General features: G+C 43.0%; 2 protein-coding genes and 1 long non-coding RNA gene across 4 annotated transcripts; 1 reads left to right on the top strand and 2 right to left on the bottom strand.

Moving 5' to 3' along the window:
- Positions 1-16,940: 16,940 nt before the first annotated feature.
- Positions 16,941-20,765, top strand: LOC129814242 (LIM/homeobox protein Lhx8-like). 2 transcript variants are annotated; one of them, XM_055867231.1, is made up of 8 exons: positions 16,941-17,146; positions 18,008-18,160; positions 18,491-18,612; positions 19,008-19,228; positions 19,413-19,516; positions 19,823-19,918; positions 20,008-20,236; positions 20,412-20,765. In XM_055867231.1, exons 1-8 carry the CDS (start codon positions 17,063-17,065, stop codon positions 20,486-20,488), a joined length of 1,086 nt encoding a protein of 361 aa, XP_055723206.1. In that variant the 5' UTR covers positions 16,941-17,062; the 3' UTR covers positions 20,489-20,765. The 2 variants fall into 2 exon arrangements, with proteins under 2 accessions (XP_055723206.1, XP_055723207.1); XM_055867232.1 differs by having other exon boundaries at positions 20,008-20,206; positions 20,412-20,764.
- Positions 20,766-23,364: 2,599 nt separating this feature from the next.
- LOC129814241 (choline transporter-like protein 5-A) lies at positions 23,365-133,022 on the bottom strand. Its single transcript, XM_055867230.1, has 22 exons — positions 132,764-133,022; positions 71,634-71,682; positions 57,519-57,592; positions 37,257-37,341; positions 34,484-34,568; positions 33,781-33,909; positions 31,354-31,414; positions 31,152-31,275; positions 30,940-31,023; positions 30,689-30,801; positions 27,649-27,780; positions 27,000-27,099; positions 26,783-26,875; positions 26,451-26,538; positions 26,071-26,333; positions 25,805-25,899; positions 25,603-25,706; positions 25,368-25,441; positions 25,197-25,267; positions 24,582-24,670; positions 24,405-24,489; positions 23,365-24,090 (listed from the first exon to the last, which is right to left on the bottom strand). The coding sequence occupies exons 1-22, from the start codon at positions 132,846-132,848 to the stop codon at positions 23,996-23,998; spliced, it is 2,178 nt and encodes a 725-aa protein (XP_055723205.1). The 5' UTR covers positions 132,849-133,022; the 3' UTR covers positions 23,365-23,995.
- On the bottom strand, positions 88,325-89,628 carry LOC129814243 (uncharacterized). The gene is made up of 3 exons (XR_008753240.1): positions 89,538-89,628; positions 88,652-88,726; positions 88,325-88,560 (listed from the first exon to the last, which is right to left on the bottom strand). It is a non-coding gene; the product is annotated as an uncharacterized LOC129814243 (long non-coding RNA).
- Positions 133,023-144,179: the final 11,157 nt, after the last annotated feature.

Raw genomic sequence — 144,179 nt, 5'->3', positions numbered from 1 at the left:
GTTTGCCCACATTGCCAATGAAGTATTCATTAAAATAATTGGCAACATCAAATGGTTTTGGTGATGAATAAGCCATCGGATTTGATGAAAGATGGAGTTGAAAATGTCTTTCTGCCAAAAATGTCATTTAAAGTACTCCAAAGTTTTTTCTATATAATTGATATTGGCTTCATAATACAGTTTCTTCTTCTTTTTGTTGAGTTCAGTCACATAATTTCTCAATTTGCATTAAATCAGTCAGTCGGATCTGCAGCCAGACTTATTAGCCACTCCTTTTGCCCCAAATTTTTCAACCATACAGTTTTTCAATTCCTCATCAATCCATGGAGCCTCAACAGTTCTAAGAGTCAGTTTCTTAACAGGTGCATGTTTATCAATAATTGGAAGAAGCAATTTCATAAATTCATCAAGTGCAGCGTCTAGATGCTCCTCATTAATCACATCAGACCAACACATATCTTTAACATCAACCACATAAGAGTCACAGCAAAATATTTTGTATGATCTCTTATACACTGGATACTGTATAGCCACTATATTGTGATCACTGCATCCAATGGGTACGGATAAAGCTTTAGAATAAAGTTCTTCAGTATTAGTAAAAATGTGATCAATACATGTGGATGATCTTGTTCCTGTAGTGTTTGTAAACACCCTGTTAGGTTGATTAACAACCTGAACCAGATTACAGGCCCTGGTTACAGTGAGAAGCTTCCTCTTGAGCGGACAGCTTGATTAAAGCCCGTCAATATTCAAGTCCCCAAGAAAGTAGACCTCTCTGTTTACATCACATACGCTATAAATATCACAAATATTATTTAGATACTGACTGTTAGCACTTGGTGGCCTATAGCAACACCCCAAAAGAAAAGGCTTTAGATGACCCAGGTGAACCTGCAACCACAACACTTCAATAACACTTCTCGAAGCATTGCAGGGATATGGCTCTGAATATATACAGCAACTCCACCCCCATAAGCATTCCTGTCTTTTCTATAGATGTTATATCCTTATATGGCTACTGCTGTATCATCAAATTCATTATCTAAGTGAGTCTCAGAAATGGCTAATATATGAATGTTATCTGATGTTAGCAAGTTATTGATTTCATGAACCTTATTTTCAGCCATTTATTGGATAGCTTATCAGAGATAGACATAATATGCAAAGAAGCAAGCAAAGCAAGAGAAAAAAATGATTCAGCAGTCCATTAATCAGTTGGTGTGTGTGTGTGCTGAGGGGTTGATGCTACGAACCCATAGGCTTGGCTCTCTCATCCCTTCCAGGCTTTTGGGAGGGTGGACAATGAGCCTGTCATAGCGGATGTAAGCAATGACAGCTTTCATAGTTGGGATCTGATTTCTCCATCATTGTTATCATGGATTCACATACAGAACTGATGTCCTCTCCTAATGACTTACAGATTGCTGTCATGCTGCCGTTCTCCTGTTTAAACTCATCGAGCTGACCCTGGGAGAACTGCAAACTGTTCTTCAGGTCCTGGACTTCAAAGGTCAGGTCGTCTATTCTTTTACTAGTTTTACTGGACAAAACACTTGAAAATTATTTATTGTAACAACTGCTTGTAGAACTCTTTGTGGCCTTCACCTGTGTTACAGCGACACCACTGTCCTTAACGGTACTCCCGCCGGCTTTGGTCTTTGTCATGGTAACAACATAGGTTAAGGTGTTACTCCTCGCAAATCCAGACAAGGTGGATCGCAGGGAAGATTGAAAAAAGCAACAACAAACAGCAGGGATCTAGACACTACAAGCTTGGGACAATCCGCGGTCCCAGCCACAATGGCTAACTGCGTCGTGGGCTGCGTTCAATCCCTCAAGAAAAACCCACTATCTTGATAGGCAGTTAGCTAGCAGCTAGGCTAGCTGCTACGCCAAACAGCTCCTCAGATCCGGCCTTGGTCGGCAGGATCACTGGACAGATAGTAGCAGTCCCAGCAAGTGATACCAAACTATTTGCGGGATCCAAACTTAAAAGGTAGCTAGCTAGTAACCAAACTTTTCAATAGACTTTCAAAACTTTCCAAAACAAAATACTTTCCAAAATAACAAACCGAGCTCTCCCTCGTTCCGCGTTCAACAGAAAGTGATGACAGGAAGTGACGAGTGGGCCTTCCTCTGACACCGCCTGATATAGAGGTCCTGGATGGCAGGGAGCTTAGCCCCAGTAATGTACTGGGCTGTCCGCATCACCCTCTGTAGCTCTTTGCGGTCACGGGTGGTGCATTTGCCATACCAAGTGGTGATGCAGCCGGTCAAGATGCTCTCGATGGTGCAGCTGTATAATTTTTAGACGATCCGAGGACTCATGCCAAATCTTTTCAGCCTCCCGAGGGGGAAGAAGTGCTGCCATGCCCTCTTCACGGCTGTACGGGTGTGTATGAATCATGTTAAGTCCTTCGTGATGTGGATGTCAGGGACCTTGAAGCTCTCGACCCACTCCACAATAGCCCGGTCGATGTGGATAGTGGTGTGCTCTTCCCTCTTTCTCCTATAGTCCATGATTAGCTTACTGACGTTGAGGGAGAGGTTGTTGTCCTGGCACCACACTACTAAGTCTCTGACCTCCTCCCTGTAGGCTGTCTCATCGCCGGTGATCAGGCCTACTACCATTGTGTCATCAGCAAACTTGATGATGGCGTTGGAGTCGTGCGTGGCCACGGAGTCGTGGGTGAATGGGGAGTGCAGGAGGGGACTAAGCACACACCCCTGTCCCCTGTGTTGAGGGTTAGCATGGCGGAGGTGTTGTTGCCAACCTGGGGTTGGTTCGTCAGGAAGTCCAGGATCCAGTTGCAGAGGAAGGGGTTCAGTCCCAGGGTCCCTAGCTTGGTGATGAGCTTAGAGAGGACTATGGTGTTGAACGCTGAGCAATAGTCTATAAACATCATTCTCATATAATTATTTCCCCTCCTGTCCAGGTGAGAGAGTGTGAAGTGCAACTGAGATTGCGTCATCTGTGGATCTGTTGGGGCGTTATGCAAATCGGAGTGGATCTAGGGTGACTGGGATGATGTCGTTGAGGTTTATCATGACCAGCCTCTGAAAGCACTTCATAATTACAGATGTGAGTGCTACAGGTGCGATTTTCATTTAGGCCTGTTCCCTTGGAGCTCTTGGGAACAGAGACAATGGTGGTCAGCTTGAAACATGTTGGGATTACAGACTAGTGCTGAGGAGTATTTCTGTCTGTAATAAACCCCTTTTGTGAGGAAAAACTAATTCTGATTCTTTGCACCCCTGCCCAGTCATTTGAAATCCATAGATAAATGCCTCATTTATTTATTTCAATTGACTGATTTCCTTATATGAACTGTACCTCAGAAAAATCGTTGAAATTATTGCATGTTGCGCTTATATTTTTGTTCAGTATATAATTAATTCCTTCTCACATCTATCTACGGGTTCTCCTCCTCTCATCTTTTCCCTTCGCTTGTGGACTGCAGTGCACAACACATTAGTTGACTGTGACCAGGTGTGAAAATCTTTCCAAGCCAAACCTTCATGTCATGACCGCTAACCACTACACACAGCCTATATCGTTGTCACGTCACAGTCAACATAGCTACTAGAACTAACACGTTAGTAAACCCGCTACAATCATGAAGTACAGTGTACAGTCAGCAGCCAGTAGTTTAGTAGTTACACCGGTGGGCCCTGCTGGCAATAAATATATAAAACCAAAAGTTTACCTTGACTTGGAAGAGTTCCAGTGTTGGATAGCCATAGTCAGCTAGCTAACATAGCATCCCTCTCTGTTTGAGCCAGGTGTTTGAGTAGGCTAAACAAGTTAGCTGCATGCGAAAGTGAAAGTGAACAAAAATATACAACGGAATATAGCTCTCCATCTCTCTCTCTCTCTCTCTCTCTCTCTCTCTCTCTCTCTCTCTCTCTCTCTCTCTCTCTCTCTCTCTCCTCTTCTCTCTCTCTCTCTCTCTCTCTCTCTCTCTCTCTCTCTCTCTCTCTCTCTCTCTCTCTCTCTCTCTCTCTCTCTCTCTCTCTCTCTCTCTCTCTCTCTCTCTCTCTCTCTCTCTCTCTCTCTCTCTCTCTCTCTCTCTCTCTCTCTCTCTCTCTCTCTCTGTGCCTCTTTGCTTGACATTATAGGAACATCAAAAAAAATCAGCCAAGACCTCAGAAAAAAAATTGTAAACCTCCACAAGTCTGGTTCATCCTTGGGAGCAATTTCCAAACGCCTGAAGGTACCACGTTCATCTGTCCAAACAATAGTACGCAAGTATAAACACCATGGGACCACGCAGCTGTCATACCGCTCAGGAAGGAGATGCGTTCTGTCTCCTAGAGATGAATGTACTTTGGTGCGAAAAGTGCAAATCAATCCCAGAACAACAGCAAAGGACGTTGTAAAGATGTTCGTGGAAACAGGTACAAAAGTATCTATATCCACAGTAAAACAAGTCCTATATCGACCGCTCAGCAAGGAAGAAGCCACTGCTCCAAAACCGCCATAAAAAAGCCAGACTACGGTTTGCAACTGCACATGGGGACAAGATCGTACTTTTTGGAGAAATGTCCTCTGGTCTGATGAAACAAAAATAGAACTGTTTGGCCATATTGACCATCGTTATGTTTGGAGGAAAAAGGGGGAGGCTTGCAAGCCGTGAAGCACGGGGGTGGCAGCATCATGTTGTGGGGGTGCTTTGCTGCAGGAGGGACTGGTGCACTTAATAGAAAATAGATGGCATCATGAGGCAGGAAAATTATGTGGATATATTGAAGCAACATCTCAAGACATCAGTCAGGAAGTTAAAGCTTGGTCGCAAATGGGTCTTGCAAATTAACAATGACCCCAAGCATACTTCCAAAGTTGTGGCAAAATGGCTTAAGGACAACAAAGTCAAGGTATTGGAGTGGCCATCACAAAACCCTGACCTCAATCCCATAGACAATTTGTGGGCAGAACTGAAAAAGCGTGTGCGAGCAAGGAGGCCTACATACCTGACTCAGTTACACCAGCTCTGTCAGGAGGAATGGGCCAAAATTCACCCAACTTATTGTGGGAAGCTTGTGGAAGGCTACCCAAAACATTTGACCCAAGTTAAACAATTTAAAGACAATGCTACCAAATACTAATTGAGTGTATGTGAACTTCTGACCCACTGGGAATGTGATGAAAGAAATAAAAACGGAATTAAATAATTCTCTCTTATTCTGACATTTCACATTCTTAAAATAAAGTTGTGATCCTAACTGACCTTTAACAGGGACTTTTTTACTTTTACTTTTATTTGGCTAAGGTGTATGTAAACTTCCGACTTCAACTGTAGCTGTCCTTCGGCTATACCACGGTCTTAATCAATTATTTGGTGACATATGAATATAGTTGGTATAGTTTTATCTAAAAAGGATAACTTTTTTAATGTGTTACTATTTTTATTTGACTTAATCTGCAAACATAAATGGTGTTTGTGTTTGTCTGCACTGCTGTTGACTCTGGGGTGTATGAATGAACAGGACCGCAGGCTTCAAGGTCAGAAGTTACACTGTGTTGACTTGAGGGGTTACAAAAGACCGTTTTAACAATTCCACTGCACAGAGAGGCTTTTCAGAGAGAAGAAACCCTGGTCCTGGTTTGAGTCTTTTCAATATGATATGCATGTAATTTGTTATATCATGACAACAGTAAATAAAAAAAATGGTGCATATCAAACCAGTCAATATAACAATCTGTCACCTTATTGTCAATTTGTGGTCTATCAGTTATTTTCTCTACTTTCGATTCAGTGAACCAGCCAACTGCAGAAAGCTGTATGAAGTAATGAACAATAGATTGGTTGACATTGATATATTTTCCTCAATAATAAATAAATGTGACATTTATGGATATACCGGTAGATCAGTGTTTCACTTCACTTACAGTAAGTGTTTACAGGAGCACCACTGGGTGTATCTTCCAATGGAGTGATATATTACATCTTAGTGCCTTTAATCTGGCAATGCTAAATGTTTTAAAAAATAAACAAGTTGGGACAGCCTGAAAATCTGTTTCTGCCGTTGTCTCTCTCTGCAACTGTCACCACTCTCAGATGATAATCATCTTACAGGCACAGACAGAATAGATGCCCTCCACGCAGCAAGGCTATAACTGTAAATAAGGGTGCCGTTTCTGTCTTTTCAATGTGTGTGTGTGTGTGTGTGCGCACATCCGTGTGTGTGTCCTTTATCTTCCCATCTTCCTATGCTCCAGAGTGCTTTGCTACATTGTTGTGGCGGCTTGAAAGATCAAGTGGGGATAGAGGGAGAAATTAGAGAATGCACCTGGGCACAGCTAAACTGGGACCACTGGCAGCTGCCTAGCTGTAACCACATTTAATTTGCCATCAGTAAGATAGGCATAAGATATGGCGAACAATGTTCTGGCTCAATTCGCCTCCTGATTTCATTCGGAGGACACTCCTCAGGAAAATAGTAAGCATGGGACGAGTTAAAATGCGTACTCTGAAGAACTACTGTACATCTAAAGACGTTTCTTGCGACTTTTGAAAAATAAATGAATACATTTTAACACCACCTCCCTGAATCTGAGGAGAGACCTGGAGAGAAACCATCCCTTTCTGACACGCCAACCAACAGTCTCCTTGGAGCCGGCTCCTGTGCTCATGTCCAGACATGCCACTCTTCACCAAAACTGTTTTGATAGATGGTAGCTCATGATAAATGAGATGAGAGTTTTTTCATACTGAAATAAATATTTCTCACAGTGCGGATTAAGCAACAGAATCACATGTGCGTGTGCATTGAACTGTGAATTTTGGCCATTTCAAAGTCACTGCAATATGAAGTCCTACAGTACATTGACCATTAAATAATGGTCAAAGAGACTAATATTCAAAATGGGAAATGGGATGTTCTGCACAAAAGCCTCTCTTGTCATTCCCCCTCTCTCAACCCTGGGATGCCAACATAATTTTCTCAATGGAAATACCCGTGATAGGCATGTGTGGAAAATCCCAGTTCAGACTGATCCCGATCAAGAGCCAGTACCCTAAATATGCTACCCAGCATTTAGTGCCCCAAAACCCCCACCCCAGACCAGTCCAGGGGCATGATCCCCACTAAAACCCACATTGGGGGTTTAGAATGGGAAGTAGATGGGGCCTCCCCTGTCTGGAGAAGTGCAAGATGACTCCCTGGCAAGCATTTCACCTCACAATAATTTTTTGCACAACGGCAGCCAAGAGAAATGCAAACTTTTTTTTGCACCTGGTTCGACACACGCAACCAGACCCCCCCAAATCCCTCCCATATCCCACTTCAGGAGCGAATAATGGAGGTTTTGTGGGGGGAGGAAGGTAGAGGAGGGGGTATGGACTCAGACTGCTCAGAGGGAAAGTGTGTGTGTGCGTACATACATGTGGTGTGTGTCCGTGGGGAGTATGAAGTGTGTCGCTCCAGAGAAGGTCCATGGGGACGAGGAGGACACGGAGCCTAGGTTATGAGGTTCTGAAGGTTGCCGAGGGCAGGAAGAGAGGAGAGGCGGGGGGCATGCAAATGTCAGATGTCACCCTCCTCTGATGGGGAGAGGGTAATAGGGGGGAGTCAGCCTCCCCTGGTGTTTATGTAGCCTTGGCAGGATTTCCTGCTACATGATGAAATAATTAGAGGCCCAGTGTGGAGGGGCAACGCCATGCCAGGAGTCTGACCAGGAGGAGGCGGTGAATCTATTACTGGTTCTGTAGAAGATGTGTCTCCTTTCTCCCTGGCCTCTTCAATGCCCTTTGTCTTGGTGAAGCAAAACAACGCTTCGTCCACTAAATGATCTTCAGATCTGTATATCGTTTGAGCTAAGAGGACACAAATGATTTGTCAATAAAATGCTGGAAAAGTTCATACATTTTTAGGATGATTCTATTCTTCAACATGTATTTACAGCTCATGAGCAAGCGAAGGCCATTCGCTTCTGCAACATCACTGCTCGTTTACTTGTGGATGTTCAGAAACCCCGTCAGTCATTTCATGGTGTATGATTACCCTTTCTCCCCAGATCAGGAGCACTGAGGTACGGTGCAGGGTCAGAAGGTCAGGCAGATTTGGTGCAAGGACACGTGCAACAGATCAGACTTGTCAGTAGAGGCCCAACTCACTGGAGCAGGATAGGGATGACTGCCAGTCAGCCATGTTTGGTTACAAAGCAGCTCAAGTGTTTTCTGTAGACTCAGTCTAACACATATCAATATAAAACTATTGAGTATGTCAGTTTTAGTTGTACTTATATGAATGTCAATTTCCATGCACTAATAAATTGTAACTACACACTTCGGCTAAGGGCTTTCTGACTGTTTGGCAAGGTAACTCACCCACATAACAACACCCAACTGTTTTCAGACTGGATGATGTCATGTTTTTGGTGTGTATGTGTGTCCGCCCTTCTTCACGTTGTCCATTTGTTTCTCCCCATACAGCCGCGCTGAGGTGTTACCCCAACGCCCTCCTCCACTCCTGGTTTCTCCGCTGTGGCAGCTGCGACAGGTGTCAATGGGGCCTGAGTTCCCTCTGACCTCGCATTTATTGTCATAGCTGGAATAATTGTGCAGGTTACCGTCATCGACCTGCTTCATGCCTGCCTTCCTCTCAAAGCTCACCTTTACACCCTTTTCACTTGTGTTATGTTCACACCTTAAAATAGGAGGGGTTGTAGAGAGGGGACGTGTGTGGGTGTGTGTGTGCTGCATGCATACTCTTACCTGTGTGTGTGTGTAAGCAGGGCAGATTCTGAAGCCTCCAACAGGCAAGCCATTTATCCCCTGGTCATGGTTGTTACCTCTTACATCCCCCTAGAAACACCCAGAATACAAGAGGCATATAAACAAGACTTGACATTTGTGTGCTTGTATTGTGTGGGCTGATGGTTCTGGTTAGTTGGTGTTTACCTTCACCTACGGTAACACAAATGTAAAACTTGTGGTTTCTGTCAACATGCCAGCTACAACATGTGGTATGTACTGTATAGTGGGAAAGACATACATATTTTTGCTCAGGGAGAGCTCTGTGTGTATGTGTGTGTGTGTGTGTGTGTGTGTGTGTGTGTGTGTGTGTGTGTGTGTGTGTGTGTGTGCCTGCACATGCACTTTGTGAATGTGTTTGAGTGTGTTGGGGGTGGGGGGGTATGCCTGTGTGCATTATAGGCTGTTTAAATAAGACCAAACATTGTACAATAGAAAATCTGATCAGATATTATTCAATGGAGAGAGTATTGCATCTTCTGTTCAACGCACTCAATGTACTATACATGTGCGGCCATCTATTGTACAGTCAATGATCAAGGAGTTCAGCAAAGTCCAAACTGGGGTAGCAAGTTATGGGAACTTGCTTGAAATACTGAGCTCAACACAATTACCCAAACACTAAATGAGGCACAGTTACAGTAACAACCCTCGAAACATACCTTGTTTAAAACACGGAACTTAATACTGTCTGCAGGCAGACTATATGCCCAACCTCAGGCCCTGTTCCTCACTTGACACATGCAGTAATCAGAGCGATCATCTAGACTCTCTCTCTCTCAAATGTTTTTTTCAATTCAATTCGCTTTATTGGCATGACGTAACAATGTACATATTGCCAAAGCTTATTTAGGATATTTACAATATAAAAATAAATAAAAATGAGAATCAAAATTGTCAACGGGACAACAGTAACAACAATAGCCAAGGGTCAAAATAACCATACATTCAACAATAACAATAAGCATACAGTAGAGTACATGTGCAGGTTGATTGGTCTGTCAGACACTGTCCCTCAACTTATGGCAGGCAGCAATGTAGTGCGCTGCCAACCAACATCTCTCTGCGTCTTCCCCCAACAGGACGGGTAGCCTATCCTCATCAGAGAGGTTTTTGAAACCTTGAATAAGGGTTTCAAATTTGGGACAATGACACTCTCTAATTGTTTTAGATTTTTTACATTTGGCTCTCTCTCTCTCTCTCTCTCTCTCTCTCTCTCTCTCTCTCTCTCTCTCTCTCTCTGACATGACTTAAGGCTCTCTAATTGTTTTATATTTTTGACATTTTGTCTCTCTCTCTCTCTCTCCAGGGGTGAAAGCTATGATCCCTTATTGATGTCACCTGTTACATCCACTTCAATCAGTGTAAATGAAGGGGAAGAGACAGGTTAAAGAAGGATTTTTAAGCCTTGAAACAATTGAGACATGGATTGTGTATGTGTGCCATTCAGACGACAAAACAATCCAGTGCCTTTCAACGGGGTATGGTAGTAGGTGCCAGACGCATCGGTTTGTGTTAAGAACTTCACGCTCAACAGTTTCCTGTGTATCAAGAATAGTCCACCACCCAAATGACATCTAGCCAACTTGACACAACTGTGGGAAGCATTGGAGTCAACATGTGCCAGCATCCCTATGGAATGCTTTCGACACATTGTATAGTCCATGCTGTCACGCCCTGGCCTTAGAGAGCTTTTTATGTCTCTATTTTGGTTTGGTCAGGGTGTGATTTGGGTGGGCATTCTATGTTCATTTTTCTATGTGTTGTATTTCTTTGCTTTGGCCGGGTATGGTTCTCAATCAGGGACAGCTGTCTATCGTTGTCTCTGATTGGGAACCATACTTAGGTAGCATTTCCCCACCTGTGTTTTGTGGGTAGTTATTTTCTGTTTAGTGTTTTCTGCACCTGACAGAACTGTTCGTTGTCATTTCTCATTTTGTTATTTTTGTTCTAGTGTTCAGTGTTAATAAAAAATCATGAACACTTACCACGCTGCGCTGTGGTCCGATTCTTCCTCATGCAACGATGACCGTTACAGAACTACCCACCACAAGCGAACCAAGCAGCGTGGTATGGAGGAGCAGAGGGTTCAGGACTCCTGTACATGGGAGGATATACTGAACGGAAAGGGACCCTGGAGACAGGCTGGGGAATATCGCCGCCCGAAAAAGGAACTGGAGGCAGCTAAAGCCGAGAGGCGGTGATATGAGGCAAGTGAGCGAAGCAGGCACGAGAGGCAGCCCCAAATTGTTTGGGGGGGGCACACGGGGAGATTGGCGGAGTCAGGCTATAGACCTGAGCCAACTCCCCGTGCTTACCGGAAGCAGCGTGGTACTGGTCAGGCACCGTGTTATACAGTAAAGCGCAGTTATACGGTAAAGTGCACGGTGTCTCCAGGGCGCGCTCATAGCCTGGTGCGCTATATGCCAGCCCTCCGCAAGTGCCATGCGAGAGTGGGCATCCAGCCGGGGCGGATTGTGGCAGCTCAGCGCGCTTGGTCTCCGGTGCGCCGTTTCGGCCCAGCTGTCTATCGTTGTCTCTGAATGGGAACCATACTTAGGTAGCTTTTTCCCACCTATGTTTTGTGGGTAGTTGTTTTCTGTTTAGTGTTTTCTGCACCTGACAGGACTGTTTCGGTTTCGTTTTTGCACTTTGTTATTTTGCTCAGTGTTCAGTTCAATAAAAGTCATGAACACTTACCCCGCTGCGGTCCGATTCTTCCTCATCAGACGACGACACCCGTTACACATGCCCTGAAGAATTGAGGCTGTTCTGAGTGCAAAAGGGGGGATGCAACTCAATATTAAGATGGAGGTCTTAATGATTTGTACACTCATTGTACAGTAGGTATAAACTTGAATATAGTGAGAGATGCAGACTCCATAGCCCAGCTTGTGTCATCATGAGCAAAGTTGAGAAAGTTGATGCATTTGTCAGATCATTAATATAAACTAGAATTAAAATAATAAAGATCCAAGAATCGATCCCTGTTGAACATCACACTTGAAAAGTGAGGTAGCAAAATGAAGGCATCAGAAAAGTTCAGCTCATTTTAAATTATGAGGTAAACGACTCTGTCATGGCAAGCGTCAACAACTTCACTCCATGAAATCCATCAATCAAAATAGAGGAAATATCATCGGTCATACTTACTCTGAAACACCGTGCCAGTAAATACGGTCTGTTTGAGTACATACAAGCAGTTTTATTTCCATCCATTTCCTCTGAGTATGCGAATATGCAAGGCTTTAGAGCTCCTCTCTCATTGCTCAATCAAACTAGATCCTGTTCCAGCGCAAGTGTAATTGAGCAGTGCGTGCAACTACTCCAGAGGGGCTTCCCCTGGCTTACGTTCCCTAGCCTCGGTGACTCAGCCCTGGCCAGATGAAAGGAAGCTGGGCCCTGAGCACTCCGCTTACATCCAGGCCTTTTTCCTCCAGTCGCTCTGTAGCCCAGCCAAACCAACCGTCCCTCTGTGGGTATGAAGTGGGGGGCTTCAGCGGATGTGGGGGTCCAAGGGTGGTTGTCAAGGGGTGTGTAAAGGGGTGTAAGGAGGTATAGATTGGAACCGGAGTGGTGTGACCGAAGCTGAAGCGATGTCAGCTCACCTGGGATGCAGGGAGAAAGGACAGAGTTCAAAGCTGAACGTCTAGACAACATCTTCCTGTCTGGAGGGATCCTGTGTGGCACCAAGATGGCCGACAGGAGTGCAGAGTGGGAGGGGGTTTGGCAGCAACTGGCTGGGCTGACAGAGCTCAATTTACAATCCACATTGAATATGAATTGCATGGTTAAGAAGCCAATGAGAGTGTGCTCTAAAGTTCACAGGTTTCTTGATCTCCTTGTTCATTCTTGATCCCCAAACTTCCATCTGAAAGTGACTCTCGTTGTGTTAGGGTTAGTGACTATGAAGGGAAAGAGTATGTGAAGAGTTTTGAGTTAATGTCAAAGAAGTATGGGGTGGGTTCTACAGCACAAAGTGCAATGTTTCAAGGAGTCATAATGGCATTAAACATACAACCTTGCTGTTAGCAGCACTACGCACCAAACAACTGAGCCATTTGACAGCCAAGAATGACAACATAGTTCAGGAGGTCAGTAAGGGTTTTGCAGGACACTCCTCTTAAGCAACAAAACAAACACCAGCTCAGAGACGGAAGGTCTGGGCCAGAGTAGGCAGACCCAGAGGGGCAGGCATTAAGGGCAGTGTGTTTTGGGTCGGACTTCCACGTGGGAGTGATGTTGTATTCTCTGTTTCCTAAGGCCAGAGTGATAGTGGCTGCACAGAGTCCTGTCGCTAGCCAAGGAGCTGTCATCAGCTCCATTTCCTACCACCACAACAACATCCATGGACTGAAGTCCTGACATGCAACACACTAGAAGAAGTGCATTGTTCCTGCCAGCCTGACCAGCCAAGCCATCAACATGTCATGTGCAGTAATGCCATAAGAAGCACCATATTTCCATCGCAGTCAGTCTTTCTATCCTCAATATAAACCTTTGCCGTCCCAAAGAACAACACACCAGCCTGTTTTATAAGTTGTCAACATGACTTTAAATCACATACATCTAAAAACACCTACATCTTCACGTGGAAAGAGCTGGGCTCAGCATTGAGATCTGATGTCACTGAATGAGACCTGATGCATATGCCTTGACACCAGTGGACATTTATCTTCCTTCCAGAAAACATGACCTCTGCAGCCCTCCTCTGTCCCCCAGGTTAGCCTGTCACAGCTTATTTGGATGACAGGCGCTCTGAGGGCTCTAGCCCCCCAGGCCTGCTGGGTAATAGTACTCCTGCCCACCTCCACCTTAATTTTCTATATTTCGTCTTTTGGTCAAAAACATTATATGCCAATGGCAAATAGCCTCCCGTTGAATCGTTATCATTTGGATTAACCTCTCTGAAAGTGTCTAGACTGAAAACATATTTCACAATGTCAAAACTCATGAACATAGCTTGAAATTGTATAACAAACCCCCTAACTTAATGATTAAATAAAAAACAATAGCCATAGGTAAATGTGCTGTGCCTTTCCATCAACACCAAAATAGCAAAACAAGACCATTTCCATTAGGTTTGTTATTCTTCTATGGCCGATGACAAGATGCAATGCCTTGAGGGGTATTATCTTACACACACAGGCATATGTGTGGACCAAGCATATCTCCACTGTCACAATAGAGAAAGCCCTACCGAGACGTTGCTGTAAGAACAATTGCAATGCAAGAGGAAAACGGGATGTGAAATGTTTTCAGACTGTTTTGAGGGAGGAAAAACAGCAACAGAAGTCTCGAATAAAGAATCCATTTCCTTTTTTAGACTTTGATCACTTATCAGTTTGCTTTGTAATGTCTATCCTTCACCAGTTGTTGTACTAGTTGCCATTTCTACTGTGCGTAAATGCTTGTCCCTCCTCTTCCTTCTGCTTCCTCCACATGTGTGTAACAGGATGGGGGTTTCACTATGATGGGAAATAGAAAGAACGTTAGAACCAAGTCACTCTTGGATTGGGCCCATTTCCCGACAAAGTTTGACAACATAAAGCAGCATCAGAATCCAGAGGACCCCTCTCCTCTCTAGGGCCAATCGAATGGAGCGGACACTGCAATTTATGTCATCGTTTCATATTTGATATGCAACCCATAAATCTCTAGACTGAGGATCTTTGTCCGTTCTATCAAATCTATTTCTATGGTTGTACCCATCCAGAGCTCAATAAGGTATGAGCTTGGTGTCACACACAGTACAGTGGAAAAAGGGAGGCAGAGAGAAGCCAAGGAACAAAAATTATTCAATCTTCAGCTGTGCTGCAGAACATTTCACATTTAGGTCTACATGTGGTCACTGCAGTTCTATTTGAGACAACCCCAAACAAATCACCATGCAGGTGGGAAAAACAAAGCCTTTGAGTTTGGAGTTTGGAGCAAACAAACACACACTGATGTCAAGTCAACCAACAGTATTCCCCCAATACATTTTTTATATGATGTCACCTGATATGATATCATGACCTAACCAAAAGATTAGACTCAATGCACCTTTATCTGAGCCTTGTACACAATGGTCTGAGTAACAGGGAGCACTAACTTAGAAAGATGACAAAATCCAGATGACTGTTTTGGCAATTATGTCAGGCATACTTTGATTCCTCTCTCACACAACTGTATCACACAAGTGTTACCTCAAATGGACCTACACCAAAAAATAAGATATCATCTTGTAACCCAAGACAATAGCTTCCTAGTTCCAACAAGACCCTCTAACAAACTCCAGATTAACCGTTTCTACTGTCTGTCTGTCTCAATGATTCAATGAGGTGAGTTATCCAATATAATGATAACTGGGCTTCTATGGAAAGAGCTAAAATGTGAGCCATTATTATGAGGGACTCTATTTACATATGTTTGTCATCATACCTGTGATGGACATGAATTGTTGGACGTTTGTGTCCATATTGCCTAACCTCCATGCTTTCCCATTTACAGCTTAGGAGAAACATTTGGAAATAACGTTGTGAAGTGGGTCAATTAGGCTTTTTAAATGGTGAAATTCACTGGCGAAGAATTTAAGTCGGAGTGGTTTACTTGTCTTTGTAATTATGTAAAAAAACGGTTTTCCCAAGCGTCTGAAAGTTGATATTTTGAACGGTTGTGGGTTTTTATTAAATTCCCGCATAGGGAGAAACACAAAGATGAAGAGGCTGATATTGTCAATCACACACTCAAAAACGAAATATAAAAATGGGCATATTATAATAAGCATACCGTTCATTTGATCAGATTCAGTGGGTTTCAGTGGTATCCCAGAGAAAGGTTTAAATGGTTCTGTCTGCTCGTGAAATGTGATAATTACATATTCTAGGAACGGTGAATCTAATAATAATTATGTATCGTCATATTTTTCCATTACAAGAAATCGATTTCTTGCACTTTGGAAAAAATGGCGTTTAAGTCGAATTTATCAAATGATAATTAAAATAATGTGTAGCTATAATAATAATAAAAAGCATTTGTATGAATGTAATTGGCACGTTTAAATTAGGCATTGCTGATAACAAACAAATACATATATTTTAAAGAAAGGATAAAATTTACAAAATACTTCAATAAAATATTTTCAACGGTGATGATAAAAAACATCCATTGTGTGTATGTGTCAGAGCTGATGTGACGCGCACAAAGTCAGTGGTCAGCTGCTCTCTTATAAAAACAAAACAAGAAACGAACTTTGTAAAAACAAATACACGTTTATACAGGCATAAATGTTAGCACAAGGCTATCACAATTAGCATAACTCAAAGTCAATACAAGTAATTATTAAATACTATGCTGGCTATTATAGCGAATGAGCACAATTTCACCACTATATTAGAATGTGCATGCATTTGTATTATGAAAACGAAAAAATGAAAGAGACCTGCTGAAAAATTCCTTTCGAGCAAAATTATACCATTTCAGTAAAACAGGGAGGGTAAAGAAATGCTGCAGTGGGCCATACATCGCATAACTTATAACAGTTGCATGATGATCATTGTTATAATGCTTTTCCAATTGAAAAGGGTCCCCACGCCTAGCAGGTTTAACTAATGCTTTGTGCGTACAATGGCAAAACAAATAATGGGCAAACAATACATTATTTAAAAATATTAGAGGTTTCACAAACCTGCTTGTATTTAGCAATTATAGGGCCCATTGTTCATTGAACTACTACCACCATCATAATCAGCTGCAGGTAGCAATAACGATACTGAACTCAGCTGGGATACAATAAGACAAAATTGGGTGCTGTCCGTTGCTTTCTGCCCAGATGCCACCGGTTAGTCCTAATGGGGTGCATTAAAAAAGAAATGATTGCGGCTGTACGAGTTCTTTCTTTTCTGAAACTAAGGTTGCAAACATTCGGCTACAGTAGTAGCTGTAAGATATACACCAGGCCTAAATGGGCTGTTAAATTTTGTTCCAATTTCTTTTCACGTTTGGCATTGAAGCAGCGCGTAGCCTACTGTGAAATGAGAATTAATCATGAGCGTCTTATCCAGGAAGATTGTTGAATATGTCCCCCCTCGAAGATCAAAGGTTACATCGAAATACTTTCCCTATGGATAACATGTCATATCCACTGCAAGGCGGGCATGTGTAAAGGAGGTGCGGCCAAGACCGTCATAATGGAGAGGGAAAAAGCTACACCCTCAGTAATGTAAAGACCGCTTTCAGTGGAGCATGGTTGGTGCAGCAGCCTCTGACACTGGACTATACCGGATTATTCTCCTGGTTGATTTATTTTAGGACTACAAGTAATGTATTGGAAAAGTGAACTAATGTTGGCTTGCTCCAAGGTGGACGATATTGAAAATGGGTTCAACTCAATTTCCAACAGCACGGTAAGCCTATGTTCAATATTGGCAAAAAAGTATCGGAGCATTCATCGTGTTTTGAGAATATTTTCCTTCATTTCTTGCTATTACCATTAGTTTAAATGGCCTATAATTGGACCGAATTGTCTACTCCAAACCGATAGGCTATGATTTGGTTCCAAGTTAGCGACATAATTTTCTAGTAGATTTCTGATGTGCCCACCATTAGTTTTCTGGGCACAAATCAGTTAATTCATTACCTGAGGGAGTGTGCGTTTATTAATCAAAATAAATGCATGCAGCTGTGACAGCCGCGGGTTGATCGCACGTTGGTTTGAAGAGGGCTGCAGTGGCGCTAATTGCCAAAAGTCAGCAAACATTTTTATTTTATTTGGCCAATAAGGCTAATTGTTTTTTAATATAGCCTATTCTGTTCAACCATTTGTTTTAAATTTCACTTTGAGAATTGCCCTCCTGCAGACAACTAATTTGACATCAGAAACGGATGAGTGGGTTATGTGAACCATCCTGTTGCGAAAAGTGCTTGAAGTAGGCTATAACATTTTCTCAAGAATCGTGCAATTTGGTTTGTAAATTCTTATTCTTCGAGATGGTATCTTATTTTACTCCAATTTCTTTTGACCCCTCACTATGCCTAAGGAGGGATGTGGAGGTGCATCTTCCGACCCTCAGAGCATAGGCTATCTGTGATTCCTACTTTTACTTGAACGCCTATTTCAGTAAGCGTAAAACCTTTTGTGGAAATTATGACAACTTCCAAACTCAGTTAGGACACATTATGTCAAAAATACATTTTTGTCCGTAGTTTACGTATGTAAAATATTTTGTCAATTTTATTTGACTTTAATTTACTAATTTTATATCCAGGGCACCTCGGAAGACATTTTTGAAGACGAGTCATATTCACCGTCTTCGTCTTTGTCGTCATCCTCGACACTGCAGACGATGGCATCAGCCTCTCTGGGGAAAAGCCTTTGTGCAAGTTGTGGTTTGGAGATAGTTGACAAATACCTGCTCAAGGTAAGTTGCCGAGCCCATGACGGGCTTAATTTATTAGGCCTATTCAACCAAGGCCTAAAAGTCTTATGTTAAATGGTTGTCCCACGTCCATAAACTAATAGGCCTACAGTATTCACATTTTCAAATGAGAAGAAAGTTTGACATTGACCTATTTGTTAAGTTAGCCTAAATAAAATCACATTTCAGTTCAGATATTTAAAAAAATATTAAACATTTATTACTGACATCGAAAGATATTCATACTTGCCTTTCGTGTACTAAAATGGTAGATTAAGCTACTATTTCGGTTGAATAAATGTTTGCGGTCTGACTGCTACGGCTACATTTCAGGTGAACAACTTGTGCTGGCACGTGAAGTGCCTCTCGTGCAGCGTGTGCCAAACTCCTCTTGGAAGGCATGTCAGTTGTTACATCAAAGAGAAAGAGGTTTTCTGCAAACTCGACTACTTCAGGTAATTATATGGCCTCAGATTGTGTATCTTAATAAGCCTGTTTAAATAAAAAATATTGATTCTTAGAATTGAGTGTTGACATTACCTTGGGCCCTATGAGGCCATGCACCACCTCAGCCTACAATTTACATTTCTTATGTTTGAAAACAAAGGTTTAAATCTTCAATTTGATCATGCATTTTTACATCAAACTAACTTTTCATTGCAATTTTTATAAACTTGTATATGTTATCAAGAATATTTGCATTCCCCACAGTTCTACATTATTAGTAGGCTAGAATGTATTTTAGCCTATCATGCAAAATTGTATAATACAAATGTGTTGCATTATGTAGTTAACTGTAAATGACAAACATATCAGTGTCATGTTAAAATACAATCCAACTTTCTCACAGGAAGTATGGAACTCGCTGTGCCCGCTGTGGCAGGAACATCCACTCCAACGACTGGGTAAGAAGGGCGAAGGGCAACACCTACCACCTGGCCTGCTTTGCCTGCTTCTCCTGCAAGCGCCAGCTCTCCACGGGGGAAGAGTTTGCCCTGGTGGAGGAGAGGGTGCTGTGCCGCATCCACTACGACTGCATGCTGGACAACCTGAAACGGGCCATGGAAAGTGGTAAGCAACATTAAGGGTGTATAGAAAGAACAGGAAGGCCTGTATTTTGAGAAGGTGTTTATTGTACAATATTCAGACTGTACACAGGCCTTTTTTCTACACATTTATGATGTAGCAATTTAATTGAATGATCTTTTGAAACATTCGTTGATAACTGATTGTTTGTGGTCACATGTCCTTACAGGAAAAGGTGTGAATGTAGAGGGAGCCCTACCGTCAGAGCAGGAAGAGTCCCAGGCCAAACCAACTAAGAGGGCTCGCACTAGCTTCACTGCAGACCAGCTACAGGTGAACATCATGGCTGATTTTAAAAAACTTTTCTGTTCCCCCAGAAACCACTGACATGCATTTTTGGAATTGCACTTGACACCACCCCAAGCGCTCACTCTACTGATAGATACTGTACTTTGAGGAAAAATTTACCTTCTATGCCTGTGGTATGTGGTTGTCCCACCTAGCGATCTTAAGATGAATGCACTAACAAAGTTGTTCTGGATAAGAGTCTGCTAAATGCCTAAAATGTAAAAGTGCCAAAACCATACCAAGATCAATATTCATGTGTGCATCTTGCTTTCTCTGTATCTTGTCTGTCAGGTGATGCAGGCTCAGTTTGCTCAGGACAACAACCCTGATGCTCAGACCCTCCAGAAACTGGCAGAGAGGACTGGTCTCAGTCGCAGGGTCATCCAGGTGAGCGCGCTAACTTTTTAGCCTAGTCAAATAATTAGGTGTCCCTGAAATGACAAAGAAAGCTTAACCCATCCCTGTTCCATCTCCAGGTTTGGTTCCAGAACTGCCGAGCTCGTCATAAGAAGCACGTGAGCCCCAACCACCACATGTCGTCCGCAGCAATGTCATCACTGCAGCAGTCCAGGCTTTCTCCGCCTCTCCTGGATGATCTCCAGTACACGGCTTACATACCAACAGACACACCCATGCACACGCCCATGCTTACCGCACTACACACATACATGGATGGTGAGCAAAGTCGGCACTTGGAGATCACAGGTTCATATTTTTACATGTCTTGTGTATCATGAGTGACATCTTATTAGTTTTGTGTTAGAAATCAGTGCAAAGATCTGAAGTCACAATATTTGAAATCACAATATGACTAGTGTATCAATATTACTATAACCAATCATGGGTTTTGGACTAACAATAGCATGTTTGTGTTCTTCAGTGCACTCTCCATCCTCACTGGTGTTCCAGCCTATTATGTCCCATTCCATGACACAGCTGCCAATCAGCCATGCCTGATCGTTATATTCCACCCCCTGCAGAACCGGGTCAGAATGCTGCGGAGCGATACTCACCGTCCATCAAAGGGCGTGGGGCACCTACATTAAATTATTTGTTGAGGGTTTATCGAAGGAGTTACAATGGTCAGAATTTAATGTCTAAACTTTTTGTTAATATATATAGTATCTATATTGGTTATGAAATTTCATATTTAATTTATTTGATGCATGTGACAGCACTTTGTTTAAAGTAATGAAATTATTTGATATCTTAGTTTCTGTTTTGTCGCTGATTATATAGCTCATCTCTGTTTTTGATGGCTGTGAAGAAATACTGAATAAAAGCCATATGATCACTGCTGACAATGAGGGACTGGACTTTACTAGATGTTGTCTTGTTCTGAAGTTCATGAGGATCATAATGCCATTTGACACTTCACATTTTAACTGATTGAATAGTCTCTGTTGTAGGGGGCATATGCCTAAAAGTCACATTTCTGTTTCTGGTAGACTTTCGCTTGGGCACTGGCACATGCCCATGGGCAAGAATGCCGTTAGAACATTGAGACTCATCCTCTTGCCTTTAGTCCCTCGTCGTTTCACTCCACTGAATCTTTTTCTCTCTTCCTACTCTTCTGTCTTTTCGTCCGGCGCCTGCGGAGCATCCTCCTCAGAGTGCGGGTCATGTGGTAGGGTCGAGTTGCTGAACCATCGTTGTACTCTTGATCCAGCACTGGAATAAGAGTTGAAAAGACTAACTGAAACTGAGGGAGAATAGACTGGCATTTGGGATTTATGGTTCTGTGTAAAAAATATTTAAAGTCTTAGCTGTAGCTTTATCATGTTTTTACACTTTTTTTGGTGTTATTGCATTGTGGCACAGCAAATGCTGTAAAGCACATGGAACTATTCAAATGCTTTTTATTTATAGAAGTCACTTCATGTTCTCATTGACTACATTTTACAAAAAAAAATCCCAAATGAAAAATACATTAAATACTGATCCCAAAATGTAGAAAAGAGTATGTACAAGTAATTGACAATATTAAAAACGTAGCACTTTTTTCATCTGTACCACTGACGTACAAATTCGACAAATGGCTTTGACATCCTTCCATTGTCAGGAGTCTGAAATATGTTTAGCCTAAAGTAAAAACCTAAATTTCCCAATAGCTAGACACGCTAACTAGAACCTGCAGTTGTCATACATAATACCTTATGCTCAACTAACAGAACTGCATTTTTTTTTAATGGGTCTTCATTGCAGTGACACTGACACATGTGCACATCCTCTGTATTTGCCAGAGCCACGGTGATCAAGGTAAAAGAAAATCACTTCGGACAACTGTAATCCACCAAACATCCCAACATTCATTATTTTGCTTGCAGGCTTTCCTATCAGACAACATACAATATTTGTATGGCTTATGGAAAGCAGTCCATTGGCCAGGAAGTAACACCAGTTGTAAGGACATCCCATCAAGACCAAGAGATGACATGCCTTCAAATCCTGAGCTCTGGTTGAGTTAAAGTGAAACCATCAGGTTTGACGAAGTCGATTCACTATTCATACAGCAGGGGAGGAGCATATTAGTTATACAGGAGCCCTTATTTGAAACTGCTAGTCCCCTCATACATACAGTACCTGTCAAAAGTTGTCACACCTACTCATTTTAAGTTTTAAAATAAATTATTTCCCAAATTGTAGAATAGTGAAGACATCGAAAATATGAAATTACACACGGAATCATGTAACCAAAAAAGTGTTAAACCAATCAAAATAAGTTGGGTGATTGTGGAGGCCAGGTCATCTGATGCAGCACTCCATCACTCTCCTTCTTGGTCAAATAGCCCTTACACAGCCTGGAGGTGTGTTTTGGGTCATTGTCCTGTTGAAAAATCTCTGAACAGTTGAAATTGAGATGTGTCTGTTACTTGAACTCTGTGATGTACAATCTAAGGTGCAGTTAATTGCCGATTTCTGAGGCTGGTAACGCTAATTAACTTATCCTCTGCAGCAGAGGTAACTCTGGGTCTTCCTTTCTGGGGGTGGTCCTCATGAGAGCCAGTTTCATCACAGCACTTGATGGTTTTTGCACCTGCACTTGAAGAAACTTTCAAAGTTCTTGAAATGTGTCTTTGCTTATTTAAGCTGTTCTTGCCATAATATGGACTGTGTCTTTTACCAAATAGGGCTATCTTCTGTATACCCCCCCTTGTCACAACACAACTGATTGTCTCAAACGCATTAAGGAAAGAAATTTCACAAATTCACTTTTAAAAAGGCACACCTGTTAATTGAAATGCATTCCAGGTGAGCTGCTTGAGAGAATTCCAAGCTGCTTGAGAGAATGCCAAGAGTGTGCAAAGGGTAGCTACTTAAATAAAAAATATATTTTGATTTGTTTTACACTTTTTTGGTTACTACATGATTCCATATGTGTTATTTCATAGTTTTGATGTCTTCACTATTCTTCAATGTAGAAAATAGTAACAAAAAAATTAAGAAAAACCCTGGAATGAGTAGGTGTGTCTAAACTTTTGACTGGTACTGTACATGTAGGGTATCACACACATAATGTAGGCTACCCGTGCTATACATTACATGAGCCCATGTGTGGGTGTAAAGGTCATCACAGTTGCAGGTTTTGAATGCAAACTGCACTGTTTTCTGCAGTAGTGGGATATAGGGCAGAATTTGATCATGATTGTCCTTGACACGGTTGTTGCTTAACATTTAGTGGCTGAATATTTGGAACACCATTAGTACCCAATATTGACTGAGTAGCATAAATCAACCGGTTTGAACATTAGCTAAAAGTCTGCAGAACAAGTATTAGTCGGACTACAATTTAGAGTTCTGTCAGTCTGCTGCACCTAAAAGGTTTATTTTGTTCTAAATATGGAAGTTCATAGCGTGATTGTTTTTGCAGTAAGGGCCATCGTCCATGTAAACTGCAGTTACAGTACAGCTGCTGAGGACTAATAATGATGCTAGGGATGATACAGTAGTGTACTGCATGTTGGATATGCATAGCCTCTGATCTGTTTGGAGCAAACCAGAAGTGTTTCTCTCTCTCTCTGGACCAGAGAGTTACAAGTTTGTTTCAGTATCAGCACAAGTCACAGTGAAGTCTGACCACCTGAACTTGTTCCAAAATAGTTCCAGCCTGTCAGTCCCTAGTCTTGAGGTAAGGCAGTAGCAAAGTCTAATGGCCACACTATTAGTCTCATTGTTCGATTCTCTAAGTCTAACAGTTATTCTAATGATCACACGTCATAGTCAATGTAAGTGTTCGTATGAGTCTCTCAAAATCAGTCAATGTTAGTTCTGAAGACTATAGAAGTTTCTGAGTTTCAAAAGTCACAGTCAGTGGTCTCATTCTCCATTAGAGACTGATATCTCCTTGTTAGCTGATAGACAGCATAGTGTAGGTAGCCAGAGTTGAGCTCTGTTCAGTTTAAAGCATGCTAAATAACTTGGAAGAAGTAAAGCTATTAGTTTTGTAGGAGAGTGTTGCGTTCCTCAGTGGTGCTCAGTTTTTCTCAGAATACTGTGCAGCTCAGCAGACATGAGGAAGGGTTTCTCAGGGCTCCCGTCATTCCTCTCCAAGTCCTCACCTGGAGGGGTGTATGGGAGGAGTGGAGAAAGGGATACAGGAGGAAGGGAGAGGTGGAAAGGAGATGAGCGAGAGGGATTAGAGGTGCTCAGATAGACCGTGAAGCAAAGCAAGAGAACAGCCACGGTGGTTTTTACAGTTGTCAAAAAAGAAGAAGGTCAAAGCGTTGATATTGGGATCGAGTGAATAGCCAAGGATGAGAGCAGGTGTATCCTTCAGATGTTATTTTCGAATTAAGATGGAAATGAATCAAAAACCAACACCACAGTGTTTAGGAAGCATGTCTATGAAGAAGAATACGTAGGCTTTACTTACAGAAACACAGAAACAGCGTGTCCACACACATTGCATAGACGCTGAAGAATCCATGAGCGATCAAATAGGACCCGAATATCACCGTCTGCCAATGAGAAGACACGATAATACACCATCAATACCCAGCTGAATGTAGGATGTACCCATTTCTATACCCTTTCTATTGTTGTATCTTACCAGTAGAGGTACCCAGTAGTAATGCAAGGTCGGCACATCTTCCTGAACAATTGGTATTTTGTGTGTGAAGAAAAAGAAGGCTATGACGCCTGCAACACACAAAAAACACAACATTGTAAATACCCCAGCCAGGTCACCCGTGATACAATTCAGTATTTGACGTCCATCCATGTCCGAGGACGTCAGGAGTTTATGTGGAAACTGGCCACAAGGTGGCACCAGTGAGCGCTGTTACCTTAAAGTAGGTTTCGGTAAGCTTCTGCCTTTGATTCCAAAGGTTGTAAGTTTGAATCCAGCGATAACTATTAACTTAATCATTCAGAGTTAATGACTAACCTTAAGAATTTGGAGTTAATGCCTAAACTTAACCTTTAACACTTGAAATTCAACGTTTGGAACAACTTTGAAATTCGACGTTTGAGAAACATGGATGAACATCCAATTCTGACATGAAACTGTGAGAACTTGTTGAAAAGCCCACAGATATACTTCATCTTTTATTTAGACTTTAAATCGCGACTTTTGACTGATTGCAGTCAAATAAAATATCAACTTATCTAAAAGGGTTATTAAGTAGTCACAAGAAAAAATATATGTTTTTTTGCAATGACTCACCTACACTCCCTGCTATTAGCACTTTCCCCAGGAACAGTAGGAAGTCTGTCACTCTGTCCAGCACCGCCACCCTGCAGGAAAGAGGGGTGAACCCAGTAAGGTTACCCCAGTGAAGTGCCAGCCAACACTGGGTAGCCTAATAATCCAACCCCTGGCTTCAGAGGGCCTTACCTTACTACGTTTCTCATCAATAGGCAGAAGGCATCTCGAGCTGACGTGCAGAAGCACTTCCCATATATCGCAATCTAGAGGGAACACACAGACCATGGGACCATATTGAGTTATAGCATAGCTATAACACAGTAGCTAATCTACCCTTGATTCAGTTGCTACATAAGCAGCGATTAACACAGATCAAAGCCATGTAATAATATCAATACATATAGACACACATCACACTACTCACCATAATGTAAGCATTTCTGTTCATGAATTTGATGAAGCGCTCTAGACACCAGAAACAGCATTTGAGGCAGCAGAGCAGGAAGCGTGCTGCCACGTTCCTGGCACCTGAACACAGACCACCGACCATTAGTGATGAGTTACTCCACAGAGTCACATCCACGACTAGATGATGTACGACTGTGCTTTACTAAAGCCGAACTCACCTTTGAGTTTTGAATCTAGATACTCCAGGATAATTCGAGCCATCTGAACCAGGGCCAGAATCAGAGCACCAAATGCCAGCGAGCCAGTGTGATACCTGTAACCCAGCCACACACACATCTTTAGTTAGTCTATCATGAAAAAAAATCAGAACCTCCCAAACACCTAAAAACCTGTCTCAAACAATCCCTGAGCCATAGTGAAACGAACACTTCCAGTTAGATTGCTAATCTTCCGTACTGGCAGAATGGTACGTAAGGCTCCTTACCGTATGGCCCTGCTAAATGAAGAAAACAGGGGGCAGGTGGGGATGTCCTGGGGCTTCCTCCGGGCCCAGTAGTAGGAGGCGAAGGCCCCAGCCAGGGTACACTGGCCCAGGGCGATGATAAAGTTGACCAGCCACAGGAAGATGAGCAGGTTGGACAGCTGGAGGATGAAGAGGTAGCGGTGGTAGGGCGTCTCCCCGCCGTAGAACGCAAATGTACACTGGGCGCCCGGACACGTCTTGGACACGTTGGTCTTGTTGAAAGTCTGGGATGGAAATTGTGATAATAAATTACTATTTATACAAATCGGGAGTACTCCACACCAGAGTTTCTGTGTATGTCTGCAGGATACTTAGAATGAGTTTAGAAAAAGGGGACTTACCTCAGGATCGCATGTCTTGTTTGCGTACATGCAGTTGGGCTCAGCAGCCATTACTTTATAGATGGCATCTCCAGAGGAGGCCAGGAATCTGTGTGTAACGCTGATTAAGCACCAAACATGTTGCTGTTGTACAACAATACACAACAAAACAGTACTTTCTTAGATCAATCTCTGTTTGGTGCTGTTTCTGTATTCTGTATTCCATAAGTCATTCAATACAATATACCTTATAGAATCTGGGACTTAGGTCGGAATCATGAACAGCACGATGAACAAAGAAATAAACCAACAGCGCCCTCTAGTGGAGAAACACCACACCAGTAAGAGGATACACAGAGGTGACGGAAAAGTAGGAGATGCAGATGGCCAGCAGCAGGAAGGTGATGATTGGGTAGAAAAGTGTTGACATGATGTAGCTAACAGCCCTAGAGACAGAGGCACAAGAAGAACATTGAAAATAAACTCTTCTCAAACAACAGTCATGAAGAAAGACGGCGAGAGAACACAAACAGTTACTGCGAGAGAAACTGTTACTATTAGTCGACTTACTTGCTTCCCTCCCTCAGTAGAGCGATAGCGATCCGTACTCTCTTCCTCAGAAAGATCAGAATGATCAAGATGGAGGCCTCTATGGTACACAGAGCTATCACTAACAGAGAGAGAGGGGGGAAAACACAGCAGAAGGTTAGAGAGAGTCTGAGCCAAACCATAGCAACATCAACCCATAGTAACATCAACCCATAGTAACATCAATCCATAGTAACATCAAATCATAGTAACATCAATCCATAGTAACATCACACCATAGTAACGTCAAACCATAGTAACATCAATCCATAGTAACATCAATCCATAGTAACATCAAATCATAGTAACATCAAACCATAGTAACATCAATCCATAGTAACATCAAATCATAGTAACATCAATCCATAGTAACATCAATCCATAGTAACATCACACCATAGTAACATCAAACCATAGTAACATCAATCCATAGTAACATCAAGCCGAACCCAAATTATCCTCTCCAAATGTAATGTATTAACTAAATGACAGACTGTGTATTTACAGAACATCTATTTACTAATTTTCAACTTTTACAGGAACTGGTATTCAGGCTAAATGGTTTGAAAGAGGCTTATCCCTAAGACAAAGCTGAGAGAGAGAGATTGTCATGAGTGAGGTGATGACATACAGAAGATGAGCCATGTTTGACTGAGATGCAGGTAAACCGTGACGTCTGTCTGGAAGCCGATGTCTACGATGGTCACATCTGCCCCGGGCTGCTGCCTCAAAAGGGAGAACTCCAGGTAACAGTGCCATATCCCTACAGAGGCACAGGAAGCAGAGGTTAGAGAGGTGAAAACAGAAACACACTGACACACACTGGTACACGGCCATGCACGCACACACATATGTACAGTTACACACACACTTTATTATAGTAAACTAAAACTAAAATGAAAACTAATCATGAAAAAACATTTTGTAAATAAAATAAATAATGAACACACCCGTTGCCACAGCAGCACCGCAGATATTGGCCACGTTTGAGTGGTAAGGCTAAAGCAAACAACTGTAGACAAAATTGGAGTGAAGTCGGGGGAGGTGCATCTGCGACAGCTGAAAGTCTAATATTGATGTGTTTTTTCAACAGAAAGGCTCAGATCAACATGGCAGTGTTGCCATTGTTTCTAAAAGATTTTCTGTGTAATGTCGAAATAAACATGACTCCAACCGCCATATCACACACTCACAAACTGAAATCATAATATAATATTATGTGTGTACATTGTACAGTTGTGACCAAACGTTTTGAGAATGACACAAATATACATTTCCACAAAGTTTGCTGCTTCAGTGTCTTTAGATATTTTTGTCAGATGTTACTATGGAATACTGAAGTATAATTACAAGCATTTCATAAGTGTCAAAGGCTTTTATTGACAATTACATGAAGTTGATGCAGAGTCAATATTTGCAGTGTTGACCCTTCTTTTTCAAGACCTCTGCAATCCGACCTGGCATGCTGTCAATTAACTTCTGGGCCACATTCTGACTGATGGCAGCCCATTCTTGCATAATCAATGCTTGGAGTTTGTCAGAATTTGTGGGTTTTTGTTTGTCCACCCGCCTCTTGAGGATTGACCACAAGTCTCAATGGGATTAAGGTCTGGGGAGTTTCCTGGCCACGGACCCAAAATATCAATGTTTTGTTCCCCGAGCCACTTAGTTATCACTTTTGCCTCATGGCAAGGTGCTCCATCATGCTGGAAAAGGCATTGTTCGTCACCAAACTGTTCCTGGATGGTTGGGAGATGTTGCTCTTCGGAGGATGTGTTGGTACCATTCTTTATTCATGGCTGTGTTCTTAGGCAAAATTGTGAGTGAGCCCACTCCCTTGGCTGAGAAGCAACCCCACACATGAATGGTCTCAGGATGCTTTACTGTTGGCATGACACAGGACTGATGGTAGCGCTCACCTTGTCTTCTCCGGACAAGCTTTTTTCCGGATGCCCCAAACAATCGGAAAGGGGATTCATCAGAGAAAATGACTTTACTCCAGTCCTCAGCAGTCCAATCCCTGTACTTTTTGCAGAATATCAGTCTGTCCCTGATGTTTTTCCTGGAGAGAAGTGGCTTCTTTGCGTTCCCTTCTTGACACCAGGCCATCCTCCAAAAGTCTTTGCCTCACTGTGCGTGCAGATGCACTCACACCTGCCTGCTGCCATTCTTGAGCAAGGTGGTGCCCCGATCCCGCAGCTGAATCAACTTTAGGAGACGGTCCTGGCGCTTGCTGGACTTTCTTGGGCGCCCTGAAGCCTTCTTCACAACAATTGAACCACTCTCCTTGAAGTTCTTGATGATCCGATAAATGGTTGATTTAGGTGCAATCTTACTGGCAGCAATATCCTTGCCTGTGAAGCCCTTTTTGTGCAAAGCAATGATGACGGCATGTGTTTCCTTGCAGGTAACCATGTTTGACAGAGGAAGAACAATGATTCCATGCACCACCCTCCTTTTGAAGCTTCCAGTCTGTTATTCGAACTCAATCAGCATGACAGAGTGATCTCCAGCCTTGTCCTCGTCAACACTCACACCTGTGTTAACAAGAGAATCACTGACATGATGTCAGCTGGTTCTTTTGTGGCAGGGCTGAAATGCAGTGGACATATTTTTGTTGGGATTCAGTTCATTTGCATGGCAAAGAGGGACTTTGCAATTAATTGCAATTCATTTGATCACTCTTCATAACATTCTGGAGTATATGCAAATTGCCATCATACAAACTGAGGCAGCAGACTTTGTGAAAATTCATATTTGTGTCATTCTCAAAACTTTTGGCCACGACTGTACAATCACTTAGTGAGACAGAGCCTCAAATATCAAATTCATTTGTATATATCCACTGTGAACATAAATTGTGGAAATTTGGTTTGTTTTTCAGTCACGCCTTTGGTCACGTTCGCGTGGGTGAAATAAAACCCCCCTGATGATTGGTTGACAATAGAGCCTTCAATTGCAGAAACTTGCGGTTGACTCCGGTCAAAACTTCATGACTTTTGATCACATGATTTTTGTAAAGTTCATGCACCTGACATGTGGGTGCAAGTCGGACCATTTTTATCCCCAGAATGTAACACACATTGAAAGGTGGTGAACAACGACGGTAACCGACTTGATAAAATTGATCAGTTCGAACGTGGCCATTGAGATGAGCATGATGCAAAACCTTGCTCTCACACAGACAGTCATACAGAGTATCTGCGCATGTGCACGGGTACGCTTCACGCTGCTACAACGTGGTAGCTATGGGGCCAAAACAGCGGAGAAGTTTAACCTCGGGCTTCACCGCTCCTGGTTGTTGTGGAAATTGACCCACTACTACGGTTTACTTTGTGCATCTATGTCATCTCGCTGAGTCTACCTTTAAACCTAACCTAATCTATGACCTGACTCATCACCTTCATCACTTTACGCATTACTGTCCCACACTGGCAAGAACTGACAACCCCAAAACACACTAAAACTTCAACTAAATAATATAAAAACTAAATATATATGTTTTTAAAAAACATCAACTAAATAAAAACTAGTAAAGTGGATCAGAAAACAAACTGAAACTAAACTGAATTTCAAATAAAAGTCTTAAAATTAATAGAAATAAAAACAAATATTAAAAACACAAAACTCTAGTAACTTTGACACACACACACACACACACACAGACCGACCGTAAGCGATCACCAGTATGACGGCGATGATGGTGAACCAGAGGAGGAGTCCGGCAGTGAAACGTAGCAGCAGGATGAAGATCAGACTGACCACCAGTGCTATCACCAGACCTCTGGAAATAACACACAGTACACACTCTAAATATAGTATTTTACAGTACCGTAAAAGTACAATAAAGTACCGTACAGTACAATTCATTGTCCGTTATAAGAACTCAACCCAGTGTATTTCTGCCAGTAAGAGTTCTTACATTAAGATCCAGTTCCATGAGGCGGCGTAGTCCTCCACAATCTTCATCCCAACCTCCTTAGCATCCACTAGACCTGTGATGCCACTGCAGGAGACAATACCCATTATAAAACTGCCATAATTACAGAAATGTTTGTGTGTGTGTGTACTGTATGTGGCCGCATGCATGTATACGCACATCCACATGCATGTGTGGGTGTCTTTGTAACTCACTTGGCGGCGTCTCTTAGTTCAGTCACACTGCGGGCTTTGTCCAGGGCATCTTTGAAGTGGGTTCTTTTGGCCACCGTCAGGGTTCCGTTCAGAGTGATGAAGTCAGGAAAACAACGCTGTAGGACTAGTAGACGAGATCATTCAGTATCATCACTTCTTCCTTATTGCCCGCCAGTCGCTGTCATTTTTTTGCTGTACTTACACGGTCTGCTAGGCACAATCATTGATGGACAGTCCTCGTCTCGTAACACTTGTGCAACAGGCTTAAAGCAAGAAGAGGAGGAATGTCAGTCATGTCATACTAATTGTCGTTACGCTCTGTGAACAGAAAATTACAAAAGTGTTAAAACTCTGTCTTTAATTCATAATCTTTAACACAACGCAGCACAGTTCAGTAGCCTGGGTGTGAGGTATTTGTATTTATTATGGATCCCCATTAGTTCCTGCCAAAGCAGTAGCTACTCTTCCTGGGGTCCAGCAAAATTAAGGCAGTTTATACAATTTTAAAACATTACAATAAATTCACAGATTTCACAACACACTGTGTGCCCTCAGGCCTCTACTACACCACTACCACATATCTACAGTACTAAATCCATGGGTATGTATAGTGCGTATGTTATCGTATATGTGTGTGTGTGTGTGTGTGTGTGTGTGTGTGTGTGTGTGTGTGTGTGTGTGTGTGTGCGTGCGTGCGTGCGTGCTTGTGTATGCATGTGTCTGTGCCAATGTTTGTGTTTTTTTATCTGTTTTTTAAATACAATTTTACTGCTTGCATCAGTTACTTGATGTGGAATAGAGTTCCATGTAGTCATGGCTCTATGTAGTACTGTGTGCCTCCCATAGTCTGTTCTGGACTTGGGGACTGTGAAGAAACCTCTTGTGGCATGTCTTGTGGGGTATGCATGGGTGTCCGAGCTGTGTGCCAGTAGTTTAGACAGACAGCTCGGTGCATTCAACATGTGGACCTCTCATAAATAAAAGTAGTGATGAAGTCAATCTCTCCTCCACTTTCAGCCAGGAGAGATTGACATGCATATTATTAATATCAACTCTCTGTGTACATCCAAGGGCCAGCCGTGCTGCCCTGTTCTGAGCCAATTGCAATTTTCCAAAGTCCTTTTTTATGGCACCTGACCACACGACTGAACAATAGTTAAGGTGTGACAAAACTAGGGCCTGTAGGACCTGCCTTGTTGATAATGTTGTTAAGAAGGCAGAGCATCGCTTTATTATAGACAAACTTCTCCCCATCTTAGCTACTACTGCATCAATATGTTTTGAAAATGACAGTTTACAATCTGGGGTTACTCCAACCAGTTTAGTCTTCTCAATTTGCCTAATTTCCACATGATTTATTACAAGATTTAGTTGAGGGTCAGGGTTTTGTTCCAAACACAATGCTTTAGGTTTTATAAATATTTAGGGCTAACTTATTCCTTGCCACCCACTCTGAAACTAACTGCAGCTCTTTGTTGAGTGTTGATGTAATTTCAGTCGCTGACGTGTATAGTGTTGAGTCATCCGCATACATAGAAACTCTGGCTTTACTCAAAGTCAGTGGCATGTCGTTAGTAAAAATTGAAAAAAGCAAGGGGCCTTAACAGCTACCCTGGGGAATTCCTGATTCTAACTGGATTATATTTGATAGGCTTCCATTAAAGAACACCCTCTGTGTTCTGTTAGACAAGTAAATCTTTATCCACATTATAGCAGGGGGTGTAAAGCCATAACACAAACGTTTTTCCAGCAGCAGACTACGATCAATAATGTCAAAAGCTGCACTGAAGTCTAACAAGACAGCCCCCACAATAATTTTATCATCAATTTCTCTCAGCCAATCATCAGTCATTTGAGTAAGTGCTGTGCTTGTTGAGTGTCCTTCCCTATAAGCATGCTGATATTCTGTTGTCAATTTGTTTACTGTAAAATAGCATTGTATCTGGTCAAACACAAATCTTTCTAGACGTTTACTAAGGGTGGGTAACAGGCTGATTGGTCGGCTATTTGAGCCAGCTTTAATATTCTTGGGTAGCGGAATGACTTTAGCTTCCCTCCAGGCCTGAGGGCACACGCTCTCTAGTAGGCTTAAATTGAAGATGTGGCAATATCATCTGCTATTATCCTCAGTAATTTTCCATCTAGATTGTCAGGCCCTGGTGGCTTGTCATTGTTGATAGACAACAATAATTTTCTCACCTCTTCCACACTGACTTTATAGAATTCAAAAGTACAATTCTTGTCTTTCATAATTTCGTTCGATAATACTTGGATGTGTAGTGTCAGGGTTTGTTGCTGGCATGTCATCCCTAAGTTTGCTTATCTTGCCAATGAAAAAGTCATTAAAGTAGTTTGCAATATCAGTGGGCTTTGTGATGAATGAGCCATCTGATTTAATAAATGATGGAGTCGAGTTGGCTTATTTTCCCAAAATTTCATTTAAGGTGCCACAAAGCTTTTTACTATCATTCTTTATATAATTTATCTTTGTTTCATAGTGTAGTTTCTTTTTCTTTTAATTTTGTTTATTTAGGTTGCTCCTGCTTTAGACAACTAGTCGTTGTTACACACGATGAAAGCAATTCACATCAGTATACACTTCCAAACAGTACTACGCCTACATGCATACCTTTGTTGGGTTGTTGAATCCTGGTTTGCAGAACAGCCTGTAATATTCCCAGGGGGCTGCAGTGATTTGGTATTGCAACTGCATATCTGTGTAGGTTGCAAATCTGTCCGGGCACTTGGAAACACACATCTGAGGAAGTATTGAACACACTAATGAATACTCAGTAAGATGATATGACACCCTTTTTTAAAGGCCCAATGCAACTGTTTTTATATCAATATCGAATAAATTTGGAGCAACAATTAAGTACCTTACTGTAACAGATTTCATAAAAAATTGACAAAAATTGCTTTTTTAGCAAAAAACTATTTCTCAAGCTAGAATTTTCCCCGGACTGTCTGGGAGTGGTCTGAGTGGGGAAGGGAAAACTGAAAACTAGCTGTTATTGGCAGAGAGGTTTGGAACTCTCTCTGTTATTGGTCTATTAACCAATTCACTTCATGGTGAGGTCAACATGGAAAGCCGGAACTCCCACCCATGCAAACCTGCTGATTAGAAGGTCCTGTGTAGATTGTATTTTCAACCAGCAACTATCAGGAAATAACACTGATGTTTTGTTTTTGTTTTTTACAGTGTTAGTTTCATCAGCTGTTGTACAATATGATATAAAACAAATATTTTGACTGCACTGCGCCTTTAACAATAACTGTACCTATGTACTCTATGAGTCAGTCAATATTGTTATTGACCAATATGTGAATACCTGAGTGGTGGGACACTGGAGGTTGATGAGGACAGCAGGGTTGGCACATTTCAGGATATTGAAGTAGAACAGTATGGATTTTTTTCTATAGAGAAAAAAGAAACATGGACACAGTGCTGATAGAGTATTAGCACTAGGTGGCTGCAGAGTACAGAGCACACATTCAAAGAAAAGCCCTCACATACAATGATGTTAAAATGGACAACTATCTCTTCCCTTCTGTTCTTAATATCTCAATGCATTTCTGGTGAATTTCAGGATGATATTCTCCAGTATTTCAGTATAATGGTTGAGAGAATGGTGTAGTCTCTCCCTGACACGTGTTCCAGACTAAACTCCATCGTAATCCTTTAAGCCTGGGAGAACAACACAGTGCTAATTATGAGCGGATGAGATCTGAGGGCCCTAGCTAGCTGGGAGTAAACACACTACTCCCTATCTCACAGCCCGGCTCCACAAACAGCCTTATCACCGCTCCGCAGCCGCCACTAAAGAACTACTTTAATCATTGCCAAGGTTACCGCCTGTCAATCACACTTGAGGTTTATGAGGGGAATTCAACACCGAGCTGTTTAGTGTGGGGATCCAGTACCAAGACTTTTGATTCAATGGGTTGGATTCTGTTGACAATGGGAACTGTGTGTGTGGGGGTGAGCTGCCTTTCAATTGTAATGGTCAATATAACAACACTGAAGCATGCAGGGCTAAGATAAAGAACCAGCCAATGGCCCAGGTGGCCTCGCTAGGGCTAGATTGAAGTTAACATTAACAACAGATCTAGGATCAGACTATCCTACATTGAATTCAAGGGGCTGAAAACCTATTTAACCCTGTATCAGTGGTAGGGGGGAAATTCTACTTCTGGAAGGTGTGTTAATTGGCAGGTATGCACCCATTAATAGCAGCAAACTGGGCACAAGGGAATTATCATGTCCTCAAATTGCTCATAGGTATGTCCCTATGGCTGCATTTACATAGCCAGCCTAATTCTGATCTTTTCCCACTAATTATTCTTTTAACCAATCAGATCAGATCTTTTGCCAATAATTGGGCAAAAGATCAGAATCGGGCTGGCTGTGTAAACACAGCCTAATTACTCAGAGATATCGAGATATACAGTTGAAGTCGGAAGTTTACATACACTTAGGTTGGAGTCATTAAAACTCATTTTTCAACCACTCCACAAATTTCTTGTTAACAAACTATAGTTTTGGCAAGTCGTTTAGGACATCTACTTTGTGCATGACACAAGTAATTTTTCCAACAATTGTTTACAGACAGATTATTTCACTTATAACTCACCTTATCACAATTCCAGTGGGTCAGAAGTGTACATACACTAAGTTGACTGTGCCATTAAACAGCCTGGAAAATTCCAGAAAATTATGTCATGGCTTTAGAAGCTTCTGATTGGCTAATTGACATAATTTGAGTCAATTGGAGGTGTACCTGTAGATGTATTTCAAGGTCAACCTTCAAACTCTGTGCCTCTTTGCTTGACATCATGGGAACATCAAAAGAAATCATCCAAGACCTCAGAAAAAACATTGTAGACCTCCACAAGTCAGGTTCATCCTTGGGAGCAATTTCCAAATGCCTGAAGGTACCACTTTCATCTGTACAAAGAATAGTACACAAGTATAAACACCATGGGACCACGCAGCCATCATACCGCTCAGGAAAGAGACGCGTTCTGTCTCCTAGAGATGAACATACTTTGGTGCGAAAAGTGCAAATCAATCCCAGAACAACAGCAAAGGACCTTGTGAAGTGGCTGGAGGAAACATGTACAAAAGTATCTATATCCACAGTAAAACGAGTCCTATATCGACATAACCTGAAAGGCCGCTCAGCAAGGAAGCTCCTAAACCGCCATAAAAAAGCCACACTACGGTTTGCAACTGCACATGGGGACAAAGATCATACTTTTTGGAGAAATGTCCTCTAGTCTGATGAAACAAAAATATAACTGTTTGGCCATAATGACCATCGTTATGTCTGGAGGAAAAAGGGGGAGGCTTGCAAGCCGAAGAACACCATCCCAACCGTGAAGCACAGGGGTGGCAGCATCATGTTGTGGGGGTGCTTTGCTGCAGGAGGGACTGGTGCACTTCACAAAATAGATGACATGAGGCAGGAAAATTATGTGGATATATTGAAGCAACATCTCAAGACATCAGTCAGGAAGTTAAAGCTTGGTCGCAAATGGGTCTTCCAAATGGACAATGACCCCAAGCATACTTCCAAAGTTGTGGCAAAATGGCTTAAGGACAACAAAGTCAAGATATTGGAGTGGCCATCACAAAACCCTGACCTCAATCCCATAGACAATTTGTGGGCAGAACTGAAAAAGCGTGTGCGAGCAAGGAGGCCTATAACCCCGACTCAGTTACACCAGCTCTGTCAGGAGGAATGGGCCAAAATTCACCCACATTATTATGGGAAGCTTGTGGAAGGCTACCTGAAACATTTGACCCAAGTTAAACAATTTAAAGGCAATGCTACCAAATACTAATTGAGTGTATGTAAACTTCTGACCCACTGGGAATGTGATGAAAGAAATAAAAGCTGAAATAAATCATTCTCTCTACTATTATTCTGACATGTCACATTCTTAAAGTGGTGATCGTAACTGACCTAAGACAGGGAATTTTTACTAGGATTAAATGTCAGGAATTGTGAAAAACTGAGTTCAAATATATTTGGCTAAGGTGTATGTAAACTTCAGACTTCAACTGTACCTGGTTAATCAGTCACTACAGTAATTACTCACGCGTTTGGGGTGCCCTTCTGCCCACAGAACTGTCCGTAGCTGTCTGTAGGGTAGATCACCTTCCTGGGGTCACCGTGTAGCCACGCTAGAGAGAGAGGAGGTAGGAGGGAGAGAGAAAAAGAGAGAGAAAGAGAGAAACCAGTGAATGAATGAATCACCCTCTTGTATCTCTGTTTTCCATTACCAAAATAAAAGACAAACAGATGGAAAGTCTCTTTGCACGATAGACTGAAATCGTATTCCCATTCCCTGGATCTAACTGCTCTGATTCTTGTGTGTAGGACAATCCTGATGTGTTCTTCAGCTCCTGTGGCAGGGTTTTAAAGACAAGGTCAGTGTGTGTATTCTAGTGCCTCTCTACTGCTCTAGCTGAGTGTTGACAAGAGTCGATAGTGTCCGCCAAAAGCACAATCCCTCTTCTAAGGCTTATTTTCCGCATCGTTTACAGCACTGTTCAGAAAGCGTAGAGGATAGGAGATAGCTGGATTTCCCTTTCTAAGACACCATATGTGTGTATGTGTGTGTGTGTGTGCTTGCGTACGGGCATGTTTATCTGTGTCCTTTCGTTTGGATCAATAGCAGTACCTTTTTTCCATGAATGAAAGCCACTACCTCTCTCTAAGAGTCTGACTGACTAATGGAATCATTGATTCCTGGCTAGCATTAAATGAATGGCAGGTAATGTACTTCACTGCACAGTCTATATTGTCGCCACATCATAACTGATGCTTACAACTCACTCCGAGCAGTAAGTACAGTATTCATGTTTTCACCCGTGTCTTGGCTCTTTCCTTGCCCATTAAGGTAGTATTCCACAGTCACCCATCCATAATGGGGTATCAGAATCCAACTGTAATGCGTCTGTACAGTATCGGAACTACTTAGAGAATGCTGATGACAGACAGATAGAGAGATAGAGAGTGGTCTGGCAATGTAGGGACCTGGACCTGTAGATACACTCACCGGACAGTTTATTAGGTACACCACCCCATTCACGAAAATGGTTCACGCCTACAGACAGTGAGTCACGTGGCCGTGGCATGCTATATAAAGCAGACAGGCATTGAGGCATTCAGTTACTGTTCAATTGAATGTGACCTAAGTGACTTTGAACGCGGTATGATCGTCGGTGCCAGGCGTGCCGGATCCAGTATCTCAGAAACGTCCGCGCTCCTGGGTTTTTCACCAATGACGGTGTCTAGGGTTTACCGAGAATGGTACGACAAACAAAAAATAACTGCATCTTGGAACACACAACTCGTCAATCCTTGTCACGGATGGGCTATTGCAGCAGATGACCACACCAGGTTCCACTCCTATCAGCTAAAAACAAGAAGAACAGAAATATTATAAAAATCTTTAAAAAACAATGCACTTAAGAATTCAGGCTGTTCTGGAGGCAAATGGGGGTCCGACCCAGTACTAGATGGGTGTACCTAATAAATTGGCCGGTGAGTGTATATAGTATAGTTGCCACTACTCTACAAATTAAAGAGAATCAGTAATTATGCTGAATTAATTATACACTGTATGGTGTCAGACTAATCTTTTTATTATGGTCCAAGAGTACTTTAAATCAGCACAGCCAGAGGCTTCCCCCAAACCACACATGATGCGAAAGAGAGAAAGTGTGAGAAAGTGAGAGAGAAAGTATGTATGTATGTATGTATGTATGTATGTATGTATGTATGTATGTATGTATGTATGTATGTATGTGTGTGTGTGTGTGTGTGTGTGTGTGTGTGTGTGTGTGTGTGTGTGTGTGTGTGTGTGTGTGTGTGTGTGTGTGTGTGTGTGTGTGTGTGTGTGTGTGTGTGTGTGTGTGTGTGTTTGTGTGTGTGTGTGTGTAAGAGAGAAAGAGAGAGAGAAAGAAGTGGGGTGAGTGACCATGTCTGAGAGGATGAAGTCATTGTGGATTTTGTTTTTGTGTTGTAGAGAGGGTTGGATTGGAGTAAATTGTAGTAAGGTGTGTGTATGTGTGTGTGTGTGTGCACATGCTCATGCTTGTGCGCATGCATCCATCTTTTTTTTGTACATGTGTGTACGGTGTTTGCAATGACTGTCTGAGTGAGTGAGTTTGCAATGACTGAGTGAGTTTGCAATGACTGTCTAAATGTGTGTTTGCAATGCCTGTCTTGTGTGTGTGCGTGCGTGTAGTATGTGTGTGTGTGAGGGTGGGCTCTCCTCTCCTGATAGCATGAGGTCATTTGTATCTGGCAGGCGGGATGAAGAGTAAAGAGTGACTTCATCATCGCTCCAATATCAAGCTCTCTACGCTCTATTGGTTATGACTGCCTGCATCCCTTCTGCTCTTCAAAGGATGAGATCACACTAAAATATGAGACAAGAGCTACAACACGCCATTACCGAGGACAACTCATACTAAAATATGAGATGGAATGGCTGTGGCACATTGAAAAAGGATGAACTTGAGTCTAGAGAACTGGGCTGCAGCAGAGTGGACAACTAACATTATAATGGGTCTGGATGGCACGGTTCAATAATGACATTGGAAGGAATAAGGCCCGGTCGGCGGTTAAAGGTCATAAGTCTCTGGTGGCCAGTTCTGAGTAAGCTGCCTTCAGGAATATGTCTATCATCTGTCTCAAAGAAGGGTTGGGATTGGGAAGCTCCTCAGCTCAATGTTTCAGAAGCAAATATAGATGTTCAAAACACTGATGCCTGCATTCACTCGTCTTATTCGGAAAACTGGAGGACGGTATTTGTGTGCTAAGTTGCCAAGGCCATTCTGTGGTTTCATTTGACTACAGGACAAAAGGTTTGTTTCCATTGTGTGCTACTAAGGACTGCCATGTAGGTTTGAATTGACTGAAGCCTTATGTTCTCAAAGGCAATGTCACAGTATATATATACAGTGGGGAGAACAAGTATTTGATACACTGCCGATTTTGCAGGTTTTCCTACTTACAAAGCATGTAGAGGTCTGTAATGTTTATCATAGGTACACTTCAACTATGAGAGACGGAATCTAAAACAAAAATCCAGAAAATCACATTGTATGATTTTTAAGTAATTAATTTGCATTTTATTGCATGACATAAGTATTTGATACATCAGAAAAGCAGACCTTAATATTTGGTACAGAAACCTTTGTTTGCAATTACAGAGATCATACGTTTCCTGTAGTTCTTGACTAGGTTTGCACACACTGCAGCAGGGATTTTGGCCCACTCCTCCCTACAGATCTTCTCCAGATCCTTCAGGTTTCGGGGCTGTCGCTGGGCAATACGGAGTTTCAGCTCCCTCCAAAGATTTTCTATTGGGTTCAGGTCTGGAGACTGGCTAGGCCACTCCAGGACCTTGAGATGCTTCTTACGGAGCCACTCCTTAGTTGCCATGGCTGTGTGCTTTGTGTCGTTGTCATGCTGGAAGACCCAGCCATGACCCATCTTCAATGCTCTTACTGAGGGAAGGAGGTTGTTGGCCAAGATCTCGCGATACATGGCCCCATCCATCCTCCCCTCAATACGGTGCAGTCGTCCTGTCCCCTTTGCAGAAAAGCATCCCCAAAGAATGATGTTTCCACCTCCATGCTTCACGGTTGGGATGGTGTTCTTGGGGTTGTACTCATACTTCTTCTTCCTCCAAACACGGCGAGTGGAGTTAGACCAAAAAGCTCTATTTTTGTCTCATCAGACCACATGACCTTCTCCCATTCCTCCTCTGGATCATCCAGATGGTCATTGGCAAACTTCAGACAGGCCTGGACATGCACTAGCTTAAGCAGGGGGACCTTGCGTGCGCTGCAGGATTTTAATCCATGACGGCGTAGTGTGTTACTAATGGTTTTCTTTGAGACTGTGGTCCCAGCTCTCTTCAGGTCATTGACCAGGTCCTGCCGTGTAGTTCTGGGCTGATCCCTCACCTTCCTCATGATCATTGATGCCCCACGAGGTGAAATCTTGCATGGAGCCCCAGACCGAGGGTGATTGACCGTCATCTTGAACTTCTTCCATTTTCTAATAATTGCGCCAACAGTTGTTTCCTTCTCACCAAGCTGCTTGCCTATTGTCCTGTAGCCCATCCCAGCCTTGTGCAGGTCTACAATTTTATCCCTGATGTCCTTACACAGCTCTCTGGTCTTGGCCATTGTGGAGAGGTTGGAATCTGTTTGATTGAGTGTGTGGACAGGTGTCTTTTATACAGGTAACGAGTTCAAACAGGTGCAGTTAATACAGGTAATGAGTGGAGAACAGGAGGGCTTCTTAAAGAAAAACTAACAGGTCTGTGAGAGCCGGAATTCTTACTGGTTGGTAGGTGATCAAATACTTATGTCATGCAATAAAATGCAAATTAATTATTAAAAAATCATACAATGTGATTTTCTGGATTTTTGTTTTAGATTCCGTCTCTCACAGTTGAAGTGTACCTATGATAAAAATTACAGACCTCTACATGCTTTGTAAGTAGGAAAACCTGCAAAATCGGCAGTGTATCAAATACTTGTTCTCCCCACTGTATATATGTCCCTTTTTCAACAAAAAGACCCCTTGCTGAGACTGTCTGAATCAGAGATTTTTGAACAAAGGGCCTCTCACCCTTTTTCACTCTCTCCCTGGCTGTCCTTTGCAGCATATCACTTCTCTATTTCAACACTGACCAGATATCAGTCATAACCCAGCTCTCTAGAACCGGAATCAATACACAGGACTGCTGTATTTTACATTTCTGCGTTTTATCTTTCTCTCTCTTTTCTCAACGATGCAGCTCCCTCTTACTGAGCTACTGTTGGGCATAGGGAGTAGGGCTGCCTAAAACGTTTGTACCTAGTGGTGATGGTAATAGAAGGGGAAGAGTTGATTTCATCAATAAGTATTCAGAATGGAAAACACATTTCCGCTAACAAGGGAAATTGTAGAGCACAGCATGCATAGTAATTAGCTGCTTGTACTCGATGTTTGAAGCAACTTTTACCTTCAGTGCAGAGTCACTTCTAAAACTACACTTTCAATTTGCTGGCTGCTTACCATTTCTGAGATCATTACTATGAGAAAAGGTACAGAACTTTTGAAGCCGAAGCAATCATTGACTGACGGATTGATCTTTAACAGAACAGGGGAGGAGGAGAAGAGGAGAGAGGAGATAAGAAGCACTTCATAGAGCTGTGGGGCATGAAACATTCATTTCTAGGTGCTGTGAACGTCTTCGCACTCTGTCTCTGTGAATAGAACAGATGCTACACACTTATCTTTTTATTTCTCTCTCTCGCGCGCTCTTTTTCTTTGTATCTCTCTACTGCACACTCTATGACGGCAATGTTGACTATATCTCTCACACTTGCTACTTCTTTCTCTATTTCTCTCTCTCTCACACGCGCGCACACACACACACACACCCTTTCTTGTTTTTACCCTTTTATCTTCCTACTCCACCATCTAAACCCCAGTAGCTAGTTAGAAATGAATGGTATTCTGTTTTATCTTTTCTAACACAGCGCTGAGTATTGAGTGGTGGGTTTTCAGAGCCCTCTGTGATCAAAGGTTAATCTGCTGACTCGCACTCAGGGGGACAGTGTGTTTGGATTTAGGCCAGTGTGGCATCACTGCTTTCAAAGAAGATTTCTAAACACAAGGCTTCTCATGGAGCATCTCCCTTTACATCGCTTGTTAGCACGGTTTTGTTTTGAAAGTAACAGAAATTTGACTCAACTAGGACGATGAAAAACGGGATGCATAGAATTTTACAGAATGGGGACCTGGAGGAAAATGTAGGGTCATGCTTTTTCAATTTCAGTCAGGGGGAGGGTTTAGTACTGTTTTAAATCTAGTTCAGGGGAGGGTTTAGTATTGTTTTATATCTAGTCCAGGGGAGGGTTTAGTATTGTTTTAAATCTAGTCCAGGGGAGGGGTTAGTATTGTTTTAAATCTAGTCCAGGGGAGGGGTTAGTATTGTTTTAAATCTAGCCAAGGGGAGGGTTTAGTATTGTTTTAGATCTAGTCCAGGGGAGGGTTTAGTTTTGTTTAACATCTAGTACAGGGGAGGGTTTAGTATTGTTTTAGATCTAGTCCAGGGGAGGGTTTAGTATTGTTTTAAATCTAGTACAGGGGAGGGTTTAGTTTTGTTTAACATCTAGTACAGGGGAGGGTTTAGTATTCTTTAACATCTAGTCCGGGGGAGGGTTTAGTACTGTTTTAAATCTAGTCCAGGGGAGGGTTTAGTATTGTGTTAAATCTAGTTCAGGGGAGGGTTTAGTATTGTTTTAAATCTAGTCCAGGGGAGGGGTTAGTATTGTTTTAAATCTAGCCAAGGGGAGGGTTTAGTACTGTTTTAGATCTAGTTCAGGGGAGGGTTTAGTATTGTTTTAAATCTAGTTCAGGGGAGGGTTTAGTATTGTTTTAAATCTAGTCCAGGGGAGGGGTTAGTATTGTTTTAAATCTAGTCCAGGGGAGGGGTTAGTATTGTTTTAAATCTAGCCAAGGGGAGGGTTTAGTATTGTTTTAGATCTAGTCCAGGGGAGGGTTTAGTTTTGTTTAACATCTAGTACAGGGGAGGGTTTAGTATTGTTTTAGATCTAGTCCAGGGGAGGGTTTAGTATTGTTTTAAATCTAGTACAGGGGAGGGTTTAGTTTTGTTTAACATCTAGTACAGGGGAGGGTTTAGTATTCTTTAACATCTAGTCCGGGGGAGGGTTTAGTACTGTTTTAAATCTAGTCCGGGGGAGGGTTTAGTATTGTTTTAAATCTAGTTCAGGGGAGGGTTTAGTATTGTTTTAAATCTAGTCCAGGGGAGGGGTTAGTATTGTTTTAAATCTAGCCAAGGGGAGGGTTTAGTACTGTTTTAGATCTAGTTCAGGGGAGGGTTTAGTATTGTTTTAAATCTAGTTCAGGGGAGGGTTTAGTATTGTTTAAAATCTAGTCCAGGGGAGGGTTTAGTACTGTTTTAAATCTAGTCCAGGGGAGGGTTTCGTATTGTTTTAGATCTAGTTCAGGGGAGGGTTTAGTATTGTTTTAAATCTAGTTCAGGGGAGGGTTTAGTATTGTTTAAAATCTAGTCCAGGGGAGGGTTTAGTACTGTTTTAAATCTAGTCCAGGGGAGGGTTTAGTTTTGTTTAAAATCTAGTCCAGGGGAGGGTTTAGTACTGTTTTACATCTAGTACAGGGGAGGGTTAAGTACTGTTTTAAATCTAGTCCAGGGGAGGGTTTAGTATTGTTTTACATCTAGTCCAGGGGAGGGTTTAGTACTGTTTTAAATCTAGTCCAGGGGAGGGTTTAGTATTGTTTTACATCTAGTACAGGGGAGGGTTTAGTACTGTTTTAAATCTAGTCCAGGGGAGGGTTTAGTATTGTTTAACATCTAGTTCAGGGGAGGGGTTAGTATTGTTTTAAATCTAGCCAAGGGGAGGGTTTAGTATTGTTTTAGATCTAGTCCAGGGGAGGGTTTAGTTTTGTTTAACATCTAGTACAGGGGAGGGTTTAGTATTGTTTTAGATCTAGTCCAGGGGAGGGTTTAGTATTGTTTTAAATCTAGTACAGGGGAGGGTTTAGTTTTGTTTAACATCTAGTACAGGGGAGGGTTTAGTATTCTTTAACATCTAGTCCGGGGGAGGGTTTAGTACTGTTTTAAATCTAGTCCAGGGGAGGGTTTAGTATTGTTTTAAATCTAGTTCAGGGGAGGGTTTAGTATTGTTTTAAATCTAGTCCAGGGAAGGGGTTAGTATTGTTTTAAATCTAGCCAAGGGGAGGGTTTAGTACTGTTTTAGATCTAGTTCAGGGGAGGGTTTAGTATTGTTTTAAATCTAGTTCAGGGGAGGGTTTAGTATTGTTTAAAATCTAGTCCAGGGGAGGGTTTAGTACTGTTTTAAATCTAGTCCAGGGGAGGGTTTCGTATTGTTTTAGATCTAGTTCAGGGGAGGGTTTAGTATTGTTTTAAATCTAGTTCAGGGGAGGGTTTAGTATTGTTTAAAATCTAGTCCAGGGGAGGGTTTAGTACTGTTTTAAATCTAGTCCAGGGGAGGGTTTAGTTTTGTTTAAAATTTAGTCCAGGGGAGGGTTTAGTACTGTTTTACATCTAGTACAGGGGAGGGTTAAGTACTGTTTTAAATCTAGTCCAGGGGAGGGTTTAGTATTGTTTTACATCTAGTCCAGGGGAGGGTTTAGTACTGTTTTAAATCTAGTCCAGGGGAGGGTTTAGTATTGTTTTACATCTAGTACAGGGGAGGGTTTAGTACTGTTTTAAATCTAGTCCAGGGGAGGGTTTAGTATTGTTTAACATCTAGTTCAGGGGAGGGGTTAGTATTGTTTTAAATCTAGTCCAGGGGAGGGGTTAGTATTGTTTTAAATCTAGTCCAGGGGAGGGTTTAGTATTGTTTTACATCTAGTCCAGGGGAGGGTTTAGTACTGTTTTAAATCTAGTACAGGGGAGGGTTTAGTATGGTTTTAAATCTAGTCAAGGGGAGGGTCATCCAATTTGTAATGGATTAAATTTCAATATTTCTCAGTGTTTTAGAATTAGTCGCTATATATCGATGTGTGCCCAATACCGCCCCTCATCTCTGATTCTTCGCTGGGCGCGCAATACCAAGTGAGCCTATAGGCTATTTAGTGAGGTCTCAATAAATGATCCATAGCCTATAGGCTATGGGCTATGAAGTGCATACTAGGAGAAGCACAGAGCAAAGTTATATTTCTAAGATAGCTGCTGGCATGGTGTAAATAAAACTACGCTGCATTACATACTGCAATGGATATTCCAACCCTGAGCCCCAGGCCTGCTCTGCTTTTGCTGATCAAAAATGTATTTGTGTTCTGCCTAACCAATGGCTGTGCTGTGTAGGCCTACGGTGGCAGTTCAGTCATTTGTGATTAGGTCTAGTCCAAAAAATCTTGCGCGAGGACTAGCCTATAGCCTATGTTCTGTTCAGTTTGAGAAGGAGAGCGCGAAGATGGAAAGGAGGACCGGTGGCTACTACTATAATAGATGTTATTAAAAACAATATGTCTCTTGCCCATGATGTATTTATCAGAGTTATTGGCCTCTCAATAAGACAGATTAGAGAAACGTACACTGTGGTGCAGCAGCCGCAGCACAATCAATCGGAAACGGACAGCTCATGGTGCTGAAAGTAGGCAAATTAGAGTAGGTATAATTCATTAAAACTGTCTTCATTTGGGGATCACGTGACCCCTGAACGAGATGGCCGCATGAACTAGGAGCTCCGCACAAGTAGTTTCCAATTCCTAATCTTACCTCCACTTCAAGTTTAAACTCATTTAGCTTTAGTCAAAAAGTCATGGCGGCTACAAAAGGCGACACTACAGGTGACATTTTTACCCGGACTCGAGCACTAGCGACGGAAAAAGCCTCCAAGAAGCAGCTAGCTTCAGAAAAAGCTAGCGCCATTAGCCAGGAGCAAGAGGACCCGTTCCCCCCCGAGGCCCAACGAAGGCCAACCTCGCACTCTGTCGAAGACATCTTTTCTGAGCTGAGATCCCAACGTACAGAACTCAACACTAAACTAGATGCCATTAACGCTCAGCTCAGTGCGATAGGGGGCAAGGTGACAATCCTGGAAAATGCTTTGCCTGACATAAACAACAAGATAACCATAAACGCGGGGCGCCTGGACGAGGCAGAGAGGCGAATCCTATCCACGGAAAACTTATTGACAGACGCCATGGAAACAATAGCATATGCTAAAAGAAAAATAGAGCAGCTGGAAGAGAAAACAGAGGACCTGGAAAACAGGGGGCGAAGGAATAATTGTGTTCTATTAAATCTGGGCGAAAAAGAAGAGGGAAACATGCCACTGATCCGCTACCTGCAAGACAAACTTCCCGAGTGGCTCCACCTGTCCACCGACAGACCCATAGAACTCGAGAGAGAGCTCACCGAGCACTGAGGCCCCCACCAGCAGCCAGACAACCACCGCGCCCAATCACCATACGTTTCTTGAGATTCACCGACAAGGAACGAGTCCTACAGGCGGCGAAAACCAACACCATTACAGTGGGAAACGCCAAACTCATCTTGCTCCAGGACCTGTCAGCTGGAATACGCCGAAAGCGCCGAGAGTTTGACGAGGTGAAGAAATGCTCCATTGACCGAGGCATCTTTAGGGGATTCAAATACCCAAACGAGCTCAGGATTCTTTACCAAGGAGCCCTGCGACACTTCAAAACTCCCGAAGAGGCAAAACGTTTTTTGAAAGACAACCCCGGTCAATGAGAAATGGACCAATGACTAAATGCGATTACTATTATTACTAAAGGAGGTAAGACAACATATAGCCGATATCCAAAGACCCACCCGCCCTGCTAAATGTCATTATAGCCGTCTAATCTATATTTATGTTCCTTTAGCTGAGAGGGATAGGCTCCATATTATAACCTAGGCCTACTATATGTAGGCTGGGCTATTGATTTTATTTTCTTCCATTTTTAATGTGGTCTGGACGGGGGCTACGTTGTCATTTACCCAATGCGGGGCGGAGAGGATGAGGCATTTCTTTGGTGGGGAGGGGGAGACGTTGTGCGTTGCTAACTGTTCCCGGTTTTTTTGTTGTTGTTGTGGGAACACAGAATTGTGACTGAGCGGGGAGGTAATAGATCCAACGGGATATGTCGAGTTGTTTGGGAACTCGGCTGGGGTGTTCAGAGACTGTTATTTTATGTAAACCATTTATTTTCCTTTTATGTGAACGCAGCTGTAACTACTATCCACCTTTACCCAGAGATGACTTGCACTAAAGTTCGATTACTGTTCGATGACGATGACTAGTACCTTAAATCTATTGACATGGAACTGCCATGGTCTAGGTCATGCAATAAAACGGAAAAAGATACTATGTGCTCTAAAAAAGGAAAAAGCAGACATCGCGCTATTGCAAGAGACACACCTCTGTGATGCTGAACATGCCAAACTCCGCAGAGCTTGGGTGGGACAGGTGTATTTCTCATCTTTCAAATCCAACAGTAGAGGCACAGCCATACTTATCCATAAGAATGTTCCATTCATAATTGACAAAAACATATCTGATCCGGAGGGGAGATTTATTTTGATAACTGGGTCACTGTATGGCAACCAATTACTCTCTTAAACATATACGCCCCTAACACAGATACTCCTGCTTTTATGTCGAAAATTATAACCCTGTTCAATGAGCATTGTGTTTCCTTTGGAGTGTTGGCCGGAGATTTTAATTGTACCCTGAACCCAACCCTAGACAAATCATCTCAAGTCCCCACCACAAATCCTAGATCTGCAAAGATGTTGAACTCTCTTACTAAAGAGATGGGACTGATAGATATCTGGAGAGAGACTAATAGCTCATCTATGGACTATACATACTACTCTAATGTCCATAACACCTACTCCCGTATAGATTACATTTTTATCCCAAAGAGTTTCATAAATTCAGCCACGTGTAGAATCGGACCCATAGCGCTTTCGGATCACGCCTTTGTCCACCTCCGCTTTGACCTCTGCAAAAACATCCCGAGGTCAAAGAGCTGGAAATTCAACACCTCCATGCTATCAAACGAAGCATTCCATACATTGGTAACTACATGGATAGACAACTACACACAAGACAACAAAGATTCTCCTGTTTCTCCGGCCACAATGTGGGACGCTGCTAAAGCCACACTAAGAGGTCATCTAATTGCATATGCTTCCTCTAAGAAAAAAGCAATGGAAGCACACAGGCTAGATCTGGAGAGGGAGCTGGAACGCTGTGAAAAAGTACATAAACAATCCACAGACAGCACCTCCTGGAGTCAACTTAAAGCAGCCAAAGCCAAACTGAATTTGGACTATACTCGGGAGATTAAAAAAAAAGTTTTCTTTACTAAACAGAAATACCATGAGTATAGCAATAGGCCTAGTAGATTGCTTGCTTATCAATTAAAAAAAGAGCAGTCAGAGCGTACAATTATGGCTATCCGAACAGCAGAGGACGAGGTCACATATGACCCAAAAAAGATCAATTTAACTTTTCATGATTTTTACTGCAAACTATATACCTCTGAGAGAAAACACACGGAAGCAGAACTCCACTCCTTCCTAGAGGGAATCTCGCTACCTAAACTATCAGAGACTGACCAAGAAGATCTCAACTCCCCCTTCACTCCTGAGGAGATCCTGGAGGCAATTACCTCCATGCCACCTAACAAGTCCCCAGGCCCAGATGGATTCCCCAGAGAGTTCTACAAAGCTTTTTGGCCCCAGCTTAGCCCTATTTTCATGCCAATGCTGGAGGATTTTTGCAAAAACGGAGTTCTCCCAGACTCAATGCGCACAGCTCGCATTACAGTGTTGCTCAAAAAAGACAAGGACCCCCTATCCTGCTCCTCCTTCCGGCCCATAAGCTTGTTGGATTTCGACTACAAAATAATTACCAAATTGCTGGCCAAAAGACTAAACACTCTTCTTCCCAAAATAATAAAAGCGGACCAAACTGGATTTATTAGAGACAGATACTCTTCTGATAACATTCGCCGTCTTTTTGATATTATTGATCAAGTAAACGCACAGAAGACCCCTGTCCTGCTGGCTTCACTGGATGCTGAGAAGGCGTTCGACAGGATGGAGTGGAGCTTTTTGTTCTCAGTCTTAGAAAAGTTCAATATGGGCCCAAACTTTATTAAATGGATCAAATCACTATACTCTCATCCAAATGCCATGGTGACTACTAACGGACTGAACTCTGACAGATTCTCTTTGGGACGGGGCACAAGACAAGGGTGCTCGCTATCCCCCCTGCTCTACTTGTTGGGGGCGGAGCCTCTGGCAGAGTTGATAAGGAGCAATTCAAGTATTACAGGTGTTCCTGCAGGCGGCCTGCAGCACAAGATTTCGCTTTACGCGGATGATGTCTTGCTCTACATATCCAACCCTGAGAAATCCCTTCCTCCCATTTTAGACACAATTGCTCAGTATGGCACGTTTTCAGGTTATAAGATAAATTTTAACAAATCCACTGTCTGCCCTCTCAATATTACACTCACCAGTTCTATGAAGACACTATGCCCATTCCAATGGAAGACACAGGGGTTTCAATACCTTGGGATATTCATAACACCAGATCTGAATAGGCTTTTCAAGGAGAATTATCTTCCACTCCTGGATCGAATCAAAAACAACCTCCAAACCTGGATCTCCCTCCCAATTAGCTTAGTAGGAAGAATTAATGTAATCCGTATGAACATCCTCCCTAGACTGAACTATTTATTTCAGATGCTCCCATGCTATCTCCCAGCTTCCTTTTTCAAAACAATTAACCAAAGCATCACCAAATTTATATGGGGCAATAAAAAACCTAGGATCAAGCTCTCCACTCTATCGAAACCTGAATCTAAGGGCGGTCTTGCCCTTCCCTCCCTTCAATTGTACTACTGGTCCGCCCAAATCCGCAACATGCTAACATGGATCACAAACAGACAAGAGTCAACGTGGATCCAGATAGAAGCCCAATCCTGTGGTTCATTGCCACTAAGCTCAACTATATTCATTAATAACTTTAGTGAAGTGGGCAACATAGCCAAAACATTTGTGATTTACAGCACCCTACTAGCGTGGAGGGACTGTAAGAAATACCTGGGCATCTCCTCCCAAATATGCTCTCACTCGCCTATAGTAGGCAACCCAGACTTGCCAAAAGCCCTGAGGGATGCCAACTTTAATCTTTGGCATACTCTAGGAATCAGGACCTTTTCAGACCTATTTCATCAGAAGACCACTACACTGAAATCCTTTCAAGAGCTCTGCAGTGAATTCAATGTGCCAAGATCCCATTTTTTTTTTAAATATCTTCAAATTAGACATGTCATCTCCTCATTTACTTCCAAGAGGAGGTTTAGAACTCAGTTGAACGAAGTTGAAACCCTTCTTGTCACAGCACAATCCATTAAAGGCAAAATATCCTATATCTATAGACTCCTTTCTGAGAAAGGAGGCTCCTCCTTTACTCCTTTGAAAATAATCTGGGAAAAGGACCTTGGTCTGACTATCAGTGATGAGTTATGGGCGGAGGTTTGCGACAGGGTATACTGCTCCTCTACTAATGTAAAAATGAAAGAATCGAATGACAAATTTTTGTACAAATTTTATTACACTCCCTTGAGACTCCATAAAATGAAAACAGACATTTCTCCTAACTGTAAAAGATGTACCTCTGAAAGTGGAACCTATATGCATGTATTTTGGAGCTGTAGAGAGATTGCCAGATTTTGGCAATCTATACATACTGCTGCACAGAAAATACTAGATGTACAGTTTGATATGACCCCGTGTCTCTATCTTTTTAATGCCCAGCAGGACTTTGTTCTTGATCCTGACAGAGAAAATTTGCTCATGACCATTACATACTTTGCTAAGAAATGTATCCTTCTATTGTGGGCCTCTAGTACCTCTCCTACATTTAAAATGTGGATTGACCAGATTGTTGACTTTCTCCCTCTTGAAAAGCTCACTTATGACCTCCACAAGAGACAGCCCAAGTTTGATAGACTCTGGTCTCCACTACTCCACTATATCTCAAATTGGACAGAGTGAATGGGGGGATCGGGGAGGTGAGCAGATGCGTGTTGTGTAAGGTGCTGTAAAATCTAAAAACTAATCATTGGCTCGTCATCTCAGCTAAGGCTGGAAATAGCAAATAAGAACCTTGATAGTGCTGCTGCAAGTTCTACATTTTAAATTTTGTTATAATTATTATTTGTGTGTATGTGTGTATGTATGTATATGTAGGTATGTATATATGTATATATATATATATAACATTTTTTTTTTTTTTTATTATTATTATTATTAGTTTTTTTTTTAAGTCTGTCACATCTGTGAATGTGGAATGTGTTTGGTTGGTTGTTTGAAAACTTAATAAAACTTTAAATTGAAAAAAAACAAAAAACAAAAAAAACAAAACTGTCTTCATTTGATTTAGACTTTACTAACAACAAGAAGGCATTGTTTTGGAGCCTATTTCTTCCTATTTAAGAAATAATTAGGTAAGCCTACCTGTTTGACAGATGAAATCTAGCTATAGGCTGCTATATCCATATCCATCCATTTGTCGGTCAATTTCTCCACCCACCATGCACTCTTTAAATAGCCTACCTTTGTGTCAGTGAAGGGCTGTTAAGTTAAAACCAAGACTAGAATTGAGGGGGTATGCCATAGATCTTTCGTTAATTAAAGAAAATGGTAATAAGCACAGGCCTATCACGTGCTTAAGATTTTAAAGAAAAGAAAACGGATCCGATTATATAAAGAGATCAATAACAGCGATTTGGTCCGCGATACTTTATGCTACAAACAAGCTGTAAAATACCAAGGTAGGACGTGACTCTGATGCATATTGCGATATCATTGTTTAGTTTCTTTGTCATTCAAAGGCTGAGCTACAACCTTCTAATCCCAAGGAGACAAAACATTTACTTTGCTTGGGAAGTAATGTAATTCGGTCACTATCCATTGATTAAGCTATTCACTTTCTGTACAATAGAAGATGTTTAAACCCAGACAGCTTTTAGGAAAACACTTGTGACCTTCTCTCATTGGGTTAAGCAACGGAAGAAGAGTAGCCAGTAGTTAAAGCTTACGTTTTTCTGCCTCAGTAGGTCTACTCTGTCTGGGGTGGAAAGGTAGATCTACTCTGTCTGGGGTGGAAAGGTAGGTCTACTCTGTCTGGGGTGGAAAGGTAGGCCTACTCTGTCTGGGGTGGAAAGGTAGGCCTACTCTGTCTGGGGTGGAAAGGTAGGACTACTCTGTCTGGGGTGGAAAGGTAGGTCTACTCTGTCTGGGGTGGAAAGGTAGGCCTACTCTGTCTGGGGTGGAAAGGTAGGACTACTCTGTCTGGGGTGGAAAGGTAGACCTACTCTGTCTGGGGTGGAAAGGTAGGCCTACTCTGTCTGGGGTGGAAAGGTAGGTCTACTCTGTCTTGGGTGGAAAGGTAGGACTACTCTGTCTGGGGTGGAAAGGTAGGACTACTCTGTCTGGGGTGGAAAAGTAGGACACTCTGCCTGGGGCGGAAAGGTAGGCCTACTATGTTTTTTTTTATTTTATTGTTTTTTTTGTCATTTTAGCAGACGCTCTTATCCAGAGCGCATACATTTTATTATATTTTTACATACTGAGACAAGGATATCCCTACCGGCCAAACCCTCCCTACCGGCCAAACCCTCCCTAACCCGGACGACGCTATGCCAATTGTGCGTCGCCCCACGGATCTCCCGGTTGCGGCCGGCTGCGACAGAGCCTGGGCGCGAACCCAGCCCAGCCTGGGCGCGAACCCAGAGACTCTGGTGACGCAGCTAGCACTGCGATGCAGTGCCCTAGACCACTGCGCCACCCGGGAGACATGTCTGGGGTGGAAAGGTAGGCTTGCTCTGTCTGGGGTGGAAAGGTAGGCCTACTCTGTCTGGGGTGGAAAGGGCGGCCTACTCTGTCTGGGGTGGAAAGGGCGGCCTCCTCTGTCTGGGGTGGAAAGGTAGACCTCCTCTGTCTGGGGTGGAAAGGTAGGCCTACTCTGTCTGGGGTCGAAAGGTAGGCCTACTCTGTCTGGGGTGGAAAGGTAGGTCTACTCTGTCTGGGGTGGAAAGGGCGGCCTACTCTGTCTGGGGTGGAAAGGGCGGCCTCCTCTGTCTGGGGTGGAAAGGTAGGCCTCCTCTGTCTGGGGTGGAAAGGTAGGCCTACTCTGTCTGGGGTCGAAAGGTAGGCTTACTCCGTCTGGGGTGGAAAGGTAGGCTTGCTCTGTCTGGGGTGGAAAGGTAGGCCTAACTTTTGAAAGTACCATGCTCAGATTCCTAATGACATCTCTGTCAGGTGGTGGGTGTAGCTGGTGCATGAAGTCAGGCGCAGGAGAGCAGAGATGAGTGAACAACGCACTTTACTTGAGAAAACAGCACAAAGTATCAAAACCAATGTGCAAACAATAATGGTAGCCACACAACACGGGTGAACACAGCACCCGGAAAAAAACAGCCGGGAACGTACCGACCTTATTAATAAACAAACACACACAAAGACATGGGGGAAACAGAGGGTTAAATACATGACCAGTAATTGGGAAATGAAAACCAGGTGTGTGGGAAACATAGACAAAACCAATGGAAAATGAAAAGTGGATCAGCTGTCACGTTCGTCATAATGTGGAAGAGAAGAGGACCAAGGCACAGCGTGAAGTGAATGCATTCTTCTCTATTTATTTAACGAAAACGAAGAACACTCAAACAGACTTACAAAACAACAAACGAACGTGACGCTATATAATAAACAGTGCAGACACAGGCAACTAACACATAGACAATAACCCACCACCCACAATACAAAACAGGCTACCTAAATATGGTTCCCAATCAGAGACAACGCAAAACACCTGTCTCTGATTGAGAACCATATCAGGCCAAACACATAGAAATAGACAAACCAGACATACAACATAGAATGCCCACTCAGATCACACCGACCAAACAAAACATAAAACATACAAAGCAAACTATGGTCAGGGCGTGACAGTACCCCCCCTCAAGGTGCGGACTCCGGCCGCAAACCTAAACCTATAGGGGAGGGTCTGGGTGGGCATCTGTCCGCGGTGGCGGCTCCGGCGCGGGACGTGGACCCCACTCCACCATAGTCATAACCCGCTTTGGTGGCGCCTCTGGAGCGGGGACCCTTGCAGCGGGTCCCGGACTGAAGACCATCCTAGAGGGCGCCACTGGACGGAGGGGCAGCTCCGGACTGAGGGGCAGCTCCGGACTGAGGGGCAGCACCGGACGGAGTGGCAGCTCCGGATTGAGGGGTAGCTCAGGACTGAGGGGCAGCTCCGGACTGACGGGCAGCTCCGGACTGACGGGCAGCTCCGGACTGACGGGCAGCTCCGGACTGAAAGGCAGCTCCGGACTGAAAGGCGGCTCTGGCAGCTCCTGACTGGCGGGCGGCTCTGGCGGCTCCTGACTGACGGATGGCTCTAACGGCTCAGGACAGACGGGCAGCTCAGGCAGCGCTGGACAGACGGGCAGCTCAGGCGGCACTGGACAGACGGGCAGCTCAGGCGGCGCTGGACAGACGGGCAGCTCAGGCTTGCCGATGCGCACTGTAGGCCTGGTGCGTGGTGCCGGAACTGGTGGTACCGGCCTGGGGACACGCACCTCAAGGCGAGTGCGGGGAGAAGGAACAGGGCATACTGGACTGCCGAGGCGCACTATAAGCCTGGTGCCGGCACTGGTGGTACTGGGCTGGGGACACGCACCTCCGGGCGAGTGCGGGGAGGAGAAACAGGGCGTACAGGGCTCTGGAGACGCACAGGAAGCCTGGTGCATGGTGTAGGCACTGGTGGTACTGGGCTGGTGCGAGGGGCTGTCACAGGCGGACTGGTGCGTGGAGAAGGCACCGGATAAACCGGACCGTGGAGGCGCACTACAGGTCTCGAGCACCGAGCTTGCCCAACCCTACCTGGCTGAATGCTCCCCGTAGCCAGGCCAGTGCGGCGAGTTGGAATAGCCCGCACTGGGCTGTGCTGGCGAACCGGGGACACCATGCGTAGGGCTGGTGCCATGCACCCCGGCCCAAGGAGACGCACTGGTGACCAGATGCGTAGAGCCGGTTTCATGGCACCTGGCTCGATGCCCAATCTAGCCCGGCTGATACGAGGTGCTGTTATGTACCGCACCGGGCTATGCCTGCGCACCGGGGACACCGTGCGCATCTCTGCATAACACGGTGCCTGCCCGGTCGCTCTCTCTCCACGGTAAGCACGGGGAGTTGGCTAAGGTCTCCTACCTGGCTTAGCCACACTCCCCGTGTGCCCCCCCCAAGAAATTTTTGGGGCTGCCTCTCTGGCTTCCAGCCGCGCTTTCGTGCAGTCTCCTCATACCACCGCCTCTCCGCTTTCGCTGCCTCCAGCTCAGCTTTGGGGCGGCGATACTCACCAGCCTGTACCCAGGGTCCCTTACCGTCCAGAATCTCCTCCCAAGTCCATTTCTCCACAACGCGCTGTTCCTCTCTTTCACGCTGCTTGGTCCGATTGTGGTGGGTTATTCTGTCACGTTCGTCGTAATGTGGAAGAGAGGAGGACCAAGGCGCAGCGTGAAGTGAATGCATTCTTCTCTATTTATTTAACGAAAACGAAGAACACTCAAACAGACTTACAAAACAACAAACGAACGTGACGCTATATAATAAACAGTGCAGACACAGGCAACTAACACATAGACAATAACCCACCACCCACAATACAAAACCTGAATATGGTTCCCAATCAGAGACAACGCAAAACACCTGTCTCTGATTGAGAACCATATCAGGCCAAACACATAGAAATAGACAAACCAGACATACAACATAGAATGCCCACTCAGATCACACCCTGACCAAACAAAACATAAAACATACAAAGCAAACTATGGTCAGGGCGTGACATCGGCGATGGCTAGAAGACCGGCGACGTCGACCGCCGAGCGCCGCCCGAACAAGGAGAGGAACCGACTTCGACGGAAGTCGTGACAATCTCAGATGTAAATATGTGCAAACAGGGACAGTTTTGTTGCAAACAAGACACACTGATTTGGCATTAGAGAAATATAATAAGATAGGCCTATTTAGGCCTATTTCTCTGTCCATTCTTAGCCTGTAATTTTGGTAATTTGTGTGGTATTAAAAAAGATTCTGCTAATATATAAAATGACATACAATTGCATTAAATGTTTACAAAAGGCAATTTTTTCTTGGACATACAAACAATATGATAAATTCCTGCAATGATTTTACTATAAAGATCTGTCCACCCCTACTCTTGTCCACGGTTCTGCGAACCCACAACCTTCTGCCACGCAGCCATATGTGCTATCAACATTCCTGCATTGCCATGTAATGCTTACCGGATGAAGAACAGTTTCTAAAACTGCATATCTTAGGCAATTGTCTGTCCATGAAGTGAGGGTAAATGTTCTCTGTATCCACTTTATGTTTTAATTATTATTTTGGGTATAGGGGAGGGTCACTTGTTTTTTTTCAAGTGTTAAGGGAGGGTTTAGGTCAAATATATTTTGCTGAAGGCAGGGCCATCCATTTTCACTTCAGAGAGGTCCGATTTTCTCCAAGTAACCCTTATTATAAACAGCGTTCCCTCCATAAAGGCTAATATTTAGTCTGTCCAATGCTAGTCTCACATTGGCATACTTCCTAGACTCGTGGGAAGGTGAGAGATCGGATTTTGTCCAATACATGTAGACCTATATGTAATGAAAAGTTGTATAGACATCCTTACACTTTCCTGGTAATAGTGGTTATGGTTTTGTATCCACTCACCCACAGTCCCCAGTGCTATGTATCCAAGGATGACGATGATGAAGATCACACAGCAAAGCACGTCTGTACAGCTTCTGTAGAGAGAGAGAGAGAGAGAGAGAGAAAGGAAGGAAGGAAGAAAATGTAAATATCCTTGACAAGGCTTTCAATATTCAACATACCCACAGAGAGAGAAACGATAGGAGAGAGAAATTAGTGCGTAAAGAGAGAGAGAAACGAGAGGAGAGAGATAAGTACCCATCAAGGCCTCGTTCATTATTCTGTTTAAGATCAAACCGCAGCAGAGGGGAACCATGGTGATGAGATGTTTTCCAAACGTTTAAATGAAATATTAACCTCAACAATCTGCTGCTATGAATCCCTGTGGACACATCACATTCCCACACTCTCTTTCCCAGGGTTTGGCCATTGGAATGGCTCTTGCAGTGTCTGTACTAGTGTGTGTACCAGTGTGTGTGTGTGTGTCAAGTGCTTACATGTTTCTCTACAACCGAGGACTGGATATTGTCACATATCCACAATGGGTAGTGTGCACGCAAGTGTTCCGATCCATGATTTGATTTGAGATAATTGTTAGCGTGGCCTCCAGGAAATCATTGATCCAGCGCCCTATCTAGTGTCATGTTTAATCACAAAGGGGACTGTGAAGAGACAAATCCATTTTATACATCTTGTATTGTAATTTTAACTGTACTATGTATTATGTCATGTTTCATGTGGACCCCAGGAAGAGTAGCTGATGCTTTGGCAGCGGCTAATGGGGATCCTAATAAATACCAAATGAATCAGCTTACATATCAATCGAATGTGTAGAAATCCCTCCCTTGCCTCCCAGCTGACTACTTATCGAGCACTGAGGTAATGTCTGATTACTCCAATTTGATTGGTTGGGATTGACCTCTATCAATGAGAGTTATGCTCAGCCCCTCTCTAACCTGTCAGGTAAGGCCTTCATAAGTGGCAGCGTTTGTTTTGGGCGGAATTTCCACATTTTAGACCATTCCATTGGTCCTTAAGTGAAATCTCCACCCAGCCCAGGGACCGGGCAATACAAAATGAGAGCACCCAATCCCTTTCACCAGCAGTATACTTTCATTGGAATGAATGAACCTCAACAGTCCAGGTTAGTGGGTTATAACAGACCATGACTGTAAGGTGATGTGTTTAGGGAATAGTGATCAGGTTGTGATTGGCAGCACTGGGTCATTGAGTTGACAGTGTTAGTATGAGACCTGGTGTTGAGCTGCACAGCAGGCTTTCACAAACACATTGCTCAACGCTCCCCACTGCTCCCTAGTGCTCAATAATTCAGTCTTTAGCTGAGCAGCACTTTTCCCAGATCCAACAAGCCTGCCGAGACACACAGAACTGTACACAAATACACACATACACAAGCACCTGCACAGTCATGCACGCATGTATGGCACACACACACACACACACACACACACAATGTTGAGCCGTGTGAATGTGTGAGTAGTTTAGGATCCCCATTATCTACTGCACATGCACCAGCTACTCTTCCTGGGGTCCTCATAAAACGCACAAATACATGACAAAGTACAGAACAGTTATAGACAAGCACGTTACATTTAAATAATAATAAATCAATAAAAATTAAACAAGCAAAATAACTGAATAAAATAAGCGTTATATATTGGAAAGACACTAAGAGACAACAAAAATACTATTTACACACAATCCTATTAAGTATTCATATTCTAAAATACAGTTAAGCAGTAGTAGTAGTAGTAGAAGGAATAGTGGTAGGACAGGTTGAAGGTTCTGCCTCCCTGGTGATATTGGGTCTGTCCATAGTACAGTAGTTAGTGTTTTCCTGCTCTGTCCTTTCCAGTCCTCTGGAACGACCATGCGTGATGCTGAAAGCATAACACTCTCCTCTTACCTCTCATTCACCAGCTGATGAGAATTAAACACATTGACTTGAGAGCAGAAACATCAGCTAAACTCAAGCAGGGAGAGAGGGAGAGAGAGAGAGAGAGAGAGAGAGAGAGAGAGAGAGAGAGAGAGAGGGAGAGGGAGGGAGAGAGAGAGAGAGAGAGAGAGAGAGAGAGAGAGAGAGGGAGAGGGAGAGGGAGAGGGAGAGGGAGAGGGAGAGAGAGAGAGAGAGAGAGAGAGAGAGAGAGAGAGAGAGAGAGAGAGAGAGAGAGAGAGAGAGAGAGAGAGAGAGAGAGAGAGAAACAAAGCTGTGAACGATCTGAGAGACAAGGCAAGAAGGGCCTTCTATGCCATCAAAAGGAACATAAATTTCAACATACCAATTAGGATCTGGCTAAAAATACTTGAATCAGTCATAGAGCCCATTGCCCTTTATGGTTGTGAGGTCTGGGGTCCGCTCACCAACCAAGATTTCACAAAATGGGACAAACACCAAATTGAGACTCTGCATGCAGAATTCTGCAAAAATATCCTCCGTGTACAACGTAGAACACCAAATAATGCATGCAGAGCAGAATTAGGCCGATACCCACTAATTATCAAAATCCAGAAAAGAGACGTTAAATTCTACAACCACCTAAAAGGAAGCGATTCCCAAACCTTCCATAACAAAGCCATCACCTACAGAGAGATGAACCTGGAGAAGAGTCCCCTAAGCAAGCTGGTCCTAGGGCTCTGTTCACAAACACAAACACACCCCACAGAGCCCCAGGACAACAGCACAATTAGACCCAACCAAATCATGAGAAAACAAAAAGATAATTACTTGACACATTGGAAAGAATTAACAAAAAAACAGAGCAAACTAGAATGCTATTTGGCCCTAAACAGAGAGTACACAGTGGCAGAATACCTGACCACTGTGACTGACCCAAACTTAAGGAAAGCTTTGACTATGTACAGACTCAGTGAGCATAGCCTTGCTATTGAGAAAGGCCGCCGTAGGCAGACATGGCTCTCAAGAGAAGACAGGCTATGTGCACACTGCCCACAAAATGAGGTGGAAACTGAGCTGCACTTCCTAACCTCCTGCCCAATGTATGACCATATTAGAGAGACATATTTCCCTCAGATTACACAGATCCACAAAGAATTTGAAAACAAATCCAATTTTGATAAACTCCCATATCTACTGGGAGAAATTCCACAGTGTGCCATCACAGCAGCAAGATTTGTGACCTGTTGCCACAAGAAAAGGGCAACCAGTGAAGAACAAACACCATTGTAAATACAACCCATATTTATGCTTATTTATTTTAACTTGTGTGCTTTAACCATTTGTACATTGTTACAACACTGTGTATATATAATATAACATTTGTAATGTCTTTATTGTTTTGAAACTTCTGTATGTGTAATGTTTACTGTTAATTTGTATTGTTTATTTCACTTTTGTATAATATCTACCTCACTTGCTTTGGCAATGTTAACACATGTTTCCCATGCCAATAAAGCCCCTTGAATTGAATTGAATTGAGAGAGAGAGAGAGACAGAGAGAGAGAGAGACAGAGAGACAGAGAGACAGAGAGACAGAGAGAGAGAGAGAGAGAGAGAGAGAGAGAGAGAGAGAGAGAGAGAGAGAGAGAGAGAGAGAGAGAGAGAAAGAAAGATAATGTGTGTGTGTTTGTGTGTGTGTTTGTGTGCAACCTCAACAGTCCAGGTTAGTGGACTTTTTTTGCATGCTTATAGGTGTTTGTGTGCAGGCTTGTGGATGTTTGTGTGCAGGCTTGTGGGTGTTTGTGTGCAGGCTTGTGGGTGTTTGTGTGCAGGCTTGTGGGTGTTTGTGTGCAGGCTTGTGCGTGTTTGTGTGCAGGCTTGTGGGTGTTTGTGTGCAGGCTTGTGGGTGTTTGTGTGCAGGCTTGTGTGTGTTTGTGTGCAGGCTTGTGGGCGTTTGTGTGCAGGCTTGTGCGTGTTTGTGTGCAGGCTTGTGGGTGTTTGTGTGCAGGCTTGTGCGTGTTTGTGTGCAGGCTTGTGGGTGTTTGTGTGCAGGCTTGTGGGTGTTTGTGTGCAGGCTTGTGGGTGTTTGTGTGCAGGCTTGTGGGTGTTTGTGTGCAGGCTTGTGGGTGTTTGTGTGCAGGCTTGTGGGTGTTTGTGTGCAGGCTTGTGCGTGTTTGTGTGCAGGCTTGTGGGTGTTTGTGTGCAGGCTTGTGGGTGTTTGTGTGCAGGCTTGTGCGTGTTTGTGTGCAGGCTTGTGGGCGTTTGTGTGCAGGCTTGTGCGTGTTTGTGTGCAGGCTTGTGGGTGTTTGTGTGCAGGCTTGTGTGTGTTTGTGTGCAGGCTTGTGGGTGTTTGTGTGCAGGCTTGTGGGTGTTTGTGTGCAGGCTTGTGGGTGTTTGTGTGCAGGCTTGTGCGTGTTTGTGTGCAGGCTTGTGGGTGTTTGTGTGCAGGCTTGTGGGTGTTTGTGTGCAGGCTTGTGCGTGTTTGTGTGCAGGCTTGTGGGTGTTTGTGTGCAGGCTTGTGCGTGTTTGTGTGCAGGCTTGTGGGTGTTTGTGTGCAGGCTTGTGCGTGTTTGTGTGCAGGCTTGTGGGTGTTTGTGTGCAGGCTTGTGGGTGTTTGTGTGCAGGCTTGTGGGTGTTTGTGTGCAGGCTTGTGCGTGTTTGTGTGCAGGCTTGTGGGTGTTTGTGTGCAGGCTTGTGCGTGTTTGTGTGCAGGCTTGTGGGTGTTTGTGTGCAGGCTTGTGGGTGTTTGTGTGCAGGCTTGTGCGTGTTTGTGTGCAGGCTTGTGGGTGTTTGTGTGCAGGCTTGTGCATGTTTGTGTGCAGGCTTGTGGGTGTTTGTGTGCAGGCTTGTGCGTGTTTGTGTGCAGGCTTGTGGGTGTTTGTGTGCAGGCTTGTGGGTGTTTGTGTGCAGGCTTGTGGGTGTTTGTGTGCAGGCTTGTGGGTGTTTGTGTGCAGGCTTGTGCGTGTTTGTGTGCAGGCTTGTGCGTGTTTGTGTGCAGGCTTGTGGGTGTTTGTGTGCAGGCTTGTGGGTGTTTGTGTGCAGGCTTGTGCGTGTTTGTGTGCAGGCTTGTGGGTGTTTGTGTGCAGGTTTGTGCGTGTTTGTGTGCAGGCTTGTGGGTGTTTGTGTGCAGGCTTGTGGGTGTTTGTGTGCAGGCTTGTGGGTGTTTGTGTGCAGGCTTGTGGGTGTTTGTGTGCAGGCTTGTGGGTGTTTGTGTGCAGGCTTGTGCGTGTTTGTGTGCAGGCTTGTGGGTGTTTGTGTGCAGGCTTGTGGGTGTTTGTGTGCAGGCTTGTGGGTGTTTGTGTGCAGGCTTGTGGGTGTTTGTGTGCAGGCTTGTGGGTGTTTGTGTGCAGGCTTGTGGGTGTTTGTGTGTGCGAAATAAAGTTAGAAAGATAATACTTTTTCAGAATCAGGATTCTAAAAACCCCGAGGACACAACTCAGAGTAGCACACATTGATAATGTCCCTATATACACTACCGGTCAAAGGTTTTAGAACACCTACTCATTCAAGGGTTTTTCTTTATTTTTTACTATTTTCTACATTATAGAATAAAATTGAAGACATCAAAACTATGAAATAACACATGTGGAATCATGTAGTAACCAAAAAAGTGTTAAACAAATCAAAATATATTTAATATTTGAGATTCTTCAAATAGCCACACTTCCTGGAATGCATTTCAATTAACAGTTGTGCCTTGTTAAAAGTACATTTGTGGAATTTCATTCCTTCTTAATGCGTTTGAGCCAATCAGTTGTGTTGTAACAAGGTAGGGATGGTATACAGAAGATAGCCCTATTTGGTAAAAGACCAAGTCCATATTATGGTAAGAACAGCTCAAATAAGCAAAGAGAAATGACAGTCCATCATTACTTTAAGACATGAAGGTCAGTAAATACGGAACATTTTAAGAACTTTGAAAGTTTCTTCAAGTGCAGTCGCAAAAACCATCAAGCGCTATGATGAAACTGGCTCTCATGAGGACCGCCACAGGAAAAGAAGACCCAGAGTTACCTCTGCTGCAGAGGATAAGTTAATTAGAGTTAACAACCTCCGAAATTGCAGCCCAAATAAATGCTTCACAGGGTTCAAGTAACAAACATATCTCAACATCAACTGATCAGAGGAAACTGTGTGAACCAGGCCTTCATGGTCGAATTGCTGCAAAGAAACCACTACTAAAGGACACCAATAATAAGAAGAGACTTGCTTGGGCCAAGAAACACGAGCAATGGACATCAGACAGGTGGAAATGTGTCCTTTGGTCTGGAGTCCAAATTGAAGATTTTTGGTTCCAACTGCCGTGTCTTTGTGAGACGCGGTGTGAGTGAACGGATGTGCATGGGTATTTCCCACCATAAAGCATGGTGTGGGGGTGCTTTGCTGGTGACACTGTCTGAGATTTATTTAGAATTCAAGGCACACTTAACCAGCATGGCTACTGCAAGATACACCATCACCTCTGGTTTGGGCTTAGTGGGACTATCATCTGTTTTTCAACAGGACAATGACCCAACACACCTCTATGCTGTGTAAGGGCTATTTGACCAAGAAGGCGAGTGATGGAGTGCTGTATCAGATGACCTGGCCTCCACAATCCCCCGACCTCAACCAAATTGAGATGGTTTGGGATGAGTCTGACCGCAGAGTGAAGGAAAAGCAGCCAACAAGTGCTCAGCATACAGTATGTGGGAACTCCTTCAAGACCATTGGAAAAACATTCCAGGTGAAGCTGGTTAAGATAATACCAAGAGTGTGCAAAGCTGTTATCAAGGCAAAGGGTGGCTATTTGAAGAATCTCAAATCTCAAATATATTTTGATTTGTTTAACACTTTTTGGTTACTACATGATTCCATATGTGTTATTTCATAGTTTTGATGTCTTCTCTAATATTCTACAAAGTTGAAAATAGTCAAAAATAAAGAAAAGACCCTTGAATGAGTAGGCATTCTAAAACTTTTGACCGGTAGTGTATACAAACAAACAACCTGCAGAGTACAGTATCTATCCTTCAGTATGTTCCCATCTATTTCCCTCAGAGAGATACACTCGACAGGGGTCACCAATTACATAGTTAGAAATAATTTGTACACTGCAAATTTACCGCAAGAATCCCAAACAGATACAGTATAATATTTAAAAAAAAACGGAATTTCAAATACTGGGATACGATCACATACGATCGATCACATGCCTCTTTATTTATACTTGGGAATACTTGGTTACAGATTTCCTAAATTAAAATCACATTTAGCTTATTTCCTAATAATTTTACAATATTTTATGTCCAAGAAAAAGTATTTTAAAAGATCAAATAAAAATGATTTATTTTTGCTCAGAAAACTTGGTGGCCCCCAAAAAATCATGCTGCCTATTTTTATAGAAAAAGTTGATATATTTCACCTTTATTTTACCAGGTAGGCAGATTGAGAACAAGTTCTCATTTACAACTGCAACCTGGCCAAGATAAAGCAAAGCAGTGCGACAAAAACAACACAGAGTTACACATGGGATAAACAAAGGCACAGTCAATAACACAATATAAAAATTGATGTACAATGTGTGCAAATGTAGTAAGATTAGGGAGGTAAGGCAATAAATAGGCCATAGTGGCGAAATAATTACAATTTGGCATTAACACTGGAGTGATAGATGTGCAGATGATGATGTGCAAGTAGAGATACTGGGGTGCAAAAGAGCAACAAAAAAAAGATAACAATATGGGGATGAGGTAGTTGGGTGTGCTATTTACAGATGGGCTGTGTACAGATACAGTGAACGGTAAGCTGCTCTGACAGCTGATGCTTAAAGTTAGAGAGGGAGATATAAGTCTCCAGCTTCAGTGATTTTTGCAATTTGTTCCAGTCATTGGCAGCAGGGAACTGGAAGGAAAGGCGGCCAAAGTAGGTGTTGGCTTTGGGGATGACCAGTGAAATATACCTGCTGGAGCGCGTGCTACGGGTGGGTGTTGCTATGGTGACCAGTGAGCTGAGATAAGGCGGGGCTTTATCTAGCAAAGACTTATAGATGACCTGGAGCCAGTGGGTTTAGCGACAAATATGTAGCGAGGGCCAGCCAATGAGAACGTACAGGTCACAGTGATGGGTAGTATATGGGGCTTTGGTGACAAAAGGGATGGCACTGTGATAGACTACATACAATTAGTAGAGTGTTGACAATTAGTAGAGTGTTGGAGGCTATTTTGTAAATGACATTGCTGAAGTCAAGGATCGGTAGGATGGTCAATTTTACGAGGGTATGTTTGGCAGCATGAGTGAAGGAGGCTTTGTTGCGAAATAATAAGCCGATTCTAGATTTAATTTTGGATTGGAGATGCTTAATGTGAGTCTGGAAGGAGAGTTTACAGTCTAACCAGACATCCCAGGTATTTGTAGTTGTCCACATATTCTAAGTCAGAACCGTCCAGAGTAGTGATGCTAGTCTGGTGGGCGGGTGCAGGCAGCAATCGGTTGAAGAGCATGCATTTACTTTTACTAGCATTTAAGAGCAGTTGGAGGCCACAGAAGGAGTGTTGTATGGCATTGAAGCTCGTTTGGAGGTTTGTTAACACAGTGTCCAAAGAAGTGCCAGATGTATATAGAATGGTGTCGTCTGTGTAGAGGTGGATCAGAGAATCACCAGCAGCAAGAGCGACATCATTGATATATACAGAGAAAATAGTCAGCCCGAGGATTGAACCCTGTGGCACCCCCATAGAGACTGCCAGAAGTCCGGACAACAGGCCCTCCGATTTGACACACTGAACTCTATCTGAGAAGTAGCTGGTGAACCAGGCGAGGAAGTCATTTGAGAAACCAAGGCTATTGAGTCTGCCGATAAGAATGCGGTGATTGACAGAGTCGAAAGCCTTGGCCAGGTCGATGAAGACGGCTGCACAGTACTGTCTTTTATCGATGGCGGTTATGATATCGTTTAGGACCTTGAGCGTGGCTGAGGTGCACCCATGACCAGCTCGGAAACCAGATTGCATAGTGGAGAAGGTACGGTTGGAATCGAAATGGTCGGTGATCTGTTTATTAACTTCGCTTTCGAAGACTTTAGAAAGGCAGGGCAGGATGTATATAGGTCTTTAACAGTTTGGGTCTAGAGTGTCTCCCCCTTTGAAGAGGGGGATGACCGCGGCAGCTTTCCAATCTTTGGGGATCTTAGACGATACGAAAGAGAGGTTGAACAGGCTAGTAATAGGGGTTGCAACAATTTCGGCGGATCATTTTAGAAAGAGAGGGTCCAGATTGTCTAGCCCAGCTGATTTGTAGGGATCCAGATTTTGCAGCTCTTTCAGAACATCAGCTATCTGGATTTGGGTGAAAGAGAAGCGGGGGGAAAAATGCTTATTGAAATTCTCGATTATCGTAGATTTATTGGTGGTGACAGTGTTTCCTAGCCTCAGTGCAGTGGGCAGCTGGGAGGAGTTGCTCTTAGTCTCCATGGACTTTACAGTGTCACAAAACTTTTGGGAATTAGTGCTACAGGATGCAAATTTCTGTTTGAAAAAGCTAGCCTTAGCTTTCCTAACTGACTGTGTATATTGGTTCCTGCAAAAGTTGCATATCGCGGGGGCTGTTTGATGCTAATGCAGTACACCACAGGATGTTTTTGTGCTGGTCAAGGGCAGTCAAGTCTGGAGTGAACCAAGGGCTCTTAGTTCTACATTTGTGGTTCGTTTTTTTTTGTTGTTGAATTTTTACCCCCTTTTCCCCCCTAATTTTGTGGTATCCAATTGTTAGTAGTTACTATCTTGTCTCATCGCTACAACTCCCGTACGGGAGAGACGAAGGTCGAGAGCCTCCGAAACACAACCCAACCAAGCCGCACTGCTTCTTAAAACAGCGTGCATCCAACCCGGGAGCCAGCTGCACCAATGTGTCGGAGGAAACACTGTGCACCTAGCGACCTGGTCAGCGCGCACTGCGCCCGGCCCGCCACAGGAGTCACTAGTGCGCGATAAGACAAGGATATCCCTACCGTCCAAACCCTCCCTAACCCGTACGATGCTAGGCCAATTGTGCGTCGCCCCATGGACCTCCCGGTTGCGGCCGGCTGCGGCAGAGCCTGGGCTCTAACCCAGAGTCTCTGGTGGCACAGCTAGCACTGCGATGCAGTGCCTTAGACCACTGCGCCACCCGGGAGGCCCCCAGTTCTACATTTTTTGAATGGGGCCTGCTTATTTAAGATGATGAGGAAAGCACTTTTAAAGAACAACCAGGCATCCTCTACTGACGGGATGAGGTCAATATCCTTCCAGGATACCCGGGCCAGATCGATTAGAAAGGCCTGCTCGCTGAAGTGTTTTAGGGAGCGTTTGACAGTGATGAGGGGTGGTCGTTTGACCGCGGACACAGACAATGAGGCAATGATCTCTGAGATCCTGGTTAAAGACAGCAGAGGTTTATTTAGAGGGCAAGTTGGTCAGAATGATATCTTTGAGGGTGCCCATGTTTACTGATTTAGGGTTGTACCTGGTAGGTTCCTTGATAATTTGTGTGAGATTGAGGGCATCTATCTTAGATTGTAGGACGGCCGGGGTGTTAAGCATATCCCAGTTTAGGTCACCTAACAGTACGAACTCTGAAGATAGATGGGAGGCAATAAATTCACATATGGTGTCCAGGGCACAGCTGGGGGCTGAGGGGGGTCTATAACAAGCGGCAACAGTGAGAGACTTATTTCTGGAAAGGTGGATTTTTAAAAGTAGAAGCTTGAACTGTTTGGGCACAGACCTGGATGGTATGACAGAACTCTGCAGGCTATCTCTGCAGTAGATTGCAACTCCGCCTCCTTTGGCAGTTCTATCTTGTCGGAAAATGATGTAGTTGGGGATGGACATTTCTGAATTTTTGGTGGCCTTCCTAAGCCTGCACTAGAAGAATTAACAATAATAAACATCTGCCTGTGAGCTCTATGATAAAGAACGACCACCTCAGTCTGAAGGATGATGGACAACTTATAGAGATAAATCACCAAGACAGTCACCTCTCAACGTCGCGCTGCAATTCATGTGTTGCCTTTCAGGAGTTATCGGCACACAACATTTTGTTTTATAAATCACTGCCTCTGAACCAGTCATGTGTGTGGGGGGCCCTGTGCTGTTCGCTTAATCGCTGTCATAAATTCAAATTTCACAGGAGAATTTAGGAAGGAGAGAAACAGTCAGAGTATGAGAATTGATGCGACCTGGGATTCAATAGCCTGGTCCCTGATCTGTTTGTGCCTTTTTGCTAACTTGCGGCAATCAGTGACAAGGAGTTGGAAAGGTAACACAAACAGATCTGAGACCAGGCTAGAGATTCAATAGTTGACTGGTTTAATCTGTGGCCATCTTTAAAATCCCATCATTAAACGACTCCATATCTCTCACTCAAAATAGACATTGAAGAGACTGAATTAATGTCTCTCGTTTTTAATTAAAACCACTGATCCATTCCTGCAGGACTGCTTTATGTCTCTGAATAGGAACTTGATTAATGATTCTAACAATGGCTGTGAACGGTAATGAGAAGATGGCAGTTGGCACCCTGAGTGAAATATGGGCTTGAAATTATAACTGCACATAACAAAGCAAATCTATATGTATGAGCTCAAAAAGAACAACTAGACAAAAGTGTCCCCAAATAGGCCTAGTCAAAGTTTTCAGCATCTTTGAGCTACTGTAAATGATTGGATAAACAGACTGGAGGAAAAAAACTATTCCTCTTCTGTGTGGCGAGCCAGAGAAAATATATGGTCAGCAGCAGAACTAGTAAATGGGCGGAGGTGTGTGGTGTCTCATCCTTGACAGGAACCCGAGAGTGTTCTTAGAGTCGAGGGTGGTGGGGGGGGGGCAGAACTTGAAAAATAGAGGGTCGCTAGCTGGCTACAAACCCTTCACTTCATCATGTCCACTCATTGGTTTTATAACAACTTTGCAACAAACTGCACTTGTAAGTTTGAACACGGATATCGTAAGGACATGAGACAGTCATTAACCAGTACTTACTTATGAGATAGCAAGCGACCCAAGTTCGTATCTTGAGGTATGAGTGTGTAAGACTCTCATAGGTAGCTCTCATTATACAGGTAGGACTCTCACTGTTTTAAAGGTGGAAACTAACTATATTCTAATACAGCAAAAAGTTTAGCAATACACATACACAGCTTTAGAAAACTTTTCAACATAGTCTTAGTCATCTGGGGAGGATCTCTGTCTTGCTGGGTAGCTGAAACATATCTTCAATAAGATATCCACTGAGCCCTGAAATTGCTGCTGGGGTGAAAACACTGATACAGAGACATCCTAAAAGAATCAAATAGAACAACATTAACACTTATTGTGTAGCTATAAAACGTGTGGTAATTTAATCATTAACCCCTGTGTCATTTTTGCCACCATAAGAGCTTCACACACGCACGCACGCACGCACGCACGCACGCACGCACGCACGCACGCACGCACGCACGCACGCACGCACGCACGCACGCACGCACGCACGCACGCACGCACGCACGCACGCACGCACGCACGCACGCACGCACGCACGCACGCACGCACGCACGCACGCACGCACACACACACACACACACACACACACACACACACACACACACACACACACACACACACACACACACACACACACACACACACACACACACACACACACACACACACACACACACAGAGGATCTATAATTACATCTCTGCAGCTCCCTACTCTGACTTTAAGGGAAGCCTTCCGTAAAGGATCAATGCATTTTTCACATTCTCCATTGGAATAACTGTAATAATGTGCTCTTACCCAATTAAGAAGTGAAAGATACTTTCCCTCATCTGCTAGCTAAGGTGTTATTTATCGTCAATTGAGCCTTGTGAATATAAGCTGATGAAGAAACAGTGGGAGTTGGGTTGATGACAGATCTGAGGTCTGTGCACCCACACCGCTCTTCAAATCATACAATTAGTCCTAACACATTTCCATTGACAAACACTCTAAACAAAACCACAAAGATGACTACAATCTCCACAACACCAATCCTCCAGCACTGTCCCACCATAACAATCAACCACCCAGACACTTTCATTTTCCCTCTCTTTTCCCCTGGATAGGTTTTGTCAGTGACGTCTAATAAAGGATTTGAAGTGTCCTCCTCGTTGCTTATTTAAACATCCCACTCTGCTCCACTCCTTGCCACCCCCTCTGTCTGGGCTAGTGGGGCTCTAGCCGGTTGACCTGGTCCCTGTTCCAGCTGGTTGGAGCCACACTGATTGCAGCCAGTCAGTCACCTGAGTCTCTAATAGCCATCGATTTCCTCTCCCTTTTTCTCCCTATTTTCTCTGACAGGCTTTTAGCTGTGACACTGTCAGACGGGAGAGAAAAGGCTTCTGTCAGGTGTAATGCTAGGAGATGGGTAGGGAAGGGAGGGTCTGTATCATCTGTGAAGGTTGGCTAAGGAATCTCAAATGTTTGGGTTTGTAATGTAGTGGCAAAGACATGTATAATATGATTGGTATTAGAATAGAACGTTTTATCTCTATGGTTAATAGTCTTTCTGTCTGAGGAGATTTGTGCTTTTCCAAAGCACCAAATCCATCTATTAAATTCTATGGATTAATATTTAGTTATTTCACCAACGGATAATCTCTTATAATATCTGAAATGTAAGTTAAACACTGGGTCTACACTGACATTTCACAGGGTCTGTATGAGAATAGGCTTAACTCACATTCAATATTAGCTTGAAAGTTAATGGCTATAGCCTATAAAGGTAATTCCCATTTTCAGTCCAGCCAAAGCAGAGATCAGAGCAGACCATGGGCTCCGTCTCAAATGACATTCAATTAGTGCACTACTTTTAAAGGGTAAGGGACATAGCCCTTCATTCATTAAAATATGATATTTTATATCAAATCAAACACTACTGTCGATATGGGCATTTCCATGGTGACTGAGTCTTTAACATTGATGTGTAGTACTAAAAGTTGTGTAGTACATCACCAAAGCCCTATAATGTGAGCAGTACATCACCAGTGGGACAGGCCTTTGGCAGCACTCTCATTTCATCACCACTGCTAGCCATTAGCAGCAGTATAGTGAAAACACTCCCCGTCTGGAAATGGGATCACACATAGCAACAAGCACTCAGTGCTTCTCACAAATGAAACAAGACCCACTGTTGGGCTGTGAAGGCAAAAGCAAAGAAGGCAAAAGCGGGAAAATACCTGTTGCTGATTGGTCCTCTGAATGTTGGGTCAAACTTGCGTGGTTCTCCTGAAAAACAGAGGTTTGCACATTAGTCAAAGTGATACGAAGAGTAACGATACGAAACATAATTAAACAGCTGTCAGCTTACACTTAATAACCAAACAGCAAGACCCAACAGACATGATTCTGTCCATGGTCTGTCTGTAGTGGTCCTGGTCTTTGTGCGAAAAAAAGTTGAAGAAGCCACAAAAGAAGATAAACAAAAGGTAGAAAAGGTTCAAGTCAGTGGCCTGGAAAGCTTTGTGGAGAGAAGACTGAGCTGAGTTTGAAGGTATTCTGCTCATAAATTCTGTATCTGTCTCCAGTATAGTTCCACTTGTCTGCCTGTGATAGCAGTGTGAGAGAGGAGTAGTGTAGAAGGGTGGTGGTGTGTGTGTGTGTGTGTGTGTGGGGGGGGGGGGGGGGTGACAGAGGTTAAGAGACTGAGGCAGAGAAAGATTTTGTGATTCTGGGTGGAAAATTACTTCATTGTAGTTTGTTGAAGGTGACTTTCCTGAGTTTGTGTTTTCACATTCTCACTCAGGTGTATGAATGCCAGTCATCCCCCATCCAATTTCTCTCTTCTTGTCCGACTAATGCAGCTTGAGTGACTTTGCTGAATGTAAATCCGGCACTTGAAATATGAGTGTGAAAAAATGAGTGTGCTCACTCAACAATTATTTAATCTCAAACCAAAAACAAAAGATTCAGTTGATTGGCAGGCCACAGTAGAACTTTAAAGGGGAACTGCACCTGCTGATTTGGCCTCGTTTTTTGGCTTGCTCCTCAAGAAATGCTGGCGGCCATGAAAAGAAGCCAAACATGAGTTGGCTTGGGGGTGTGGTTTGATATGGGTTACTTGGGCGTGTCCTTGCCACCACCCAGACACACCCATCTGTCAGAACCTTGCCCGCAGCTGTTTCCTCCCACTCAATCACAACAAACAAACCTCCTGCAGGTTGAGTTCAATAACTACAGGCAGATGTATGGTGAGATGCCCGAGGAAGCTTTGAATCGTCAGTAGCCTACAGAGTAATATGATAAGAAGGCAATTGATGAATTTATGTAGATATTCTAAGCTAAGTGTTTTCATACATTTCAAATGTAGTAACAGGTCCATGTAGAATAAACAACCCTTTCCATAATACCATAGAAGCAGTGTCCTGCTAATATAACAATGTGAATGTTTCACCTTTCATTGTCATTCCCAGCCGAAACAGACACTGTGTCCATTTTGTCTGGTGGTAATGGGGCTACCTTGGCAAACATGTCAGAGTGGTCATTCCTTCCTGTGTGGTCTCCCTCCCCATATTGACTAATACCATTCAATTCAATAATAAAAAAAGACAATACAGGTAAGGTCCCTCTCCATTCAGAGGCATCAGTATCAAGCCCGTCTGTCAGTCTGGACTCCATCACATCATCTTGCAAGTCTCCATGTACTGGCTCCATACATGTTTCTATGAACACACACATTCACTGTTCTATTACCAATGGCAGTTAGGATAGGTGATATCTGACACACAAACAGGTACTATGTCGAAATTTGAACGGTCAGATAAAACCTACCTAAATCTGTTCTCCCCATCGACGACCGTTGGTGAGCAGGCAAGAGGTGAGGCTGGTGGTGAGGTCTTTGCCAGAGCCTCCTTGATGATCATAGCAGCGTAGATTAGCTCCAACATGTGGCTGACCGTTATATTTGTAGGAATTCTCACAGTGAGGACATGTCTGTATGATGCTGATGAGGGTCCCCTTGTTGGTCTTCTCTATGCTGCATGTTCGGCTGCAAACTGGACATGTCTCCAACAACTGCAGCAGGCAATGTTACAAGGTGCTGTTGACTAGGGGGGCCTGTGACAGGGTGATATGAGAGAGCCAAGCCTATGGGTTCGTAGCCTCAACCCCGCAACACACACACACACACACACATTGGTTAATGGACTGCTGAATGTATATTTTTGTCTCTTGCTTTGTCTGCTCTTTTCAGTATTATGTTTATCTCTGATAAGCTAAACAGGAAAGGGCTGAAAATAGCCCATATGAATACAGTTGAAGCTGGAAGTTTACATACACCTAAGCCAAATACGTTTAAACTCAGTTTTTCACAATCCCTGACATTTAATCTAGTAAAAATTCCCTGTCTTAGGTCAGTTAGGATCACCACTTTATTTTAAGAATGTGAAATGTCAGAATAATAGTAGAGAGAATGATTTGTTTCAGCTTTTATTTCTTTCATCACATTCCCAGTGGGTCAGAAGTTTACATACACTCAATTTGTATTTGGTAGCGTTGCCTTTAAATAGTTTAAGTTGGGTCAAACGTTTCGGGTAGCCTTCCACAAGCTTCCCACAATAAGTTGGGTGAATTTTGGCCCATTCCTCCTGACAGAGCTGGAGTCAGGTTTGTAGGCCTACTTGCTCGCACACGCTTTTTCAGTTCTGCCCACAAATGTTCTATAGGATTGAGGTCAGGGCTTTGTGATGGCCACTCCAATACCTTGACTTTGTTGTCCTTAAGCCATTTTGCCACAACTTTGGAAGTATGCTTGGGGTCATTGTCCATTTGGAAGACCCATTTGCAACCAAGCTTTAACTTCCTGACTGATGTCTTGAGATGTTGCTTCAATATATCCACATAATTTCCCTGCCTCGTGATGCCATCTATTTTGTGAAGTGCACCAGTCCCTCCTGCAGCAAAGCACCCCCACAACATGATGCTGCCACCCCCATGCTTCACGGCTGGGACGGTGTTCTTCGGCTTGCAAGCCTCCCCCTTCTTCCTCCATACGTAACGATGGTCATTATGGCCAAACAGTTCTATTTTTGTTTCATCAGACCAGAGGATATTTCTCCAAAAAGTACGATCTTTGTCCCCATGTGCAGTTGCAAACCGTAATCCGGCTTTTTTATGGCGGTTTTGGAGCAGTGGCTTCTTCCTTGCTGAGCGGCCTTTCAGGTTATGTCGATATAGGACTCGTTTTACTGTGGATATAGATACTTTTGTAACTGTTTCCCCAAGCATCTTCCCAAGGTCCTTTGCTGTTGTTCTGGGATTGATTTGCACTTTTCGCACCAAAGTATGTTAATCTCTAGGAGGCAGAACGTATCTCCTTCCTGAGCGGTATGACGGCTGCGTGGTCCCATGGTGTTTATACTTGCGTACTATTGTTTGTACAGATGAACGCGGTACCTTCAGGCATTTGGAAATTACTCACAAGGATGAACCAGACTTGTGGAGGTCTACAATGTTTTTTCTGAGGTCTTGGCTGATTTATTTTGATTCTCCCATGATGTCAAGCAAAGAGGCACTGAGTTTGAAGGTAGGACTTGAAATACATCCACAGGTCAGTGGTGGGCCGTCAGGGCCAGCAAGGCCTTCTCTGCTGGCCTAAACATCATCAGAATATATATATTTTTTAAAATATATTTTCCCACAAATATGTATTCAATTATTCCCCAGAGTAAGAATTATACTCTTCATTTCATAGCTTTCCTCTTGGTTGCACTGCTTCCAGCCCCAGGTTGAGATTTGGAGGGCTGGTCTTTATGTTAGATCTTTTATCCAATCATATTCAGCCATCATGTGTTGCCAGGGGTCTAAAATCTGCCCTCAGGCCTTCAGAATCAACAGTGCGGGCGCTTACATTTACAATACATTTAAGTCATTTAGCAGACGCTCTTATCCAGAGCGACTTACAAATTGGTGCATTCACCTTATGATATCCAGTGGAACAACCACTTTACAATAGTGCATCTAACTCTTTTAAGGGGGGGGGGGGGGGGGTTAGAAGGATTACTTTATCCTATCCTAGGTATTCCTTAAAGAGGTGGGGTTTCAGGTGTCTCCGGAAGGTGGTGATTGACTCCGCTGACCTGGCGTCGTGAGGGAGTTTGTTCCACCATTGGGGTGCCAGAGCAGCGAACAGTTTTGACTGGGCTGAGCGGGAACTGTACTTCCTCAGAGGTAGGGAGGCGAGCAGGCCAGAGGTGGATGAACGCAGTGCCCTTGTTTGGGTGTAGGGCCTGATCAGAGCCTGAAGTTACGGAGGTGCCGTTCCCCTCACAGCTCCGTAGGCAAGCACCATGGTCTTGTAGCGGATGCGAGCTTCAACTGGAAGCCAGTGGAGAGAGCGGAGGAGCGGGGTGACGTGAGAGAACTTGGGAAAGTTGAACACCAGACGGGCTGCGGCGTTCTAGATGAGTTGTAGGGGTTTAATGGCACAGGCAGGGAGCCCAGCCAACAGCGAGTTGCAGTAATCCAGACGGGAGATGACAAGTGCCTGGATTAGGACCTGCACCGCTTCCTGCGTGAGGCAGGGTCGTACTCTGCGAATGTTGTAGAGCATGAACCTACAGGAACGGGTCACCGCCTTGATGTTAGTTGAGAACGACAGGGTGTTGTCCAGGATCACGCCAAGGTTCTTAGCACTCTGGGAGGAGGACACAATGGAGTTGTCAACCGTGATGGCGAGATCATGGAACGGGCAGTCCTTCCCCGGGAGGAAGAGCAGCTCCGTCTTGCCGAGGTTCAGCTTGAGGTGGTGATCCGTCATCCACACTGATATGTCTGCCAGACATGCAGAGATGCGATTCACCACCTGGTTATCAGAGGGGGGAAAGGAGAAGATTAATTGTGTGTCGTCTGCATAGCAATGATAGGAGAGACCATGTGAGGATATGACAGAGCCAAGTGACTTGGTGTATAGCGAGAATAGGAGAGGGCCTAGAACAGAGCCCTGGGGGACACCAGTGGTGAGAGCACGTGGTGCGGAGACAGATTCTCGCCACGCCACCTGGTAGGAGCGACCTGTCAGGTAGGACGCAATCCAAGCGTGGGCCGCGCCGGAGATGCCCAGCTCGGAGAGGGTGGAGAGGAGGATCTGATGGTTCACAGTATCAAAGGCAGCCGATAGGTCTAGAAGGATGAGAGCAGAGGAGAGAGAGTTAGCTTTAGCAGTGCGGAGTGCCTCCGTGACACAGAGAAGAGCAGTCTCAGTTGAATGACTAGTCTTGAAACCTGACTGATTTGGATCAAGAAGGTCATTCTGAGAGAGATAGCAGGAGAGCTGGCCAAGGACGGCACGTTCAAGAGTTTTGGAGAGAAAAGAAAGAAGGGATACTGGTCTGTAGTTGTTGACATCGGAGGGATCGAGTGTAGGTTTTTTCAGAAGGGGTGCAACTCTCGCTCTCTTGAAGACGGAAGGGACGTAGCCAGCGGTCAAGGATGAGTTGATGAGCGAGGTGAGGTAAGGGAGAAGGTCTCCGGAAATGGTCTGGAGAAGAGAGGAGGGGATAGGGTCAAGCGGGCAGGTTGTTGGGCGGCCGGCCGTCACAAGACGCGAGATTTCATCTGGAGAGAGAGGGGAGAAAGAGGTCAAAGCACAGGGTAGGGCAGTGTGAGCAGAACCAGCGGTGTCGTTTGACTTAGCAAACGAGGATCGGATGTCGTCGACCTTCTTTTCAAAATGGTTGACGAAGTCATCAGCAGAGAGGGAGGAGGGGGGAGGAGGGGGAGGAGGATTCAGGAGGGAGGAGAAGGTGGCAAAGAGCTTCCTAGGGTTAGAGGCAGATGCTTGGAATTTAGAGTGGTAGAAATTGGCTTTAGCAGCAGAGACAGAAGAGGAGAATGTAGAGAGGAGGGAGTGAAAGGATGCCAGGTCCGCAGGGAGGCGAGTTTTCCTCCATTTCCGCTCGGCTGCCCGGAGCCCTGTTCTGTGAGCTCGCAATGAGTCGTCGAGCCACGGAGCAGGAGGGGAGGACCGAGCCGGCCTGGAGGATAGCTTGTAGCTTAAAGTGAATGGAAATGAAAATTTAGTGTCAACCAATCAGCTTTAGAGTTGGCTATTGTACGCCTGCTGGCTGGCTCCAGTGTTACACAGGAGCCAGCTAGCAGGCGTAGTGCGTGCACGTCTTCTGATTGGATTACCAATATTGAGAAGCAGGTCCTATGGGCAGGTCTATGCAGATCCTCAGAACTAGGAAACTGAATTTGATAAACAAATTAATTTGCGTACGACTAAGCTGTTTTTTCAACCCACAATGGCGGAAGGAGGAGAAGATATCGATTTGGTCGAGGATATAATTATAACGCCATTCTCAAGACAAACTTTTCAAGAAAAGTTAGACATTGTAAGGAGAGGTCGCCAGACGCCGACGCTACAAAGCCTGTCACAGGCGGGAAAGGGGTTTGTTCGCCACTTTCAAAGTTCCAACTACGAGCGCTATCAATGGCTCACAGGCTCCGAGAAGCACTGCAAACTGTACTGCTGGGAATGCCTATTATTTGCAAGTGATCGATTTGGTGTTTGGAGCCACACTGGCTTTGCAAACTTGAGTTGTCTAACCAAGGCAGCAACGAGACACCAAAGTACGGCTGGGCACTTACAAGCAATGGTGCTTTTGAAAACTTTTGGGGACAGCCGAGTGGATCTACAGCTCAACGAACAATCGCGCAGGGCAACGGAGCTGCACAATGAAAAGGTGAAGAAAAATAGGGAAATATTGAAAAGACTCATTGATTGTGTCATGTTTTTGGGTAAACAGGAACTTTCTTTTAGGGGACACGATGAAAGTGCTGACTCCACAAACAAAGGGAACTACGTGGAGCTTCTTTCTTTTCTTTCTGAAAGCAACACAGATTTACAATACCACCTGTCCACTAACAAAGTGTTCATTGGGACGTCAGGCAAAATACAAAATGACCTAATTTATGCTATTGCTGAAGTGATGGGAGAAGAGATCAAAATGGAGATTAAAAAAGCTCCCTTTGTTGCTGTTATGGTGGACGAGACAACAGATGTGGGAAATGCAGCACAGCTCTCACTCGTCCTGCGTTATGTGACGGACACAGGAGTCAAGGAGCGATTTATCCGATTTGAAGATGTGACAAGCGGCAAGCGAGCTGATGACATTGCCGCTCTTATTTTCCATTTCTTGGAGGAAAATGAATGTAGTCTGGATAAAGTTGTGGCACAGTGTTTTGATGGCGCAGCAGTCATGGCATCTGGACTCAATGGGGTGCAGGCTAAAGTTAAGGAGAGGGCACCGATGGCCTTATTCATTCACTGCTATGCACATCGACTAAATTTAGTACTGACTCAAGGAGCCTCAAAGCTTAAAGAATGCAAGGTCTTCTTTGCCAACCTCAATGGCCTTGCAGCATTTTTCTCACGATCCCCTAAACGCACGCAACTGCTGGATGACATCCGCAAGCGTCGTCTTCCTAAGGTTGCACCAACGAGGTGGCAATATACATCTAGATTGGTCAATGCAGTCTTTGAAAAGAGAGTTGCCCTAAAGGAGCTGTTTAACCACTTACTGGAACATCATGATGACCATGACGGGGATACTGTGCTTATGGCTGATGGATTTAATGCACGTTTGGATGATTTTGAGTTTTGTTTTTTGCTTGAAACATTCAATGGGATTTTTAATTATTCGGATGTGCTTTTTGGAATTCTACAGAAACAAACTTTGGATGTACAATTCTGCCTGACAAGGGTGAATGAGTTTTGTGACACAATTGAGCGAGAGAGGTGCAGGTTCAGTCAAATCTACGATGACACAGCGCGCATCTCAAGTTCACCCAGCGCACGCAGAGGCCCAGCACAAGGAGACCCTCGCACATACTATCAACAACTCCACAGCAATAATCTGGACAACTTTCTTTGCCAGATACGAAACAGGTTTCAAGACCACGAAAAATTAATGTTTCTCTCCCTCCTGGACCCCCGGCACTTTCAGACCTACCGGAAAAAAATCCCGCAAACAGCCTTCTCCAGCTTAACAGAGAGTCACGGAACACTGTTCGACCTATCCAAGCTAAAAACAGAACTGACTGTAATGTATGCTATGACTGATTTTGAAGGGAAAAGTCCCTCTGATCTCCTTGATTTCCTTAAGCAGAAAAATCTGAATGAGGACATGGGGCAACTTTACACATTGGCATGTGTGACAGTGACTATCCCTGTGTCCACGGCTTCTGTCGAGCGGTCATTCTCGGCCTTAAAGCGAATCAAAACGTATTCCAAAAATGCTACTGGACAGACTCGGCTTTCAGCATTAGCCTCCATGTCGATAGAAAAGGACTTATTGGTGGAACTAAAACGCACAGATAGACTGTACAACAGAGTCATTGAAGTCTTCTTGAGGAAAGAAAGGAGGAAGGATTTTGTGTTCAAATAATCAGTCTTTGGTGAGTAGGCATACAATGCATTTTATTTTTTATTAAATGTGTATGTATGTTTCGCATTTTATTTCGTTAATATTAAATACCCTATATATTAACAAAATAAAATGGCAAATAGCCTATGTTGCAAATTATTTGTTTTCTTTCTTTTATTTTCAGTGAATAGTTATGTGTCTTTATCATCACGGTGAAACTGCTTTGAATGCGACAATGCGCTGTTTAGTGAACACACTGTATTTATTTTTTTGGGGACTTAAAGCTCAAAGTTTGTGGACCAGAAATGGATAGAAGAAGAATATTAATATAACTCTGTTGCACTCGACTATGTTCTTGCCTATTAGTTGAACTGTACTGTATTGTACTCTTCCCCTGCAATTCTCTGAATAAAAATGTCAATTTCAAGGTGACGCAACGCCTGGTTATACTGCGTTTCTGTCTAAATGTATAGTGTCTAGAGCCATGGCATCATAATGATGGTAATAAGAGGTGGATTAATTCGGGTGGGACTGTGTAGGACCTCACTGAAGGCCCAGGCCCCAGGCCCACGGCACGCTACTGCCACAGGTACACCTCCAATTGACTCAAATCATGTCAATTAGCCTATCAGAAGCTTCTAAAGCCATGACATCATTTTATGGAATTTTCCAAGCTGTTTAAAGGCACAGTCAACTTAGTGTATGTAAACGTCTGACCCACTGGAATTGTGATACAGTGAGTTATAAGTGAAATAATCTGTCTGTAAACAATTACTTGTGCCCTGTACAAAGTAGATGTCCTAACCAACTTGCCAAAACTATAGTTTGTTAACAAGATCATTTGTGGAGTGGTTGAAAAACGAGTTTTAATGACTCCAACCTAAGTGTATGTAAACTTCCGACTTCAACTGTATATGCAGCCTTAGAAATAAGGTTAATGAAATATATTACTTGCTAACATCAGATAACATTCACATATTAGCCATTTCTGAGACTCACTTAGATAATTAATTTGATGATACATCAGTAGCAATACAAGGATATAACATCTATAGAAGAGACAGTGCTTATGGGGGAGGTGTTGCTGTATATATTCAGAGCCATATCCCTGTAATGCTTCGAGAAGATCTTATGTCAAGTCTTATTGAAGTGTTGTGGTTGCAGGTTCACCTGGGTCATCTAAAGCCTTTTCTTTTGGGGTGTTGCTATAGGCCACCAAGTGCTAACAGTCAGTATCTAAATAAATGTGTGAAATGCTTGATAGTGTATGTGATGTAAACAGACTTTCTTGGGAACCTGAATATTGACTGGTTTTCATCAAGCTGTCCGCTCAAGAGGAATCTTGTTACTGTAACCAGTGCCTGTAATCTGGTTCAGGTTATTAATCAACCTACCAGGGTGTTTACAAACACTACAGGAACAAGATCATCCACATGTATCGATCACATTTTTACTAATACTGTAGAACTTTGTTCTAAAGCTGTATCCGTACCCATTGGATGCAATGATCACAATATAGTGGCTACATCCATGAAAGCCAACGTTCTAACAGCTGGGCCTAAAATAGTGTATAAGAGATCATACAAAAGATTTCGCTGCGACTCTTATGTGGATGATTTAAAAAATATTTGTTGGTCTGATGTGATTAATGAGGATCATCCAGATGCTGCATTTGATGAATTTTTGAAATTGCTTCTTCCAATTATTGATAAACATGCACCTGTTAAAGAAACTGACTGTTAGAACTGTTAAGGCTCCATGGATTGATGATGATAAAAAAGCTATATTTTTATACGGGACAATGCACATTAATTAACATCAATATTACAATAATGCAACATCCATGTAAATGTGTCAGGGTTAGCTAAAAGCTAACTTGCACCCATAGTCCCAGGGCAGCTAAGGACAATTACACAACCACAATACACATACTCACTAAAACAATACAAATACATCACATCCAATAATATATCATTCTAACGACAACAGCAACACTATCATCAACTGTCGTCTTACATATGAGGAACCTCAGATAACTCATGTGTACAGGTTTGGATAGATTTTAGCCATGTTTTCAATTCAAATGTAAAAGTATAATAATCAGTGCAGCTCTCAAGTCCATGGGCATTGCATTCCAGTATATTGTAGCTCTAACAGAGAAGACTGATCGGCTGATTTTACTGTGTTGAAAAGGGACAACAATCCCCTCTAGTTACTGCCATTGTTATCCTGGAGGTGCTTTCCTTGAGCATGATATGCCGGCATAGGGGTGGAGGGGCAAGACTATGCAGGATCTTAAAGACAAGGCTTGCATCTACATACTGCTTAAAGCTATCCAGACTAAATAAATTATGTTTGTAAATGATATGACAATGGTGGTACCTGTTTGGTTTGTTATCAAAAATCTTAAGTGCTTGTTTGTAGAGTGATTCAATTGGTTTCAGAATAGTAGCTCCTGATTGTGACCAGCATGTGAGGCAATATCTCAGATGTGAGAAGATCACAGCATGCATATATAACTGGTGGCCTCCAGAGGAAGGAAAGGTCTTATAAACCTAAAGTTGGATAATCCAAACTTGACTGTGTTAACCACCTTCTTGTTTCTTAAATGTCAAGTTGGAGTCCAAAATGACACCAAGATATCTGAAGTTAGACACTACTTTCAGATTCTCCCCATTAACAAGAACAGCTCGTTGGGAAGAATCAATGGATTTCTTAGAGAAGTACATACAAACAGTCTTGTTGATATTTAAATGCAGGCAAGAATTAGTCATCCATTTAGAAACATGTACCATAGCTCCAGTTAACAACCAATTGTCTATTTCTTGAGTATACATACAGAACTGTATCGTCTGCATACATCTGCATGTTAACTTGTGGGCAAGAATGGGAGATCATTTATATAGATGGTAAACAGAAGGGGGCCTAATATTGACCCTTGTGGGACCCCAATGTTATAGTAAAGAGAGTCCGGCTGAGTGTCCCCCAAACGAACCCTTTGACTTCTGTTTGTCAGATAGGAATACATCCAACTAATGACTTCAGTGGACACATTAAGGGAGGATAGTTTGGATAGGAGTAACTCATGATTCACAGTTTCAAAATACTTTTTAAGATCCAAAAGACAGCGCTGACTTCACCGCCAATGTCCAGTTTAGATTTATTGCACTCCAGAAAATAGCAATTGGCTGTTTCGGTAGAATGGTTAGTTCTGAATCCAAATTGCATTTGATGTATGGCGCTACCCTGAATGAGGTGATCAGTCAGATGATCAGCTACCCATCTTTCAGCTACTTTTGATAGCACTGGAAGTATGCTCATAGGTCGGTAATTTTCCACCAGTGTTGGGTCACCAGATTTTAAAACAGGTATCACTGCAGCAGCATTCCAAGCATTGGACAGATTAACTAGATGTACAATAGGTGCAATCAGAGAATATTTGTGTCTCTTCAGTAATACAGTATCTAGACCAAATACATATTTTGTTCTAGAGCTACTGAAGAAGCTAATAATACTGTCCACTGTTGACGCTGATATTTCAGGAATTCGGAATATTGGTTTATTATTATCTATGGGAGTGAGAACTGTGGTCTGGGTTGTTAAAGGTGGTGGATATGAAATTGGAGTCTAGAATAAGAATTCCATTAACCTTTAATTCAGGATGTTTTTTGGACTTTTCAGCTCCTCTCCCTGTTAGTTTATTGAGATTTTCCCAAATCACTTTGCCATTTCCTTTTACTTCATTTATCACTCTAAGAAAGAACTCTGCTTTTGCTTTTTTTATATTCCTAACCACCTTATTTCTCAGTGATGCAAATATACGTCTGTCATCATTCTTACCAGACTTTTTCAATTAAAAATCCTGTTCTCTCATCTGCCTCCAGAGGTCCTCACTGAGCCATGGTAGAGAGGTTTTCCGTCTTGGCTTACGTTAAAATGTCCTCGTAAAAGAGGTATCCACTTTGTCAATAGCTGACAGAAATGTTCTGTATCCAGACTCTGGGTCTTCATTGCTTAACATATCAGACCGGTCAATTTGACTTATAGCTGCGTTGTAGTTACTCTGCTCACTTTTCTGGATTTTTTTATCGTACTGTTGCACATTAATATAGTTCTTAAATCTCTTTTTAGTGAGCTTTCTAACCACCAATGTAACATTGTGGTCAGATATGCCAGTTAGTAAATTACTGGACTTAATTATTCGATCAGGTCTGTTAGTAAATACCAGATCAATTTGAGTCTGGGATGACTGTGTTACTCTGGTAGGACCTTGTATTATTTGAGTCAGGTTGAAATAATCTGTGATCTCTTTGAGTTTTTTCCTGCAAGTTTTGTTTTCCCAGTTTATATTGAAATCGCCCATGAAGACGCCTTTTTATGATCACATTCTTTAAACATGGCACTTAGATTGTCATAAAACAAGATATCAGATGTTGGTGGTCGATATAATACAATAATAGTAATAGACATATGAGGGGAGAGGAAGACATTCAGCCCCATACATTCAATGCCATTGGCATGTTTCCATATAATACGATTGCATTTAAAGTTATCTTTCATGTACATAAACAATCCACCCCCTCTGCCCTCTCCCTTGTCCCTCCTGAATATGGAATATCTAGGGACATTAAAGGCAGAAATAGGAGAAGATTTCTTCAGCCATATCTCAGAGAAATAGAAAACATCTAGATTAGAGTCGTTCAATAAATGAATTGAAAAACTGTATGGTTGAAAGAGATGGGGCAAAAGAGAAATTATGTGACTAAACTCAACAAAAAGAAGAAACTTTATTATGAAGCCAAGATCAATGATTTAAATTCAACTCCATCTTTCATTGAATCAGGTGGCTGATTCATCACAAAACCATTTGATGTTGCCAATTATTTTAATGATTCTTTCATTGGCAAAGTGGGCAAACATAGGGAGGAAATGCCAACAACCAACAGTGAGCAATTGTATTCATGTATAAAACAACAAAGAATGAAAGAAATGCAGTGCAAGTTTGAATTTTGTAAAGTTAGTGTGGGAGAGGTGGAAAAAATTATTGTTATCAATCAATAATGACAAACCTCCAGGCATTGACAACTTAGATGGAAAGCTACTGAGGATGGTAGCTGACTCTATAGCCACTCCTATCTGTCATATTTTTAATCTGAGCCTAGAGGAAAGCCTTTGTTCTCAGGTCTGGAGGGAAGCCAAAGTAATTCCGCTACCCAAGAGTGGTAAAGCGGCCTTTACTGGTTCTAACAGCAGACCTATACGCTTGCTGCCAGCTCTTAGCAAACTGTTGGAAAAAAATGTATTTCACGAAATACAATGCTATTTCTCTCTAAACAAATTAACAACAAACTTTCAGCATGTTTACAGAGAAGGGAACTCAACATGAACTGCACTGACACAAATGACTGATGATTGGTTGAAAGAAATTGATAAAAAGAAGATTGTGGGAGCTGTACTGTTAGATTTCAGTGCAGCCTTTGTTATTATTGACCATAACCTGTTGTTGAGAGAACTTATGTGCTATGGCTTTTCAACTTCTGCCATATTGTGTATTCAAAGCTATCTATCTAATATAACTCAGAGGGTTTTCTTTAATGGAAGCTTCTATAATGTCAAACATGTAAAGTGTGGTGTACCACAGGGCAGCTCTCTAGGCCCTCTTCTATTTTTACCAATGACCTGCCACTGACATTAAACAAAGCATGTGTGTCCATGTATGCTGATGATTCAACCATATATGCATCAGCAACCACAGCTAATGAAGTCACTGAAACCCTTAACAAAGAGTCGCGGTCTGTTTTGGAATGGGTGGCCAGTAATAAACTGGTTCTGAACATCTCTAAAACTAAGAGCATTGTATTTGGTACAAATCATTTCTTAAGTTCTAGACCTCAGCTGAATCTGGTAATGAATGGTGTGGCTGTTGAACAAGTTGAGGAGGCTAAATTACTTGGCAATACCTTAGATTGTAAACTGTCATGGTCAAAAGATATAGATTCAGTGGTTGTAAAGATCGGGAGAGGTCTAGCCGTAATAAAGAGATGCTCTGCTTTTTTGACACCACACTCCAAAAAGCAAGTTCTGCAGGCTCTAGTTTTGTCTAATCTTGATTATAGTCCAGTTGTGTGGTCCAGTGCTGCAAGGAAAGACCTAGTTAAGCTGCAGCTGGCCCAGAACAGAGCGGCACATTTTGCTCTTAATTGTAATCAGAGGGCTAATATAAATACTATGCATGCCAGTCTCTCTTGGCTAAGAGTTGAGGAGAGACTGACTGCATCACATCTTCTTTTTATAAGAAACAATGTGTTAAAATCCCAAATTGTTTGCATAGTCAACTTACACACAGCTCTGACACACACACTTATCTCACCAGACATGCCACCAGGGGTCTTTTCACAGTCCCCAAATCCAGAACAAATTCAAGAAAGTGTACAGTATTATATAGAGCCCCTTTTGCATGGAACTTCTATCCATCTCATATTGCTTAAATAAACAGCAAACCTGGTTTAAAAAAACAGATAAAGCAACACCTTGCAGCACAAGGGCTCTCCCCTATTTGACCTGGATAGTTTGTGTGTATGCATTGATATGATTATTATTATTATTTTTTTTAAGTTGGTAGTTCTGTCCTTGAGCTGTTCTTGTCTATTGATGTTCTGTATTATGTAATTCTGTATTATGTTTCATGTTTTGTGTGGACCCCAGGAAGAGTAGCTGCTGCTTTTGCAACAGCTAAAGTGGATCCTAATGAAATACCAAAATACCAAATATACAGTGCATTTGTAAAGTACTCAGACCCCTTGACTTTTTCCACAGTTTGTTTCAGCCTTATTCTGAAATAGATGAAATAAAAAAGATCCTCATCAATCTACACATAATACCCCTTAATGACAAAGTGAAAACAGATTTTTAGAAATGAACAGATTTTTTGAAATGTTTGCAAATATATTACAAATAAAAAACAGAAATACCTTATTTACATAGGTTTTCAGACCCTTTGCTAAGAGACTCAAAATTGAGCTCAGGTGTATCCTGTTTCCATTGATCATCCTTGAGATGTTTCTACAACTTGATTGGAGTCCACCTGTGGTAAATTCAATTGATTGGACATGATTTGAAAAAGCACACGTCTATATAAGGTCCCACAGATGACAGTGCATTTTAGAGCAAAGACCAAGGTATGAGGTCGAAGGAATTGTCCGTAGAGCTCCGAGCCAGGATTGTGTCGAGGCACAAATGTGGGGAAGGGTACCAAAACATTTCTGCAGCATTTAAGGTCCCCTAGAACACAGTGGCCTCCATCGTTCTTGAATGGAAGAAGTTTGGAATCACAAATACTCTTCCTAGAGCTGGCCGACCCACCAAACTGAGCAGTAGGTAGAAAAGGCCCTTGGACGGGGAACCCGATGGGCACTCTGACAGAGCTCCAGAGTTCATCTGTGGAGATGGGAGAACCTTCCAGAAGGAAAACCATCTCTGCAGCACTCTACCAATCAGGCCTTTATGCTAGAGTGGCCAGACAGAAGCCACTCCTCAGTAAAAGGCACATGACAGCCTGCTTGGTGTTTGCCAAAAGGCACCTTAAGGACCCTCAGACCATGAGAAACAAGATTCTCTGGTCTGATGAAACCAAGATTGAACTCTTTGGCATGAATGCCAAGCTTCACTTCTGGAGGAAACATGGCACCATCCCTGCGGTGAAGCATGGTGGTGGCAGCATCATACTGTGGGGATGTTTTTCAGCGGCAGGGACTGGGAGACTAGTCAGGATCGGGGGAAAGATGAACAGAGCAAAGTACAGAGAGATCCTTAATGAGAACCTGCTCCAGAGTACTCAGGACCTCAGACTGGGGCGAAGGTTTACCTTCCAACAGGCCAACGACCCTAAGCACACAGCCAAGACAATGCAGGAGTGGCCTCGGGGCAAGTCTCTGAATGTCCTTGAGTGGCCCAGCCAGAGTCCGGACTTGAACCCAATCTAACATCTCTGGAGAGACCTGAAATTAGCTGTACAGCGACGCTCCCATCCAACCTGACAGAGCTTGAGATGATCTGCAGAGAAGAATGGGATAAACTCCCCAAATACAGGTGAGCCAAGCTTGTAGTGTTATACCCAAGAAGACTCGAGGCTGTAATCTCTGCCAAAGGTGCTTCAACAAAGTACTGAGTAAAGTGTCTGAATACTTACGTAAATGTAATATTTCAGTTTTTATTTTTAATACATTTGCAAACATTTCTAGAAACCTGTTTTTGCTTTGTTAGTATGGGGTATTGTGTGTAGATTGATGAGGGGGGAAAACGATTTCATTAATTTTAGAATAAGGCTGTATCCTAACAAAATGTGGAAAAAGTCAAGAGGTATGAATACTTTCCGAATGCACTATAAGACAGCCAAGAGGTAAGTTGCATTTTGTTCTAAAGAAAGGACAACGCTTTTTGCTAATGCAATTCACAAACAAAATTACTCGAATAGTTAAATCTGCTTGGCTGGAGAATTATCCTAATATTTTTCAAACCAGGTATTGTTTAATACAACTTTTCAAATTTCGCATAACACACATTAGCTGTCGTTGTTGATGATGCCGTCTGGGCAGTCATCAGGGGAATAACACGGGTCACTATCAGAGGCCTCATGTCCTTTTCATAGGAGTCGAGGGAGACTCTTGCAACAATGGAGGTGGTGTTACAAGTCTACTTGTGTCGCATGACACACTTTTATTCTGTGGTCTTGCCTGACAAGCTGTGAAAATAGCAAGTGAACAGTGAATTAAATTACTTTGGAGGTCGCTAAACCATTGCAATCACATTGCTGGACATGTTATGATGCCCACCTTTGCTGCTTCTGGTAGGTCCCGGCATCCGTTCATAACCAGAGGATCAGTCTGGCACCCTACTGTGCACTTTGTCTAACAAGGGTCAGTGATTGTCATCATCCCTCAATTATAAAATAACGTAATCTTGATTGGATTAGATTCAGGTTGGTGACCGCCGTCACACTACGCAGACAACTGTGACATGTTTTGCTATGGCCCTGAAATGGTTTGAGTTTGTTGATGCTAGTTAGTACACTGTTGTAATCAGACATGAGTTAGCTAGTACCACCATAGCTGCATCCAATATTGATTTATGCCCTAGATATGGGTTGCACCTAGGAGGCTAATATGATTTTTCTTTTAAATTACATTAGCTAACTTAGAGTGGCATGAAAATACGATGACATTGCTAAAGTAGGCAATACTTAGTAGGAAACAACTGTCACATTATGATATCATCAAATTTACTTTAGAGAGATGGCCAAGTTGTGATTACTGTTACTAGCAAAGTTCGTCAAAAATAACTAGCAATGCTAATGTAGGCTAGCTAAAATACGGTGGTCCCCTCAATCTTAGTTAGCTGGCTAAAGGTATACTGCATCTAAAATCAATCGCGTGACATCACAATCATGACAAAAGGTTTTCCTACAAATCATTTGCCTTCTTTTGAAATGTTATTGTGTTTCCAACCCATATCCGAGTTGTATTGTGGTAGGCTAACGTTAGCCAGCTAGCTAGCTTGCTAGTTAGTTAGCCAGCTTAATACAGTAGTTTGGTAGCTAGCTGGTTGGTAGCTAGCTAGCTAACGTCAGCTATGCTAGCAATGATAGTGATAATGATTATCAAAATCTACATAACTAGATACATTACCAGCAGTCTATGGTCTAGCTACTGGTATACTCACTGGGGACCAACAAACTCCAACCACCTATTCTGATAGGGTCCTTCGGCAGGGCATGCAAACCATAGCTGTTGGCTGTGCATCCTGCTGTAACCATGCATTGCATGGTCAATCCGAATAGGGCTTTTCAGTCTCAAACGACCGTGTTCCTTTGAACGAGTTGGTTGGGAGGCGATGAAACAATGGGGCCTCATTCAATGAAGGGAAGCAAATTGGGCAAAGGGGCAATTTGCACGTGGAGCTTGGCACAAGGAGGCATGATTTGTTGACATAATTGTAATCCAAACCCAAGCTTTATTTACTCGTTGTGGCTCACGGAGGTTCCAAACTCTGTTTTAGACGAAACTGACTTTATGACCGAAATTATCCTGTTTACGCTTTGTTTTAAACTTGACACTAGAATAACAGTTTCTGACTCATATCGATGCCACATAGGCTGTTTTTCAAAGGGATTAGTTGGTGTGAAAAACAGGGCTGAGCTAGAGCAGTGTTTGTGAGTCAAGGGCAGACCTGGAAAGGGGCCTGGGGCCGGGTCTTTTATCCTAAAACGTCTGTAGAGTCGGAATGGTTTGAGCTATAAACTATTAAAAGCTATCTATGAAAAGCTGAGATGCTCACAAACACGCACATGTTTTACTCTATGACGCTCACAAGCCACACAAAAGTCGCTAGAAGGTAAAGGTCTCTTCTGAAGCTCATAGGAAATCCCAGGACATGGTGTCTATAATACTGTAATAAGGTAACATAGTTGCTGTCACAAACTCCAAACAGTTGTCACTGACTAGTTGGATATTAATTTCCCAGTGTGCAAACAATTTATGTACTTAAGCATTCATATAAATATATTTTTATCAGGTTTTTGCTTTGGCTGAACTTATTTTTTGAATGACATTTGTCAATAAGAATAAATAAAACTCATGAATGCAACTGTTTATGTCATATTGTTTTGGGTTCTACTTGTAGCCCTGGTTGTCCTGATAAGAAAATGTTAAAACACTTGATTGTGAGGGTAAATATAAGGGCTGGACATGCAGATAAACGAAAGTCAGATAAATGAAAAGCAGATTTTCTGCTGGGGTCTTGGAACTGATAGGGTTAAAATAACTACTGCTATACTGCTGTTTAACTACTTTCAAACTACTCCACTGGATAACCAGCATCTTCAACAGCATTCTACTGTGAAACAAAATAAATCCTGACATAAAATGGAGAGTAGGTACTGAATAGTCCAGATTTTTCAAGATTCAGTCAAAGCTTTTGTAAACTACTGTAAATCTCTCTCTATAATTGGCTCAGTTTGTGCATCATCCCTCCATGTAGTGTGTTAAGCAAAGGAAACAGAAATAGGCCAGACAGAGTTACTCTCATTTCTTATTTAACACTCTTTCATAAACAGCTACGCACGCACGCACGCACGCACGCACGCACACACACACACACACACACACACACACACACACACACACACACACAGAGCACACAGAGCACTGATTACATTATCAATGGTGGTTATGATTAACATGGTGGAACCAACCTAATCGCTGCGTTCACCTTTCTATTTCACTTCAGATATCATAAATAAAAGTCAGATAAATGAAAAGACGATTTTTGCTGGACTGATAAGGACTGATAGGGTTAAAATACCTACTGCCATGCAGTAACTTAACTATAGTACAGTATGTACATGTACTTACTGCTGTTTAACTACCTTCAAACTACTGTACTCCACTACTCCAGCATCTCCAACAGTATTCTACTGTGAAACAAAATAAACCCTGACCTAAAATGGAGAGTAGGTACTGAATAATCCACATTTTTCAAGATTAAGTCAAAGCTTTTGTAAGCTACTGTCACTCTCTCTCTCTATACTCATCGGCCAGTTTATTATGTACACACATATAGTACCGGGTCGGAACCCAAATGCCTCCATAACAGCCTGAATTCTTTGGGGCATGGATTATACAAGGTGTCTGAAACATTCAATAGGGATGTTGGTCCATGCTGCCGCGATGGCATCGCACAGTTGCTGCAGATTGGACGGTGGTACATTCATGATGCGAACAGTCCATTCCATCTTAGAGGTTTGGTCAGCAACAATGTTCAGATACGCTGTGGCGTTCACTCGTTGCTCAATTGGTATCAAGGGACCAGGAAAACATTCCCCACACCAGTACACCACCGCCACCAACCTGTACCGTTGACACCAGGTAGGATTGGTCGATGGACTCATGCTGCTTATGCCAAATCCTGAATCCAAAACCACGGCCACGTGACTCACTGTCTGTAGGAGCAATCCATTTTCGCGAACAGGGGTGTATACCTAATAAACTGGCTGGTAAGTGTACAGATGTCGGATCTTAACTTGATCACTCTTTTGTCTGGGAGAATGTTCCTGATGCATCAGGAAATTCCAATAAGCTTCGTGAGTGGCGGAAAATGAGCAGTTCTCTTTCTGTCCATGTGGAGGCAGTCGACTCATTGGAATCAGGGCTTGCTACTCTTATGTTCTCTCTTGCTCGTTCAAACGCTAGGCCTAGCTTCTATTACTGCATCATTCAAATATACATAAATGTATCTGAAATGCAGCCATACACATCAACAAACATTGTTTTATATTGCTTAATAACACAAGATAGAAACTGATCTCAATTAGGCTACTACATACAAGTGTCTAGTGTATCCTAAGGTTACAAATTAACAAAAACTGAGGCCTGGGGTGGTCTAGCGGTTAGAGCAACTGCCTTCACCGCGCACATATAGGCCTACCGTGTCACCGTGGGTTTGATTCCGGCCCACGCCCTTCTGGCACAAATAACTCAATCCCCTGATTGACTTAATGTAGTTATACGTTTCAAATATGGACAGTATAGGGTTATTTTCCCTGTTCTCTCAACACTATAGTTTTTTTAAAGTGACTAGGAAAAACTTTATTTCTATTGTACGGAATGCTTGCCAAATAGATAAATCGCCTTTAGTCTGTTCAAAAATAACTAAATTGTTGCGATGACAATACCAACCAGAGGGTGAACATATCTTGAAAGACTTTGGTTGCAAACATCTTTTAGGGTGTTGTAATGAGGTGATAATGATAATAGTTGATAATGATAATGGTTGCAATTGAGACTGTGAGTGTGAATTTAGCGAGTATTGATGGTTTAACGAGACAAACTTGTGATGCTTGGAGCTGAAGCGTGCTGCTCAGATCACTGCACTACGGCAGTTCACAATGCTTTGGCAAGCCGTGAGAATACTTGATGATACTTTATGGTATGAGGTCGGTTGATTTGCAGAGCCTTCCCCAAACCATAGCCCCATAGGTACGGTACTGCATTTTAAAACAACCTACAAATACCGTTTCCAGCTGCCCCCTGGCGGCAATTATACATTTAAATATAAAAATCCTCCTGCTAAAGGATTATTTTCCTCCTGCGACGACATAGGTCATATTAAGATCTGACATCTGTATAACTGGCTCAGTTTGTGCATCATCCCTCCATGTAGTCTGCTAAGCAAAGGAAACAGAAATAGGACAGACAGAGTTACTCTCATTTCTTATTTAACGCTCTTTCATACACAGTTAAATCAAAGGGTGTCATCAGAGAATAGGCCACTGGAGTGTGGGAGTTGATTATCAGGTTTGCCTGGCAAGGATCCTAGTTATTTTTGTGTCTTTGTGATGTTTTCAGAAGCTTTAAGTATCGAATAGAAGTAACCAAAATGTTTGACACACCTACTCATTCAAAGGTTTTTCTTAATTTTTACTATTTTCTACATCGTAAAATAATAGTGAAGACATCAAAACTATGAAATAACACATATGGAATCATGTAGTAACCAAAAAAGTGTTAAACAAATCAAAATCTATTTTATATTTGAGATTCTTCAAAGTAGCCACCCTTTGCCTTGATGACAGCTTTGGATACTCTTGGTATTCTCTCAACCAGCTTCACCTGGAATGCTTTTCCAACTGTCTTGAAGGAGTTCCCACATATGCTGAGCACTTGCTGGCTGCTTTTCCTTCACTCTGCGGTCCAACACATCCCAAACCATCTCAATTGGGTTGAGGTCAGTTGATTGTGGAATGAGTATGTGTCCAAACTTTTGACTGAAAGTATTCACACCCCTGACTTATTCCACATTTTGTTGTGTTACAGCATGATTCAAAATGGATTAAAACATTTTTTTTCTCACATACTGTATCTACATACAATACCCTATAACGACAAAGTGAAAACATGTTTTGAGACAATTTTCATAAGTATTCAGACCCCTTTGTTATTATACTCCAAACTGAGCTCAAGTGCATCCAATTTCTTTAGATCATCCTTGAGATGTCACTACAGCTTGGTTGGAGTCCACCTGAGGCAATTTAATTTGTTTGGACATGAAAGAAACACACTTGTCTGTATAAGGTCCCACAGTTGACAGCGCATGTCAGAGCAGGAACTATACCATGATGTCCAAAGAACTGTCCATAGATCTGTCTTGTGATGAGGCATACACTGAGTGTACAAAACATTAGGAACACCTGCTCGTTCCATGACACAGACTGACCAGGTGAATCCTGGTGAAAGCTATGATCTCTTATTGATGTCACCTGAAGTCCACTTCAATCAGTGTAGATGAAGGGGAGGAGACAGGTTCACAGATTTTTAAGCCTTGAGACAATTGAGACATGGATTGTGTATATGTGTCATTCAGAGGGTGAATGGGCAAGACAAAATATTTAAGTGCCTTTGAACGGGGTATGGTGGTAGGTGCCAGGCGCACTGGTTTGAGAGTGTCAAGAACTGCAACGCTGCTGGGTTTTTCTTGCTCAACAGTTTCCCATTTGTATCAAGTATGGTCCACCACCCAAAGGACATCCAGCCAACTTGACACAACTGTGGTAAGCATTGGAGTCAACATGGGTCAGTATCCATGCCCCGACGAATTGAGGCTGTTCTGAGGGCAAAAGGGGGTGCAACTCAATATTAGGAAGGTGTTCCTAATGTTTTGTACACTCAGTATATATCTGGGGAAAGGTATAAAATAATTTCTAGAGTGTTGAAAGTTTCCAAGAGCACAGTGGTCTGCATCATTGGGAAATGGAAAACATATGGAACTACCTAGACTCTGTCTAGAACTGGCCGTCCGACCAAACTGAGCAACCGGGCAAGAAGGATGTTGGTCATGAATGGAAGCAAGTCCCCGCAGCAATGTTCCAACATCTAGTGGAAATCCTTCCCAGAAGAGTGAAGGCTGTTGTAGCAACAAAGGGGTAACCAACTCCATATTAATGCCAATGATTTTGGAGTGAAATGTTCGATGAGCAGGTATCCGCATACTTTTGGTAATGTAGGGTAGTACCCTAAACCTATTGATGTTACATTGAACTGGGTGAATGGAACATAAATGACAGACACACAATATGATGTAATAGAAATAAGGCCATGCTCATTAAAAAAAAAATATCGGCCTCCCTCATCTTAAGCGGCACCGACCGCCACTGTAATCCACATAATAATTCACATTTCCTGTTGCTGCAGGATTATTTCCCTGCTGTAGCAAACCGGCTCAAATTAAGATCCTACATCTGTTATCATTTTATTTGTTTATGCTATCCAAAAGTGTCTGGTATGGTAATGTCTTATAAAGATCGGGGAGAAAATATCCCTGGACTGTCTATATTAAAATAAATCAAGTCAATCATGGGGATTAAGTTATTGTGCCAAAAGGGAATGGGACGGAATCGAACCCACGCCAACACAGTAGCGTTATATGTGCGTGGCCACAACCCTGACAGCTAGACCACCTCAGGCTAGGATTGAACTAAATTTTGACCTAAGCATAAACTTGACACTAGTTGAGACCAATATCTGTCTTCTGTTATTAAACTATATAAAACGACAGTTGTTGATGTGTATAGCTGCATTTCAGAGATTTTTTTGTACATTTGAATGTTGCAGTAATAGGACCTAGGCTTAGCGTTTGAGCGAGCGAGAGAGAAAATAATTTTGATAGCAAGCCCTGATCCCAGTGACTCGACTGCTCCCACATGAAGAGAAAGATAACTGCTCTTTTTCAGGGACTCATGAGGCTCATTTGAATTTTCTGATGCAGTAGGGAAATTCTCTGTGACAAAAGTGTGATGAAGTTAAGATTTGACATCTATATAAGTACAGTGCATTTGGAAAGTATTCAGACCCCTAGACCTTTTCCACATTTTGTTACGTTATAGCCTTATTCTAAAATGGATTAAATAAAAACGTTTCCTCATCAATCTACACACAATACCCCTTAATGACAAAGTGAAAACAGTTTTTTTTGTGTGCAAATGTATAACAAATAGATATACCTTATTTACATAAGTATTCAGACCCTTTGCTATGAGACTCGAAATTGAGCTCAGGTGCATCCTGTTTCCATTGATCACCCTTGAAATGTTTCTACAACTTGATTGGAGTCCACCTGTAGTAAATTCAATTGATTGGACCTGATTTGGAAAGGAACACATCTGTCTATATAAGGTCCCACAGTTGACAGTGCATATCAGAGCAGAAATTAAGCCATGAGGTCAAAGGAATTGTCTGTAGAGCTCCAAGACAGGATTGTGTCGAGGCTTTGAGCTGAGAGAGAGGATGGGGTACACTATCACTAAAGCTACTTTGAGCTGAGTGGGATTTTAGTGAATTATTACTACGTAAGTCTGTGTTAAGTCTGTGTGTGCACTATGTGTGTGTGTGTCTATTCATGGTGTATGCATCCGTGTGTGTGTCTGACTGTGTGTACTGCACCTAGAATCTCCAGGAGAGAAGCAGAGAGGCAGAAAGAGAACAGAAATGTTGTGTTTACTCCAGTCAGGCAAGACTACAGGGGAAGAAGTGTGCTTACACTATTGAATCGGATGTGCAGCTCCAAACCCTGCCAAGTCTGCTGGCCTGGCACACAGCCCCATACCAGCCTTGGATTGATCTGTTTAGGTGGCTGGGGAGGGAACCTAAGTCCACTGATAGAGCGGTGTTGTTTTCTCCACTGCTAGCATTGAGTACTGGGTAGGTATGTACGTGTGGAGAATTTTGAGTGAACTGGGGAGTGGAGAGGAGAGGCACTTACACTTTACTAGCCAACTAGCTCACGGTTTGTGTCATGACTGTGAAAAGGGAGTTTTGTCTGACCACTGAGGAAGTTTTGTCTGACCACTTACAGTTTTGTCTGATAGCTGACCATTTCCTAATATGGATGCTGTACTATTTCCATAAGATGACGACAGCTACCATGACTGTTGATATGCAGGTTTCCATTGACCCAGGTCTATTCAACAAAAGCAATGGTCGCATTTTTTTTAATTTTCGAGGTGTAATGGAAACGGCAGATATAGGAGACATTTTCTAAAGATCAAAAACAAAATTCAGTTTGCCAAAGATGGATATTTCTTCTGTCTAACTTTCTTTATTGTGACAAATGATTATGGAAACCGTTTCTTCGAATAAATTATGATTGCGAATCACGGGGCATGTGATGTCGCCGGGTAACTATAAAGCTTCACTCCACAATTAATTCTAAATGCTTACGTCTTGCAAAATCAATTTTTTCAACTATAAAAATGTTTCTTTCCAGGACAAGGATGGTCTTGACTTTCAAGAATGGCTGAATTGCTTCACCTTGCTTTTCTGGTTGGCTGGCAAGTTGCACCATCCAATTATTTCAGATGTGCAAGTTTTACCATGGCACAGACCGTGGCGATACGTTGGCACGTGAATAATTAGAATATGGCAAATATTAGTCAATTATTGTATTCTATCCATGCTGGCTTTCGCAGGCAACCTGAGACATGAAACAGATAGGTGGGAGGGCATAAAGGCTGTCGGCAATTTATTAATGCACAATTTGTCTAAATGGGTAATGGAAATACTTCAACCACTACATTTGTTTTCAACACTAGGTTTCTCCGCATATTTTTATTTGTTTGACGTCATTACTATTTTCATCGACACCAGATAGTTAAATGGAAACGCCCCCTAGCAGGTAATTGTCATATCTATTTTCTATGCTAACTTTCTATTTGCTCTGTCAAATTAGTTGTTGATCCTTGCTAGACAACAATTTTCAGGTCTTGCTGTAATAACCCATGGAACTCTTTATGCCTTGGAAGGAGTGAGAGAGTAGTTCTTTATAAACTGATTACTGTATTACTAACCCGATGCATAGTGTAACAGGCAGGCAGTCGCAGCTGCACACAACGTGTGTATTGCGTGCATCCCAATCCTCAATGATACCAATAGGTACTCAAGTGCTACACCACCTGGTGGCGTGTATGTGTAATGACGTTAATACCACATTACCATATTCCTCCGCGCTAAAGACTTTAACATAACATCTTCACATATAAACCTGTTTTTAGGATAAAAAAACGCAAGATGCTCTTCTATTGCGTTAATGAACTAATTCTGAAATAAAGTTCCTTCGACTGAAACATTCTTTAAACTTGTTATGTACTCCACTGATCTAAACAAGTCAGTTTAACAAATAAACCTGACATTCCACATGTTCACAATAAATGTATTTTCACATGCTTGTGTTACTGTAAGTATTTCACGCGAGTCTCTTTTGATGTAAGTCTTTTAGTGTATATCACCTTTTAATTGTTTAAGTCTTTTAAGCGGCTTGGAAGCTTTGTATGCATGTGTGAACGACGAACACTAGGGGTAGTGTTCATTCTCAACGCTGGAAAAGCCACCAGCTGTTTCTGAGCCGGGTTCAGAGTATCTGATTCTGAAACTTTCCTCTGTTACAGTCTCTGTCTGTGGAATGTGCACCACAGGTCGCATTGTCGCTCACCACCATCTCAGGTATCCCTTGGTTACTACAGCTCTGTCGTATGCCATCTATAGTAGCTGTGAATGAAGCAGAACTAACAGGATACACATCCATCCATTTTGAATGTGCATTGATGACTATCAGGAACCTTTTCCCCATGAATGGCCCTGCGTAATCTATGCGCAATCTTCTCCAAGGTATCGCTGGAAACTCCCAAGGGTGGAGTGGACCTGCTGCTTGTGTCTTATCTGTGTTCCTGACACGTGATACATGTCTTGACTAGATTCTCTTTCTCCTTATCAAGTTTTGGCCACTATAAGTAACTCCTAGTCATCGCTTTCATACGCGAGACCCCAGGGTGACTCTGATGTAGTTGCTGTAGGATAGCCTGGCATGCTGGCTGTCCTGTGCTTCCCACAAAACGCAACCATCCTGTACACTCAACACTGTTTTCCTGACACTGTATGGTGTGAATTCAGTCCCTTCTGTTTGTTGTGGCCATACCCTTAGAACATATTCTCTAACTCTAGACAGTACTGTAACTTTACCTGTCCGTGTTCTCACTTGCTCTGCAGTCACGAGTGCCATGTCTGTGACCTCGAACATCAGCACTCTGTCCTCTTGAGCTGTTATGATGGGTGTGTACGGTGGCAGAAGACAGCTCAAGGCATCTGTGTTCCCATGGTACTTTCCTGCCTTGAAAACGATGACATACTCGTACGCCCTCAACGTTACTGCCCACCTCTGGCTTCTCGGAGACACCATCTGTGAAACTGCCTTCATTTAATTGAATATAGACAGTAAAGGTTTATGATCTGTACATATGGTAAACTTCCTGCCATATGTATTTGTGGAACCTCTGAACCACAAACATTACTGTTGTGGAACCTCTGAACCACAAACATTACTGTTGTGGAACCTCTGAACCCCACTTTGTCTAGTTTGGAATAGTTATTTTCTGCTGGGTTAACAGTTCTTGACATTTAACCTCATTGCTCTCTCAGTTCCATCCTGCATACAGTGTGACAGAATTGCTCCTTCCCCGTAGGGTGACGCATCACATGAGAGAATGAGGTACTTTTATCCGTTGTAGTGAACCAACAGATGACTGCATCAGTTTCTTCGATTTTGCAAACAGTCTCCTGCTCTTTCCCCCACTGCCACTTTGTCTTTTTACACAGTAGTGTGAAGAGGTGCTAACACTGTTGACAAGTTCGCCAAAACCCTGTTATAATAGTTTAGCAGTCCCAGGTAAGCTTTTAACTCAAATTTGTAGGAGCAGGTGCGTTCTGTATTGCTTGTACCTTGTCATTGAGTGGATGGATACCCGCGGCGTCCACACTTTGTCCTAGGACACTACCTCATTCTCCATGAAGTTACACTTACTCCACTTGAGACGTAAGCCTATACTCCCCAATCTCTGTAGTACCTCAGTCAGCGTGCCCAGATGCTCCTGGTCACGCCTGCCCGTAACCAGGATGTCATCCAGGTAAATGGCAACATGTGGAATCCCTTGAAGTACACCTCGATAGTCATCTAAAAAATAGCAGGAATGCTGGAGACACCAAAAGGTAAACGTTTATACACAGTCAACCCCTTGTGTGTGTTCACTGTACAATACTTCTAACATTCCTCATCCAGACTGATCTGTTGATATGCATGGCTCATATCTAACTTTGAACTTCTGTCCACCAACCCGATTTGCAAATAGATCCTCTGTTTTTGGAACTGGATACCGCTCCAACTAGGATACTCTGTTAACAGTCAGTTTGTAATCCCCTCAGATTCTCACAGTATTGTCAGGTTTCCAAACAGGCACAATGGGAGCCTTCCATTCTAAGAATTTGACTGGTTTCATAATGTCCTCTTTCAAGAGACGGTCAATCTCTGCCTCTACGTTTGGCTTCATGGCATAAAGCACATGTCTTGGTTTGTAAAACATTGGTGTGTCCTCCATGTCTACATAGATTTTAGCTGAGGGCCTTTCAATGTTCCAAGTTCCTTTTTGAACATATTCCCATACTTTGTCAACACCTCTTCCAATGTCCACTGTTGAGCCTCATCAATCTGATTTACTGTTCCCCCGTCTAACTTCAATTATTTTATCCAGCCACAACCTAGGTTTGGTCCAGAGCATCATAACTACTACAGGTAGCTCAGTCACTGTGTCTCTGTGCTGCACAGTTACTTTAGCTGCACCTAATGTTTCTACTCTCTCACCTGTGTACGGTTTGAGATGACGAGAACAAGTCTTTAAGTCGGGAACTTTTGCACTGTCCCACAACTCTGTTCATTATGGTTACATTGCACCCTGTTTCCACTTCCAACTTCACATCTGATTCATTGACTTTCAATTTCAATGTGATCGGAGCCACTTTTGGAACGTCATCTGACATTGTTAACATATCCTCTTCTTCCTCTTTGTTTTGTTCAGCTTCCCAGCTGATGTTTTGATTTTATATAACCTTTATTTAACTAGGCAAGACAGTTGAGAACAAATTAATATTTACAATGACGGCCTACCAAAAGGCCTCTTGCGGGGGCTGTGATAAAAATATAGGACAAAACACACCATGACAAGAGAGACACCACAACACTACATAAAGAGAGACCTAAGACAAAATCATAGCATGGCAGCAACACATGACAACAACATGGTAGCAACACAACATGGTAGCAGCACAAAGCATGGTACAAACATTATTGGGCCCAGACAACAGCACAAAGGCAAGAAGGTAGAGACAACAATACATCACGCGACGCAGCCACAGAACAGTGTCCATGATTGAGTCTTTTGAATGAAGAGATGGAGATAAAACTGCCCAGTGAGTTTTTTCAGCTCGTTCCAGACACTAGCTGCAGCGAACTGAAAAGAGGAGCAACCCAGGGATGTGTGTGCTTTGAGGAGCTTTAACAGAACGTGTGATGTGTCCCACACTTTTTAACTCATTTTCTTGCTTTTTCTTCCCTCCCCCTTTTGGATTGGAACTCCGCAGGGGATTTAGCCCTACATGCTCATTTTATGAGTCCTTGTTTACCACACTTAAGGCACTTTCCATCCTGAAAGCGGCCCTCACTTGCCATGTGATCACCTTCACATCTGTAACATGCTTTCACGTGCTCACCTCATGCAGGTTTCTCTCTGACATGCTTAGCTTGTGCACACTTCTCTGGCATGTCCCTTGTTTCCAAGTCACATTAGCACTGTCCACACATTTCCCCTGGATTTCTTTTACATCTTTGTTGGCAGTCACCATTGCTTGTGCAAGAACCAATGGTCTATCAAAAGTACTCCAGTCTCAGATAATAACTTCAGTTGGATCCTGTCATTATTTATGCAGCAAACTAGCCTATATCTCAGCATTTCCTTCAGATTGTCCCCATAACTTCAAACTTGTGCCAGTTTACGCATGTTTGGTTGTCTGACTCTTGTCTGCATTTCTGTTCCGTGACTTCAACTTTAATCGTTGACAATCTCCCTCGGCTTCAGGTTGAAATGTGCTTTTAGCAACTCCTCTAGCTCCTCAGTGTTGATCTTCAGGCTTACCAGGACTAAGCAGATTTCTCATAAGACTGTAGGTTTGGCTTCCCACTGAACCCAACAGAATGGCTTTTTTCTTGTCAGTACTTCATAGTATTCCTCCCACGATTGCGTCTGATGATCAAAGGAAGATACAAATCCTACTGCGGCAGCCATTTCTCTGCTATCTTTAGCCTTCCTGTTAGTGAATCCTTAGAAGTCCCTGGAATGTAAACTTGAATGTTTCAAGCATCCAGTCGATCTTTTCGTCGTCCTTTTACCTCGTCGCCACTTGTAATAACCCATGGAACTCTTTATGCCTTGGAAGGAGTGAGAGAGTAGTTCTTTATAAACTGATTACTGTATTACTAACCCGATGCATAGTGTAACAGGTAGGCAGTCGCAGCTGCACACAACGTGTGTATTGGGTGTTTCCCAATCCTCTAACAATGATACCAATAGGTACTCAAGTGCTACACCACCTGGTGGCGTGTATGTGTAATAACTTTAATACCACATTATCAGACTTGCCATAGATTTTCAAACAGATTTAAGTCAACTCGGCCACTCAGAAACCATCACTGTCTTCTTGGTAAGCAACTTCAGTGTAGATTTGCCCTTGTGTTTTAGGTTACTGTCCTGCTGGATTAATCTCTCAGTGTCTGATGGAAAGCAGAATGAACCAGGCTTTTCTCTAGGATTTTGCTATGCTTACCTCCATTCCGTTTCCTTTTTCATCCTGAAGAACTCCTCAGTTCTTAATGATTAAAAGCATACCCATAACATGATGCAGCCACCACTATGCTTGAAAATATGGAGAGTGGTACTTAGTAATGTGTTGTATTCGATTTTCTCCAAACATAACACTTTGTATTCAGGACAAATAGTAAATTGCCTTGCCACATTTTTGCAGTTATACTTTAGTGCCTTATTGCAAACAGGATGAATGTTTCTGAATATTAATAATTATGTACAAGCTTCCTTTTCACTCTGTCAATTAGGTTAGTATTGTGGAGTAACAATGTTGTTGAAGCATCCTCGGTTTTCGCCTATCACAGACATTAAACTGTAGCTGTTTTAAAGTCACCATTGGCTTCATGGTAAAATCCCTGAGTGGTTTTCTTACTCTCCGGCAACTGAGTTAGGAAGGACGCCTGTATCTTTGTAGGAACTGGGTCTATTAATACACCATCCACTTCACCATGCTCAACGTGATATTCAATGTCTGCTTTTTTTACCCATCTACCAATAGGTGTCCTTCTTTGCAAGTCATTGGAAAACCTCCCTGGTCTTTGTGGTTGAAATTCACTGCTTGACTGGGGGACCTTACAATTATCTGTATGTGTGGGGTACAGAGATGAGGTAGTCATTCAAAAATCATGTTAAACAGTATTATTGCACACAGAGTGAGTCCTGGCAACTTATTATGTGACTTGTTAAGCACACTGAACTTATTTAGGCTAGGCATAACAAAGGGGTTGAATACTTAAGACATTTCAGCTTTTCATTTTTAATGAACTTGTAAACATTTCTAAAAACATAATTCCAATTCGACATTATGGGGTATTGTGTGTAGGCAAGTGACAAAAAAATCTAAATGTAATCAATTTTAAATTCAGGCTGTAACACAACAAAACGTGGGGAAAAATCAAGGGGTGTGAATACTTTCTGAAGCCACTGTAGCTAATGAAATCACTCTTAAATGGCCGTATGGTGGATAGATCAAGTAAAATGTCACCTCTTTGTCTATAGGAGTGTTTGTTCAGCAATACCCTCTTTGCCACATAGTGGATGTGTTCAGTACTGAGACTCAGGCCTAGTAAACACACCCGTCATTCAGGCCCTGCATGGTTTAGGCTGTGTCACTCTGTGACTTTAATCCTGTAACTATCCCATTAGCGACACCATGGCTACAATCTGTGCTGGTGTCCCCTAAATCCCTGTTTAGTTTGGCCTGCCACACTTGTTTACATTAGCCTTATGTTCCTCAGTACTACGCTCAAGTCAGGGGTACAGGTCGAATGGACCAAGCTATCTAGTTGAGACTAAAGAGCTTATTACAGTCCAAAACTTGTGTACGTGTCTGCACAGCAGTGTTCTAGAATATTGAACCGTTGGCTTTCATACTTATCTAATTCTCAGCCCGGCTCAAGCCATTTCTCCAACGGTCACCACGTTCAAATTAATACAGGCGGACAGTTGTCTCAGAGCAGCCTAGCTATGCCATAATGGACCACCATACTATCAAGTCTGTGGACTGAGTTGCGCTTAACAGAGGTGAGACAGACCAGTCCTAAACATATGTGCAAGATAGTGGACCATTACAGCCAAGGGAGGTGACAGGAAGTCAGGCTTGCATCAAGGTCTTAAATGCAGATTAGATAATTTTACAGTGAAAGAATTGAAGATGTCCAGATCCCACCACTGTCAGCAAATGTAAGATAGTGGATCTTATCTTACTGGCTTCAATTATACCAAACTTTGCTGAAATTTGCGGTGATGAGTTGGTGAATTCCTATTAACTGAACCATAAAGGGCAGTCTAGCAAGTGTAGCATAATTTAAGTTAATATCCAGTGTGAGTTTCTTCAGCTGTCTCATGTCCCTCATCCAGCACCATGAGCAGCCAAACTATCAGACAGTCTAGTCTCCCCACGCCTCACGCACCACACATACCCCAGCAAAAATACTACCAAAAAATCTCCCTGTTTTTAATTCGGCTTTAATTCCCTGGCCTACAGTAAAAACACACATTAGCATTATTACTGCTTGTCAGGAGCAGACCACATGAATCCCAAACCGTCTGCGTTCATCCCACAGGAAGATTGCTGTGCAGCGGTGTGCAGAGAGGATGACGACAATGTTTAGTGTAGTGGTTCTGCTCTGGGCTATCATGGTCAGACAGATGCTCATGATCAAGTGAGTGCTAAGGGTTCTCACAGCTATACGGTCACGGTCAAACGCGGTCAGACAGAGTAGAAATCGAGGTAGCATTTTACAATAAAGGGTCAGACACACTGAGAAATCTGACTGCCGATAGGTACTTAGCACCTCTGCCCAGAGTGTTGGCAGTTAAATTTTGTTGTTCACATGGAAAACGTTTACCTCTGATTTGCGTCGTTTAAATACTCCAGGCCACAAGGTGGTAGTAGCCTGTTTGGCGTGTACCTGCTGTAGCTAATGTTATTGCTAGCTAGATAGAATTTGTAGTAAGACCTTGTTGATACTAACCAGATGGCCACAACTAGATAAATAGTGTAGCGAGCAAAATTATAATTCAATCACAATGGATTCGTTTTTGAATGAAGCAGATGCCTGTTAGCTGTCGAGAGTCAGTGGAGTAGCTAACGAGCTATGTTGTGCTAAAGAGCGTTGCTAACCTTTTAGCTAATGTTAGCTAGCAAGCGAACTGGCACTGGCAGTATGGGAGAGTGAATTAAATGATTTATTTATCTTGCTAGATAGCTAGCTTTGTAAATCATTTAGTGTTGTGTGCATTGTCCTGCACTTACCACTCCCTTAGTTTCATATGAAGTGTGTGTGACTGCCTGGCTAACTAATGAGCAGGTGCACATCATCAAACTGAACATAACAAAAAAAAACTTCTTCAAGAACAACATTTCTTAGCTATGTAAAATATGTAAAGACATGCTCTAGAAAATATGCATTATGCAGCTTTATTGTTTTAGTTAGAACAATCGTGATGAAAAGGGGGCGGATCACACTGGGAAAAGCGCCCTTTTTCCCCCTTTTCATTTCTGTCATCTCCCTCACGTGGAGGTTTGTGCTCTCTGATTGGCTTAAAGTCAAATTTTCTACCACTGACGAGGGTTGCGATTCTATAAGCAGAAATGGCAGGTTCCAGGTCGGGACACAGCAGGAACGTATTTTGTTCTCGCAGGAGAAAGACAGGTCTCCTACTGTGCTAAGTACCTATAGCCAGTCAGTAGCCAGTCAGATTTCCCAGTGTGTCTGTACCATAAGACTTTGCGGTGCCACAGCTATTTCTACCTGGAGTAGCACAACACAGCAGTGCAGTAAGAACTTATTTTCTTCACAGCAGTGCAGCTCCCAATACTGTAGGTGTGTTTGTTTTTCATGGTCAGGAGGATTATTAGACCACGCAGGGTTAACATTGGTGAAGGCCACAGGACCTGCTGTCTATGCCATCCATTTAAGAACTGTTTTCAACAGAATCGGCAGAATGAATTCACCCCTGATCACGCATAAACACAGTTCACTTTCATAGCAGCCATGTTATATTCCTTCTCACATCTATGCGCTCTCCCCCTTTCACCTTTTCCCTTTGTTTGTGAACTTCAATGCTCAACACATCTGTACATGACCAGGTGAAAAAATCTTACCAAGCCAAACCATATCATAACCGCTACACACAGCCTACATAGTTGTCACCATATTAGCTAAAGTAACGCCAAAGTCAACATAGCTAATAGAACTAATGTGTTAGTAAACCTGCTACAATCATGCAGTAATGTTAGTGTATAGTCAGTAAGCAGTTTAGCAGTTACACGGGTGGGCCCCGTTGACAATAAATTAGTAAAACCAAAAGCTTACCTTGACTTGGAAGAGTTCCAGTGTAGTGGTGAATAGTCATAGCCAGCTAGCTAACATAGCATCCCTCTGTTTGAGCAGGGTGTTTGAGTAGGATAAACTAGCTAACTGCATTTTCTAGCTACTAGTAAGTTAGTGAACCTGAAAGTGAAACAAAATTAAGAAATCTCTCTCTTGATTCTCCTTCATTTTTGAAGAAATTAATTTCTTAACTGTTCAACTATTGTCTTTCTCTTTGAGACAACTACTCACCACATGTTATGCACTGCAGTGCCAACTAGCTGTAGCTTATGCTTTCAGTACTAGATACATTCTCGGATCCTTTGATTGGGTGGACAACATGTCAGTCCATGCTGCAAGAGCTCTGATAGGTTGGAGGACGTCCTCCGGAAGTTGTCATAATTACTGTGTAAGTCTATGGAAGGGGGTGAGAACCATGAGCCTCCTAGGTTTTCTATTGATGTCAACGTACCCAGAGGAGGATGGAAGCTAGCTGTCCTCTAGCTACACCATGGCGCTACCCTACAGAACACTGTTGTGGCTACTGTAGACTTTCATTGCAAAACAGTGTGTTTTAATCAATTATTTAGTGACGTGAATAGCATAGTTTTATCTAAAAAGGACAACTTTTTAAATGTTTTTTATGAAATTCACTGAGGAGGATGGTCCTTCCTCCTCTGAGGAGCCCACTGGTGTTCACACATATCTCACCACCACATACAGGTAGCAACTTCCAGGTCTTCAATCAGGTCGAGCTGAGACACGGACAATTCTACTTCAGTGGCTCATTGCTACAACAATAAAACTCTCTTACAGCTAACTTCAGCTGAGATACAGAGGGACTTGATATAGGAACAAAAACAGAGGAAGCACTTTCTCGTGTGTTGGGCTTCCCTCCCAGCACTAGCAGTGATAGATTGAGGCACTTTCTTCCAGACAAGATGATTCAAACACCAACACCCACAGTCAATGACTCTCTATCTATTGAAGAAGGAAGTCAGATTGGCTCGTTCAGTCATAATAACACAGTGAGGTAGAGGAACAACACTTTGTCCTGTCTCAGGGTGGTTAGAGCTCTGAGCTGTCTTGACTACCGGCCCACTGAAATACATCACACTGGAACACACAAACACGCGCAAGGGTGCATGTACGCGCACACACACACACACACACACACAGACATAGCGCCATTTCGACAGAGCTACGGAATTAAATGTCAAAAGGTCAAATCAAATTTGACACGGAATTACATGTCAAAAAGTGTTGCTGTACTACCATGATCAACTCGCAAACGTTGTCATCAAGCCACAATGTCTCGGGAACGTTATCAAATAACTAAAATTGTTTGCAATTCAGCAAAGTACGCAGTTCAAAGGTTTGTTTGCTTGGAGGTTCGTTGTGGAGTCTGCAATATTGGAGGAAGTAAGTTGAGAATTTATATGGGGAGCAATAAGCATAAGTAGCCTGAATACTCTACATTACCAAAAGTATGTGGACAAGTCTGTTCATCGAACATCTCATACCAAAATCATGGCCATTAATATGGAGTTGGTCCCCCTTTTTTGCTATAACAGCCTCCACTCTTCTGGGAAGGCTTTCTACTAGAAGTTGGAACATTGCTGCGGGGACTTGCTTCCATTCAGCCACAAGAGCATTAGTGAGATCGGGCACTGATGTTGGGCGATTAAGCCTGGCTCGCAGTCGGTGTTCTAATTCACCCCAAAGGTGTTTGATGGGGTTGAGGTCAGGGCTCTGTGCAGGCCAGTCAAGTTCTTACACAGCGATCTCGACAAACCATTTCTGTGAGCTTGTGTGGCCTACCACTTTGAGGCTGAGCCGTTGTTGCTCCTAGACGTTTCCACTTCACAATAACAGCAAATAACACACAAGCTCACAGAATGGGACCGCCAAGTGCTGAAGCATGTACAAATTGTCTGTCCTCGGTTGCAAAGTCACTACCGAGTTCTAAACGGCCTCTGGAAGCAACGTCAGAACAATAACTGTTCGTCTGGAGCTTCATGAAATTACAGTTGACCGGGGCAGCTCTAGCAAGGCAGAAATTTTACGAACTGACTTGTTGGAAAGATGGCTTCCTATGAGGTGCCACATTAAAAGTCACTGAGCTCTTCAGTAAGGCCATTCTACTGCCAATGTTTGTTTATGGAGATTGCATGGCTGTGTGCTCGATTTTATACACCTGTCAGCAACAGGTGTGGCTGAAATAGCCAAAACCACTAATTTGAAGGGGTGTCCACATACTTTTGTATATATAGTGTATAATAGACAGTGGAGGTAGTAGAAACAAAAGTTATAGAAACAGAGGAATTCTCATGACTCAATCTACGCAGTAGGAGGTACAGAATCAGTCTTAAGCGCCTCCATGTAAAATGTATGATTGAGGCATCATAAGCTGTTAGGCTCCATAGACTTTCCCATCTATTTTCCACAAGCTTTATGATTAGACTTTCACCAGTGTGAATTTAGAGCAGGTCTTGCTGTGTGGTATATAGAGGGTGATACACCCAGCTGCGTTTGTAATAACCCTTTTCCTTCTCCTGCACCAAGTGTGGGGGAATATAACGCTGGCTAATAATTCATTTTGGAATTGAATTATGGAGGGTGTTAGTCTCTCCTTTATCACGCTGCCACAGGATGTCTTACACATTAAGAACAGAGTTTCATCTTTGCAGATATGGGAGCTTCTCTCTCTCTCTCTCTCTCCCTCTCCCTCTCCCTTCTCTCTCTCCCTTCTCTCTCTCCCTTCTCTCTCCTTTCTCTCTCTCCATTCTCTCTCCATTCTCTCTCTCATTTGGCTTGAGAGCTGCACCCATATCCTGGGTAAGAACAATAAATGAGAGAGGCATCCATATATGACGGTGGTACAGGAGGTATAAATAAAACCAGGCCCTAACTCGTCTGACGCCTCCCTTCTCAGATAAATCTGTTTACCTCTTGGAGGAAAAAACGGAAATATTGGGCGAGCATGTGACATCACTCCCCTCTCATCCTGCTACTTCCTGTGAGTACGATCAAAGCGTTGAGTCGTTATGTAACAGCCAATCAACCACCCCCGTCTCGGCCAGGGCCCAGATACTAGAATCTCTATTTTCTCTTCCTTCTCTCTTTCTTCTTTTCCCTCTCTCTCTCTTCTTCTTCCCCTCTATCTCTCTCCCTCCCACTCTCTCTCATCATCTTGTCATTACTCTGTGAGGGATAGTTTAAATTGCCTCACTAGTATCCACTATCCTGAGATGGAGAAAATAAATAATTCAATAATAAATTAATAATAATAAATAACTTCCTCGATATGAGTCATCTCTCCATGTCTCTTAGTGAGAGTGAGTGATGGCGCAGTCAGTCAGTCAGTCAGTCAGAGCTCTGTGGTTTAGCTGTATTCTCCAGCCCCCGACTTTATCCACTGCTGGGCCATAAAATGGAACCCAAAGCAAGGTCAGAGTTCAAAAGCACTATCTGGACCATGGATGGACAAGATGGCCACCTCGATGTAACACCACACATACTGGCTTTTAGAAAACCGACAACAATAAGTAGTCGGTTTGACTGAGGCTCACTGACTGTAGAGCCCATTGGCTGTATCAGTTTATTGAAAGCCATGTTTGGGCTAATTGTGTCAGTGAGCCTCAAGTGAAAACAGGTTTAGTTTGTTGTCACGCTGAGTACCACCTGCTAATGGGGAAATTGTTAGGTTATATTACTTGTTAGATATTACTACATGGTCGGGAACTAGAAGCACAAGCATTTCACTACACTCGCATTAACATCTGCTAACCATGTGTATGTGACAAATACATTTGATTTGATTTAATGTGTCTTGAAGCCTCACGCTTCAGCCAGGAAGAGCATGTCAACAGAAATAAATGTAAAGAGACAGAGCCAGACTAAGACAACTTGAAGGCAATGTCCAGGTACTATTATAGAGTAGTAATGCTATACTGGATCACCATGAAATGTTTGACATTTCTAAACACTTAACCCATGACGATCACCCAGACCATGCTCGGCTTTTAGTCGCTGTTTCATATACAGTGTCCGAGTTCTATTGAGCCTGACACAAGTCCTGCTGACACTGACAACTCCTGATGAAACTAACACAAGTCCTGCTGACACTGAGGCTGTCCTAACATGGACACCGTATCCATAAGGCCGTTTTAAAACGGCCTCTACAGTCCTAAGGTAGCGAACTAGACCGATGAAGACCAATCGAGAGAGAAACGCTGGGGAGGGTTGGAGCTCCCCACAGTAATGGGATCTAGTTTGTTAGCAATTATTAAAGTTTAATACGATGCAGCCTGTTCTAAACTAGGTCACATCCACTGGCTGTGTAGATCACTGCTATCTATGGCAGTGGGAGAAAGTATACTGCTCTTCATCTTTCCTTTTCTCTTCCTCTCATATCCTCTCTCTCACACACACTAACACACACACACGCACACACACGCACACGCACACACACTAACACAAAACCACACACGCACACACACTAACAGAAAACCACACACACACACACACACACACACTAACACACACGCACTAACACACACATGCACACACACACATTAACACACGCACACACACTAACACACACACACACACACACAAACACAAAACCACACACACACACACAAACACACACACGCGCACACACACTAACACACACACACTAACAGACACACACACACACATTAACACATGCACGCACACACTAACACACACACACACACACACTAACACAAACACAAAACCTCACACGCAATAACACACACACACACACACACTAACACACGCACACACACTAACACTAACACACACACACACACACATTAACACACACACACACACACGCACACACTAACACAAACACAAAACCACACACGCACACACAACTTTAAACATCGATTTTTGTCGAGTCACGTTCAAAGAAAGATGCCACATTCCTCCCTCCATGTTTCCTTTAATCTTTTCAAATAACAAGGGATGTCAAGCTTGCGTCTTCATTATGTCATTAACAGTGCCTTGATTAGGCATAATGAGTGGTGCTCTAATTAACACAATACAGGATCGTTAACTATCAGCCAATGTTTATCTTTAATTTACAAGCTGTAGAAACTATGAGAACAGAAAGGTTCAGAACGCTTGTGAAACATCACAACACAGCTGAAAAAAAAATATGGCAAATAGAAATCAACGTCCATTAATTTACTCCAATTAGGGGAGTGGTGGAAGGGTTAGGGGAAAATAATAAAATATACAGCATATATATATCTGGGATTAGAAATAATGCAGACAATTACATTGATGGAAAATATATATATATTTTTTGTAGCCATTAGACATGGATTAAAAACAATAAATTACTGTAACAACAATCAATTTATATATAGAGATGTAAAACCACAATCAATTCATCCTCACACACACTACAACCGCTAGGGCATATACTAATATTTATACACACGCCTTAGCCAAATTTAAACACGTAGGCTAGAGCACCGACATCTTGTCTGGGTCTCCAGTATCACTGGCGATGTGACAGACCTGAGGAGAGAGATAACCTGAACAGGCAGGTTGACCTGAACAAGTAGTGAGGTGTCCAGTCAACCTAAACCACTGTCACCACTTGCTGAAGTGGCAGGCTACTACTGTCTGTCTGCCTTCCTCTTCTTCAATGACTCATTACCAGTCTTCCCTGTCCTCCTTCTGTCTGTCACTCTGCACCGTGTGGGACTCCACAGGGAGTTTGACACACTGTTGTCTGTCTCAGCTCGGTACATAATACAGTAGCTAGTTATCAAATTGTATTGGTCGCATACTCATATTTAGTAGATGTTATTGTGGGTGTAGCGAAATGCTTGTGTTCCTAGCTCCAATAGTGCAGTAATACCTAATGATTCACAACAATACACACATCTAGAAGTAAAAATATATAAATATTAGGATGAGCAAAGTCCGGAGTACATATATACAGTTGAAGTCGGAAGTTTACATACACTTAGATTGGAATCATCAAAACTTGTTTTTCAACCACTCCACAAATGTCTTGTTAACAAACTATATTTTGGCAAGTCGGTTAGGACATCTACTTTGTGCATGACACAAGTAATTTTTCCAACAATTGTTTACAGACAATATCACAATTCCAGTGGGTCAGAAGTTTACATACACTAAGTTGACTGTGCCTTTAATCAGCTTGGAAAATTCCAGAAAATGATGTCATGGCTTTAGAAGCTTCTGATGGGCTAATTGACATCATTTGAGTCAAATGGAGGTGTACCTGTGGATGTATTTCAAGGCCTACCTTCAAACCCCGTGCCTCTTTGCTTGACATCATGAGAAAATCAAAAGAAATAAGCCAAGACCTCAGAAAAAAAGATTGTAGACCTCCACAAGTCTGGTTCTTCCTTGGGAGCAATTTCCAAATGCCTGAAGGTACCACGTTCATCTGTACAAACAATAGTGCGCAAGTATAAACACCATGGGACCATGCAGCCGTCATACCGCTCAGGAAGGAGACGCGTTCTGTCTCCTAGAGATGAACGTACTTGTGAAGCACGGGGGTGGCGGCATCATGTTGTGGGGGTGCTTTGCTGCAAGAGGGACTGGTGCACTTCAGAAAATAGATGGCTTCATGATGAAGGAAAATTATGTGAATATATTGAAGCAACATCTCAAGACATCAGTCTGGAAGTTAAAGCTTGGTCGCAAATGGGCCTTCCAAATGGACAATGACCCCAAGCATACTTCCAAAGTTGTGGACAACAAAGTCAAGGTATTGGAGTGGCCATCACAAAGCCCTGACCTCAATCCCATAGAAAATGTGTGGGCAGAACTGAAAAAGCGTGTGCGAGCAAGGAGGCCTACAAACCTGACTCAGTTACACCAGCTCTGTCAGGAGGAATGGGCCAAAATTCACCCAACATATTGTGGGTAGCTTGTGGAAGGCTACCTGAAACATTTGACCCAAGTTAAACAATTTAAAGGCAATGCTACCAAATACTAATTGAGTGTATGTAAACGTCTGACCCACTGGGAATGTGATGATTGAAATAAAAGCTGAAATAAATCATTCTCTGTCACGATCGTCGTATGGTGGAAGAGAGGAGGACCAAGGCGCAGCGTGAAGTGAATACATTTTCTATTTATTTAAGCGACGTAATAAAGAACACTTAAACAAAACTACAAAACAACAAACGAACGAACGTGACGCTATAAACAAATAGTGCTGACACAAACACTACACATAGACAATAACCCACGAACTACCCAATGAATATGGTTGCCTAAATATGGTTCCCAATCAGAGACAACGATAGACAGCTGTCTCTAATTGAGAACCAATCTAGGCAACCATAGACATACATACACCTAGACTAGACACTGCCCCATAAACATACAAAACCCCTAGACAATACAAAACACATAAATCCCCCATGTCACACCCTGACCTAACTAAAATAATAAAGAAAATAAAGATAACTAAGGCCAGGGCGTGACATTCTCTCAACTATTATTCTGACATTTCACATTCTTAAAATAAAGTGGTGATCCTAACTGACCTAAGACAGGGAATTTTTATTTGGATTAAATGTCAGGAATTGTGAAACTGAGTTTAAATATATTTGGTTAGGTGTATGTAAACTTCTGACTTCAACTGTATAAAATGGGTAAAACAGTATGTAAACATTATTAAAGTGACCAGTGTTCAATTATTTAAGTGACCAGTTATTCCATGTCTTTGCAAATTTGGGCAGCAGCCTCTAAAGTGCAGTAATCGGGTGGTAGCCGGCTAGAGACAGTGACTAAGTTCAAGGCATTGTACTGGGTGGAGACAGGCTAGTGATGGCTATTTAACAGTCTGATGGTCTTGAGATAGAAGCTGTTTTTCAGTCTCTCTGCCCCAGCTTTGATGCACCTGTACTGATCTCGCCTTCTGAATGATTGCGGGGTGAACAGGCTGTGACATGTCTGGTTAATGTCCTTGATGATCTTTTCTGCCTTCCTGTGACATCGGGTGCTTTAGGTGTCCTGGAGGGCAGGCAGTGTGCCCCCAGTGATGCGTTGGCCAGACCGCACCACCCTCTGGAGAGCCTTGCGGTTGCAGGCGGTGCAGTTGCCGTACCAGGCGGTGATACAGCCCGATAGGGTGCTCTCAATAGTGCATCTGTAAATGTTTGTGAGAGTCTTAGGGGGCAAGCCAAATTTCTTCAGCATCCTGAGGTTGAAGAGGCACTGTTGCGCCTTCTTCACCACACTGTCTGTGGGTGGACCATTTCAGATTGTCAGTGATGTGTACACCGAGGAACTTGAAGCTTTTCACCTTCTCAACTGCGGCCACGTCGATGTGGATGGGGGTGTGCTCCCTCAACTGATCAGTTCCTTCATTTTATTGACGTTGAGAGAGAGGTTGTTTTCTAGGCACCACTCCGCCAGGGCCCTCACATCCTGTCTCATCATTGATGGTAATCAGGCCTACTACTTTTGTCGTCTGCAAACTGATGTTTAAGTTGGAGGTGTGCGTGGCCTCTCAGTCATGGGTGAACAGGGAGCAAAGGAGGGGGCTAAGCACCTTTATGGGGCCCCTGTATTGAGTATCAGCATAGCGGAGCTGTTGTTTCCTACAGTACCTTCACCACCTGGGGGCGGCCCATCAGGAAGTCCAGGACCCAGTTGCACAGAGTGGGGTTCAGACCCAGGGCCCCAAACTTAATGATGAGCATGGAGGGTACTATGGTGTTGAAGGCTGAGCTGTAGTCAATGAACAGCATTCTTACATAGGTATTTGCCTTAGTTACAGAGTTAAAATATCCCTTCATTCTGCAAGGGGCTGGTGGTTATGGCTCGTTCAGATATTATCCAATCAGGGCACTGTGTCAGGGCCTGGGACACCTATAATATTAATAAGGGATGTGTACAAAAACTATTTCTGTATAATCAACCTGGATAGTAAGACAAATTCAATGTAAAGTGAAACAAGTCCCAAGTAGTTGCACAAAGGTAAATATTGGCTCATAGTTGTATTTTTTATTGCTTACATATGACTAGAGAAATATAGGCTTGTTAACAAAAATCCAAGACCAGAGAGCCTAGAACTAAAGTAAATATGTGATTTTAAAGATAATCATATTCGTTGTATCTGACTATAATAGATTGAGTGCCTGGAAGGTAAATGAGATGAACACATACTGTCCTACAGTAATAGAGACTGAGTGGGTGGCGGTACAGCACAGGATAGATATTGACATGATATCACACTCACCCTTCTTCACTGCTACAGTAAAACAAGAACATGATCAAGTAGCGAGAGAGAGAGAAAGAGACATGAAAATAATGTTTTTTCAAAATGGAGCGCACTCTTGGCCTAGCATTATATCAGGAGTGTCATATATCATGCACACACACACACACACACACACCCACACACATCTCTGAAGGAGAGCCTCAGCACAAAACAAAACAGGAATCAAAGCCCAATTAGGCACCAGATGGCTGCTTAATTTATCTATTTTCAAAAGAAGCCTGGTAATGAGAAACTGCAGTGGCAGCTAAGCTGCTGAAATAACAGCTTTTTGCATAAAAGATTTCTGCTGCTGAAAGGATATGAAGATTTGAAGAGGGGGTGCTGGAGGATTAAGAAGTAGAACAGACAATGCAGTGGGTCTCGTTGTTGGGAACTTGTCCAACCATCTGTGAGATGTGTCTATGTAACTCTGGCATCTTCACTCAAAATGGGAATGCAGAAGACTGAGAGAGTGTGTTTGTGTGTGTATGTTCGCACAGTGTGTGTGTGTGTGCACAGGTGTGTACGGTTCCGTCTGAAAGTATTCATACCCCTTGACTTATTCCACATTTTGTTGTGTTACAGCCTGATTTCAAAATGGATAAAATTATTGTTTTGCACCTATACACATACAATACCCCATAATGAGAAAATGAAAACATGTTTTTAGAATTTTTTGCAAATGTATTAAACATTTAATAAAGAAATATCTCATTTACATAAGTTTAAGGACACCCGAGTCAATTCTTTGTAGAAGCATCTTTGGCAGCGATTAGAGAGGTGAGTCTTGGGTCTCTAAGAGCTTTCCACAACTGGATTGTGCAACATTTGCCCATTATTCTTTTCAAAATTCTTCATGCTCTGTCAAATTGGTTGCTGATCATTGCTAGACAACCATTTTCAGGTCTTGCCATAGATTTTCAAGTAGATTTAAGTAACAAATGTAACTCTGCCACTCAGGAACATTCACTGTCTTCTTGATAAGCAGCTCCAGTGTATATTTGACCTTGTACTTTAGGTTATGATCCCCCTGAAAGGTGAATTAATCTCCAAGTGTCTGGTGGAAAGCAGACTGAACCAGGTTTTCCTCTAGGGGGTTGCCTGTGCTTAGCTCCATTCTGTCCTTAACGATTACAATCATACCCATAACATGATGCAGCCACCACTTTCTTGAAAATTCGGAGAGTGGTATTCAGTAATGTGTTGCATTGGATTTTCCCCAAACATAAAGCTTTCTATTTAGGACAAAAAGTTAATTGCATTGCCACATTTTCTGCAGTAATACTTTAGTGCCTTGTTGGAAACAGGATGAATGTTTTGGAATATTTGTATTCTGTACAGGCTTCCTTCTTTTCACTCTGTCAATTAGGTTAGTATTGTGGAGTAACTACAATGTTGTTGATCCATCCTTAGTTTTCTCCTATCACAGCAATTAAACTCTAACTATTTTAAGGTAACTACTGGCCTCTCTGTGAAATCCCTGAGCGGTTTCCTTCCTCTCCGGCAACTCAGTTAGGAAGCACGCCTGTATCTTTGTAGTGACTGGGTGTATTGATACACCATCCAAAGTGTAATTAATAACTTCACCATGCTCAAAGGGATATTCAATGTATTTTTAAAATTTATTTTTTACTCATTGACCACTAGGTGCCCTTCTTTGAGACACATTGGAAAAACTCTCTGTTCTTTGTGGTTTAAAATGTGCTTGAAATTCATTACTCAATTGAGGGATCTTACAGATAATTGTATGTGTGGGGTACAGAGATGAGGGGTTGAATACTTGACTAAATACATTTCAGCTTTTCATTTGTAATTAATTAGTAAAAATGTTGAGAAACAAAATTCCACTTTGGCATTATGCGGTCTTGTGTGTAGGCCATATAATCCATTTTAAATTCAGACTGTAACACAACAACATTTGGAAAAAGTCAGGGGTGTGAATACTTTCTGAAGGCACAGATGTGCATATGTCTGTGTTCCCAAAGCCAAGAATGTGTTGTCAGTCTGAAGCATTTCAGCAACTCTAGCTTTCATTTACATCATCCCTGTCAATCATCCATTACCTGACCAAAAGAAAGTGCAACACACGTTAAATCAAAGACTCTGACAACCTAATTGAAGTAAGAGATAAGACATTGACAAGAAGGATGTAGATCACCTCTATCTGCTGTGTTTCATCTGAGTGCTGAGGTGTGATTGAGAACGAGAGCTCTGCTGCGGCTGCAGTGTGTGTGAATCTTTGTTCCAGAGCAATCGCAGGGCGAGAGAGGTCGACTCACTTCAATCCACCGGAGGGAGAGCGAGACAAGTCCTACAGGGCTTCAAAACAACGCACAGAGAGAGAGAGAGACAGAGAGACAGAGAGACAGAGAGAGAGAGAGAGAGACAGAGAGAGAGAGAGACAGAGACAGAGACAGAGACAGAGACAGAGACAGAGAGAGAGACAGATAGAGAGAGACAGAGAGAACTCATGACAGCGGCTGTCAACACAAGCCTTTGAGAGCGTCTGACGCAAAACGAAAACAGAGATGTAAGGAGATGGGGGTGTGGCTAGATGAGTTTTGAAGAAGAAAAAAAGCCAGACAGAACGGTCCCGGTATCAAAGCTTAAACGAGAGGGAGGAAAAAAGGCAAGCGGAACATGGGATGTATCAGAATGAAATATTCACATTATTCCGAGAAGAAAAAGGGAGATGAAAAGAGGATATTACATAAGAACTCTAAGGCTCTGGGACAATCAAACTCTGTTGATGCCAACTGGGAACGTTACACAAAATCTGCCGGAAAACAAGTGATGAAGTCTGTTTGTATTTCTTCTAATTAAAACTGCCATTGCCGATACAATAGAGATCGTTTCTAGGGAGCGTGTGAAAAGGAATTGAAGCACCTTGTTAGATACAGCACCTTATTTTACATATAGACTCGTTGGCTGACAATGTCATGAAAATAATGCATGTGCATCTATGTGGCCGGAAGTCGTGCTTTGTGCTTTGTCATGAATCTGAACGGTCAGATAGCTAGCAACAATGACAAGAAGCTGCCATGTGGGGAATCGTAGGTGGCTTGTTTAAGCTAGTTTTGTCTTGTTCTTGACACCATATCTTGTTTGGAGGTGTTTTGACTGACTTCAAGTCAATGCTAAAAATGCTAACATTTCCTAGCTAGGTAACCAACAACTGTAATGATGTACACTATATATACAAAAGTATGTGGACACCCCTTCAAATTAGCCTAATCCACTATTTCAGCCTTAACCATTTCTGACAGGTGTATAAAATCGAGCACACAGCCATGCAATCTCTATAGGAAAACATTGGCAGTAGAATGGCTTTACTGAAGAGCTCAGTGACTTTCAACGTGGCATCGTCATAGGATGCCCCCTTTCCAACAAGTCAGTTTGTAAAAATTCTTCCGTACTAGAGCTGACCCAGTCAACTGTAAGTGCTGTTATTGTGAAGGGGAAACGTCTCAGCCGCGAATTGGTAGGCCACAAAAGCTCACAGAACGGGCCGCCGAGTGCTGAAGCATGTAGCACGTAAAAATCTCCTGTCCTCGGTTGCAACACTCAGTACCGAGTTCCAAACTGCCTATGGAAGCAACGTCAGCACAAGAACTGCAGCAGTGGAAACGCTGATGACTCACGCTTCACCATCTGGCAGTCCAACGGACAAGTCAATCAATCAATTTTATTTTATATAGCCCTTCGTACATCAGCTAATATCTCGAAGTGCTGTACAGAAACCCAGCCTAAAACCCCAAACAGCTAGTAATGCAGGTGTAGAAGCACAAGTCTGGGTTTGGCGGATGCCAGGAGAACGCTACCTGCCTGAATGCTTACTACCAACTGTAAAGTTTGGTGGAGGAGGAATATTGGTTGTTTTTCATGGTTCGGGCTAGGCCCCTTAGTTCCATTGAAGGGAAATCTTAATGCTACAGCATACAATTACATTCTAGACGATGGCCCTTTCCTTTTTCAGCATGACAATGCCCCCGTGCACAAAGCGAGGTCCATACAGAAATGGTTGTCGAGATCGATGTGAAGAACTTGACTGGCCTGCACAGAGCCCTAACCTCAGCCCCATCGAACACCTTTGGGATGAATTGGAATGCTGACTGCGAGCCAAGCTTAATCACCCAACATCAGTGCCCAACCTCCGTAATGCTCTTGTGGCTGAATGGAAGCAAGTCCCCGCAGCAATGTTCCAACATCTAGTGGAAAGCCTTCCCAGAAGAGTGGAGGCTGTTATAGCAGCAAAGGGGGGACCAACTCCATATTAATGCCAATGATTTTGGAATGAGCAGGTGTCCACATACTTTTGGTCATGTAGTGTATTTGAGAGACAACAAGTGCTCATTGTGCAAATGTCTTTATATATTTAATAAACATTTGGAGACCAAATATAGTTTACATGTTGTCAACAATCTAAGCCAATCCTATCTATTTTGCCATAGTTGCGCACGCATAGTTTTTGTTGCTAAACAACAAACCCATCTACCTATATATTACTATGCGTTCCCAAGTGGGAATTAATGCACTCAGTAGTTAGTATAAACACTTAGAGGTGCACTCAATTTGTAATACATGGCACACACACATGTGCACACACACACACGTGCACACACACACACGTGCACACACACACACACTCACTTGAAGATGCAGTCACACATAGCAATAACGAGACAATTATACAATTCCAGAAACTAATTTGGTGCAAATAGTATCTCTAATTGAACTGCTATGGATTATGTGAAAATAAAAGCTATTTCCTATTGCACAGAATGTGTCTGTGTCATTTGATTACCCTACTCAGAGCCTCCATTCCATTCTCATTATTAGCATGCACTAAAAACAGGTTAGAATATTACTGGAATACAAAACACCATCCTCAATCAGTAGTGAAAATCCCAATTTTTCTCAGTGTAAATTTGTATCAGTCCTGCACCACCAAGGGTATATACATTAGGAGTGAGATGCATACTGGGTGACGTTATAAAATTTGTTTTTTTCTTCCATAACAACATCCAGAGCCATATACACTACATGACCAAAGGTATGTGGACACCTGCTCGTCGAACATCTCATTCCAAAATCATGGGCATTAATATATAGTTGGTCCCCACTGTGCTGCTATAACAGCCTCCACACTTCTGGAAAGGCTTTCCACTAGATGTTGGAACATTGTTGCGAGGACTTGCTTCCTTTCAGCCACAAGATCATTAGTGAGGTCGGGCACTGATGTTGGGCGATTAGGCCTGGCACGCAGTCTGTGTTGCAATTCATCCCAAAGGTGTTCGATGGGGTTGAGCCTAATCCACAATTTCAGCCTTAACCATTTCTGACAAGTGTATAAATGCTCTGTGCAGGCCCGTTCTTCCACACCGATTTCTGTATGGATCTAGCATTGTTACAGGGGCATTGTCATGCTGAAACAGGAAAGGGCCTTCCCCAAATTGTTGTCACAAAGTTGGAAGCACAGAATCATCTAGAATGTAATTATATGCTGCAGCGTTAAGATTTCCCTTCACTGGAACTAAGGGGCTCGAACCATGAAAAATAGCCCCAGACCATTATTCCTCCTCCACCAAACTTTACAGTTGGCACTGTGCATTGGGGCAGGTAGCATTCTCCTGGCATCTGCCAAACCCAGATTCGCCTGTCGGACTGCCAGATGGTGAAGCGTGATTCATCACTCCAGAGAATGCGTTTCCACTGCTTCACAGTCCAATGGCGGTGAGCTCTACACAACTCCAGCCGACACTTGGCATTGCGCATGGTGATGTTAGGCTTGTGTACGGCTGCTCTGTCATGGAAACCCATTTCATGAAGCCCCCTGACGAACAGCTCCTGTGCTGACATTGCTTCCAAACAGAATCCACTAATTTGAAGGTGTCCACATACTTTTGTATATATATTGTGTATTTAGACATATTTACATATGGCTCTGGCATCACCCATATAGACCGGAACCACAAAGCAGCATAGAGTATTGCACCTTCTCTGACACTGTCCATTCTCAAACAGCCCTGACCTTTAGAGCCGTGAGTTCAGTAATACACTGGAGAGCTACATCTGGTAATATAACCAAAGATATCTCTCTGCAGTTTCTGTCGACTCCACAGTCAACACTAAGGTCACCTACAATATTAACAATATACAGTGCTGTTCATTTTAGCACAGACTGTGACTCACCTCCGAAACTGACAGCTACTCTCTTTTCTGCTCCACAACACCTATTACATAACAGAAATCTGAAATTCAAATCACACCCACAGTACAGTATGCAAACGCGTAGACATTCACGTGCACGCACACACACACACACACACACACACACACACACACACACACCCTTCCCTGACACACACTCAAGGGCAGGGGGGTTGGTAGAGTCCTGGTACATCTACCAGGGAGCTCCGACAGTCAGCTCAGTAAGGCCCAGCAGCCCAGGACAGCCTGCCCCCCTGGGGTGCCTCGTTCCTGGGTATCCTCCATGCTCCGCCTGCTTCCTCTGATCCACCCCTGGGGAGATCCCCCTCCCCAGCCAGCTCCCATATGCCCACTGTCTCCTCCTCTTGACTTTGTGATGGCTTCTCTCTGGAGTTAACCGTCACAGTCATGTCCAACTGTAGCCGAACATTTTCCTAAAAATAAAAATAAAGTTTTCGCCCCTTTGACTTTCCCCCCTCGCTGTCTCCCCTGTCACTCTGCAGAATAATAGCACCGTAATAACTTAGGATTGCACCATAAACAAAAGTTGCTCACTTCCTCATTGAGTTTAGTTACAACTTGCCCATCACAGTGAAATAAGTCCTTTTACTCAAATAAGTATGAGAGACATCAGACAAAAAAGAAACAGGACCAGATTCAGTCAGGACGCAGCCATCACAGAAGTGTATATCATCAACAGCTGGTGCTGTAAACATATCTCTACTGAAAGTATTATGGTGACCAGCTGCTTAGTAACAGATGACAGTGTCTGCAAGAGAGCGACCTGCGTGGCTGACGGTTGTCTGTGTGTTCTTGTAAACTCACTGTGGCATCCCATCCAGAGTCCTGTCCTCTTGTGTGAATCTCAATCTTCCACTCGGTAAATCACTTTCACTGTTGATTAGGTTGCGCATTAGCTTCTTCACAAGCCAAGCAAACACGCAGGATTACTAATAACTGCACAGACACACACGTACAGATGCACCCACCCACATGCATGGATGCCCACACAGGTACGTATGCACACACGCACGCTACTAATAACTGCACTCACACACAAACAAAAAGTTCCCTCCTTTACGATCCAAATTAATTTCACTCAATTAAACAGAGACATGCAAACACCAGCATCAGTCAACATGTACTATCTCTACTCAACTCAAACAACCACACAGTCCTCCAAACCACATCCACGACTAATACAACTTGAAACTTGAAACACCCCAAAAATGACTCAACTGTAGAGAAACAAACACATCTAAGAAACAAATATAGTTCATTCTCTCAATAAAACCATATGAAAGGGAGATCATCTCTTTCCTGGGTTTGCCTACACACACAGACCTTTAATCCACATCGCTAAATCTGTCCAGAATCCCTGTGAAATCCAGCAAACAAGACAGCTAATGGCGTGTACAGAGTGTTAATGGAGTCACCGCTGAGCTTGACACTACCAATTAGTATCTGAACGCCAGTGGGAATTGTCATTTCAAAGATCCTCACAGCAGGGGGAGAATCTGGAGCCCACTCCCTGACTTAACTGATTTGGAATTTCTTAGATTCTAAGACTTAGAATGTCTTACAGTAGCCAAGGACAAAGATAAGATGGTCTGTCTGGGGCTTATACAGTGGAAAATGTTGCTAGCGGCAGTGCAAGTCTACGAGGATTTCTCAACATATTAACTCATTTGACATCAGAAGATAAAGAGATCTGAGCGAACGTGCGTGTGCATTTACAGCATGCACAAACATACACACCACAGAAGACAGACAGCATGGTATATACTTCAACTGTCACTCCCACAAGCACCAAGTTCTCCTCAAGCACCAAGTTCTCCTCAAGCACCAAGTTCTTCTCAAGCACCAAGTTCTTCTCAAGCACCAAGTTCTCCAAGCACCAAGTCTCACAAACTTAGACAAACACTCAAAAAAGACCAGCTCATTCCCTAGTCTAGTCTACACAAAGCTAACCCAAGTTTCAACCTTCTCAGCAGTGCCTCTCCCATCCATTGCACTTGTGTTTACCTCGCAGTAAGATAAAGTACCTCCTAGTTACTCTCCAAAGGGAAGTTTATCAAACAGACTTGTTTGAAACAGATTGTTGTTTACTCTGAGTCAATCCTACAGGGAGTCTTCCAGCAAGTACACAAGATGATGAAGCAGTCACAGCGGTCCAGTCCAGAACAACAAAAGCATCCAACTACGAAGCAAACACAACAATCCAGCTATAGATTAAAGACTGTTGTTGAGAACCTTTAAAGAGAAGACATGAACCATGGGAAAGTTCAGTCATACACTCTGCTCACTTGTGTCAAATGACACTCTTTTCCCCATACAGAGCACTACGTTCTCCAAAATAGAGTAGAGGAATAGTCATTTGAGGACACTAACATTTTCTATGTAATTTGGCATGGACCTTGCATATTCTAGAATATTCTAGAGTTACTGTAGCTATTCAGTTCATGCATATTCCCTGTGTAGATGAGCTGAGTCATTTCTAACTCCCAGATACAGTCCCGTCCCTGGTGACGTATGTCGATGAGCCCAGAGGGGACAGAGACAGTAGGAGACAAACCCCGACAACAGAGAGCATCCTCAGTGAGGGCCTCCAAATTACACCTCTCAGAGAGACATGTCAAGTCGACAGTGTAATGGGTAAAATAGCAATAAAGCAAATTGCTTTAGCAACAGCTCACATCCATTTTGATGAATAGTGGTAATGTATTTAGGGACCAGAATTGTTTGGAGGCTATTAGTTTGGTGTTGTCCATACTGTGTGTATGTGTGTGTGTGTGCACGTGCACGTGTGTGATGTGTGTGTGCTGATGTTTATTTGCTGGCCTTATCTGTCCTCAAACACAGTGAGCGGGCTGCTTTCCCGGTCTGTCACCCAGAGATAATCCTGCCCGTCCTGTCCTGCTCCCTCCTCCGGCAGTCACATAATCTGGGAGAAGGTGTCTCACTTACTCACACACACATTCGCACACATACAGCCCAAACCCTTAACACACAACCCTTCTTCACAAACCATACCTCCCAATACTTTCCCACCTCCTGTACTAAAAATGATGTTCCAAAGATGATCCCTTACTGCCCCACATCCAGATACACATATCCGACCTACACCATCACTCCCTCCCTTCCTGTGCAGAGCATCATACTCTTCCTGCTCTGCTCTCTCGGTATGTCTGAATAGCCTGGGTGTCTGACTGTCTGTAGCCACATCATTGCCTTCCCATTGACAAAGCCAACCATGCGTGGCAAAGCCCCAACAAGTTGGCTGAGGCACAAACAGACTGGTACCGGTCTACTGAGACTTGTGTCTGAAGACATGAGACACTATTAGGAGTGGAGCTGACAAGAGTGGAGCGAGAGACTTAAACGATGCTGACAAAGCACTTTGTAGGTTTTAGGAAGTTTTTGGGAGTGAGTTAGCTTTTACCTGGGGGCTCGGTAAATCCCCTTGGCTTAGGGGGTGAGGATGAACGGTAGAGATTTTATCTCGGTTTTCACAGGGAGTAACAGCTTGCAGCTCTTTATTAATCTGATGATAAAAATCCTGTTAGTACAACCAATTACTGAATACTCTACACGTCATACTGATGTGCCCTGATTGATTCATTACCACACAGTCAATAACATACTCCAGTTAGAGGTCTGTTGTCTTGGTATTGTCTGCTATAATCGCATAGAGCTTCGTTCCCGACTGATACCTCACAAGGTAAAGACAAATAAATGTGTAATGACAACCGACAACCGACAACTGTCAACTGTCACCTGACAGTTGTAAAAGAAAAGAGGGCACCAATCGACAATGCAAACAAACCAATGTATATTGTACAGTTATATTCACAAGGACAAGCGGTTTGGGTCCTGTTTATATTCCATAAACCACTTCCCATTCCCGTGTGTTGACACATTTTCTCAAGATGACTTCCACCTATTTGAGGTTAACCAGGTGTAAAGTATGGTAGCGATGGATCATCCTTTACTCCACAGACGTTTCAAAAAGGTGTGGAACAGAACATCTATTATTGATGTCACCACATTAAAATTTCAATCTCAACTCCTAAATTTGTAACACTAAATAATTCAAGAATTTTATGCTCTAGCCCAGGGGTGTCAAACTCATTTTGGCCCGGGGGCCTCATTCAGTTTTTAACGAGGTCCGGAGGGCCGCACTGAAAATGTGTTATATTACCTGGCCGTCAAAATTTGATCAAAAATTGTTTGGGGAATTTTCTATGCTCCCTGACTGTCTAGCTTCCACTTTGGTGATTATTAGCGAGCTGGAAACAGTCAAGAAACTGTATGAATGTAGGTCCATTATAATTTCTACACAGTTTCAATTTGGTTTTAGTCATTTTAAAGTATATTGAGTGTGTTTCTCCCAACCAAAGAAAAAATTAAATAATAATAATGTTTTACTCAAATTTAACCCGGGCCATATGTTTGACAAATTGACACCCCTGCTCTATCCTCACCTAAAATAGGTGTTTAATGAAAAGTTTACAAGCACAATGGGGAGATGTTACTTGTGGCAAAATCATCCAAAATGATTTAGGAGGGGAGTGAACACAACCTTGCTGTGCCATACATGAATAACCAAGAGTGTTCAGAGCAGAGGATTCCCAAGCCTCAACATAGCCTGGTCCCAGATCTTTTTGGCACTGTTTTCCATGATAAGGACCATAGGAGTTGGCAGGATGGCACAAACAGATCTGGGACCATGGCTAGCTGCAGCACACTGAATTTGAACAGCTTTTCCTGGTACGCTGGCTGATAGCCCATTGGGAAAAAGAATCTGTGCCTCACAGCCTTTGGGTTTAATGTTCGATGTTGTCTATAAAAAACACTTCTGGAATGATGCAAAGCCTGCACACAAACAGCAGTCATATTACAGTTACTATAACACAGTACTCAGGCAGTTGATATGGTCTGCAAAAGTGTATATTTGTATGAATTTGGTTGGTCTTTTAGTTGGTTTTTAATGTATTTAGTATATCTTCTCTTGCAATATGCAGCGTCCTCTTACTGGAATTGAGCCTTTATTTTTAAACAAATGTTTCTGTTCAGAAAATTTCTCATGGATCATAGTTATCTTCATTTCACACTGCCAATCAGTGGTGTAAAGTACTTAAGTAAAAATACTTTAAAGTACTAGTTAAGCATTTTTGGGGGGTACGTGTACTTTTCTATTTATATTTTTGGCTACTTTTACTTTTACTTCACTACATTCCGAAAGAAAATGCACTTTTTACTCCATACATTTTCCCCTGACACCCAAAAGTACTCATTACATTTTTACAGGAAAATTGTCCAATTCACACACTTATCAACAGAACATCCCTGGTCATCCCTACTGCATCTGATCAGGCAGACTCACTAAACACAAATGCTTCGTTTGTAAATTATGTCTGAGTGTTGGAGTGTGCCCCTGGCTATCCGTCAATAAAAAAAAAGAAAAGAAATTGTGCTGTCTGGTTTGCTTAATATAAGGAATTTTAAATTATTCATACTTTTACTTTTACTTTTGATACTGAAGAACATTTAAGCAATTAAATTTTCCTTTTGATACTTAAGTATTTTTAAAACCAAATACTTTTAGACTTTTACTCAAGTAGTATTTTACTGGGTGACTTTTACTTTTACTTGAGTCATATTCTATTAAGGTATCTTTACATTTACTCAAGTATGACAATTTAGTACTTTTTCCACCACTGCTGCTAATCAGCAAATAGAAGGGAAGAAATTAGAGAAACATTATGTTAGAGAAAAACTGTAAGAAGATTGAAGCGAGACATTGACAGAGACGGGGAAGCAAAAGCATACAGCAAAAATATGTTCTTCCTCAGAATTATTTCAGAGGAAATGGGCCCCTTTAAAAATCATAAGGAGCCACACAGCTACCGTATACAGCAGCACCCATTCGGAGGACTGTCAAACTGTGTAGACACACACACAAACACCGTTCCCAGGCAGCTCGAGGGAGGTAACCAACAGATTAGACCCACATCTCTGGATCAGAAGGACGCAGCAGAGACACAGAGGAGACAACACGGGGAACCTGCTTAATTATTCATGAGCCTTAGTAACAGGGGAAAGAAACTTCTCCAACTACAAAGGCACACTGGCCCACTCTCTTCCTCACTACACTGCACCGCCTCTGGCCCTGCACTGTAGCCACCTAGGAAGTGAGACACAAGCCAGTGATGTCTGTACTTGGGAGTTTTAGTGTAACCAACCAGATACTAAACCCTGGTATCTGTGCAATTTGAGACTGTGTTAGCTCGCTGAACTAAAGCTTTGACACTGCGAGGATTCAGGTCTCAGGCAAGGTTAGCTAAAACTTAAAGGGCAAGAGCCAGGTTTTGGAAATGGAAAACTGCCGAAATCACTGTCAGCGAACAGCTTGACTTTGACTCAGTAAGAGCAGCAGTGCTTTACACTCCATGTAAATGTGTGAAAATGACTTAAGGCCCGTTATACACAAATTTTAATAGCATCGTTCATCCCAGTACTCATTCACACATCCCACACCAGCACTGCTTCAATGCCTCCAACAATGGATTGTTCAAGTGAGAGAAAATCCTTTCTCCACTCTGCTTAGGAATAAGGCATTCAGGCCAGTGAACATAATACTGGTTTATACTGGTCTGGTGCACATCCAACCCTTTCACTCAAATGGCAGACTATACACATGCATACCTGACAATAGTTGACAGATGTCAGATTCTCTTCACTGAGCACAATCATATTGCATTCCAAAACAGTGCACGTTCCTGTATCCAGCTGGCACTCCAGTACCAATCTACTTTGTCACAGAGAGCAAGGTATTCCGCAGTGCAGAGAGAAATATCCTGAAGCTATGTCTCAGAGAAAAAGGCAATGACAATTATGAACAACACAGCAACAATATCAGCCTGGTCTCATAGACTAGGCGTAACATAGTAAATGAAAATCCATGATGCTAAAATTAGTATGATAAGTTATGTTTGGTATGGTTACATAAGACAGAAGGTTACTTAAAGCAAAAACTAAAGGTGGATTGTTGGTCGGGGTGGTTGATCAGGGTGGATGGGTAGGCAAATAATGTAAATGTCTAACAACACAAAGGTTGCGTGTTACTACTTACTACCGTTTAGCTACATTGTAACTACACTGAAAACAAATATAAACGCAACATACAAAATGTAAAGATTTGACTAAGTTACAGTTCAGATTTCTTAAATCATTCAATTTAAATAAATTCATTAAGCCCTAATTTACAAGCATTTCACTACACCTGCAACAACATCTGCTAAATATGTGTATGCGACCAATAAAATGTGATTTGATCTATTGATTTCACAAGACTGGGAATACAGATATGCATCTGTTGGTCACACATACCTTTAAAAAAAGGTAGGGGCATGGATCAGAAGACCATTAATTATCCGGTGTGACCACCATTGGCCTCATGCAGTGCGACATCTCCTTCGCATAGATTTGATCTGGCTGGTGATTGTAGCCTGTGGAATGTTGTCCCACTACTCTTCAATGAACATTGTGAAGTTGCTCGATATTGGCGGGAACTAGAACACTCTGTCGTACACGTCGATCCAGAGCATCCCAAACATGCTCAATGGGTGACATGTCTGGTGAGTATGCAGGCCAGAAGAATTGGGACATTTTCAGCTTGCAGGAATTGTGAATAGACCCTTGCGACATGGGGTTGTGCATTATCATGCTGAAACATGAGGTGATGGCGGCAGATGAATGGCACGACAATGGGCCTCAGGATCTCGTCACGGTATAACTGTGCATTCAAATTGCCATCGATAAAATGCAATTGTGTTCATTGTTTGTAGCTTATGCCTGCCCATACCACCGCCACCATGGGGCATTCTGTTCACAATGTTGACATCAGCAAACCGCTCGCCCACGACGCCATACACGCTGTCAGCCATCTGCACGGTACAGTTGAAACAGGGATTCTTTTGTGAAGAGCACATTGAAGGTGAGTATTTGCCCACTGATTTCGGTTACAACGCAGAACTGCAGTCAAGTCAAGACCCTGGTGAGGACGATGAGCACGCAGATGGCAGTTTGTGAAGAATTTATTTGGTTGTTTCATAAACTGTCCGGATAGCTAGTTTCTGACAATCACTCAGGTGAAGATGCCAGACATGAAAGTCCTGAGCTGGCATGGTTTCATGTGGTCTGCGGTTGTGGCGCCGGTTGGACGTACTGCCATGGTATGGTAGAGAAATTAACATTCAGTTATCTGACAACAGCTCTGATGGACATTCCTGCAGTCAGCATGTCAATAGTGCGGTCCCTCAAAACTTGAGACATCTGTGGCATTGTGTGATAAAATTGCACATTTTAGAGTGACCTTTTATTGTCCCAGCACGAGGTGCACCTGTGTAATGATCATGCTGTTTAATCAGCTTCTTGATATGCCACACCTGTCAGGTGGATGGATTACCGTGACAAAGGAGAAATGCTCACTAACAGGGATCTACGTAAATTTGTGCACAAAAGTTTAGAGACATTTTTGAGAGCTTTTTGTGTGTATGAAAAATGTCTGGGATCTTTTATTTCAGCTCATGAAACATTACATGTTGCGTATATATTTTTTGTTCAGTGCACTTGTTTGCTAACCCTTCCCCTAACCCTACGCTTAATATAACCTAGCTCCTAAACCTAACCTTAACCCTAACCTAGCTAGCGTTAGCTAATGTTAGCCACAACAAATAGGAATTCGTAACATACACTCACCGGCCAATTTATTAGGTACACCCATCTAGTACCGGGTCAGACCCCCCTTTGCCTGCAGAACAGCCTGAATTCTTCGGGGCATGGATTCTACAAGTCGGAAACGTTCCACAGGGATGTTGGTCCATGCTAATGCGATGGCATTACACAGTTCCTGCAGATTGGCCACCAGCCTGCACTGTAGTCACCAGGCAGGATGGGACCATGGACTCGCACTGCTTACGCAACAGGAACCGGGATTCGTTGGACCAGGCAATGTTTTTTCCCTCCTCAATTGTCCAGTGTTGGTGATTGGGTGCCCACTGGAGCCGCTTTTTCTTGTTTTAAACTGATAGGAGTAAAACCTGATGTGGTCGTCTGCTGCAATAGCCTATACGTGACAAGGATCAACCAGTTGTGCATTCCGAGATGTTGTTCTGAACACCACTGTTGTACTGTGCCGTTATTTGCCTGTTTGTGGCCCGCCTGTTAGCATGATTCTTGCCATTCTCCTTCAACCGCTCTCATCAACAAGCTGTTTTCGCCCACAGAACTGCCGCTGACTGGATGTTTTTTGTTTGTCGCACCATTCTCGGGAAACCCTAGACACTGGCGTGAAAAGCCCAGGGGGGCGGCCGTTTCTGAGATACTTCTGAACCAGCGTGCCTGGCACCGATGATCATTCCACACTCAAAGTCGCTTAAGTCACTAATTTTGCCCATTCTTCTAACATTATTTTGAACAGTAACTGAATGTCTTGATGTAGGAGCAAACCATTTTCGTGAACCGGGTGGTGTATCTAATAAACTGGCCATTGAGGTATCCCCTTTGCTTTTCCTAATTCATAACATATCACAAGAAATGCATGACGGACACCCACAAATAACATACCATATGTAACATATCATACTAATTTGAGTGTCCTGGACTTTCGTTTACTATGTTACACCTATCTCTGAGTCCAGGTTGTCAATATAGGCTACAATAGCAGCTTAATGACCTTGAAAACCAGAAGTAGCCTAAGAATGGTGTTTGTGAAAAGCTTCAGAAAATAGATAGGGTCATTTAAACGTGGAATATAAAAGAAACCCTTTATTTCATCATCTTCAAATGCTCTGCACACTTGCCTGAGTATTGATTGTTTGTGTTTTGTGCTTAAGGTTCAGTGAGCAAAGGCCAACAATACAAGGATGTGAGTAATCTAGTTATACACTCAAATATAGACTATAGCCTATAAAAGTAGCCTAAAGAATGATGAATAGTGTTAAATTCAGAGAGTTCGGTTATAGTTCACCGTCAGATGAGGTTGCAGTAGCCTACAGTTGGATCGTCACTAGTTAGCACAGCCACAAATTCATAATTATGGTTTAACCCCGCCCTTTTCTACAATTGATCTTCTTACATTTTTATTTTAAACCTAACCCTAACCTTAACCACACTGCTAACCTTATGCCTAACCCTAAAAAGCGAATGTGACTTTGTGGCTGTGTTATTTAGTGGAAACCCTACAGTTGCCATCCTCCATATCTTCGGCGCCGAGATGTGCCCTGTGCGCGAGCAGCACATGATGCCCTTACTAACAACAAAGTTGCATCCCCGACGATATTCAGGCGAGCGGCTCGTAACATTGGTTAACCTCCGGGCTTCGAATCGAAAAGCATACCAAAATAACAAAGCCAGTTGATGCCAAGTTGAGGATTTCACGCAGGGCTGTTGTTATGTTATAGCTTTAGCATTATTAATGACATAGACAAACATTTCCTAATCAATGTATTTCGATGTAATAGGGTAGGGTTTCATATGAATGTTGCTTGAGCTCATGGAGGCACGATAACATGCTCTATAATTAGTGGTCAAAATAACACCATAAGAACCTGAGACAAAAATACGACTTAAAATCCCTTTCCCTGTTGCTTTGACAATATTTTGAAAACTCAAATTTCACCTTATGCCCTATATCCTAAATATAATGTGCCGGTAGGTAGGCTGAGGGTCCAATTTCTGACCCATGCTACATGCGCTGTGAACGTGCGGTATTCAATAACAGACCCCATCACTGTGAAACACTTGACTTAAATTAGGCTAGGCTACTCACCGTAATAAGGGGAAGGGACATCCGATTTTCTTGCCATTTCACTTTGAACGATGGAATTGTCTAATGTGTAGAGGTTCGATGGCATGGATGTGAATGAACAGTCGCGTATTTGGCTCCAAGTTTATAGGATTCCTCCTCTCTCCCAGCGTTTCCCTAGAGATGCACGGACGCAGCCCAGCGTCAGCACTGTTTATAGCACGGAGCGTCATCAAGAGAGGGGATGTATGTGAATAGCGCACCTCAGTGGAGGCATGTGCCGTTGTGTGCCCAATAGGCTACTGTTATGATAAAATGTGTCTGCTGTACTTTTTACTTGCGTATTTTTTTTCTTGGGTTATTGAGATAGGTGTATGGGATACTGTTGTTGTTGTGTGACAGACAGATATTAATATTGTAGGAAATTACATTCTGTGAAATACATTTTAAAAAATGGATACCATACTAGAATTTAGTTTCAAATCAAAATCAAATATATATATTTTTTTGTCACATACACGTGTTTAGCATATGTTATTGCGGGTGTAGCGAAATGCTTGTGTTTCTAGCTCCAACAGTGCAGTAATATCTAACAAGTAATATCTAACAATTTCACAACAATACACACAATACACACAAATCTAAATTAAAGGAATGGAATTAAGAATATATAAATATTTGACGAGCAAAGTCAGAGCGGCATAGATACAGTAGAATAGGATAGAATACAGTATATACATATGAGATGAGTAATGCAAAATATGTAAACATTATTAAAGTGACTAGTGTTCCATTTTTAAAGTGGCCAGTGATTTCAAGTCTATGTATTTAGGGTACCATGGCTATTTAACAGTCTGATGGCTGTTTTCATTCTCTTGGTCCCAGCTTTGATGCACCTGTACTGACCTCGCCTTCTGGATGATAGCAGGGCTCAGGTGGTTGTTGTCCTTGATGATCTTTTTGGCCTTCCTGTGACATCGGGGGCTGTAGGTGTCCTGGAGGGCAGGTAGCCCCCTGTGATGCTTTGGGCAGACCGCATCACCTTCTGGAGAGCCCTGCGGTTGCGGGCGGTGCAGTTGCTGTACCAGGCGGTGATACATCCCAACAGAATGCTCTCAATAGTCCATCTGTAAATGTTTGTGAGTGCAAGGACAGACGCTGGGAGACAAGAAGCAAGTACAGAGAGTGAATATTTATCATGGGTGAACAGGGAGTGCAGGAGGTGGGCTGAACACGCATCCTTGTGGGGCCCCAGTGTAGCAGATCAGCGAAGTGGAGGTGTTGTTTCCTACCTTCACCACCTGGGGGAGGCCCATCAGGAAGTCCAGGACCCAGTTGCACAGGGCGGAGTTCAGACCCAGAGCCTCAAGCTTGGAGGGTACTATAGTGTTGAATGCTGAGCTAATAGTCAATGAACAGCATTCTTACATAGGTATTCCTCTTGTCCAGATGGGATAGTGCAGTGTGCAGTGCGATAGCAATTGCATTGTCTGTGGATTTATTGGGGCGGTAAGCAAATTAAAGTGGGTCTAGGGTGTCAGGTAAGGTAGAGGTGATATGATCCTTGACTAGTTTCTCAAAGCACTTCATGATAACAGAAGTGAGTGCTACAGGGCGATAGTCATTTAGTTCAGTTACCTTTTCTTTCTTGGGTACAGGAACAATGGTGGACATCTTGAAGCATATGGGGACAGCAGACTGGGATAGGGAGAGATTGAATATATATGTAAACACTCCGGCCAGCTGGTCTGCGCATGCTCTGAAGATATGGCTAGGGATGCCGTCTGGGCCGGTAGCCTTGCGTGGTTAACACTCTTAAATGTCTTACTCACGTCGGCCACAGAGAAGCAGAGCCCACAGTCCTTGGCAGCGGGCAGCGTCGGTGGAACTGTGTTATCTCAAAGCGGGCGAAGAAGGTGTTTAGCTTGTCCGGAAGCAAGACGTCGGTGTCCGCGACGTGCCTGGTTTTCCCTTAGTAGTCTGTGATTGTCTGTAGACCCAGCCACATACATCTCTTGTCTGAGCCGTTGAATTACGACTCCACTTTGTCTTTATACTGACGTTTTGCCTGTTTGATTGCCTTACGGAGGGAATAACTACACTGATTGTATTCGGCCATATTCGGAGGCTACCCGGAACATATCCCAGTCCGCATGATCAAAACAATCTTGAAGCGTGGATTCCGATTGGTCAGACCAGCATTGAATAATCCTTAGCACGGGTACTTCCTTTTTGAGTTTCTGACTATAGGAAGGGAAGTGCAAAATGGAGTCGTGATCAGATTTGCCAAAGGGACGGAAGGGGAGGGCCTTGTAGGCACCTACACTCGATCCCTCTGATGTCAACAACTACAGACCAGTATCCCTTCTTTCTTTTCTCTCCAAAACTCTTGAACGTGCCGTCCTTGGCCAGCTCTCCTGCTATCTCTCTCAGAATGACCTTCTTGATCCAAATCAGTCAGGTTTCAAGACTAGTCATTCAACTGAGACTGCTCTTCTCTGTGTCACGGAGGCGCTCCGCACTGCTAAAGCTAACTCTCTCTCCTCTGCTCTCATCCTTCTAGACCTATCGGCTGCCTTTGATACTGTGAACCATCAGATCCTCCTCTCCACCCTCTCCGAGTTGGGCATCTCCGGTGCGGCCCACGCTTGGATTGCGTCCTACCTGACAGGTCGCTCCTACCAGGTGGCGTGGCGAGAATCTGTCTCCGCACCACGTGCTCTCACCACTGGTGTCCCCCAGGGCTCTGTTCTAGGCCCTCTCCTATTCTCGCTATACACCAAGTCACTTGGCTCTGTCATATCCTCACATGGTCTCTCCTATCATTGCTATGCAGACGACACACAATTAATCTTCTCCTTTCCCCCTTCTGATAACCAGGTGGCGAATCGCATCTCTGCATGTCTGGCAGACATATCAGTGTGGATGACGGATCACCACCTCAAGCTGAACCTCGGCAAGACGGAGCTGCTCTTCCTCCCGGGGAAGGACTGCCCGTTCCATGATCTTGCCATCACGGTTGACAACTCCATTGTGTCCTCCTCCCAGAGCGCTAAGAACCTTGGCGTGATCCTGGACAACACCCTGTCGTTCTCAACCAACATCAAGGCGGTGACCCGTTCCTGTAGGTTCATGCTCTACAACATTCGCAGAGTACGACCCTGCCTCACACAGGAAGCGGCGCAGGTCCTAATCCAGGCACTTGTCATCTCCCGTCTGGATTACTGCAACTCGCTGTTGGCTGGGCCCCCTGCCTGTGCGATTAAACCCCTACAACTCATCCAGAACGCCGCAGCCCGTCTGGTGTTCAACCTTCCCAAGTTCTCTCACGTCACCCCGCTCCTCCGCTCTCTCCACTGGCTTCCAGTTGAAGCTCGCATCCGCTACAAGACCATGGTGCTTGCCTACGGAGCTGTGAGGGGAACGGCACCTCCGTACCTTCAGGCTCTGATCAGGCCCTACACCCAAACAAGGGCACTGCGTTCATCCACCTCTGGCCTGCTCGCCTCCCTACCTCTGAGGAAGTACAGCTCCCGCTCAGCCCAGTCAAAACTGTTCGCTGCTCTGGCACCCCAATGGTGGAACAAACTCCCCCACGACGCCAGGTCAGCGGAATCAATCACCACCTTCCGGAGACACCTGAAACCCCACCTCTTTAAGGAATACCTAGGATAGGATAAAGTAATCCTTCTAACCCCCCCCCCCCTTAGAGTTAGATGCACTATTGTAAAGTGGTTGTTCCACTGGACATCATAAGGTGAATGCACCAACTTGTAAGTCGCTCTGGATAAGAGCGTCTGCTAAATGACTTAAATGTAAATGTAAAATGCATCCCTTGGAGTAGCAGTGGTCGAGTGTTTTAGCAGCGCGAGTACCACAGTCAATGTGTTGATAGAATTTCGGTAGCGTTTACTTCAAATTTCTTTGTTAAAATCCACAGCTGCAATAAATGCGGCCTCAGGATATGTGGTTTCCAGTTTGCATAAAGTCCAGTGAAGTTCTTTGAGGGCTATCGTGGTATTGGCTTGAGGGGGAATATACATGGCAGTGACTATAACCAAAGATAATTCTCTTGCGAGGTAATACGGTCAGCATTTGATTGTGAGGTATTCTAGGTCGGGTGAACAAAAGGACTTGAGTTCCTGTATGCTAACACAGTCACACCATGAGTAGTTAATCCTGAAACATACACCCCCCCTTCTTCTTCCCAGAGAGATATTTATTCCTGTCTGCGCGATGAACTGAGAACCCAACTGACTGTACGGACTCAAACAGTATATCCCGAGAGAGCCATGTTTCCGTGAAACAGAGTATGTTACAATCCCTGATGTCTCTCTGGAAGGAAATCCTTGCCCTGAGTTCGTCAACTTTATTATCCATAGACCGGACTAGAAGAAACTCAGAGTACCTCTTTTCCGCTGGTATTTTTGGGCCAGCCTCTGGAATCAGTTCAATTGCCCTGGGGGGTACGAACAAAGGATCCGATCACACTTGTAGATGATGTTATGGCGACATTGGCTAGCAAAGCTAATGCATAGAAATACGTAATCGGGTCATCTCGCGCCAAATTGCACATGTGCAGGCCGTCAAATCAAAGGCACTCCCTCTATATACAGTTGTTTTTGATGAATATAAAATGTGTCAGTTTGTCAATTTCATGAGGTTGGAATAATAACATGTTCAACTACTTAAGACATTGGCTCAAATCTAGGTTGTGCCTTTCGATTTCGAGAATATAAACAACTAAGGAAAATTGTTCACTTCTCTCATTGACTTCTCAAACCGCAAACCCCGGCCTGGTCTGTTTGGTCTGTTTCGCAAGCGTCCCTGGAAGTCTCGCGATGTTGCGCCTCTGGGTTTAGAAACTCCGTGGTTACCCCCTAAAAATTAAAAATTAAAATAAAAACTCTGGTTAGGAGAGCTCGGCAGAGCTTTACCTTTTGTACTTTCAGACATTTCTAGAGGCAAAATTAATGGGGAAATAATATCGTTTTGGAATAAACCCACGAAAATAAGGTCTGAGGTTAACACAAGCTTATGAGGTCCTATATATTTGGCAAAACTGCCCATAATTCTATCCTCCTGATTCCTGCTTACAAGCAAAAACTAAAGCAGGAAGTGCCAGTGACTCACTCAATACAGAAGTGGTCAGATAACACGGATGCTACTCTGCAGGACTGTTTTGCTAGCACAGACTGGAATATGTTTCTATTTTTATTTTATTTTTTATTTTATTTAATTATTTTTTACTTCAGTTTATTTTAGTAAATAAAAAAAATAACAAATTTCTTAAAACTGCATTGTTGGTTATGTGCTTGTAAGTAAGCATTTCACTCTAAGCATGGCTAGGCTTCTGGGTGGGATATGTACGTACGGTCACTGTGGGGATAACGTCATCGATGCACTTACTGATGAAGCCGGTGACTGAGTTGGTATACTCCTCAATGCCATTGGATGAATCAAATCAAATTTTATGTGTCACATGCGCTGAATACAACAGGTATTCAGCGCATGTGACACATAAAATTTGATTTGATTCATCCAATGGCATTGAGGAGTATACTTCATCCCGGAACCACTAGACCCACTCTAATTTGCATACCGCCCCAACAGATCCACAGATGAAGCAATCTCAATCGCACTCCACACTACCCTTTCCCACCAGGGAACACCTACGTATGTGAGAATGCTGTTCATTGACTACAGCTCAGCGTTCAACACCATAGTGCCCACAAAGCTCATCAATAAGCTAAGGTCCCTGTGACTAAACACCTCCTTCTGCAACTGTCTGCACTATTTGTATAGCTTCACGTTTCGTTTGTTGATTTTGTTGTTTTGTTCAGTGTTTCATTCATTAAAAGAGAATGTACGCATACCACGCTGCACCTTGGTCTCACTCATACGACGATTGTGACAATATTGTTGTAATTGTATATAGGCTATAGCATTTGCACTGATATAGGGGCTAGGCATACCGTAAATTGCAGTCTGGACATGGACATGCCAAACGTAGTAAATAAGCAAGACACAATTCAGTATAAAAGACAGTGTATGATTCTATATCAAATTCTAAGAAAAATGAAATAACAACTTTAAATAGGCTGTCTATATACAGTTACTGGCACCATAATTGCTCCCTGTTGGAGTATAATACAGACGAGGCAACTTTGTATAATACAGACAAGGCAATTTAGACTATGTCGGGGTTTTACGCACATCTAAACTTTTCACAGGAGCTGGATAAAGATCCTATATAAAGAAATCCAATACTCACCATTATAACTGCTCGGAAATGTAGGCTAATGTTTTATAAACATAATGAAACCATCTTACAGGTCATATTTGCACTTCTATAGAAATAGCAGACGAAATTGTATTGCATTCGAGCCATGTAGCCTACGTTCTCACCATAAACTCATGGATAGCGAATATTTCTAAGAAGTTTGGTTTTTAATAAAATTAAACGAAAAACAATCAAGCTTTTTAAACCAACATCAATATTTCTAAATAGGATCGGGTCAGAAGCATGATACACTACATGACCAAAAGTTTGTGGACACCTGCTCGTCACCCATCTCATTCCAAAATCCTGGGCATTAATATGGAGTTGCTCCCCCCTTCGCTGGTTTAACAGCCTCCACTCTTCTGGGAAGACTTTCTGCTGGGGTTTGCTTCCATTCAGCCACAAGAGCATTAGTGAGGTCGGGCACTGATGTTGGGCGAGTAGGCCTGGCTCACAGTCGGTGTTCCAATTCATCCCAAAGGTGTTCGATGGGGTTGAGGTCAGGGCTCTGTGCGGGCCAGTCAAGTTCTTACACACCGCGATGTCGACAAACCATTTCTGTAGGAACCACACTTTGTGCATAGGAGCATTGTCATGCTAAAACAGGAAAGGGCCTTCCCCAAACTGTTGCTACAAAGTTGGAAGCACAGAATCGTCTAGAATGTCATTGTATGCTGTATTGTTAACATTTCCCTTCACTGGGACTAAGGGGCCTAGCCCGAACCAAGCTTGTGTGGGACTGCTTGGCCATGGAAACCCATTTCATGAAGCTCCCAATTAACAGTTATTGTGCTGATGTTGCTTCCCGAGCCAGTTTGGAACTCGATAGTGAGTCTTGCAACCAAGGACAGACGATTTTCATGTGCTACATGCTTCAGCACTTGGTGGATCCTGTTCTGTGAGCTTGTGTGGCCTACCACTTCGTGGCTGAGCCGTTGTTGCTCCTGGACGTTTCCACTTCACAATAACAGCACTTACAGTTGATCTTGGCAGGACTAGCAGGGCAGAAATTTGACTGACTGCCATGTTGGAAAGGCATCCTATGACTGTGCCAAGTTGAAAGTCACTGATCTCTTCAGTAAGGTCATTCTACTGCCAATAATTGTTTGCGGAGATGACATAGCTGTGTCCTCGATTCTATACACCTGTCAGCAATGGGTATAGCTGAAATAGTGGAATCCACTAATTTGAAGGGGTGTCTACATAGTTTTATATATATAGTGTATCATAAATCGATTATCTCGTTCCATGGCACTGTGTGCACATATAGGCCTAAATGTCTACATATAGGCCTAACATTGCTCATCTATATAAACTGCTAGGCTCCGGTCAATTGTATCGTTGCCTATGTGCGAGGCAGATATGGCACAACAGGAGGATTGAATAGTTTGGAGGAGCGCGAGTCTTTGGTAGTCGGTTAAGTCGGTCTTTGAAAAGTCGATCTTTGGTAGTCGGTCTTTGAAACTACGGATGGATTGCCAACTCAAACAAGCGAAATGAAGTATGCAGATATGTGAATTGTGAATAATGAAAAAGCATAAGGGCAAAAATCTGCTAAATAATGTCAATGCACTCTCAGTAGACCATTTAGACCCCCATTATTCATAGGCTAGTTGGCTAATGGTCAGGTTAAAAATAAGCACCTATGCATGTGTAACAGTATAACTTCACGTCCGTCCCCTCGCCCATACCCGGGCTCGAACCAGGGACCCTCTGGTCACCGATTGAAAGGCTATTAGCGCGCACCTCCGCTAACTAGATAGCCATTTCACATCTGTTACACTCACCCCCTTTCGACCTCCTTTTCCGCAGCAACCCCGGTTCGAATCCGGGTCACGGCACCAATGTAACAGTATAACTTTACGTCCGTCCCCTCGCCCCGGGCACGAACCAGGGACCCTCTGCACATATCAACAACAGTCACCCACGAAGCATCGTTACCCATCGCTCCACAAAAGCCGCGGCCATTGCAGAGCAAGGGGAACCACTACTTCAAGGTCTCAGAGCAAGTGACGTCTCCGATCGAAAGGCTATTAGTGCGCACCTCCGCTAACTAGATAGCCATTTCACATCCGTTACACATGCTGCTAAACCAGCCTTGATTAAGGGAAGGGTAGGCTATACTTGTTTTTTTTATCAAATAAAGGGGGGAGGGTCATTTTTTTGTATTTCTAAATAGGATATTCACAGGTGATGAGCTTCTAAATACGAGATTCACAGGTGATGAGCTTCTAAATACGAGATTCACAGGTGATGAGCTAACTCTATCCGGTGGAATACGACGAAACGAGCGCTTATTTCAGAGAGCGCTCTGTAAGTCACGCCCCAGTGGGTCGAGCTAGGCATGTTGGACTTGGACACGTTTTAATACGATTCAAAGCCTCTCATTTTACAGTGGATCTGCAATAGTTCTGTGTAGTCTAGTTATGCTCAAATATTTGCAGTTAATTACGTCTTTGACTTAATAAGTAAAATAACGAGTCCCACACAGTTCTCAATAGAACATACCAGAAGAGGCATCGTTTACTAGGCTACCTAAATTATTGGGAACATCTGGTTACTACAAGTCTTTGGAATACATTGAGCTCGGTGACAAAACAGACCATGGAACGCCTTTTCACATAAAGGTCCGTGGTGGGTCTGTGTAAATTATGCAATTATATTGGAGACAGGTTTATAGCAGTGAATATCATCTATTTATTTACTTGTTTAAGTATGTCTAAGTATAAACCGTATCAGCCAGGGAAACGAATTTTTCTCACTTTATGAGATAACGTTCAGATTTGTCTGCCTGATTGTGGGGATATTTTTCTGAATTATTAGGATTTTCTTGTGATCACAACAAAACTACGTATTTTGCTCAAATAGAGATCTGATTAAATTGTGTTTTCTTCGAAAATATGTGCCTGGCTGAGAATAGAACATTCCGTTTTCTGCGTGAGTGTGGCGCTGTTTACCACAATTTTCTGGATTATTTTGTGACCAGAACAAAACTACAAACTACTACTCAACTGAAATAAGATTGAAAAAAATATATATATATTTTAAAAAATCGCAGGACATTTTAATGCTACCTGAATTAACTTAGCATAAGTAGGTCTACAGTATCACAGCGAGGTCAAACAGCTCTTGGACCGTGACTGGGTACATACACTCTGGCCTGACACCTGGATGTGCCTGGCCCAATCCCACCTTGCCCCACTCTACCTGTTGCTGCCTCCACTGGTTATTTACACACACACACACACACACACACACACACACACACACACACACACACACACACACACACACACACACACACACACACACACACACACACACACACACACACACACACACACACACACAGAGAGAGAGAAACTTGCATTCCATTACTTACCATGACATCTTTATGAAAGGCCATCTTTCCATTTGACCAGGGCTCTGGTCAAAAGTAATGCATTATACAGGGAAAAGTTTTAAGGAATAGGGTCCCCCTATATAGTTTTTGGGTGGAATTTTCCTTTAAGTGTGTGCCCTCAGGCCACTACTCTACTACCACATATCTACAACACAAAATCCATGTGTATGTTATTATGTGTGTGTATGCATGGGTCTGTGCCTGTATGTGTGTCTCTTCACAGTCCCTGCTGTTCCATAAGATATATATTTTTTTTTTTAAGTAATCTGATTTTACTGCTTTCATGAGTTACTTGATGTTGAATAGAGTCCCATGTAGTCATGGCTCTATGTAGCCATTAGCCCCACCCTGCCTATTGGAAACATTTCTCCATCCCATTCCCCCAGTTAAGCAAACGATGGGGAGAGGCTGGGACTATAATTTATGTAGTAAGTTACTTTTCCTGTCAATGACTTTATTTTATAAATGCCCGTTATTGTGTATGTGTGTCCCTTTTGGAGGTTTAATCAAACCTTTATTCAGCCAAGAAATCTATATTTTCATTGATGAAATATTCAACAGACTGAACGGTCACGTACGTACTCATTAGATGAATTAGTTGCATTGCAGTTGCGTGTGGTGTTCTTGCCATTAAGCCTCATCTAGCGTTGGTATGGAATAACATGGAACAACATAACTGACAAAGTATCTCAGCCTTAGGAAATCATTGGGGAAAGAAGTCACACTTCCAGTTTGCACTAATCTTTATTTGATTTTCTGTAATTCAGAAATACAGATGGTATGAAATAATACATTCAATCTAAACAATGTCTTCATTGTGTTTTAATTGAAAATAAAAGCATAGTATTCCTTTATCCACCATTTCAATAAGGAAAGAGCAATACCAGTATTAATGGCCAGCAGGCTCAGACAATATCCATAATGACTATAGAGAAAGTACTCACACTTCAAGACCCTATGGACAGATGGCTTTTCATAAACTCATATGGCAAGTAATGAAATACAAGTTTCTGGGTGAGGGGGGAGTGGGTCAGTGACTTGAGTGGGAGAAAGAATCAGTGGAGGTATCAACAGGCTGGTAGAGGGGGGCAAGGTGGGACTGGGCCAGGCACGTCCAGGTGTAAGGCCAGGGTGTCCTAATTTGCGGTCCAAGATCCTCAGGCCCTCCGGAATGAGAGAAAGGGAAAAGATTAGGGTTAGTGAGAGCATGGTGTGGTATCCCGGGAGGTCTACCCCGGGGGTTGGTGATAGAGGAGGATACTGGAGGAGCAGCACCAACAAAACCGCAGACTGGTAGCGGAGGTAGCCCAGTTGAAGGCTGGGAGGGCTCAGGAGTCTGGCCCGAATCAGTTCCTGGTTCAGTTAAGGGAGGAAGATTACGTGTACCTTCGAGAGGATGGCCCAAGCCCAAGTGAGCCAGCCTGTTAGCACCCTATCTCTCCGGGACGGCCCAGAAGGCCTACTTTGACTTGAAAGCCGACCAGGCCGCGAACTATGAGGGACTCATGTGAGACCCTGAGCCGTTATGGATTCTGCCTCGCACGCTGTGCACAACTGGTCCGTGACTGGGCCTTTGTCTCCACCCCCCCCGCGCTCAAATTAGCGACCTGGTGCTCCTGACCAAGGGCTGCTGGCTACTGACCGACGTACCGTCCCTCCCAATAATCGATGAGGTCGTCCTGGATCGATATCTTCGGGCCATGCCATACAAGATGAAGACAGCGAGCATGCAGAACCCCCAGAGCCTGGAGGAA

The sequence above is a fragment of the Salvelinus fontinalis genome, chromosome 17 (assembly GCF_029448725.1).
Source record: "Salvelinus fontinalis isolate EN_2023a chromosome 17, ASM2944872v1, whole genome shotgun sequence".
Taxonomy (NCBI): domain Eukaryota; kingdom Metazoa; phylum Chordata; class Actinopteri; order Salmoniformes; family Salmonidae; genus Salvelinus; species Salvelinus fontinalis.
The sequence above is the reverse complement of the archived record's forward strand: the minus strand, read 5'-3'. Positions and strand labels throughout refer to the sequence as shown.

Bases quoted from the DNA above. Each gene is read 5' to 3' on its own strand.
- LOC129814242 (XM_055867231.1), top strand. From the start codon at position 17,063: ATGTATTGGAAAAGTGAACTAATGTTGGCTTGCTCCAAGGTGGACGAT. The intron at 18,161-18,490 runs GTAAGTTGCCGA...GCTACATTTCAG, and splicing joins TTGACAAATACCTGCTCAAG to GTGAACAACTTGTGCTGGCA. The intron at 20,237-20,411 runs GTTCATATTTTT...TGTGTTCTTCAG, and splicing joins TCGGCACTTGGAGATCACAG to TGCACTCTCCATCCTCACTG.
- LOC129814241 (XM_055867230.1), bottom strand. From the start codon at position 132,848: ATGCCATCGAACCTCTACACATTAGACAATTCCATCGTTCAAAGTGAA. The intron at 26,539-26,782 runs GTATCCTCTTAC...CGTTACACACAG, and splicing joins TACTTTTCCGTCACCTCTGT to ATTCCTGGCCTCCTCTGGAG. The intron at 25,900-26,070 runs GTAAGGAGCCTT...GCTGGGTTACAG, and splicing joins TCATTTAGCAGGGCCATACG to GTATCACACTGGCTCGCTGG.